Source organism: Panthera tigris, chromosome B1 (assembly GCF_018350195.1).
Source record: "Panthera tigris isolate Pti1 chromosome B1, P.tigris_Pti1_mat1.1, whole genome shotgun sequence".
In the NCBI taxonomy this organism is placed as follows: Eukaryota; Metazoa; Chordata; class Mammalia; order Carnivora; family Felidae; genus Panthera; species Panthera tigris.
Window position 1 is genome coordinate 35,961,376 of NC_056663.1, and position 141,987 is coordinate 36,103,362.

The 141,987-nt window shown below is 50.1% G+C and overlaps 1 protein-coding gene across 4 annotated transcripts; it reads left to right on the plus strand.

Annotated features, from left to right (window-relative positions):
* Positions 1–22,851: 22,851 nt before the first annotated feature.
* GFRA2 (GDNF family receptor alpha 2) lies at positions 22,852–120,053 on the plus strand. Of its 4 annotated transcripts, XM_042983309.1 has the most exons (10): positions 23,059–23,123; positions 35,466–35,551; positions 40,780–41,094; positions 46,685–46,768; positions 66,193–66,547; positions 104,103–104,212; positions 104,963–105,103; positions 107,463–107,635; positions 117,249–117,302; positions 118,347–120,053. In XM_042983309.1, exons 2-10 carry the CDS (start codon positions 35,512–35,514, stop codon positions 118,467–118,469), a joined length of 1,395 nt encoding a protein of 464 aa, XP_042839243.1. In that variant the 5' UTR covers positions 23,059–23,123; positions 35,466–35,511; the 3' UTR covers positions 118,470–120,053. The 4 variants fall into 4 exon arrangements, with proteins under 4 accessions (XP_042839241.1, XP_042839243.1, XP_042839242.1 ...); XM_042983307.1 differs by lacking the exon at positions 35,466–35,551 and having other exon boundaries at positions 22,852–23,123; XM_042983308.1 differs by lacking the exon at positions 23,059–23,123 and having other exon boundaries at positions 34,974–35,551.
* The last annotated feature ends 21,934 nt before the right edge of the window (positions 120,054–141,987 follow it).

Genomic DNA, 141,987 nt, shown 5'->3' on the forward strand with positions numbered 1-141,987 from the left:
GAGAGGGAAATGCACTTGCTGGAAATACAAACGGGTCCACTGGGGGCTTCACTCATGTGGAGGGTGATGGCTCCATGATGTAATATGAAAGGATGTTTCAGGATGAGGGTGCGGGAAAACAGCTGCCTGAATGTGCTCCTTCCCAGAAATCAGCCCGCAGGGCCGCTTCCTGATGGAGTACCCGGGCTGGCTAAAGCAGGGTTTTACTTCAGTTGGGAAATTCCGGGCCCTCAGAGTATAGCGAATCCAGGCCGCTAGTTCTGGAAGAATGAGTGGATTTTCCACCCACACCCCCTCCCTAAGACCCAAAGAAAGGGACTCGTATAAGTACTAACACACTGGTTTCCCCGGTAGCTCCTGGACTCCGTTCCACTGAAATCTTAAAGAGCAGAATTAACAAGACAGGCCTGAGTTTTGTTTCCAGAGCAGTGATTGAGAACTCTCCATGGAGGTCGACATTGGGAGAGTGAGACCTGGAGTATGTCTGGGAGTTAAGACGAAGGAGGCAGTATCTGAAGACAAGGCAGAGGATACAGAGCTCCAGGGCTTGAATTACCCTCGAAGGCTCCCCATCTCGGAGGTTGGAAATGGTTGGGTATCCCGACATACACACCAAGGAGGGTGAGGAGATGAGGCTGTGGGGCCATTTATTTGACCACAGGCCTCAGTGCCCAGAATGTTCCTCTCTTTCCTCCCTGCTGATGGCAGCTTTGTTTGGTTATGGCTTTTTCCTCTATGAAGAGTGAGATGCTCTCCAGCACACCCTCTATCTGAGCCATTTTCATTTACCACAGTCTCCTTCCCGCCTCCCTCCCTCCCTTCCTTCCTCCCTCCCTGCTGGTCAAAGTGAGACCCAGAACCCTGTTGGTGCCTGAGGCCTCCCTCCTGCTTCCAGTTTATTCTTTAAGAGGTATGTTTATTGAGGACTACCTCAGTTTCTCTCTCGATACCAGGGAGAAAGTTATATGGCTTTGTGCAGGACTGAAAGAGAACAAGGTCTCCCTAACTCCTTCTATTCTTTCCCTCTCTAGCTCTATCTCCTGGCTAAGCCCTTTCTTCCTCCTCAGCTGGGAAGGCAGGCACATTCAAGGCAGTGGGATGCCAGCCACGTTTGTGTGTGTGTGTGTGTGTGTGTGTGTGTGTGCACACGTAGCTCAGCACACTAAGCACACCCTGTTTCTGCTGGTGGACCCTGTTTGCAAGGTCACTATGCTTCCCCTTTATAGCACACCCTCATCAAGCTTTTAGAGCAAAACAAGCCATAGGGAGGGTTTCTGGTCTGCATCCAAGCAGTACTCTCTCTTGCTCTCCTCAGGCCTCCCCCACAACTGTCAGCCTCCACGAGGACCACATTATGCCCAATCTTTTACAGCCATTGTCTCCTATATCATTACTGCTGGAAGGGCCTGAAAGGAACTGGCTCACCCCTTGTGTTTCAGATGATGATGCTGAGGCTGAGGGAGGGACACACAGGTCTGAAGTCATGCCTGGCAGAGCTGGAGTCAGGGCCTGGACCAGTTATGTATATACCCAGGCAGGTTATATTTTGGTGCCCTTCAGATTGGCTTTTAACATTTCTTTAAATTTATTTTTTAATTTTAATTTATTTATTAAACATTTTTTGATGTTTATTCAGTTTTGAAAGACAGAGACAGAATGCGGGCAGGGGAGGGCCAGAGAAAGAGAGGGACACACAGAATCCGAAGCAGGCTCCAGGCTCTGAGCTGTCAGCACAGAGCCCGACGTGGGGCCCAGACCCACCAACTGTGAGATCATGACCTGAGCCCAAGTCTGAGGCTTAACCGAAGAGTCACCCAGGTGCCCCAGATTGGCTTTTTTTTTTTTAAGTGGGATTGGATTTGGTGCCAGAGAGAAGTGTTTGAGGTTTCCTACCCAAGCCCTGTCCACTTCAGTGGGAGCGGGGATAAGTTAATGAGGAAGCGGTATGGAGAGACTGGAGTTATTTGGCACCATTTTACTCCTTTATCCCAGTGATGTTTTTGTGCCCTTTACAGATTCATACCCACTTGACCTGACTCTTTATGCAGCCCGGTGTCATGAGAACCCCAGTCTCCTGCCTCACCTCTCCAGTCCACCCTCTCCTTAAATGCTGGCATCTCACTCAATGCACTGGGATACCATGTGCTGCAGGGACTCCTGTCTCCAGGGGATACCAAGACGACCCTGTGCTCTCTCCAAGTGCCCTACCTTGTCCCATTACCTGCTTTCCTGCTCCTCTGGCTGCCCCTCGCCAGCCCTCCCCTTTCCTCTGACACTTACCTCTTAGAGATCTCTGGCCTAGAAGCTGCTGCCACATTTTCTTCCCACTTGTATCTCTAAAGCTCATTCTTCAGACCCACTCATTCTCATGGTGATGAAAAACTACATCCACATCTAAGTCTCAGCTGTATTTCCTGTTCCCCCATGCTGGCTCTGGTACCACCACCCCCACTTGTGAGGAACATGTGAAATGTGACAGGGACCACCATACTTTTGCTCAGTGTGTCTGATTACTTGAAAATTTCCCATGAGAGACTCATTTCTTTGGCTTAAATGCTAATGCCCCTAGGAGTGCTCACACATGAGGCCATTACCAGTGTTGGTGTCTTGAAGAATAGGAAGGGCTTTGTTAATGAAAATGAGAGGGCATCTACATTTTAGCATAAGCTCAGAATATAAGAGTGAGGCATACTGTTCGGGAATCTGTAGCAAGTACAGATTGTCTAGGGCAGGGGTCTGCCAACTTTTTCTGTAAAGGGCCAGAAGTAACTAGTTTACAGAGAGTAAAATCTATCTGCAATAGTCTTTGTGGATCATATGGTTTCTGTCTCACCGACTCAATTCTGTCGTTGTAGTGCAAAAGCAGCCATAGGAGTGTTACGGGCTGCGTTGTGTCCCCCAGATCCATATGTTGAAGTCCTAACACCCAGTATCTCACAATGTGAATGTATTTGGAGGTGGGTCTTTAAAGAGGTGGTTAAGTTAAAATGAGGTCAGAAGGGTGGGCTTTGATCCAATATGACAGGTGTCTTTATAAGAAGAGGAAATTTGGACACAGACAGGTACAGAGGGCAGACCATGTGAAGACACAGTGAGAAGATGGCCATCTACTAGCCAAGGAGAGAGACCTCAGAAAAAACAACTCTGCCAGAACCTTGATCTTGGGCTTCCAGCCTCCAGAACGATGAGAAAATAAATGTCTGTTGAGTAAGCTCCCATCTATGGTACTTTGTTATGACAGCCTTAGTAAACCAATACAGCAGTATGTATACAAATGAGCGTGGCTGGGTGCCAATAAAACTTTATTTGTGAACACTGAAATGTGAACTTTGTATTATTTTTAAGCATCACAAAGTATCATTTTTGGGGGGTGCCTGGGTGGCTCAGTTGGTTAAGCGTTCAACTCTTCTTGATTTTGGGTCAGGTCATGATCCCAGGGTTATGAGACTGAGTCCCACGTCAGGATCCCTGCTGAGCATGGAGCCTGCTTAAGATTCTCTCTCTCCTTACCACCCCCTTCCCCTGCTAGCTTGTGTTCTCTGTATAAAAAAAATTCAAAATATCATTCTTTTGATTTCTTTCCCCATCATTAAAAAATGTGAAAACCACTCTTAGCTTATGGGCTGTACAAAAACAGGTGGTGAGCTGTGCTTGGCCTAGGGCTGCAGCCTGCCATTTCCTGACAAGAGCATCAGACATGACCAGGGTGAGGGTGAAGTTGTGGTTAGGAGGGTAAGCCAGCTCCATGTTGGGCAGTCCGTTCACCGTGAAAGAGGAAGCCTCAAACACTCTAGAGCTGGGGAGTGACATGACTGAAACTGGATTTTCAGGGCAGAGATCATTCTCCTTGCTGCAGATGGAGATAGGAGCTTAGTGAGTCTGCTTTCGTGCTGAAGCCAGGGAGCTGCCAGTGCAGCCGAGATTGTCAATTGCGTTCTCCAGATTTCTCTCTTCACTCTTGCCTGCTGGAATATTTTGCAATCACAAAGTGAGAATCTTGTCTCCAGGAATTGCTACCCATCTTTCTCCAGCTGTCTCCCCTTTAGAGTCTCTGGTCATAGGACTGCAACCACCTTTTCTCTAAGTGACTGGAAGCTAGGCTTTCTAAAGTCTGTGACACACATCCGTCTGCACCACTGTTGTCTTTCTGGGCTATTCTGAGCTCTAAGATGAAATGCTCACTTTCTCCTAAGCTCCTGTCTCACTGTCCATGGTTCCTGTCATTTTCAGTACTCAGTAATTTCTTCTTTGTGGATCAGACTGAAGACTGAGAGGGCTGTTGCCTTTGTTACCTCCTAAACCTTCTGGGGATGAAATTGTGAACAGGCGAGTCAAGAAGTGATGAAATGCTCTGTGTTTCACAGAGTGAGGTTTATGTGTATTTGAGTCATTGCTAATGTGATCTACATTAGGGAAGCCCCTTCTGTTCTCAAACCTGTGGAGGAAGAGTCCAATGACACTCTCTATCTCCCTAAACCTGGTAGGTGGTACCATTTGGCAGTGATCTGGTCCTGAAAGGTAGGTTGGGGGAAGCAGGGAGAGGTGACCCTCTATGTTCCACAGAGGGAAGAAAATCTGGCTTGGAGAAGAGGCAGCCCACCCAAGGCTCCAACAAAGCCAGCAAGCAGCACAGTCTCAGTGCACTGTAGTGTTTCACAGTCACCAACACCCCAGAATCCCTGCAGGGCCTGCAGGGTTCCAGGGTTCCAGAGGAAGTGCCGGCTCCACAGCCAGTGCTCAGTACGTCTTGTCAATAGTTTCTCTTACCCTGCCTCCTGTCCCCTCCTCACTGAGCTTCATCTCTAGGCAGAAAGGGCTCTCACTATTTTCTGTTTCTGGACCTTTGCATATGCTGTTCTGTCTCGGGACGCCTCTCCTCCTCCTGTCCTTCTAGATCCTATCAGTATCTGGGGCCCAGAACAAGCCCTGGCTCCTCCCTGAAGCCCTTCCTACCCACCCGAGCTTCCCCTTCCTCTAACTCTGAAGCTCCTGTTGTCTGGAGCCTTCACTGGCATGAACCACACAGCCTCATTACATCCAGTGCAAGGTATTCAGCATGTCATGAGTTTCCTGGTTTCCACCAAAAGATCACAAGGTCAGGAATTAAGTCATTGAGGTTTTTGTGTCCCCATCACATTTAGTACAGACCTAAAACAGAGGCTGTTCAGTGAGTTCTGCAGGCGGCTGGGGAAGAAGGAAGGGGGGAGGAGGGCAGGATGGGGGAGGAGGAAAGGATGGTTGGAAGGAGAGAAGGAAAAACACTCAATGCTGAAAACCTTCGTGTCTTTGGACAGGCAAAAGTGCCCTCTCTAGGAAAGGACATTAGTGGGGAACTGCAGGGTGCGATGTGGGTAAGTGGCCAGCAATGGGCTTGGTTCCAGGTGGCATGGAACCTGGGAAGGACCAGCTCTTTTCTGGCAGTTATAGAATCTGAGGGAGGGGCACCTGGGTGGTTCAGTCAGTTGAGCATCTGGCTCTTGATTTCAGCTCAGGTCATGATCTCACAGTTTATGAGATCAAGCCCTGCGTTGTTGCACTCTAGGCTGACAGTGTGGAGCCTGCTTGGAATTCTCTCTCTCCCTCTCTCTCTCTCTCTCAAAATAAATAAATAAATAAACATTTTTTTTTTTTTTTTTTAGAATTTGAGGGAGTGTGTGCTGGTAAGAGGAGGGCAAAAGAGGAGGGTCCTTTCAGCCAATCACTGCTTCTATCATATTTCTGCTGGTGGTAGTGAGTGGAGGTGAGCCGGGGTCCAGGGGGTGATTGTAGGGGGTGGGTGTTGATGCCTTTGGTGACAGGAGATAAATGGATCCATCCCAAAGAGCAGCTCCTTTTCTAGAAATGTAGCAGTTCAGCTCTTGACTTCACTGCCTTGGAGTTTTAATTAAATGTCAAATATAATTTAAGACTGCAGAGCTGATGGGTGTATGAACATGGAGTCTGGTGCCTTATCTTTGTGGGTATCCCCACCACATACCTAATTTGGGGGGTTAATTGATCACTATTTGAATGTGACATGAGAAAGCATTTGATTTCCCTTCTCCCCTCATCTTTGGTTTTGAAATAATAGTTGGAAGGGTAAAAATCAAAAACAAAGCAAAACTTGCATATATGTTACATATAGGGAAAGAACTAACTGATCGGTTTGTAGGTAATTGGAGACCTACAGAAATATGTATAGCTGATCTGTAGTATTTCTTTCCCCAGTCAGGCTTGGGTGGCATAGTTATTGCCCCATTTTCTCTGCTCAGTGCTTGGTGCCTGATGATCTCACTAAAGCCATCCCACAAACTTCCCCTACCCATTTTGTGGGAATAAAGAGGAAGGATCCCGTGACACCTCTACAGGTTGCCGGATGCAGTCAGCCACCGTCCCCAAGATCACTGCAAAAAGTGAGACCAATTTCTCCACTTTCCTTGTGTAGATGAGGATGCTGAGACCCGGAGAGGGAAGTGAAGTCATTGGCTGGGTTAGTGGCAGACCCAGAAACACAACTGAAACCTTTCTGAACAGTTTTAGCAGTTGTTTGAAGCAGTGTATGTCCCACAGAAATAATTAGGTAACTTCATTTCAATTCAGTTCAACAAGTATGACATGGTGACTATATAAGAGACTGTAGGGAACCCAAAATTGTACTGGACACTACTCATAGGAGACATCTATGTCTTTAAGGGGGTGGTAGTTCTTCCTTTATATGATCGATGCAGTTATTCTCCAACACAACTATGTTACTTTCTTGTTTGAAGCTATGTACACCTCTCCTTTGAACTCCTTTGCATGGTGAAGTGGGCCTTTTACTTTCCCTCCTAACCTTCCTCTGCAGCCTCTTTCCTGCCAATCTATGCTGCACACTCCATCCTCCAGCCAGACCAAATTCTCACCAGTCCCAGGCATGACTTACTGCACAAAGCTTCCTCTGCTGAATCTCCACTTGAGTTGGTTAGGATGGTGTTGAGCTGCAAGTATAGGATACTGGCATAAAGTTAAGTCTGTAAGACCTTATATTTCTTACATGCCAAGAAGACAGGCAGTTGCCATATGTTTGGCTATTATTCAGTTGTGCTGTCAGAATTCCAGGTGCTTTCTCCCTTTCCACTCTTCCATCCTTAGCTCATTGGCATTTTGTTGTCCTGCTCAACAGCTGATGGTCGCAAGATGGCTCTAGTGGCTTTAGGCATCACGTTTGCATTCAGGGCAAGAGGAAAGAAAGGGACAGGAGCAAATCCATTTGTTCTTTTGCTCAGGAAAGCAAATGCTGCCCCAGAACCTTCCCCAACAGATCTCCTTTCACTTCTTATTGGGCAGACTGGGTTACATGACCATTGCTGGATACCAGAGAGCCTGGAAAGCCAAGAATCTGGCAAGGGCAACAAGGGAATCATGACTGGCTTATGGGAATGGGTTGATGTCTCCACTCCCTCAACCCTCAAGTGGGGATGATTTTGAGGTGTGATTTACACTATTTCCCAGAGCTTCTCTGTGGGCTTGAGCTTCAGACTCAAGTAGTGGGGTAGTGGGCTTAGCAAAACATATCTTCTGGACCATTCCTCTTTACCTCACTGGTGTTCTCCTACACCTCCCAAGTTAGCCACATTGGTCCTTGACCCAGGGTCTGCTACCAGGGTGATCCAAACTAAGACATGGTCTTAGTCATCTAGGGGTTTCCAGAGGTCAGCATAGTGCTGACTTTAGAGTAGACCCCCAGAAGTTCCGTGGAGTGAGTAACTGGATAGCCAGGGAGGAAAGCTTAAGCATAGTTAAGTCGCAAGGCAAAATGTCTCATGCAGTGTTGTGGCAGACATTTAGTGTTCATCTATGTGCTTCTCTCTGTGTTTCCCGTCCTCCGTGCAGTTAGGTGGGAGCTAGTTGACAAGGCCTGGCCGATGGCTGGGAGGGGGGATGACACATGTCGCTGTGTACAGCAATCTAATTCTCTCTTTCCTGCTACGGTTACATGGAATTTGTGCATAGACAAAGTAGGCAGTGTGCCATGATGCGAGCAGCCTAGATTTCTGAATTCCTGCTTGACTCCTGACCCAGGTGGGCTTTGTATGAGTAGGAAGCAAACCATGTCAAGCCATGGAGATTTTTTGTTGTTGTTGTTATCACCGAGTAATCTAGCCTAACCTGCATGATTCATTCACCAACACTTACTTTTGAACTCCTCCTATTTGTTTCCTGGTGCTGGGGAGAGAGGTAAGTGGAGAGGCCGAGTCCCTGTTCCCATGAGCTTGTTGTCTCGGTACTTAAGAGGTGGACAGTTCTGACAGTGTTTTGCCAGTTCATACCTGGCAGACTCCTGGGGGTAGGGAGTGGTTGTATCTTGGCCCCCTACCCTCTCTTTACCACTTCACTCCAGACATCTTTGGTGGAGAAATTAGGCAGATTATAGGTTTGTGGTGCTACTGAGGCCAGAAGACACTAATATCCAATGCTTTCAAAAAAGTTTTGATTGCAACTCACAATGGAAAATATAGTTTACATTTCATTAGTATGCAATGCATGCATATGTATATGTACATGATATGCTGGGATCAATATCACTGGCAATATATTCTGATATTTTGTATTCTATTCAATTTTGTTAAAGAATACTCATTGTGGCCCACTGAATTGATTTCCATGACCCTCTATTGTGTCTGCAGTTTGAAAACAAAATGAGTCTATACAATAGAGACTTTAGGAAGCTAGAAGGTGGTGGCGGTAAACACTGTGGCCTTGGGATGATCTGGGATGGTCTCCTGTAGGAAAAGGCCCTTAGGCAGGTCCTGGAGGATGGGCAGGAGCTGGATCAGTAAGGGAAAGTCATTGTGGAGAGAAGACTGAGCAAGACCTTGGAGGATAAACCTAGATGTTTGGGGAATAGTGGTTAGCCCACCTGTAGGGGAGCAGGCATATGGGGGTAATGGGAACATGGAAAACAGGCAACAGTGATACTCAAAATCACTGATACCTGGAATATCTCTGATACCTGGAGGAACATGGGCTTTGACCAATCAGAACATACACCAGCTGTACTCTTTCCTGTCCTGAGCAATCGTACAAAGGTAAGCCTGACCATCTTTCTGGAAGCAGGACACACAAACAAAGAAAGGAGTTAGTTGTGAACAGGGGTGGAGGATGGTGGTGGAGCTGGGAATGGCAGGTTTGGGTACCAGAAACCCTTATGGGATAGAAAAACATATCTGTATTATTTTTTTTAATAGTTTTTTTTTTTGAGAGAGAGAGAGAGAGAGAGCGAGCGAGCAGGAGTGGGGGAGGGGCAGAGAGAGAAGGAGACACAGATTCTGAAGTAGGCTCCAGGATCTGAGCTGTCAGCACAGGCCCTGACGTCGGGCTCGAACTCAAGAACTGTGAGATCATGACCTAAGCTGAAGTCAGATGCTTAACTGACGGAGCCACCCAGGCACCCCAACATCTCTGTGTTATTATATTTTCAAATGTTTATTTATTCTTGAGAGTGAGAGCCAGTGGGGGAGGGGCAGAGAGAGAGGTAGAGACAGAAGATCCCAAGCAGGCTCCACTCTGACAGCAGAGAGCCTGATGTGGGGCTCAAACTCATCAAACATGAGATCACAATCTGAGCCAAAGTCAGATGCTTAACTGACTGAGCCACCCAGGTGCCCGCAATCTTATTATCTCTTTATATGATTCCAAACCCCTCAGGATTCTGCACATCTCATTCCCGGGTGAGGATCCTGTCTGGCTGAAGCCTGGGAGAGAACAGGACTCAGTGAAGGTCAGGGGCAGGTCACAAACAGGAACACCTGCGTATGCTGGGGCAGCCAAGGAGGCAGCCTGCTGAGATCCCTGTGCTCAGTGTTGCTGGTCTGAGGACTGAGGGATGCATCGGGGATCTGGCTTTAGGTCCAGCCAACAAACTTCCTTTGCCATGAGTTTCAGGATCTAATAAAGGAAGTATAACAATGTCTTCCCTGCTGACCTCAGAATTATACCATGAGCACATGATGATGAGCAGTTAGAAATCACCTTGGAATGAAAAAGTGGTTTATGAGCATAAGCACTGCCTTGGGGGGTAGGGGGAGCACTTTCCTCCCAACTTGCCTAAGGAGGAAAATTTTTGTTTCAATAACACAAATGTAATAGAACTGTCCAAAGTACATGATTTCAGCAATGAAATTTGTGGGACTTAACTCGTGGTTCTCTTAGTTTTATAACAGTGTGAAAATAATACATTTTTCATCAAGATTAGAAATAAAAACAATAATAAAAATCTAACATTTATTGTGTGTTGATTATGTGCCAGCCACTATACCAGGTACTTTGCATCTCACTTAATTCCCACAGCCAACCTCTACAATGCATACTATTATCATCTTCATTTTGCAAAGAAAAACGATGCAAAAGCTGGTATAACTCAATTGATGATGACATGGCAATTGTTCCCACCTCCCGGGGAGAGCCCAGAAAGATGCAGCACCCCTCCACCCGTAAGTGATCCGTCATGCTAGGCCTAAGTCCACAAATGCAAGGTGCGCTCCTCTGCCCCAGCCCCAAGCTGTGTGGGGCTGTCTTCCCCACAAACACAGTCACATTCTGCTCCCACCCCACACCCCTCTCCTCTGATTTCTCCTTGCCAAGCCTCTTAACTTCCCAAGAACTTGGGTAGGAATGTGGTGTATGGGGCAAGTGCTCTAGCAGCAGAATAATCCTGTCACTTTCTCTGAGGTCTGAGCGATCCTCTGGTTATTCCAGGACAGGGCCTGGAGAATGGGGAGGGGAGGGCAGCCATCTGGGAACTAGACTGGGAGTCTGTGTTCCTTCTCTCTCCCATACATATAGCTACCAAAACCCAAGGGAGGCTTACCGCTTCTACTAGGTCTTCCCTGAGATTGCATCAATTCCAGGGGCCTCCCCATTTTCATCTGCTTTTCCAGATCTCTCCCACCCCAAGTGCCCTTGGAGGGCAAGCTCCAGGCATACCTCCTCCATGAACCTTTCCTTTGTCTTTTGTACTCAGGTGCATCTTTCCTTCTTGGTAACCTGTTGACATTTGGCCACATGTGGTATTTAGTGTTCATATTGTGAAGAACGTGTTGAGTTGAATACCATCAGTGGGGACCCATGGCTGGGACATTCCGGGAAGTATTTTTTAGGACTTCTCCCATTGGGAGAATGTGTTTACAAACTCACTTAGGCTTGATTCTGTCTGCCCTTGATAGATATTTATGAGAAAGGATGGTTTAGTGACCTTGAATTCCTCATTTATTACTTTTTAACTGTATGCCATTGGGCAAATCAGTCCATTTCTCACCCCCAAAATTAGGATCATGTACCTCAAAAAGTGGTGGTGAAAATTAGAAATAATTTATGTAAAGCATATAGCACAGTGCCTGGTTTCAATAAATGGTCTTGGGGTAGTAGAATAAACCAGGAATTGGGAGAACTGAGTTTTCATCCTAGATCTATGACTATTCAACTGAACTTGAACAAGATATTTCTCTCTTTGGAGCCTTGGTTTCCTCATTTGTGGAACTGGCATATCTGGATGATGTTCGAGATCTCTTTCAGTTTTTTTCCTTTTGAAGTTTTTATTTAAATTCCAGGGAACATACAGTGTCATATTAGTTTCAGTTGTACAATGTAATGCTTCAGCACTTCCATATAGTACCTGGTGTTCATCACAAGTGCAGTCCTTACTCCCCATCACCTATTTCACTCATTCCTCCACCAAACTTCCCTCTGGTAACTGTCACTTTCTTCTCTAGAGTTAAGAGTCTATTTCTTGGTTTCTCTCTCCCTGTCCCTGTCCCTTTATTCATTTGTTTTGTTTCTTAAATTCCATGTATGAGTGAAATCATATAGTATTTGTCTTTCTATGGCTTATTTCAGTTAGCAAAATACTCTTTAGCTCCATCTATATCATTACAAATGGTGAGATTTCATACTTCTTATGGCTAAGTAATATTCCGTTATATATATCACACATCATCCTTTTTTCCCCTCAGATCTAGAGTTAGGGTTTAGGTTAAGGCCAGTGTTGGGTTAGGGCCAGGGTGAGGCTATGTGTCTGGTAACCTGTAGTTCAGAGACCTCTCCAGAGCGTTAGGGTTAGGGTTAGGGTTAAGGTACTGGTTAGGATTAGGAGTTGGTGGTTAAGGTATGTGCAGGATTGCAGTTCACAATTGCTGTTCTTTCCTTTTTTTCTCCTCCAAGTTTTCACTTAAATTTCAGTTAGTTAACATATAGTGTAATATTAGTTTCAAGAGTAGAATTTAGTGTCATCACTCCATACAACAGCTGGTGCTCATCACAGTAAATGCCCTCCTTAGTGCCCATCACCTATATGACCCAGCCCTCTGCTTTCCTCTAGTAACTACCAGTTTGTTGTCTAAAGAGTCTCTTTCTTGGTATGCCTCTCTTCCAGTTCTGATATTGTCTCTGACCCAGCATCTCCCCCCCCACCTCCCCCCGCCCACCAACACCTAGATGAATGAGCCCAGGAAGACACAACTGGCTCCCAAGAGCTGCATTTTGAAGGAGCCTACTTTTCCAGAGGATCTGGTTGATCTCTCATTTGTGACTGGGGAAGCTTGGGCTCTTCGCTGGGTGAGGCATGGCTTGGAGAAGAGAGAATGGTCAGGAAGGAAAGAGGGAGGGTGTCTGAGAGGAAGATGGTGTGACCTTGAAGTTGAAGTCCTGTCATCAGCCCAGAAATGACAGGTTAAGGAGGGGCTCTGGTGTGCTGCTCTTCTCAAAGTTAATTACTATAATTATGAGAAGACTTGAGTCTAAGCCTTAGATTTCCTCCACGTAAAACTGTGTCTTTGTGGCATCTGCAGACAAGGACGTTAGCGAACTGGCAGTCAACGCTCCATCAACTCTCCACGCAGGGAGGGCCGCCGCTGACAGATGGAGGTGTGTATGCGGCATGGGTCAGAGCCTGCTGAGCACCTTCCCGCGTGCCTGGCTCCCCTTTTCCTGTGATCACATGGCTACTCAGCTGGTCACAATTACAGAGATATGAAGACATCTATTACTTCCTGGGGAGGGGCCAGGTGGTGGAGAGAGGGGACAGAGCAATTCTGAATGAGGAAAAAGAAGAAAAGGAAAAAGAAGATGGCACATCCATGTTAGAGGGGATACGGGGTCCTCTCAGTGCAATCCTGGGGGGAATGCAGTGTGTGTGTGTGTGTGTGTGTGTGTGTGTGTGTGTGATGGGGAGTGAGGGGCAAGGAACATCTGGTGGGGCTTGGAGAAGCCTGGCTTCCACTTAAGGATCTTACTCATTCATCAGGCCCCGATAGCCTGGAACCTTTCCTGATTTTGGAAATGATTATTCAGTAATTTCAATGTTGATTCTTGGCAAAATTCCAAAACAGAGGACTGAAACTGATGATTTGTGAGTTCTTGGAAAAGGAAGGTGATTGCTAGAAGCCAGCATGAGTTCACTTAGAACACAGCAGATCAACCCACCTCCTTTCCCTCTTTTTGACAGCCATTAGACTGACAATCAGTGTGGCAGGGTGCTTCTGCTCAGCACAGGGTGGAGGGTGGTAGGTGAGGGTTACCCTTCGCCCAATGTTGTTCATGTGCACATGGGACTTAGGTACTGTGGGGTGGGTGGCCATGTAAGCTATCCCTCTCTTAAGTCTCTAATTTTATCCTGAACATACACAGGAGTGTGTGGGGGGGGGGGGGTCCCAACAGAGATGAGGGAAGGGGACACCATGCCCACACTGCCGCATTGGATGATTGCATCTAAGGCAAGAGCAGCAAGGCTCTCTGGGAGGACCTCACCAGTAGATAAGGGGAGTCAGGCTTGGGCCCAGGCCCCCAGGACCATCGGCACAAGGCAGGGGGATGTATGTGGGGTGGGGTGTGTGGGGAGGTGGCTCTGGATTCCATGGTGGCTCAGGGCTAACTTAGAACCCTGGGGGCCTGGGAACAGCTTTAGACCCAGGGCAAAACTTGGGTCCTAAGTAGATTTGGTGTCCTCTCTCTCATCTCAGAGAGCCATCATAGTCCCCGCAAGTCAGACAGATATCTATGGCAAGGCCAGGGAGCAGACCTAGCCTCTGAGTTTCTGCTTTCTTTGCAGGTAGCAGGTAGCCTCAAGGAGGGCTGAATTTTAGACAAGTGTATACAACCTTGGGAATTCTTGGGAATCTTTGGGAATCAGATCTTTAGTTAAGTGGGTGGGGACTCAAAGCCATAGTAACTTAGGCATGAAAGGAAATGTGACCCCATTTTATACTTAGAGGCTGCTGAGACCTAGCTACTTGGGTTGGTCTATCCTTGAACACACAGTGTAAAATCACTCATTGGAGCCTTGTGAAGAAATGACAAAGAGTGAACTTCATTTGATAGTACATTTTGGTGGACCCATAGCTGCTAGGTAACTGTCCTGAAAGGGGATTGTTTACATCTCAAATCTCAATCTAGAAGGGAGACTCCTAGTATTGTGCCACAGAACTCAGTCCTAAACTCTCTTCAGTTAAATGATGTCATTGATGATGTGGGTGAAGACACAGAGAGCAGGATTATTAAATTTTTAGATGACAGAAGGGATAATTGAGGTTCAGAGAAAGAGCTAAGTGTTTGAAAACATCCTGATAAGCTGAAATGATGCCTGAAACAAACAAGATGAAATTTAACAGGGACAAATATTAAGCCCTATATTTAGGTAATAAAAATGAATTATGTAGGTACAGTATGGGGAAGCAGGATTTCAAATTAAAATCCTTCAACTGGGACTCATTGAACAGCAAACTGCCTGATGGAGGCAGCAGAGAGCAGCTGCTTTATGGAGCTCGCTAGGGGAGTGGACCAAGCAGGTAGGGATGCAGCACCATGGGACAGGCAGGCCCGAAATGGGCAGGGGAGGACTGATTTGTAGCACCCAGTCTCCAGATATGCGGGTTGTCTGAATCCAAGTGAGGCTAGGCTCCCTGTGCCTTGAGTCACTTTTGTCCTAGGCTTGCCTGTCCTGGTCAGTCCCCTCCTCAGCTGGGGTCTGCCCAGTCTCTAAAGTGGGGTTTAAAAAAATTTTTTTTAATACTTATTTATTTTTGAGAGACAGAGTGAGACAAAGTAAAAGTGGGGGAGGGGCAGAGAGAGAGGGAGACACAGGATCGGAAGCAGGCTCCAGGCTCTGAGCTGTCAGCACAGAGCCCAACATGGGGCTCAAACCCACAGACCATGAGATCATGACCTGAGCCGAAGTCAGACACTCAACTGACTGAGCCACCCAGACGCCCCTAAAGTGGTTTTGCATGTCCACTAGCTCAGTGAGGGGCAAAGACTGGAAATGACACACTTATAGAGATGGAAAACAGATTAGTGACAGCCTAAGGTTAGGGGGGAAGACAGGGGCCAGGAGGTATTTGTGGGGGAGGAGGAGGAGGTGGTGAACTTTGTGGTGACGGAACAGTTCTGTATCTTGATTGCAGTGCTAGTGACATGAATCTGCACCTGGGAGAGAAAATGGCACAGAACTATATACACACAGTTGTACCATTGTATCATGCCAATTTCCTGGTTTTGATGATGTAGTATAGTTGTGTAAATTGTAACCATTCAGGAGACTACGGAAAGGTCTAGGAGGTGGATCTGTACTATTTTTTGCTACTTCCTGTGAATCTATCATTATTTTTAAAAAAGTTAAAGAAGCTAAAACAAAACAAAAACTAAGCCAGACTCTGCTCTGAGTGACCAGGCATTGGGGTAGAGGAGCAGATCTCCATTCAGTCCTGCAGAAATGCACTGTCAATACAGCCTGTGGGGAGGGCGGGGAGGCTTTGCCTGCAGGAGTCCCTCAGGGTCACTGGCATTTGAAGAGCCCTAGGCACAGCCTATAACTTTGGGAATATAACGTTTCTGCAAGATGGAGACAAGAACGGCTCCCCAAACCCACAGGTGCTCCTGGTGGATGGAGGACTGGGGACACTCCACATTCCTGGGCCCCTGACAATGAGTTTGGTTAGTGGTTGCTAGAGAGAGATGATCTGGGACTTAATCCTGGGAGGGGCACTCAATTGTTGGTATTATCCAGCCTGGGAAAACCTGCCACAAGTTCTCTAAGGGCTGGAAAAGTAGAAAGTAAAGGTTTCCTGGCTTGAGAATTTAGAAGGGGTGGGAGCCCTGGGGAGGCCCGCCCCCAGCAGTGCTGGCTGAGGTGAGGATGAAGCTACAGCTATGGGGCCACCTCGAGGAAGGCCAATTCTGCCTTCGGCTCTGGGGGAGGTGTGAGGCAGAGAGTACACTGTCCTAGAGGACACTGCCAGAAAGGCACTGCACCGGGGGCCCTAGCAACTTCCAAGGAGGTGGCTGCAAGTGTGTCCTCTGTCCTGGCTCTGCTAAGAGTTTGGGACTGTATTGCTCTCTGCGTGCTGCTCCACCTCTCTCTTGGGGTCAGAAGAGGCTCCCACAGTCCTGTCCCCAAAGCCAGTGGGATTTGAAAATGGATTTTCTGGAGAGGACAGAAGTGTCAAGTATTTCTACAAGGCTATCAAGAGGCAGCCTCCTTCCCTGATGTCCTCTGGAGAGGGGCCAGGTGGCTTTCCAGGTCCCTGTTCTCCCTTGGGAGTTGCTTGCTTGCTGGGGCTCCTCCCAGTCCCCAAGACTGGCACCCAGAGCATGAGCTGCACCTCAGGAGGTGTGCCTCACTAGGTGGGATATCTCACCTCAATCCCAGGGCTCCTTTCCAAGAACTGGGCCTTGGTCCTGTACCACTCTGTTTTTGCCAGAGTCCCTGAGAATCAGGCCTCTGTAGCCGATATTTCCATTGTCACTGTCCACTCTGTTGAGGCCCGTAGCCCACTCTGGTGATGGCATTTTTGGCACTGCTCCAGTTGTGCTGAGATTGGGTCTCTGAGTGACAGCTTCTTTGACGCCTCTATTTCCCCCAGTCCCGCTGGGATGTCCTGCTCCTGCTCCCTTGGGGCCCATTCCTTTTGTACCCTCAGCATGTCAAGGAGCTGGCACCAAGTGGTTGTAGATTTTGATCTGTATTCTGGCAGCAAATGCCCAGGAAGGACTCTGTCTGGGGAGGGGAAGGACTTGAAGAGACTAGGGACATTGGTATGGGTCAAAGGAGCAACTATAATTCTCCAGACCTATCATGGGAGCTGGAGAGAAGGGGAGGCTGTCTGTACCCACGCTAGAGACAGACACACCCAGTAAGGAGGCATGGAGAAGACTGCATGTTGAGGCTCATTTCCACTCTCTGAGTCCAGAGTTATGGATGGCAACAGGGGTCTGTTTGGGTATGGGGAGCTATGCTCATTGGCAAAGGGGATTGTGTCATCTGCTATGTGCCTTTTGTATTTGGCTTTCAAGGGACATTGTAGGGCTTACAAATTCTCCTTTTTGAGCTGAGCTGGTGAGAGCCCATGGATTGCTAATTTTGTGCCTATTTCATACTACATATTAGATAGAGGATGATCAAGGAGGATAAAAAATGTGGGATCCACTTATGCCCAGGACTTTAGGAGAAGAAGCATCTGTGGCTTAAGGCACCAGTCCCTATCACCTGGTGCAGGGTCTGCCCGACCCTGGCAGAATTATGTTGCTGGATGAAGAGGGACATGCAGTTTGCATTTGCTGTTCCCCCACTACCCTTCCTGAGCCCTGAATCACACCTGAAGTTCTTTCCCATCCCTCACACCCAGAAGGCTGCCCAAGGGAGCCCATCTCAAGGATGCTGTTCATAGACCAAACAGGGATTGCAAATTCAAAAGCCATTAAACATCCTGATAGCAACAGAGACTCTGATGGCAGGGATTGATGCATTAGGGCATGGGGCAGGGCAGTCTGTGGGGGACTAGGGAATCTGCACCTCAGCTGAAATCATTCCCATACAAATTGTTTAAAAATGGTGTCTGCCAAAGAAGATACATCTGCACATAGAATCTGGCAACTGCAGATCTTTCCCTTTTCCTGCTGCTCAGAAGGGGTCTCTCCTGGTCTAGTTCCTCGGGGTTCCTCCCACACCAATTGGGTGACTCCAAGGAAATGGCATGGAGTGTGAGTTAAGGTCCAGTTTATTAATCTGCTCCCTAAATGACTTTGGGCAAATACTCGACCTCTCTCTGTCTTGCTTTATTCATCTGCCCAATGGGTATAACAATATCCTTCTAGTCCACTTTGAAGCTTTGTTCTGAAGATGAAATGAAATAGTGTATTTTTAAAATTCATACCTTATTTCATTCCACAGTGGATTTGAGGCAGCTTCTAAAAATACCTGTGATATAAAGGATAAAAATAAATAATATGTGAAATCATTTTGCGATTGTACTGTAAACACGTTCTCCTTATCGTTCCTGGGAGCAGTGCGAAAGTGATAATGGATATATTATTTCCCAGACTCATTTTCAATTTAACCTTGGCCTTCAGGGCCTTAACTGAAAAGCAGGGCTGTGGAGTGGGGGGTAAGGGGTGGGAAATTTCAGAAACCAACCATCTGCTGGGCCCCAAGATTGGTTTTGCCTGGGGATGCTTGGGGGTTGGTCAGTTCTGACTGTTCAGCCTCCTGCTGCTCTACTTGGAGGCTTTCCTGGCAGCTCCATTATCATTAATGCCAAACTCCCTTGAGCATCCCCTCCAGGCCTGGCCTTGGCCTGAGTGTGCAGACACAGAGAAGAAAATGACTAAGTCCTGTCCTACAGGGGCTTGAAAGGAAGACCTGGGAGTGAAAGTCACACTGGGTTTAGCTTGATTGGGAAAGTTATTGATTCCTTCTTATTTCAATTCTTTGTCTGGACAAGGGACCCCATACCCCCCTCTTCCTCCTTCACAGCAATGCTGGAAGGATGGAATGGGAACGTGCTCTGATAGAAAAAAAAATTGCTATGCAAATGTAAAACGTCATCATCTCTGTTCAGTGCTGCTTTGAAGTGATTTAGGAAACAATGGAGCTGTTAGGATGTTGGAGTGGACATGACCAGGAGGGTTTGCCTTGAACACTCCACCGTAGAGTCTTTCAGGGACTTGTGCAGGACTGGGGGCCTAGACCACAGAGATGAGCCCTTCCCCACAGAAAATGGAATGCCTATCAGCTTTGGAGCATGTATAGAATATTTAGTATGTGCCCAGCACGGAGACAGGCATTATTGAGTGAGAGTTGTTATGGGCTGAATTGTGTCATCTCTGGCCCTCTTGCCAAATTCCTATGTGAAGTTCTAACACCCAGGGTCTCAGAATGTGAGTAAATTTGGAAATAAAGTCTTTAAAGAGGTAATTAAGTTAAAATGAGGCCATTAGGGTAGGCCCTAATCCGATTTTATAAGGGTATCTCACTAAAAAGAGGATATTTGGTCACACAAAAAGATACCAGAGACACTCACATGCAGACGGAAGACCATGTGAGGACACAGTAAGAAGACAGCCACCTGCAAACCAATGAGGAGATCATGGCCAGAACCAACCCTGCCAGCGCCTTGCCCTTAGACTTCCTGCATCCAGACCTGTGAGACCATAGATGTCTGTTGTTTAAGCCACAGAGTCCATGGCATTTTGTTCTGGCAGCCTGAGCAGACTAATATAGATTTGCAAAGAAAAGTACAAAGTAGTCACTTCTTTAATGACTACTCATTGAGTCGAGCACTATGTGGGCAGCAGATGCGAGGATGAACAAGAAAGATGTGGGCTGCACTCTCAGGAAGCTTAAAGTCCAATAGGATATTGTAGCTGCCTTCAAGATGGGGAGAGAAGACCAGCACTCAGAGAAAATAGAATTGCATCTAATTATATGTGTGTATGTGAAGTTTAGTGGTGCTGACTTCCAGTGGTGGAAGCGCAGAGAAAATAAAACTAAGAGGACATCATTAGGAAGGTTTTGTGGGGTGGGGGCTAAAAAAGGTTCAGGGGACAAAAATCTGGGCTGCTCCTGACACTTGCAGGGAACTTCCAGCTCTAGCAAGTGGTGCCCTGCCAATGCTGCTTACCTGGAAGGCCCCCCACCTTGGGGACTTCTCAGTGCTCAGGGCGCTGGCCAAGACAGGCTTGTCTCCTGGGCGCCACTGCTGCCACCCTCAGGCTGCAAGCTTCTGCTCTCGGGTGGCTGGGGCTTGGCTGGCCCTTGTGTGCTTGTTTGCTGCCATTTCTCCAGGCAGATGGGGACTGCTGGCTGTTTGTCAAGTTAGCAATTAACAAGTAATTCATTAGGCGCCTAATGAACAAATTATTAACCTGGCAAGCCATGTCCAGCTGCTGACTGGGAGTGGGGGAGAAATGACTATTAATAAGGTCTTGGAGTGGCAGTTGTGGTTTAGTGGTTAAGGCATGGGCTGGGCGACAGGAGATGTGGGTTCTGGACTTTTGGACCGATTGCTTTACCTCTCTAGGCCTTAGTTTGGCTGCTCACATGGTAGGAGTAATAAAGCCCTATTAGTGGGCAAATGAAATGTCAGAAACAGTCTGTATAAGTGCAGGGTATTCAGTTATATAAACTCTAAGGCCCTTCATTCTAACTTCCTCTGATTTCACCTCCCCAAGTCAGTGTAAGGATACCAGGACCATCCCTATAACCCCTGTAATTGTTAAGTGTCACTCCCAACTTACTATGTGCCTGGAGACATAGTATATGCAAGGACAATACAGGGCAGGGAGCATGTGTATAATGTGTCCCTGCTCTCGTGCACTTGCCATTTGTGGACCTATCAGACATTAACACACAGCAACTAACTAGAGTATGAAGCAATTTGTGATAGGGCCAAGAGCCACAGAATTTCAGAGGGAAAAAAAAGAAGTGTAATCCCAGGTGAGCAGGAGCCTTGCAGGAGGGCAGGGACTTGAAGAACGACTTCATTGTGTTTTTCTGATTATAAAAATAACATGCGCTCATTCCCCCAAATCTCCAAATAGAGAAAATTGGAAAGAAGAAGATAAAGATAATCCGTAATCTCATCAGCCAGAGATAACTGCTGTTGACATTTTTGTGTGTATCTGGGAAGGATTTTGACAGGCAGAGATGGGGAAAGGATATCCTAGATGGACGCAATGTTTTGAGTGAAAGCTCTGGGCTGGAGGAGGGTAAGACCTGTGGTGGGGGCTTTGGGAGATGAATGTGCAGGCCGGGCAGGCTGGAGCAGGGGTCCTGGAGCAGAATGGAATTGGTAGCCGGTGGCGGTGAGGGGAGTGGGGAGGGCTGAAGAGGGCAGGAGGGGCCAGACTGTCACGGCAGAGGGTGTGTGTGAGAGATAGCGCCTTGTGCATCGGACCAGAAGCCCCAGCCAGCAGGCCAGCCCTCTGCTCTTCAATCACACTCCTGATGCAATGGAACTTATCGATGTAGCTGTCCCACTTAGGAGAAATACTGCAAAAACCCCGGCAGGAAAAATAAACAAATATGAAGCTGTGGCAGAGCTGCCAGAGGGAGTGTGGGGCCAGAGGAAGAGGCAAAGAAGGCCTGTATTTAGTGTGACCGGCTGAGGCTGTTTCAGCTGTGTGGGCAAGTCTGCACAGGGGATAAGGGACCTGTTCTGCTTTGTCCCCCATCCAGCAGGGGTGACGTCCCTTCAGAGCCTTGTCTTATCCCTAGGAGACATCTAATCCACAGATACTTTTTGTCTCATAGCAGCAGAAAAGTTTATAGTTGGCAAAACTCTTTTCTATGAGATACTTAAAAGGGTTTTGTAGGAGGCAGAGTTTTTCTTTGGTTCACCACGACAAAGACATTGATGGCACCACACAGTCCATCTCTTTATCCACATCCCATGTGTCAGATGGGACCATGTAATTGGTTCTGGCCAATGGGCCATGGGTGAAAGTGACACGGATCACTCTGGCCAGCTGTCTCCACTCCAGCTCTTTCTGCTTCTGCCTTAGTGACTCAGGAGGGGTTTTGTTCCAGGAGGAGCAGCCACAAAATGATAGCGTGTCAGTCTGGATCCCTGAGTGACTGTGTGGAGCAGAACTCCCTGCAAACTTAAGCTGAGATTGTCGTATGAAGAAGAAAGAAACCTTTATAACACACCCCATGGAGACTTCACAGTTTTTTTTTTGCTGTAGCATAGCCTAGCTTAACAACCCATTTTGGTTGACTGAGGCTTGACATCTTACATTAACAGTAAAATGAATACCTTGCTCTGGACAGCTTTCCACAGTTTATTGTTGGGCAAATTCACATCTATCATTTCGATCCTAGGAGCAATTACATATTCAGGAATTGCCCCCTGGCAAGAGCTCAGGAAGCATTCATTCTTAATGTAATGACTTCCTTAAATCTCCACTGCTACACACATCCAATGTTTAATCAATCCCTCTCCCCACTATGCTCTAATTCTACCACTGGTTAGCTTCTAAGTGTGTTACACTTATTTGAATCTTTTTAATGTTTTATTTATTTTTAAGACAGAGAGAGACAGAGGGTGAGCAGGGGAGGGTCAGAGAGAGAGCGAGACACAGAACCTGAAGCAGGCTCCAGGCTCTGAGCTGCCGGCACAGAGCCCGATGCGGGGCTCAAACTCACAAACCGCGAGATCATGACCTGAGCCGAAGTCTGACGCTTAACCGACTGAGCCACCCAGACGCCCCGTGTTACACTTATTTGTTCTTCCATCTGCCTCCCCACAACCAGGTTGGAAGCTCCTCGACGCTGTCTTATTGAAGACAGACAGTGTTTGTTGATATTGCACATCAGGCAATTGCAGCAGGCACTTCAGTGATGGCAGAACGATCCGCCAGTTGTGTATGGGCAGAGTAGGCCTACCATCACTGTTTTCTTAAGGGGCAGCTAAGTTAGGGGGCTGGCCCAAGGTCACACAACTAGTAAGTAGCACAGCCAGGAATGGGCCCCATCTTTATGACTAACAATCACAGCCTGTCGACTGTGCAGGCGGTTTTGAGGACCAGAGGAGATACTGCCAGGGTGCTTTGTGAGGCATTCCCATGATGTTTGCATTTCCTGTTTCTAAAGGCCAGTAAGGAGTCCAGTGTGGTGGTGTTAGAAGCTGGAGAGGGGCCTGGTTGGACTAAGGAGGGAGGTTGAGAGGACTGGGGCAGGGGCTCCCTGGGGGAGGAGGCCTTGTCTGCCATACCCTCAGCAGCAGGATGGTGCCTGCAGTTTCGTGGATGCTCAATCCAGTGCCCCCTTGAACAAATGGGAAGGAGTGAGCAGGCGAAGGGCGGCAGGAAAGGAAGCTGCAACCTGAATTTTGAAGGTACAGATCTGTAAGGGGGTGTGTAGGATGGGGAACAGGCACGGGCTCCCTTCCTACCCTCCTGCTATCTGCGTGCATCCCCTGGGGTCCACGTGGTGTCTGTCTCCTGCCCCTGTGGAAATGCTGGGGTTGGGTTGGCAAGCAGGTGATATTACGTGTGGCGGGCTCATTGTTGCACCTGTACAGTCCATTTAAGCACTCCCAGAACACTCATTAACAATCACAACATCGGTCATGGGGCCTCCCCTATTCCTAGCTCCTCATGGGGCTGGGGGTGTAGAGGCAAGGCCTTTCTCATGCTCTGGTGGCCTGAATCTCATCCAAAGAGTAGATGGATGGAGCACACTGGAGTGGTGGTCCAGCAGGGGCTGCGAGCAGCACCTCGGGAAGAAATGCCTGCTCCCTCAGGGCTGATGGCAGGTGGAAGCTCTTGTGTAGCAGGGATTGGTTCTAATTAGTCATCAGATTCCAACAGGGGCTGGGTGTTTTTCTTGGCACAGTAGGTCTCTTCCAACAGACCTGTTCCTGTTCTCCTTTGGGGAGTGAAAAGGTCTTTGTCTTTTGAAAAGCTCTTTCACACCCTCATTGGACACTCCTGGTGTGGCTGGGTATCTCAGGGTCAGCCATAGTGTGATTTGAAGGGTGAAGGGAGTGGCTTCCCAGACACCTCCCAGAACTCCAGATCTTAGGACCAGAGGGCATTCAGAATTCATCAAGCAGCACTTGCAAATGGATTAGATGAACTTGCATGCCCACTGCAAGTGACTGGTTCCGGCTGCCTGGAGCACTGCATTGAGAAGTCTTAGCTGCGATCAATTAACAGTATCTACCTTGGTTAGGAGAGGGGAGGGGTGCATGAAGGCAGATTTGCCTTCTCAGATCTCATTTGAATGAATCCCTTTCCCCTGGTGCCTGATTTCCGCTATTAGAGAACAATTACGTCCCGTTAAGACCTTGTCTCTCTGTTCATATTTCTTTAAAATGCATGTGTGTCAAAGAGGAATACCTAGAAGGTATTGAAGAATTCAATGATTGATTGATTGATCAGAATTGATTGCAAAAAAAAAAAAAAAAGACCATTCTCAGTTTTGCTAGTTCTGGAAAATGCAATGCACTGACAACCTTAAAATACATGGATTACCACTTGGCTTAGGATCTGTTTATCAGACTGCCTCTGAAGTGGCAGTTGCCTGAAAGGCAGGTCAGTTTGGTGGAAAGCAAGGCTGGAAACTGGAGAACCCCCTCTCCCACAGGGTATGCCTTGCAGTGGGGACACCAGGGGTCAGAGGTATTGAAGTGTTGACCACATGGGGAAGGGTGCAGATCAGCTCTACTCTTTTCAGTTCAGAAACCCTTTCTTGGGAGAGACCGGTGTTCCTGGCACTCTTGCCTATTCTCTGTGGGCTATGTCTTCATCACCCACTTTGGCGGGGGAGTCAGGTTTGGGGAGAATTGAGGTTGTACCTGCCCCATTTCTTTAGAGTAAAAATTATTGGAGTTGCTGGGCTGAAGAGCAGGGGGTGGGGGGATTACATGCTAACAAGTAAGAGCCAGGCAGTTCATTGTGTCGATCGGGAATTCTAATGAACTGTTAATGTACTAAGTCATTATAGACCTAGACTTTAAAGTGAGGAGTATAAACCAATCTAGCTTGAATTAAAGGAACTTAAGTGGCAAAAAAAAAATCCTTCGGTCAGATTTATCAATTTTTCCTAAGGAAAACCGAATGGGAGGAAAGAGAAGCATTATAAATGGGTCAGTTAGATCCTAGTGAGTCCTGTAACAGTCCAGTAAAAGAAGTGTTTTGACCCAGGTCAGTGATCCTGTGCCTGAGCCTCTGTGCTGAGCTTAGGTCAGGAAAGAGGCATCATTCATTCATTCATTCATTGATTCCAGAAGCACACACTGGGCACTGATTATGTGCCAGCCTCTGGGAATATGGGGATAAAGAAGATGTAGGTCCTGTCTGCATAGAGGTTTGAGTGGGGTGAGGAGTATAGGCAAGAAATCAACAGGCATTTTTGATAGAGCATGAGTGCTCAGCTTTGGAGATCTTGGTTTTCATGTCTGAGGAAAGGGGATGTTCCTCTTTACCATGGAGCTCCAAGTCACTGGAGCAGCCAGAGCTATGCCAAACAGTTCACTGGGTGTGGGCTGCTCACTCCTGAAGCAGATGGGGAGGCCCCAAAACTCTCCATGGGGTAGGGGCTGCCCCCCAAAATAATGACTGCTTCTTGCACCAGCAGAGTGTCTCAGACATTTCAGAGTCAGTGTCACATGCAGCGTCTCACTGGATCTTCCTTCTCTTCTGAGAGGTCTCTTCCCTGAGGATGTTAAGGTCACAAGCATAGCTGGAGTAGAGCTGGGGCTGGAAACCAAGTACACTGGGCTGGCTCATTCCATGGGGTGAATGGGGTGGAAGATGAACTGGGGAGTTGGGATGGATCAGAGACAAGGAGAGGACAGAGATTCTAACACAGACTTCTCAACTTATGTATGACTTAATGATGGTACAACTTACAAATACTTGACTTTATAATGGTGTGAAAATGATACGCATTCAGTGGAACCCATACTTTGAATTTTGAATTTGGATCTTTACCTGGTCTAGCGACATATGGTACAATCTTCTCTCATGATGCTGGCCAGTGACAGTGAGTGCAGGTCCCAGTCTGCCATGCAATCATGAGGGTCAACAACTGATGCACTGACAACCATTCTGTATTCATCTACAGCACAGTGTTTAACCAGTTACATGAACTATTCAACACTTTATTACAAAATAGAATGGTTTTGCCCAAATGAAAATGTTCTGAGCACGTTTAAGGTAGGCGGGGACAAGCTAGGACATTCAGTAGGTTAAGGTGCATTAAATACATTTTCTACTTATGATATGTTCATCTTATGATGGGTTTATTGGATGTAACCCTATCGTAAGACAAGTAAGGGTTGTAGTACAAAGTCTGTCCTTCCTTCCTTCCTCTTGTTCTTTCAACTAGGAAACCCAACTATGTGCACTGTGCTATGTCCAAATGGTACTGGACTCTTTTTCTTTTTTTAAGTTTATTTATATATTTTGAGAGGGAGAGAGAGAGAGAGAGAGGCAAAGAGAGAGGTAGAGAGAGAATCTCAAGCAGGCTCCACGCTGTCAGTGCAGAGCTCAGCTTGGGGCTCCATCCCAGGAGGAAATGTGAGGAATCGATATCCAGAGTCTGACACTTAACCGACTGAGCCACCCAGGCACCCCCAAATAATACTGGACTCTTAAAGGTGGACCTCTAAGCCTAGTCTGGGCCTCCTTCCACAGTGCCACACTTCCCAGTTAGGGTGTTGCCCCAGGAGCCAGGTTGCAAGAATATGGAGAAATGGGACCACCCCAGGCCTGGGAAGATAGAAGAATCCTGAAGCTCCCCCTCCTGTCAGCAATGCAGACTCCCTAGTGTGGGGCCAGTGGATCTGGGGAGGCCCAGGCAGTGAAAGAACTCAGCCAAGGCAGAACAAAGGAGATAGAAGTTTATTGAATACACTGCAGGACAGCAGCAGGCAGGCAGGACGGTAAAGGAGAGACTCTGCCAGGAGGCAGTGGTGGGAGGCTGCAGTTAAGCAGGGAGTGAGGAGGTATGGGAACGTATGGAATGTTCCTTTTTTGGTACCTATGCCTGGTTGTTAAGTAGCCCATTGGTCAGCTAGGGCCTTTGGCTATTTTGAGATGGGTCACCTAAGGAGTCTGTTTGCACTCAGTCCTGGGGGTCACTGTGGGCCCCTTCTACCTTATTCAAGTTTCCACTGTTCAAGCCTACTGCTTAAAGGTGGCCTCCAAACCTGGTACAGTCAGTCCCTCCCCATCCAGGGAGCAGGGACCCACCCATTTTTGGAGTAGGGAGGCAGCAGGTGCCTGGACCCCTGGGAATGGTCTGCTTTGCAGATGTGATGACTTCCTCCACGTGATGACTTGGGCTGGGGAGCAAGAGGTGGGAACGGTACCAGATGGCTCTGGTCCCTTCTGCGGAAAGCAGACAGCGCCAAGAACCCTGATGTCAGAGAGGTTGATGGGCAGCTGGCTGTCCACGGGTGTGGGCAGCCTGAGGGACTCTTGGGGGACTCCTATACAGGTTCCATCCTTGCGGACACGGGAGCTCTGGGGAGACAGATTCCACTTTGGCGTAAGGAAGAACGTCTCAATGATCCAAGCAGTTTGGGACTGTGGAATGGAAGGAGAAATGAGCACCCTGTCAAGGGAAATGTTTCTGTGAAATTGTCTTAGTTTTTACAGTTAAAAAGCATTTTATTTTTGTTTTATTTTACGGAAGTGTTTGAGGAAAGGTTACCTCACAAATAGGAAATTTGGAATCAGTTATATCTGGGTTCAAATCCTAGGTTGGCAGCTCACTAGTGACCATGGATAAGTCACTTGGTGCCTTGACTTTTAATGTTTTTTTTTTTTTATCTGAGAAATGCTCACCTCAGAGACTGTTTGGGGGCCGAAGGGAAATGAATTTACAGAAAAAAGCTTTGTAAGCTGTTGAATGCCAGGCATCTGTTGGCTCTCTATTCTTGTTGTCCTGCAAATTTCCTTCAACCCTGACAGCCTGAGGGCTCAGGATGATTGAAATTCTACCATTAGCAATTCATTCTTTTGGGTTAAACATTACCCCTCCCCCTGGTTGCTGTTGGGGCTAGAGAGGATATCTGGAAAGTATAGTGCACAGGGACTGTGGAGTGAGGAGGAACGTTTTGGATGATGAGAAAGTTCCAAGGGTGAAGAGGGTCAGGGTGAGGAAGGGGGGCCATGAAGGTAAATGTGCCCATCTGTCCAAACTCTACATTAGGCCTAGGGGAGGCATGTCTGCTCAAAGAGGGATATTCTGGTCCCTGTTTTCTGTCCAGAGCCCCTTCTGAGCTGCCTTCCAGCCCCCTGGAGACTGCCCTGGGCCCTTCGAGTGACAGTCCATTTCAGACCTAGCTCCGGTGCTCCACCCACTTTGCCAGGCTTGGCTAAATAAAGACATAGTCCCTGTGGGGAGCTGCTGGGTCTGAGAGTTCTCCTGGGGGGCAGCAGGCAGCAGGAGCAGGCTCCCCACAGCTTAGCAGAAGCAATCACTGCCCCTCTCCCTAGATTCTGCCTCTGACCTTGGGTAACCTGGCAGATCGCCAGTGCCTGAGAGCTGGGGTGGGTGTGCACGCTCAGACAGGCAGCTGGGATCTGCCAAGCACAGTGCTGGCATGGGGACAATGCTGGGGTGTGGCCTGGATGGTGCCAACATAGGCAGAGCAGTGCACTCAGGGCCAGCGGGGAGGAGGCTTGACAGTGAGCTGGGATATTTTAAGCTGATGGTAGCTCACCAGAAGGACCACTTACCAGCTCAGCTCTGGTCTCCATTGGGAAGTTGTGAAGTGGGCAGAGGAGAAGTGGGGTTTTGCAGTTTTCTCAGGACATCTGTGACTTCTAGTGAAAGAGTTTAGAGAAACAGTCCTTCCCAGACCTGTTCTGGATGAATGAAAGACACTGCCAAAAACTATTGGGTCCCTTTTCCCTCTCCTCCATGATCTCCTATGTAGGAGAAAGCAGCAGAGAGGCCCGGCACCCTGGTAGGATGAATGCTTGGTTTCTGTGTTAGAAGGGGAAAGCTCACTAGACCAGAGTGTGGGAGGACCTGCTTTCAAGTCCTGGCTCTGCCACTTGCTGGCTGCTTTGTGACCTTGGCCACATCATGGGACATGTTCAAGCTTGAGTTGGTTCACTTGGAAGAGAAGTTAATTCTGCCATGCCTTCCTCTCAGGGATGCTTATAAGAGCTTCAGGATCTTGGAGGAGAAAGCCTTGAAACTCAGAAGTGCTATATCCACATAAGGTGGTTCTGATAGCTCCCTGCCCAGTAACCATCTGCATTCCTGCATTCCTGCTTCAGCAGCAGCTTCCTCTCCCTCTGATGGGCTACCCAGGGCCTGGGTACTCCTTGGCATGGGTGGGGCTGCAGAGATGTCTCTGAGGGCCTGGGGAGAGGCTAAGTAAAGCCAGATTCCCACCTCCTGCCAGTGCCTACCTCAAAAGAGAATGATGAAGCATGGAGAACATTGACCGAAATCAATTAGAGAAGTCAATGCCCCTGAGTGCAGTATGCATTTCTTCCCTCCTAATATGGTCCCACCCACCCTGCCTCAGCAGCCCTGTTCACTCTTTGGGATCAGAGAGTTTAGTTAAATCCCTGCTGGTCTTCATTCCCAGACTAGTTCTCTCCTGCCAGGCTGGGCATCAAGGATCTGGAGTGGTCCTATGGGGATGAAATGCTGGTGAGGGGGTCAGCCTGCCATTAGGAGGGAGACAGGGGGCTGGAACAGGGCTGAGAAAGGCCCCGGATGAGCTGGGCACCATGCAGCTATGCCATGTTGGACAGGATGCTTTCTAGGCTCTTGACTTGAACTCCAAGGATGAGGCCAAACAAAGCCCGCAGCAAAGAAAAAAAAAGAAATTTCAGTTTTTAGTGTTTTCACACTGTTGCTGGTCAGGGCAGGGAGAAAGGGAGTATTTAAGATGCTCTGAATTGGGACATGAAAACTTACAGGCTGGAGAGCCATCACTTTGCTTATTTATTTAGGGCACATGGGTTACCAGAGAGAAACCCTAGATCCCAATTGCCAGAGTTCGAATCATGATTCTGCCACTTAAAATATGACCCTGGCCAGGTTAAATCACTTTTCTTGCCTCAGTTTTCTTATTTATAAATGGTGCTGTTAAGAGTACTTGCCCCACAGAGTTATTACAAGAATTAAAGAAATATCAACATGTACCTTGCCATAAAGTTTTAATTATTTTTTTCATGACAGAGACTGAGAAGTCAGGGCTGGTCACCTTGTCTGTCTTGACCGCGGAGTAGAAGGCAAATTCCCTCCTCCTGGGACTCCATGACGAATCTGTCACCAACAGCTTAAAACTTTATCTTTACAGTGCCTCTGACACCTTTTCCTGTCCCCGCCCACCTCCTCCAGTCCTTGCCTACCACTTCCTGTCTACGCCCACCACCACCTCCTGTTCCCCCCACCCCTCACTTCCTCCAGCTCTTGCCTACCACTTCCTGTCCAGCCCACCACCACCTCCCTTCCACGCCCACCTCCAGTCCTTGCCCATCACTACTTCCAGTTCACGCCCTCACCTCCTGGTCCACACCTGCCATTACTTCCAGTCCCTGAGTCTTTCCCTCCTGCCACACCCACCACCACCTCCTGTCCTTGCCAACCGCCTGCCTGCTTGGGTTTTGGGCCCTCATTACCTTAGGCGAGACTGTTAACAATTGCCTCCTAACTTCTCTTATCTCCATCTTTCACAGAATTGTCAGATCAATCTTCTGAAAATACCATTTTCATCATGTCACACGCCCTCTAAGAGACCTTCAGTAGCTTGTAGGGGAGCAAGTCCAAAGCCTTCCCCGCTTGGTCCTCCACTATGCATCCCAATGGGACCTTCCAGATTTTCTCCCACCAGCTCCTCCCAACCTTTTCCCCTTGGTTCCTCCCCACTCTTGGCCAGCTCAAACCTTTACCCCTGTGATTTTACCTTGGCTGCCCCTTCCCAGAATGCTGTCCCCTGTGTTCAGTCAAATTCTACCCATCCTCCAGGTCCAGCTTGAGTCCTACTTTCCCAGCAAGTGCTGAAATCCAGTGGCACTAACTCTTCTTTTCTCTTACTTGGCCCCAGTCAGTGTTCCCTTGGGTTGCTTACTCTTCATGGGTACATGACCTAACTCTATGTGTAAATGCTTCCATGGCAGGAGCAGTCCAACACTGTGTTGGGGATAGAAAAGGGGTCCAATAAGTCGGTGCTGCTTGATTGATTGCAGGAGACTGGTGGGCTGCTGTTCCATGTTTGTTCCTGACATGTCTTAGCTGACATTTTTTTTATCCCTGGTTGGCTTTTATCTCTGGGGCAAGGGAACACCCAGCCTTCTTCCCTCCACTGAAGGAAAGTAAGGGATGAGATTCTGTGGGGGCAGTACAGGTCTGGTCAGCTGAGCTCTGTGGTTACTGCATGTGCACATGCCTGTGTGTGTAAGCGTGTGTGTGTACTGTGGTGGGGCTGCAAGCTCCTGCCCCAGTCTTTCTTCCCTCTCTGCTTCTATTGCTCTTGTCCTCCAGAGAATCCACTCCACAAGATGCGTAGGTCAAGAGAGATGAGGCAAAGGAAGAAACAAAAGGCCTAAGTGTTCTCCTTCCTTCCCCTCTGCACATTATAACTTCTGGATCTTTGATGGTGGAAGGGCAGGCAAGGTGGGTGGATGGGCACGAGAGTTACCTGCTGGTTAGCTCAGGGCAGCTGGGGTGGGCTCAGGAAAGCAGTCTGAAGGATACAGTACCTGGGGGTGTGAGGAAGTACATCAGTGAAGCCCAGGTGCTTTTGTTCACACATGCTCACTCGCCTTTCTCCCATGATTCCCTCTTGCAAGATCTCCTATCCATCATCCTCTACAAAGTAGTCTCTATTTCCCTTGAATAACTATAGCTTTTTATCTTCCCTTCTTATTCCGCACTAAGTTTTATGCCTTGTCATAGGTACCCAATTCTTTTTTCTGGATCCCAGAGGAAAGGGGTGACATTTTATGAACAACTGCCTATGAACCAGGCATCTGACTAGCTACTCTGTGTACAGTATCTCATCAAATTTCCTTAAGATTTTTTTCATCCTCATTTTATAAAGATTTTATAGATTAAATTGTCTATGGCTAGTATGTGTTCCTTTGTGTTTCCTCTGCAGATCCTGGTGGGGCGGGAGGCTTACATATAGCATGTGCTCAGGAAATAATGGTGTGGCACCTGGACTCCGCCATATCTAAGGGCAACGTAGGTTGAGGGCTGGGGTCAGCAGAGGGTGGGCTGTATTGGGAAAGGCTTGTATAGACAGGGAGGAAGAGAGGGCCCAACGCCAGAGGGCCCCACAGCCACAACAAGCTCAATGGTGGTCTGGCTGGTGTTGTCTAGTGTCCTTGTTAAGGCCGGTGATGCCTAGTCCCTGAAGGGCCTCAGCCACTCACCTCTTGCTACCAGATTCCCCTCCTGCCAAGAAGACAAGTCAATGGGAGCCATGCCTGGTGTCCATTGCTGCTTTCTCAGCAACCTTCACCAGAAAGGGGGTCAGGCAAAGCTCCCACATGTGTTTCAGAAAGTTGTCCTTCCATATATGTTTATTTATTTTTGAGAGAGAGAGAGAGAGAGAGCGAGCGAGCACGAATGGTGGAGGGGAGGAGAGAGAGGGAGACACAGAATAAGCAGGCTTCAGGCTCTGAGCTTTCAGCACAGCTGTCACAACCCAGGAGTTGTGAGATCATGACCTGAGCTGAAGTCCTAAGCATAACTGCCTGAGCCTCCCGGGCACCCCCAGAGAGTTGTCCTTATGTCTAGCCAGGGTTAAAAGACAGTTAAAGTTTTAGAGGAGAAAGAGCGATGTGTTGATTTGGGAGCTGGGAGTAGAGTTAGCCCTTGGAAGAGGGAAAAGCTGCATGGGATACCAGAGCGTGGGGATGGTGGAGGGAATTTGGGCTACCAGAAGTCCCTGAAGTGGGGCAGGGGAGGGAGAAATTTTATTTGCGGGAGCCTCCTAGCCTCTGGCCTCCAGTCTCCCCAGACTCCCCAGCAGCATAAGCCCTATGGGCTTGTTACCCTTTCATCTATACTTTTCCGAAGCTGCTTCCGTAAGTCCCCGAATTCTGGAAACGAGGCAGGGAGGTCTTGTCGGTTGTGAAGTCTTTTCCTAGAACAGAGAGGCCCAGAGGAAAGGCAGGGAGGTCTGCCCTGAGGAGGCTTTCCCCAGCTCTTACCCCAAGCATTCTTGGACCCCGTCTCCCACTCCTTGGGTTCGGCCGCACCTCCATAGGGCATCATTCAGTGGAGGGCAGGGGGAGGGGCTAGGGCTCCCGCCGACGCCCCAATATCAGCAAAAGGAGAGAGGTATTCGAAGAAGACCCGCGCGCTGTGCTTCCAAGGCTGGGGATCTGTGTTCCCGCCTAAATCCGCAAGATGGAAGTTGCTCCCTCTAGCTCTTCCACTAGCGAAGGCTGATGGTTTTTTGAGTGACCCTTCCTTTCGAGCCCAGGTCGATTTCTAGCGTTTACTCTTTTCTAGAGACTTGTTCATTTAAACATGCATGGTAAAAGACACCACCAAATACACCTTAGATCCGGTTTTGAGTAGCGCCGAAAGTTTACGAGGCACTGGGTGTACCCCACCCCAGCACCCGGGGTGCGCGCCGAATGTAGGAATGTGTGCACCAAAGCCGAGGGACGCAGGCAGCTCGAACGTTGCTGAGGATGTGTCAGGAGGAAGAGTGAAACTGGGGTGCCTGGCGTGCGTGGGCGTGTCCCCCGCGTGTCCACCGCCCCGCCGCCTCGCCCCCTCTTGCCGGAACGTGCCAGCAACCTCACCTCTCCTTCAGCCCTTTCCCAGCCAGACGCTTCCTTTTTGGTGCCTCTGGGCGTTTACTGTAAATTCCGTGACTAAAACACGCCGGTGAGCCCGGCCCATCGACAGATGGATCAATCGCCCCCTTCTCGGCTGGGGGAGGGGACCCCTCCCGGTGCCTCCGAAGCGAGGAGCTGCCGGTTGCCTCAGGAGAGCTCTCGGAGCCCAGCCCGTCGCCGAGCGCGGGCCGCCAAGCTTGGCACGGAGCCCTGGGCCGGGTCGGTCTCCGGAGCGCCCCCCGGGGTGGGGTTCCAGCCCCGGACCGATCCCTCTGGTGCGGTTCGGGCAGGTCCGCTGTTCTAGGAGGCGGTTAGGGCGCTCAGGCACCACGGCCTTCCTCCCGCACCAGGGGAGGAGAGACCATTGGGGAAGGGGAGTCTCGAAGGGCTGCAACGCCGGGGCATGCGGGGCGCCGGGGGTGTGTAGGGAAAGTTCTCGAGCCCCGCGTGGAGAGCACAGGTGTATGCGTGTTCGGGGCTGGACCTGGGCAGGCAGGCTGCGCGGGGACGCTGGGGGCTGGCGCTGGAGGGGGTCTTTCTTTTCTCTAGCACCTTCGGGGAGACACTCTGCTTGGACTCCAGGGTCCAAGGACGCTTCCGCTTGAGGAGGGTGGAGCCCCTCCTCAGACCCTGGCCACCAGGCCTGGGGGGTTTTCGAGCGCCCCTCCCCCACACCCCGGGATAGCTGGGATGTCCGGGACTCCCCACGCCCTCCGGCCTCAGCTGAGCCTCCCCAGGCCTCCAGGACCCGTGGGCCGAGGCGGCGGGGGCACGGGCAGTGGGGGTTGGAGGGCGCAACCCGCCCGCCGCAGGGGGAGGTCTGGTGGGGCGGCGGGGGAGGGGAAGGGTGCGGAGCCTTTGGTGGGCTTGAGCCGTAGCCCCGCTAGCGGGTCAGTTTCCGGCCAAGGCATCAGGTCAGTCCCGAGAAGGGCGGGCGCCAGAGCAGAGGGAGTCAGCGGCGGAGCTCTCCTCTCGTCCAGCGTTCCCCGGCGCCACCGCCACCGCCACCGCCGTGTCGCCACCGCCGCTGCAGAGTGTCGCTTCTCCGCCGCGCTCCCGCTCCCCGCGCCGCCAGCCGCCTGGGAGCCCGAGCGCCGAGCCCCGGGCGGAGAAGAGGGGCGCGGGCGCGAGAGCCGCGGCGAGGGAGCCGCGAAGGGGGAAGGGGGGGCGGGCGGAGGGAGGAGCAGGGAGAGAGGGAGAAGGGGGAGGGAGGGAGGAGAGCGAGGGAGAGCTGGAGAGAGCGAGAGCAAAGAGCGAGAGCCAGGGAGAGGAGAGGGAGGGAGACGAGAGAAAGACACACGCACGCAGATACACACGGTCACTGGAATTCCATTAGAAAAAAGTGAGACGAGCAAGGGTTAGCGGGAGAAGATTTTTTTTTTGTTTGAATCTTTTCTTCGTCTTGGTGCGAAAGAAGCGACTCCGGGCTCTCGTCCTCGAAGCTCCCACCGGATTGTTCCTTGGCGCTAACACCCGTCGGTGGATTTCTCTATTTGCATTTTATTCTGACCCCCACCCTTGCTGCTTCCTTCCAGCCCTTCACTCTCAAATCGCCTCTCCCCCACCTCCCCAGTCCGCTCCTGGGAAGCGCAGGGGAATTGGACCCGCGGAGACTCGCGCCTTCCCGGAGCAGCGGAGGGGAGGACAGAGCGACGACCGGGCTCTCGGCTTGTAAAGCAGATATATCCTCACATACGTGTATATTTCATTTTAGTGGGCAAGAAGGGCGTCGAGAGGCAGCCCACCGCCCTCCTTACCCCCCACCCCAGAGGCGAGAATCGCAGGACTCGGGATCTTCATCGGGTGGACTAGCTTGGGATCTCCGCATTGGATTTGGGGCTGATTATCACTGCTTGGCTATTATTATTGTTGTTGTTATTATTTTTTTTTTACCCAAGGGAGAAAGAAAAAAAAAAACACAAAAAACTGTGGGATTTATTTAACATGATCTTGGCAAACGTCTTCTGCCTCCTCTTCTTTTTAGGTGAGTACCTGCGGGCGGGGACGGAGGAGGGCCGTTTGTCCGCGGGAGCCTGGGGGGCCGCGCGGGGCCGCGCGTTCGGGCGCCGGCAAGAAGCCGGGAACGCGGCGGGCGAGCGGGGCGCGGGCTGGAGACCGGCGGGGAGAGCGCGCCGCGGAGCGAGCCGGGCCCCAGCGCTGCCGAACCGAGCGGGGCCGGGCGGCGAGGATGCGGGCGGAGGGACGCGAACCGCTGCTGGCTGGTTACGAAGGGGCTTGGGAAGGAGACGTGGAACACCCTAACCATCCCCGCACATACGCACTCACACACAGGCACACTCGCTTACTCGCACACAATGCTACTAGCATTCATTTCTCCCAAAATAATGGATTCAAATTGCGGCAACTTGAGAAAGAATTGCAACTCTTGATTTGGAAGAGAGGAAGGTGGGTGGGGAGAGGCACAGTGTCGCGGAGAGAAAAATCATGCCAGTTCCATCTTTCTTGTCGGCTCCCGGATCGACTCGGGCGGACAGCATGGGTTTCTCCAGGAGCTCCTGCTTGGACGTGTGTGGGGGCAGCGATGGCAGCCATCCCCTCACCTGCCAATCAACCTCTGGAAAGTGCATCCCGCTTCCCGCACCCGGAAATCCTTTCCAGTGGCCCCGCTCCCTGGAACACTTTTCAAGTTTCTCCCCACCCTTTGCCCTTCCTGTAGCCCAGACCCAAGCCAGATACCTGGGCCGGAGTGGAGGGTTTGGAGCAACCATTCACTGCCTATCCTTCACCACCTCTGGCCGCGGGGGCACCCTGTAGTTTGTAGGAAGAGGAGGGAGGTCAAAGTTTGCTTCCTTGGATGAAGAAAGAGAGGGATGTTGGAAGAAAGAGATCCGAACAAAGACCAGTGCCCATTCTGTAAGCCCCCTCCTCCAAGGGCAGGGAGGAGGGGCTGCCTGGTGCCCCCGAACCTTGGGCAGTCTCTTTCCCACCCAGAATTCCCAACCTCTCACCCCCTTTTGTGCTATGTGAAATCTCAGTTGCTTGGGAAATAGGTTCAGAGAGAGCATTCTGGGAGTGGAGGTGAGGGAGAAGGCGTTTCTGAGGCCCTGGGCAGACCTGGAGTCCCAGGCAAGGCTGCTGCTCTGGAGAAGGTGCTCCAGAGAGGGAGCTGGGGAATGCATGTGTTGAGGGAGCACACATCTGCTTCAGTGTGGATGCTCTTCCCACCATCCTGGCCTGCGATTAGCCAGTGGTGAGCCAGGCTGCCAGGCTGGGTCCAGAGTGTACCCTTTGCCTCCTGGTGGAGGGGAGAGGGGAAGGCCTGAGGAGGTAGGTGCCTATCCTGGAAAGATTTGGATGGTCTAATAAGTGCTCTCTTGACTTGAACAGGGGATTTGAGTCAATATTGGTTGGGCACTGGACCCTTTGTCCACCCCCATCCTTTGCCCCTTCCCAGAAACTTCCTAGGGGGCTTGGCCCTGCTCTAGGGTATGGCCTTGGAGGTCCTGCCTTCCTAAGTCTGAGGCAGCTCCTCTCTTGGGTAGAAGAGGGTGTGGGAAGGAGCTGGAGAGGTACTCCAGGCCCATTGTGATCCTGCAGCCCTTCCTGGCTACCCACTGCAAGTGGACTCTCATTCCAAAGGGGTTGTTATAAAACCTGACCTTTTCTCCCACTGCTGGTCTGAAAATCCAGCTTTTTGGGATCAAGAATGAGCAGGGCCAAGAAGAAAATAAAATTATATTTCAGGAAAAGCAACCAGATTGTGCGCTGCTGAGCTGTGTACACCCCAGAGGGGGCTTCTAATGTCCTGGGATAGAAAACAGCAATATGGGCCCCTTAGTGCTGTCTCGGCACAGAACACCATGTTGCAGGCAGGCTTTTTTCAGCTGAGAGGGCTGAGGAGTTGACTTTGTTCTCATGATATAGGTGTATGAGAGCATGCATGCATGCATGCGTGTGTGTGTTTGTGTGTGTGTGTGTGTGTGTGTGTGTGTGTGTGTTTGCGTGTGTCAGAGATGGACCCTGGGGGCTGAGTGGTGAGAGGAGGAGTAAGAGCAGGGGGTCAGCAGCCCTTTTGGTCAAAGCCCTTCCCTTGAGATGCCCCTTTCCAAAGCCAGGGCAGGGGAGGGGTTAACTGAGTGACCACAGGATATTGGAAGGCTGTGGGTTAGGCCCACCAAGGAGGAAGGGATACGTTGTTATTAAGGAAACTTCAGCCTCAGGGCCACTTTCCTGGCAAGGATCCTACTGTTGGGAGTTGGTTGGAAATTCCACTTGGAGGAGAGGTTTTGTGGAGCCTGAGACTGGGTAGGCAGTTTCAGTGTGTGAGAGGCACGGTGAAGCATGTTCCCAGGAGCACAGGTCTTCAGTGAGCACCCCCCAAGGTTCTGAGTGAGGTCTTGGGGTGGAGAGGCCTTTCTGGCCAGTCATCCTGACCTCCAGTGTTGACATGCCCAGGGGGGAGAATGAGCATTCTGACTGTTGCCAAGATGTTCAGTACAGCTCCACGTAGTCTCTCGGTCCCCCTTGTCTCTAGAAGCTGTTCCACATGTCTTTTCTTGATGGATCTGAGTTTTTTCCCTGACCTAGAACTTGGGAGCATCTCCAGGGTACCCTCTGACCTTTACTCTTTTGGAATTCCTGGCCCAAGGCTCTCAGTTGCTATTTCTTTCTCTTGCTGGGCTTGATTGGTTCTGGGGGTCGTGACGCCAACTAGAAGAGCCAGGGATAGGTGCAGTCAGAGAGTTTGGGGAGAGGATTCACTGGCTCTCTGCAGAGCATCTTCCTGCCCCAGTCACATGTGCCCGCTGGCAGGATGGGGGAAGCCCTTGCTTTTGGCACAGGAGCCCAGGATTCTGTGAGGATTGTTCCATGGGGCTCCGGGCCCCACCTGCCGGGCATGCAGGGTAAGTGCCTTTATTGCCCCAGTCCCCTAGGCCAATGTCCTGACCTTTAAACCTGCCCACAATGCTCCTTTCTCAGTCTGTCTCCGACAGTGCATCCTCAGGCTCAGTCAAGATAGGAAGGGAGAAAGCTGCTGGGATGTTGGGGTGAAGTCAGTGGAAGTCCCAGGGCTGGGTTATTCTTGAGCAGGCAGGCTGGCTGGCTGGGTGGGGGCAGCAGGTGCAAGTGAGGCTGGGTCAGCTCAGCTGGTTGTGGGTGGCCCACATGCACTGAGTCTTGCTCAGGGACCTAGGAATTTGCTGAAGCCAGGAAATAAAGCTGCTGCCTCTGCTTGGGTGGAGGACACCTCTCCAGCCAGTGCCTGGGCAGATGCCCCCACTCCATGCTGGCTTCTTCTCCGGTCTTGTCTCAGCCTGGCCACAGCCTTCAGCTCTTCCTGTCCTGGGGCAGAGGTATGGTCAATGGGAGAGGTATTATCTTTTGCTCTGGCCTACCCCTTCCTCCTTTACTTCCTTTTCTTGTGGGTGGGTGTCCTCCCTTCCAGCAGCAGATTCCTTTTCCCTCTGCAGCTGTAGGGAGTGACAGGCTCGTGGTGCAGTGAGCCTCTAGGTGTCGCTCTCTTCCTGCGGTAGCACCCCCCCCCCCCCCCCCCCCCCCCCCCCCACTGTGAGCAGGGCCTTCTGGGGGAAGGAATGAGAAGTGGCTGTTCTGGATAGGGAATGGGGTAGGGTGTGTGTGGGGGATTCTGAGGAGGGGACTTCTGGCCTAGGATCTTACAATGTTTTGGGCTGGATGGAATGGAGGAGGCCTCCCAGATCACTCCTGGGTCTCGGAAAAGGCAGTCTTGGCTCTGGTGCACAGAAGAGCTTTTTCTGGGGCAGAATCTGGAGTGAGGGGCTTGGAGAGGACAGGGAGACCAGGGAAATATCTGTGTCTAGAGGAAACCATTTTGGGAGCTTGATTTTGACAGGACCAAGTGAGCCCTTCCCTACCCTTCACTTCTGAATCTTTTTCCCTGAGCCCCTTCCTTCAGAGGCCTGTGGGTTTAGATGCTCTGAGGGTGATGGGTAAGAAAGGTGGCTGAATTCTGCTTGTTCACTTTTGGAGAGGTGAGGCTCCATGTGCAAGGCCAGGGTCTGAGGAGGGAAGCTCTTTCTCTTTTGTAATTGGCTTATTATTTGGCTTTTGGAAAGAAAAAAAAAAAAGGAGAGACAGAGGGGGACAGGGTTTCAGGGGAGGGTGGAAAGAGAGGGAAGAAAGAGAAGAAAATAGTAGATGCTATAGAGAGAGAGTGAACAAGAGCACAGAGCTATTCAAAGAGCAAGGGTGATGGAGAAATAGACCTTAGGAGGAAGTCAGAGAGAGAAGTGTGTGAGAGAGAGACATGGAAAAGGCCCGTCCGGACACACACACACACACACACACACACACACACACAGGAAATCGAGTTGCTTGTCAGGCTTGCCTGCAGCACTTTCTGTCAGTGGGGCTGGGGTAAAGCTTGTCTACAGAAATCCTGTTTTCAGCTCTCTAGCCAGTGTGCAGTTGGACTGGAAGATGTGGAGGGTTGGGCCGGGGAGGGGTAGCTGCTCCCTTCCAGGCATGCCTTGCCTCAGGCCACAGGCTCAGGCTTGTCTCTTGGGGTCTTCTCTTAGGGTCTGGGAACTTAGAATGGACAGGTTAGGAGTCTGAGGGATCTTTTCGGCCTGTGTGTGACCTTGAGTTATCATCTCCCTTCTTTAGGTCTCAGTCCCCCCACCCCCCCAACCCCATGGTAAAATGTGGGGGCCGGACACTGTGTCTCTAAAGTCCTAAAAGACTAGGAAAGTTAAATAATATTCTGCTGCTTTCCTGGCTTAGCCCAGCATGTTGGCTGGACCTCTGGCTGGAACTGAGGTTGATGGAGGTTTGGGCAGCAGGAAAGTGACGGTCCCCCTCGGCATGCTCAAGCGGGTCCTGCAGCCCCCAGCTCTCTGCTGAGGCTGTGACCTTCTTCTCTGGCCTCCTCGTCTTTTACAGGGTCTGTGGTCTCTCCGAAGGATCTTCTGGCTTTCCTGTGCTCTGCTCCTGGGCCCAGGGCTGTGGGGTGACAGGGTGGAATCGGAAGGGAATCTGGTAGAACCAGGGCAGAATGACAGCTCGAATTCTCCTTCTGGTTTGAGGAGGGGTGTTGGTGTCTTGGAGTCCTTTCACAGCTCTTCCTCTGACCGGCTCTGTGGTGGCCTTGGTGTGCTTTGGAGTAAAATGGGTGTGGAGTTTCCCAGAAGGGCGCAAACCCCCAGGCCTGCATCTTGGGTCAGAGATGACGGCGGCCCTCATTCATGCTTGTCTTCCCTCCCCACCACCCAGACGAGACCCTCCGCTCTTTGGCCAGCCCTTCCTCCCTGCAGGGCCCCGAGCTCCACGGCTGGCGCCCCCCAGTGGACTGCGTCCGGGCCAATGAGCTGTGCGCCGCGGAATCCAACTGCAGCTCCCGCTACCGCACGCTGCGGCAGTGCCTGGCGGGCCGGGACCGCAACACCATGCTGGCCAACAAGGAGTGCCAGGCGGCCCTGGAGGTCCTGCAGGAGAGCCCTCTCTACGACTGCCGCTGCAAGCGGGGCATGAAGAGGGAGCTGCAGTGCTTGCAGATCTACTGGAGTATCCACCTGGGGCTGACCGAGGGTAAGCCCAGCCGGGCCTGGCGGGGGGTGGGAGGGGGTGGGGGTGGGGTGGAGGGATGCGGTGGGATGGGGGTGGTGGGGAGGGCTGCGCAGGGCGGAGGGCGGGGAGGTGGGGCAGGTTCAGGGTAGGACTTGGTAGTGGAGGGAACTGGCGAACTCTCTGTCGCCCCCCTGCCACGGGGGCCTAGAACACAGGAAGTAGGGGTTGTCGGAGTCAGCCTGGAGACATGGAGGAGGAGGGAGAGTGACAGCTGGGAAGGAGACAGGGCCAGGTGGTGGGAGAAGAACGAGGCTGGAGAAAGGAGAGAGTAGGGTCGGGAGAGGATGGATGGACTGATGGACGAGTGAAGTGGTAACAGAGAAGGGGAGGCTGGGGTACCCAGGCAGATGGAGAAGGGAGGGTGGGTCCTGTGCATGCAGAGCTGTGCTTCCAAGCAAACCAGTCCCTGGGACTCCCCGAAGCCCTGGGCGCTCAGCGAAGGGCAGTCCCATTTCTGTTCTTCCTGCTGCCAGGACACCTGCTCTTCAGGTGGCTTCCTGACTGCAGGGCTGGCCTAGGCACCTTCTATAGGGCTTGGGGCAGTGTGTGGGCAGCAGGCCGCTTCAGGTCCCAAGGTGGCACCTTACCAGCTCCCTCCCCTAACAACCCACTCCACACACCCCCATCCTCCCCTCCAGACTACAGTGTGGGGGATTTGTGTACAGTGCAGGGGGATTGGCCACCTTGGTTAGACGTTCATTTCTTGATTCAACAGCTGTTTATTGAGAGGTTCTCATCTGCCAGGCCTGTGGGAACAGTGGAGAACAAGCTGGGGTAGCCTCTGGCTTCTTGGAGCTCAGAGTTTGTGGGGGGATGTGGATAAGTGAGGGGCTTTCTGTCACTTGGTGGTGTGAGTGCTGTCAGAAAGCACTGGTGCTGTGGTAGCCCAAGGCAGCCTCTTATGAAATCTACAGAGTCTTCCTGGAAGAGGCAGCCTCTGATCTGAGACTAAGGAGTGAGCTGCAGTTACGCGGTGGGGGGGAGGGAGGAATGTGGGGAGAGTGTGGGAGGTGGAGGGGAGCTTGGGCAAAGACTCCTAGAAGGGAGTTGCCGGTCTGCAAGTGACTCAGTGTAGTAAGGTGGGGGGTTGGAAGTGGGGATGGGGTGAGGAGAGGGGAGGGATGTGGGACCTGGCAGGCAGCAGCTTGGCCAGCTGGCCAAGGACAGTGGCAGGAAAGAGGGAGGAGGGTTCAAGAGCTATTTAGGAGGTGGAATCAACAGGTCTTGGTGAAGAGAGAGGACTCGAGGAGGGCAGTTTTCTCTTTTGGGCAACTGGGTTGGTTCATAAGAAGCAGCCAAGGGGGGAGAGCAGGGAGATGATTCCTTTATTTTGGGGCACATGGCTTTCACTGGCCATGCCCTGCACACAGCTGGAGCCCAGGTGGGGAAGTGGCGCTGGACATGGAGATTGAGGAGCCACCATTAGCCTGTAGGTGTGACTGGGGCCATGGGAGTGGGTGTGCACACACTGAGAGGAGGGCAGGGACAGAGCCCTCAGGACTCCCAGCATTTAAAGATGTGCCAGCAGGGGAGGGAGAGGGACCTGCAGAGGTTGGGGGGAGGTGTTGGGAGAGAGGTGGGAGGTACATCAGGAAACCTGGGGAGGAGAGAGGGTCCACAGTCTCTAGGACATGTCCCTCATGCCTTTGGGGTGAGCATTGTAGGTGGTTGCTGGGAGCAGAAGCCTGGTTGGGGAGTGAATGGGAGCTGGGGGCTGGGAGTGGTGACTGTGGATGTCTTCTAGAACTTTGGTGTGAAGAGGAGAGGAGAACAAAGGATGACTTCTTTTGTAAGAGGTGAGAGGGTGGAGCAGCTTGAATTCTAAGGTAGACTGGGAGTGATAGGGATGTTGAGGTGAAGAGAGAGGGCTGCACTGTGGAACAGTGCCCTTGATTAGCCTCGGATGGAGGAGCAGGGTGCTGGAGGGAAGGAGGAAACTGGGATCTGGTGTGAGGCTGGAGAATGAGGGATTCCTGACCAGTGGCCAAGATGGTTCCAATCCGCCTTGAATTTGGAAGTAAACTGGGCATGTAATTATGAACAGTGTTACCACCATTAATAGCAAAGTAATTCCTCATGTGTAGGTCTCCTGTTCCTAGTAGCTTCGAGTCCTAGAACTAGAAGTGAGCAGAGAGGGAAACACTGCCACAAAGCGCGTGATGTTTATTCTCTGCAAGGCAAGGAGCGGTCTTCACCCGGAGGATGCCTCTGTAGTGCGTGAAAACTGAGGTTCCTAATTCAACAGCTGGCTTGTTTAGTTTCTTGTTTTCTTTCCCATGGTCTTCAGTCTCAACCCAAGGGAGGCTGGGTGGCACTTGTGGGTGGGCTTGTTGAGGGCTTGCAGGATGGGCTTGTTGAGGGCTTGCAGGACGGATGCACTGGGGAGGGGACAGAACTGCCAGCTGGAAGAGCCAGGTGGGCCACCTGAGGGCCACCGGAATGGCTCCCTCTGGCATCACCGTGTCAGAACACCAAGAACCTTCCTGATTGCAGCCAGGCAGTGAGGCATTTGGATGATAGCAGTGTGCGTTCTGTGCATTTATGCTGCATCCTGCCATGTGGTCTTCAAGGCCCTTTCAACCCAGGAATGTCAGCCTGGAGAGGCGTGAGCTGGCTTGTTGGTTCCCTTACCAGGCAAACGTCTGTGTAGCCCCGACTGTGTGCTTCAGAAGGTGAGAACACAGATTCAGCCATGGTCCCTGTGCTGGCAAGCATACAGGCTAGGAGACCCCTCCCCTGGGCCAACTCTAGAGAAGTAGACTCCCTGCTTTTCTCCTTCCTCAAAACCTACCCTGCCCCCATTCCTGGCTCTTAGGAGTCAGAGGTATTTTCTGCCCAGGGTTGGCCAGGGAAAGCTGAGAGGCCTTTTAACAGCAGGTAATGTTCCTGTGAGTGACAGGATCCACCTGAGGGTTAATTATTCATGGTGTGGGATGAGTGGTCTCCCTGGGGGAGGCTGTAAGCACTTCCTCCCTATTCTTTAATAACAGTTAATAACCTGGCTTGGGCCTGGGGCAGGGTGGGGGATTGTGGAGTGGAGAGATCTGTGCGGGTTTGGACTTTGATTGTGGCTTCTCCTTGGCCCTGGCTGGTGGGTGCGATTCCTCTCTTCTCCCTCCACCTGAGGCTGAGCTGTGCCTAGTCTGAGGTCCTTAGCAGTGGACAGAGCTGGCGGTGGCAGGACTGTGGCCTCTGCTCAGGTCCTAGATGGTCCCAACTGCAAAGACCTAGAGATCATTCCATCCCACTCCCACTTTGGTGGGGAAGCTGAGGTGCAGGGAGGGGGGCTGGTGGGACCAGGGCCCCCCGGACTCCTTATCCAGGCCCCTTTCCAGCTGCCCTGGAGAGATCCTGTGGTCTCAGGCTCATCTTCCCCTTCTGTCACACCACCACAACCACCAGTATCTTACATGGTGGCACTGTCACTGTTGGTTGGCTGCATGGGGGATTTGAGACCACTTCTTGACTTCTCCAAAAGTGGCACTAAAGTTTGAGGTCATTCTGCTCCTTCAGATGTGAAGAGCAAAGGCCTCTCCCAGGTCATGGCCCAGGAATGTGACATCCTAGATCTAGTTTAATCTGGTTGCCAGGATGCCCGTGTGGCCAGGTCTCTGATTTCCCACTGGTGAATTCTGCCACAGGAACAGGCAGCATAGGTTGACTTGAATAGGATGGACCTTTTCCAGCCAGTCCTAGAAGAAGCTGTTTTCCCCAAGAGATTCCACCCCCGCCCATCCCGCCCCCAGTCAGTCATACTAGCTGATCCATACCCGCGGGCCTAGCTTTGCCAGATAAGGGAGGGAAGGACCTGGTCTGGGGGAGCAGTCTGGCTGGCATAAGACTGATTCTAAAAAGTTAAACAGCAGCACTACTTGTGTAAGAACAGTTTGGTTCAATAACACTTTTACTTTTGGAGACAGTATTCATAATGTTTCAGTACTTGGACTCTGGAGTCAGCTGCCTGGGTTTGTAACCTGGCACTTACCAGCTGTGTGACCTTGGGCCAGTTTCTTAACGTCTCTGTACCCCAGTTCTTTATCAATAAAACAAAGGGTAGTGCCTATCTCATAGACAAGAGAATTAAATGAGTTAGTACACCTAAAGCACTTTCAATGGTGCTGGTACATAGAAGGCTTAGTGTAACATCATTTTTATTACAAAAAGCTCTTGTATTATTTGGCCCTAACAAATAGCAATGGCTGGTAACCCCACCACCGGGAGTTTCTCCAGTGTCTGTGGGTAGAGTGGAGTTTGCTGAGATGGTACAGCCCTGTGACAGTCCAGGGGGAAGGTGGGATTGGGACTGGCCTGAAAGAATAACCTTTGGATAGTAAGAGACCACTTGGGCACCCATTGTGTGTAACGCATTTGCTGGGTGTTGCAGAGCATGAGGGTATAGGGTAAAGTGAAGGGTGGAGGACATTTCTCCAGGGAGAGAATGAACATCTGGGGAATCTGTACCATTTTTGGGGGGTCTGCCAGATATAGCAGACAGATGCCTTTCTCTGTGAACCAGCAGAGGGCTGGACAAGCCTGGAGTGCTAGACTCTGGGTGACCTCGTGGGCCTGGCTGAATGCGTCCCTAACAGGCAGATTCCAAGCCCCTCTTCTGGATGGCTGGCACCTTCCTGCAGGTGGCCCCCATGGATACCACCCCACATGTACTCTTCTTTAGGTGCTGGGCCCTGGGTGGATAGGAAATCAATGTGTGAAGCTGTGGGTCATCACCTGTGTCCCCCGCCCCTTCAACACAAACACGCAGTCTGAGTGATTACCCATTGATTTCTCCTCACAGTAAAGTCTCAAGAGGATATTTCCTCTCCTGCTGAGGTTTTGGCAAAGGGCGGGAGTCCCCATGAGGAGGCAGTGGGTCTCCAGGGCATCCCTATGCCATTTATCTCCTGTCACTCGCTTGCTTTTCCATTCACTGAATCTCTGATGCACCCAGAAGCCTCGAGGAGAAGTCTGAGAAGCCATCAGGTGGCAGGGAATCAGTCAGACAAGCTGGGGATCAGGATTCCACTGAGAAGACCTTCAGCCCTATCATGGTGACATGATGGGAAGCAAAGAGGAAGTTCTCTGCCCTTACGTGGCCTGGGCAGAGCCAACCTAGTGTGACGAGAGACAATGCTGGTGTGAGGGTCAGGGGACCAGAGTCTAGTCTAGCTCTGCTGTGAGTAGCTGTGTGATCTCAGTCAGGTTGCTTCACCTCCCTGGCCCACCTCAGGGTCCTCGCTTGTGAAATGAGGAAGTTGCACTGAATGACTTTGGAGGGACTTTGGCTTCAAATCCTGTGATTTATACCTGACCTTCCATGGGCACCTCCCCAGTGCCTTCTTTCAAGAAGCATTTGGAAGGCCTTAGAAAGGGCTGGACATGCAGGGAGGTCAGTAGAGGAGAGTATTGGCAGTACTGACCTGCTGTGGGGACTTCTCTAATTGGTGAGAAAGAACTTACCTGTGTGAAATGCTCACCGTTTCATTCATAACTTGCTCTCATCTAGTCCTGTAGGAAGGGTGGGCCTGTGCCTGACACTGGTTCTCTCTTCCAGGTGAGGAGTTCTATGAAGCCTCACCCTATGAGCCGGTGACCTCCCGCCTCTCGGATATCTTCAGGCTTGCTTCAATCTTCTCAGGTAAGTGGGCTCTTGCTGGGGCCTCCCAGTCCTCCTAGGTGCCCTGGCCTTCAGTTGGCTCTGCCTTCCACTGGTGAGCCCCTTACTGCTTCTGAGCTTCGGGTCCTCATCTGTAAAAGAGGAAACCATAACAGCCACCCCCAAGGTTGTGTGTGGAGTGGTGGAACGAGCCCACCATGCAGTAGGTCTTGACTCTGAAACCTGGTGTCACTCTCCTAGTTTGTTATTGGTCTTGCCCTCCTGGGTCCTTCTTTCTAATTCCCAACTCTTCCACTTTGGAATTCTACTTTGGTCAAGCTGCTCAACTTTTCTGTGCCTCAGTTTCCTCAGTTGTGCAGTGGAACAATACCTACCTTGGATTGTCATGATATACAAATGAGTCGATGGTTGTAAAGTGCTCAGCGAGCTGCTGGGCAGCACAGCACGGGTCCCGGATAGGAACTATTAGCTGTGGTTGGTGGCGGTAGTATCACTATTATTGGTTCTGCTCTGGGATTCTCCTTCCTCGAGGGGTCTTCTTCTTGAACTCCACCATGAAGCCTCTGGTTCTCTGGTGCTTGGCCTCCCCCAGGAAGTGAGAAGGACTGTGTTAAGCTCTAGCTTTGCTTGCTATGGTCCTTGGGTAGGAGTCCGATGAGTTTGTTGGTTCTTTCTTCCTGGCCTGTTCCTTCTGGCCTCTGGGAGACCTGTGGGCCCAGGGCAGCTGCCCCTGCTCAGGCACTGGTAGGTGGGGGCCTTCCAGTCTTGGGAACTGCTCTGTGGGGGCTGGGGGTGAGCTCCTCCTGGAGCCACCCCTGGTGCTTAAAGGTGGCCAGGCAGGCTGTTACAGGACAAGGCTGCAGGCCTCAGGTTTCTAGGAAGTTTTGTGGCAGAATGTGAAGGCTCCTGAAGTTTCTTTTGCTCTAAACCATTCTCAATGGCAGCACCACTGACATTTTGACCTGGATAATTCTCTCCTGTGGGAAGAGCTGTCCTGTGCACTGTAGGATATTTAGCAGTGTCCCTGCCTCTACCCTTTGGATGCCAGTAGCAGCCCGCTGAGTTGTGACAACCAAAAATGTCTCCAGATATTGCCAAATGCCTCTTGGGGGCACAACTTTAGTGTTGTAGAGAAGCAGCACTCTAAACTGTGAAATGAAAGACTTTCCTGTAAGACCCTAAACCCTTTCAAATGAAGAATTCTCTAGGAGAGTGTTTCTCAAACTTTCTTTTTCCATTATGGCCCCGCTAAGGAGAAAAGCAATTCTCTGTAGAGAAACACTGTCTTAGTCTGCTTTGGCTGCCATAACAAAATACCATAGACTGGGGAGCTTATACAACGGAAATTTATTATCTCATAGTTCTGGAGGCTGGAAGTTTAAGATCAAGGGCTGGCAGGGTTTGGTTTCTGGTGAGAGCTCCTTTCCTGGCTTGCAGATGGCCACCTTCTCACTGTGTCCTCACAGGGTGGGGTGCCGGTAGGGTAAGAAAGAGGGAGCGGGGGAGAGAGAGAGAGAGAGAGAGAGGGAGAGGGAGAGAGAGAGAGAAAGCTCTTCTTTTTCTTATGAGGACACCAGTTCTATTATGGCTCTACCACCTCACCTTTATGACCTCATTTAACCTTAATTACCTCCTAAAAGCTCTGTTTGCAGGTATAGTCACATTGGAGGTTAGGACTTCAGCATATGAATTTGGTGGGCACAATTTGGTCCATAGCAAGTGCCAAGGAATACCTGCTTTTTTTTTTTTGCCTGCCCAAGAACCGATTTTTGCTCGGTTGGGGGTGATACTCTCTGCTCCCATTGAGAATACATGCTCTAAGGGATTGAGATGGGAAGATACCTATATACCTGGTGGGAGAAATCCTGGAACCCTATCAGAAAGGAGGCACTGGCCAAAGGGTGACCATCTAGATATACCCTTGGGCCCTGGCAGTGGTTGGGGGTGGTGGTGAATGAAATGGAGACTTCAGAGCTGATCCTGGTTAGTTTTGGATAGAAATCCACCTTTGGCCACTCCTTTTGAGACAGTTTTGGGGCTCAGGTGCAGGTTGAGAATATCATCAGCAGGTGATGATGGAGTAGGGATGCCTTGCAGCCCTGATGTAACCATTCCCCACCCTGCCAGCTGAGCACTACTACATGGGTGGGAGTCATTGGGTTTATCTCCAACAAAGAAATAGTTTTGACTTGTGCCCTGAAGGATGAAGGTCAGAGGTCTGCTTCCCAGACTCACACTAAACATCTTTCTAGCAGAAAATCTTTATGCGATGGGCGTGATACTCTGCAGGACAAGGACATTGACAAGACAAATGAGGAAATGATTGGGTTTCAGCTCACTGAATCAGCTTTCTTTATCTACTTCCCAGGTGAAACTGGGTCCCACATGACCCTGGATCCCTGGGCTCTGGGGCCCACTCCCCATAGAGTGGAGGGGTGCCTTCGAGGTCTTGGCAGCTCCCCCCTCATTGCTCCTGTTGACCCCTCTCCACCCAGAGTAGCTGCAGAGATGGTGCATGGGTGGCCCTGTCGGAGAAACTTGGGCACATAACTGGGTGGAGGGCCCTGGCCAGGCCATCGAGAAACTAAGTGGGCCAGGGTGGGGCACACAGCAGAAGGAAGGCTGGATGGGGGGCTGGGAGGCCCGGGTACCACTACATTCTCTCACCCAAATTAACTGAGGGGCTTTGGGCAGGTCACTTCCCTGCTGCAGACCTTATGTTTCATTTTGGAAGAAGGAAGACCTAACCTTAGAGCAGGGCTCCCTAATTTTTTCCCACCAAGGCACACAGACAGTGGCATTATTGCCTGGCATACTAGGGTGAGCAGAGCATCTTGGAGCTTAGGGGAACATGGGCCCCTGTCTGGCTGCCCCGTAGGGTCAGTATCTGGGCACAGATGTCACCTGCCTGTGGCTTGCTAGCTGGGAAGGCCTGGCCTGTGGGACCCAAGATCTGCACTGGCGCTTTAGGATGATAAGGCTGCCACCCTGTAGGACTGTATGGAGCCCTTCTCCACTTCTATACACCCATATTTGACTGTGCATTGCCTCTTCCATCATCTGTGTGGAAAGGCTGTGAGTGGGGAGCATGGGGTCTTTGTGGCCCTTCTCTACACCATGATACCCCCAGTCAGGGCCCTAGGAACTCAGAAAAGGGTGCTCCTGTATCTTTGGGGCTCAGTTGCCACTATATCCTTAACATCTACTGCCTAAGAATTTGGGCCCCTGTCATTGGGTCCTCCTGGAACATGTGTTCTTTAACTCTGGACTCCTCTGTCTGTTTGGTTTTTAGAAAGTCCTGCTGGGATTCTCTTGGCAAAAAAGCTGCCAGGATTCCTCTAGCACTCTCTGATGCCAGAGGCCCTGGGGTAAAGGCAAACCTCCCCTCTGATCTGCCTAGTTCAAAGACTAGGCTTAGGGTTAGGGTCAGTGACTGGGAGTAGGATTACTGGTGTCCCGATAGCCCTGAGTCTAAGGCCAGGAGGAGAGCAGTCTGGCTGTGCCCCGAACCATGGCCACAGTGATGTTTGAGGCATCCAGGTGGGAAGGGAGTGCTCATGGAGAACTGAGGTTTTTCCTGTTTCTAGCAATTCAGCTGCCCTTGCAAGCATAAAATGGAGTGTTTAGGGAGTTAGTCCAGTGCACAAAAAGTGTGGGCCTTGAAATGATAGTCCAGGGTTTGAATCTTGACCTGAACACTTATAATTTTTTTATTTTGAGAGGGGAAGGGGGGGGGAGAGGGACAGATAGGGAGAGAGAGACAATCTTAAGCAGGCCCCATCCTGAGCATGGAGCCAGACGCAGGGCTTGGTCCCATGACCCTGGGATTCTGACCTGAGCCAACATCAAGAGTCAGATGCTCAACTGACTGAGTCACCCAGGTGCCCCACCAACCTAGCCACTTAGGGGAGTGTGATCTTGGGCCTCATTGGGCCTTTTTGAGCTGTAGTGCCTATGTTTGTAAAATGGGAACGTGATACCTACCAACAGTGTTGATACAGAGGATTCACCGAGAATGGATGTAGGGTAACAGAATTAGTCATCCTCTCTTTGCTGAGGATGTTTAGTAGGGGACAGGGGGTTTGGGGAGCTGAAATTGAGAGTCCCTCCATTCCTGGGTATGACCCTGTGAATACTGAATACCAGCTGGTAGCATCTGGGGTTGCAGGAGAGGATGGAACAGGTGAAGAGAAGAAGAGCTTCTTAAGGGAAGGAGAGATCGTTCAGGCAGAGAGAGGTTGTGGAAGGGTTTCATGGAGAGTGAGGGAAGTGGTACCTCTCTGTTCACATGGAGGGAGGCCATCACTGTGAGGGGCAAGGGTCTGGGAGGCCCAGGCAGTGGTTTCCCTCGCAGTCACGGGCCTTGCCTCAGGGACAGGCTGTGCATTCCTGGTGAAGGACGGGGCCTCCAGGGCCTCCATCCCATGCAGGCCTTAGCAGATGCATGTGTGTGGAGCATATTTATGCAAACCTGTCTTTTCTGTAGCTATAAAGGAACTCAGAGATCACCTAGGCCCACCTCTTCCCCTGACAGAAAAGGAAGCTGAGACCATGAGAACTGGGACAGACTGGATTGGGATTCAAGTCCTTGCTCCCACTCCTGTGCAGTGTCTGCCTCAGGCAGGTGCCTCTAAGCCCTGGTTTCTTCTTACACAGCAAGGGGCTGATGGAAACACCTACCTTCTAATTTTTGTTGGGACTAAATGAGATACTGCAGGTAAATCCTTACCCAGAGCTGGGGCATATTGCACTACAATATTTAAAACTTATTATGGAGTGATTTCTCTAAGGGTAATATGGCAGGCTATGGCAGGGCTGGCCTGGAAGCTTGCATTTGGGAAATGGTTGCAAGCCTTTGGGTGACACGAGGCTGCCTCCCACCCACGATAGTGCTTGGTGGGGGCTGGAGTGGGAGGTGACTGGGCAATTTTCAGGGCAAGTAGGACCTGGGGGCTTCTGCTGAGCCACCCTGGCCTTGTTGAGCTACACTGTGGAGGGATGGGGATACGTGGAGGCTGGCAAGACATCTGGGTCTGGGACCTTTTGTGGGTTGGAGGAAGAAGCTGTGGGCGGCGTCTGCCTCAGTTGGCCAGTAAGCCTCTGGGGTGGGCAGTCTTGCTTGGATGGGGGCAGGAAAGGCCTAAGGATGTTCTTGTTTTAGGCTCCAGTGGCCCTTTTTTGGGGGCTCAGGAGTGGAGGGAACCCTGTTCCTGCCCAGAACCTGGCGGGTGGCCCCTGACAGATGAATGCCACCACACTCTGACGTGTTGTGATTGTGGGTGTTGGTCTCTGTGTCTACGCATCCATGCCTGTCTGGGGGTGCCTAGCACTGTGCTGTGCTCCTACTACATATCCATAGAGGATAGACTAGTGGGTGGGTCTAGACTAGTGGGTGGGCCTGCTAGACCTAATTTGAATCTTGGCCTTGCCCTACCAGCTGGGAGACCACAGGGCGGGTCACTTGACCTTTCTGGACCTCATTTACTGACCTGTAAGATGGAGTGGCTGGGCCTGCCTGGCGAGGATTGGTGGGGACACATGCACGGTTCCTCATGTGGTACTGGGGCACCTTAGATGGTGGCCAAGGGCAGCACTGTTGAGGGCTGGAGGGAACTAATGGCTTAGTGTGGGGTGTTAGACCGGACAAGGAAAGGTGATGAAGAGGGCCAAGCAAGTCTGAGGGGGCCTGTGTGTGCTGCATCTTAGGAGTATCTGAGGTTTACAGAAGGGCGGGTTGCTCATAAGTGCTTCATGGGAGAGATGGGGCGGGGACCGACATGTTTTGTTCAGTAAACATTGAGCTCTCTGTGTTCCTGATACTGCGTCAGACACTGCTTTAGAGTGACTCAGACTCATGTCCTCACTGTCTACGGGGGTAGGCAGACACCCACTTAGACACCCATGAGGAGGCTTATTGTTGGTGGCAGTGTAGACCAAGTGCTGCCGTGAGAGTTCAAGTATCCTGGGGAAGTCAGGAAAGTCTTGGAAGAGGAGACATGGGGGCCTGGGAATGCCATTCTTGGTAGTGTCATGGCCTAGAGGGAGGCCTGGCTCACCTGGGATGATGAAGGAACCACACATCTTCTGGGCCTGGTGGGCTCTGAGAACAGTGAATACAGACCCTTGTGGCAGATGGGAGATTGGCCTCTCTGGGGTCTCTTCCCTTGGGACTCCTGCCCCAGACTTCTCCTGGATGGAGCTGTGCATGACTGCTTGGCTAGGGAGCCTGGGTCCCTGGGGAGGGGCTGAGCTGCCCTTGGATGAGGGAGAGGCTTAGTACTGGGCTCCAGAGCCAGTCCCCTGTGAAGGTTGCCTCAGTGCTCTGCTGGGTGCCTAGGGAGGCCTGTTCCCTTCCCCTGCTCCTCTGAGGGGGGGCCTGAGCCTTCGTGCCACCAGTCCCTCCTCCCTTCGTGTTGCTTAGCAGGGATGGGTGAGCCAGGGCGTTACTGGCTCAGCCTCAGCCTGTGGGCTGGTGCCTCTCAGAAACCCCCTTCTGAGGCAGCCCCTGTGAGGTGGTAGTAGGGGAGGTTTGGGGATATCAGGGGAGGAACTGAAGGAACAGGCAGCCTCTCTCCCTGCCCCTCTGCACAGTGGCTTAGGTGATAAACTGCTTATCCTCAGGTTGTCTCCCTGAGCCGAATGCAGAAGTGTGTTATTTAAATTTCAAAATCACATTCTTCTTCTAACAGCTGTCAGAGTCTCTGAGTGTCAACGAAAATTGGGCTTTAGCTGCAGCTCTGTCACCTCTTACACCTTCCCTTTCAGGAAGAATTCATCTGGTGGCCAGGGAGAGCTGGTGTGGGGCGGGGCAGACAGGGACTGTGGGGACAGGGAGAGGGGAGGTGACTAGGTGGATGGGGTCAGGTGAGCAGTGACTCTGGCCATGCTGAGCAGCAGGTGGGAGCACCTGGGAGGAGGCCAGCCTCCCCATCAAGGGGTGCCAAGGCGTTTCCCCCTTGTGTTTCATTTCTTCCCCTCTCCTATCAGTGCTGGTGACTCGGGGTCCTGTCATTGGGTGGGAGGATTTGCTTGTACTAAGGTGTGAGCGGGGTGTTGGTGACTTCATGTTTCATTGTCTTTGTGTCCAAAGAAGAAATTGGTATGAGAAGAAGGCAAGAAGGAAAGAATGAGTAGAACAGGAGAGAACAAAGTTTAACCCCAAGGAAACGCTTTGTAATGGTAAAATTTGACATGTCATGGTTGGGACGAGGCTTTTGGGGTGAAGACATTTTCTGGTACTTCTAAAACAATATCTCCCAGGGGCACCTACTTGTTTCCCCTTGGGTATATAAGCCAGGCTCTGCCAGCAGTGGGGATGTGGGGTGGTTCTGGGCTGGGTCTCTGCTCTTGAGAGGCTCTCAGATGGCTCTGCAAGGTTCTGTCTCCCTCTCCACCCCCTGAGCACGCTCCTGGCTTAGCCATGAACTATACTCACCTGATTTATCCTGGTGGAAGGCAGGTTTTGGGTAACTGCCCTGGGAATGCCTCTTCCAACCATATCTGTTGATGCGCTCCTTTAACCCCTAGGCTGTTGAAAGAAAGGAACAGGTTTGACTGGGGTCAGAGTGTGTGGAGGGAGGTGTGTGTGTGCGTGCGTGTGCGCATGTGCACTGTGAGCATGTTATGTGTTTGTGGAATGTGTGTATGAATTGGTATGTGTATGCATATGTGGGGTGGTATGTGTGTGTGAGGTGTGTGGGGGTGTGTGTGTTTGTGTGGTTGTATGGAGTGGTATGTATGTATGAGGTGGGGTGTGTGTGTGTGTGTGTGTGTGTGTGTGTGTGTGTATGTTGTGCCTGAGTGGGAATGAAAAAGTGGAGGGGGTGATGTGGCCCTTCTGTCAGGGGAACAATCACTGCCCTCAGCCCTCTTTTCTACCTCCTAGGGAAGCCCTGAGAACACTGGTGCAGGGGTGAATACAGAGGGACATTAGAGGATGGGAAGGCTATCTTCACGTGATTAACAAAAATAATTAGTGGACTAAACCTCTGTATGTGTATTTTGGGGCTTCCTACAGTGTGGAGGTTATGTCATCTTCTGGATGCTTCTGTCCCCTCCTGCAGAAGCAGTGTGTATGTGAATTCATTCTTAGACTCCAGGAAAATCCCTTGGGTGCTGTGCCCTGTTCTAGGTGCTGGGGAAATGTCAGTGAACAAACAAGGCAAGGGAGACTGTTGCTCTTCTGGAGCTTATTTCGATTAGCCTGAGACAGAGAAAAACAGAAAACAAGCCAACAAACAAATTAACAGTAACAACAGAAAGTGCTGAATGGCATGCAAGGATTAAATAGGAGGACAGGACAGAGGTGGCTGGTGGGTCATCCAGATTGGGAATGCCAAAGTCTGACTCCCTGGAAGGATCCAGCCATGGGAAGTCTGTGGAATGGCAGAGAGCACATCTAGGGAAAGGTCCCCAGGGCAGGACACTGTGAGGGAGGGTGGGGCCTGGGACCCAGCGAGTGAGGTGGAGGTGGTGGTTTGGGAGGTTGGGCACCTAGGTAGGCAGGGGCCAGATCACTGGGATGCTGCAGGTAAGTTAAGGACTGTGGATTTCATTTTAAGAGTGATGAGAAACCTTTCTAGGATTTTAGGCACTTGAGTAGCACAGTATGAGTTATGCTTTTTTTAAAAAAAATTTTTTTTAACGTTTATTTATTTTTGAGACAGAGAAAGACAGAGCATGAACGGGGGAGGGGCAGAGAGAGAGGGAGACACAGAATCGGAAGCAGGCTCCAGGCTCTGAGCCATCAGCCCAGAGCCTGACTTGGGGCTCGAACTCACGGACCGCGAGATCGTGACCTGAGCTGAAGTCGGATGCTTAACCGACTGAGCCACCCAGGCACCCCGAGTTATGCTTTTGAAAGCTTACTCTTGCGCTGTGGCAGAGTGGATCATGGGGCAGGGAGGGGCATGGGCAGCGGTGGGAGCCAGAGAGCAGTTAGAGGCTGTTGCACTGGCCAGAGTCCTAAGACAGTAGGGTGTATGATCTGGAATCTGTGGTGGCACAGAGCTAAGGACAACTGTGGTAATTTAGGCTTGAACAACAATGGGACTGCCATATGTCAGGATGGGGAAGGGGGAGGAGAGTTCTCTGTCTGCCACAGTAGGCTGGAGATACTAGTCAGACCTTTAGACCTCTGTCTGGAAATGCCAAGTAGGCAGTTGGATGTAAGCCTGGAGTTCTGAGGAGAGGTTAGGGTTGATATATAGATTGAGAGTCGTTAGCATATAGATGGTGTTTAAAGCTCTGGACCCATGAGGTCACCTAGTGAGAGTGTGTGGACCGAGGGGGAGGTAGGTGGGGTCTCTCCAATGCAGAGGACGAAGAGCTAGCAGAGGAGGCTGAGATGAAGGCCAGTGCGAAGGGTACCAGGGGGAGCCAAGAAAAGCACGGGTCTCAGGAGAGAGGAAGGGGTAAGACATGCTAAATGTAGCCAAGAGCTCAAGTTAGGAATGTTTCGAGACATGACCATGGCATTCGGCAGCATGGGGGTCACTAATGACCTTGACCGGAGTGTCCTTAGTGGGGCTGTGGGTTGGAAGCTTGATTTGGAGAGGATGGAAAAGAGGATGTGAGGTAGCAAGGTAAAAACAGCAACTGTAGGTGGCTTTTGGAATTTCTTGTGAAGAAGGACTTCTTATGGTGAGAAGAGTTTATTTCATAATCATTAAAAAAATTTAGCTTATGGTTGGTGCTTCCAATCCTGCATCCATTCACCAAAAATAAAAAATGCTGATGAAGGTACAGGTGAATCACATCAATATGAAATGCCTCAATTTTGGCTTTTAATTGTTATAAATACAGAATTAAAGCTGATATGCTGTTGTGGGAACTGGTGTGAGCATGGTAAAAATCCTAATTAAACAAACAAACCCACCCAAACTACATTTAAAAAGACGTATAACCCTCAAAAGTGGCTGAAAAAGTCCCTTAAAGTGTGAAATAATGAAATTTTAATTTTTAATTGCTTAAAACACAAAATTAAGCCTAATATGCCTTTTGAAGAATTGGAGAAAGCATACCAACAGTGGTTAAGATTTGACAACATATAAAATGATATTCAAAAAGCAATCGATTTTGGAATCGATTTTCAGTGAATTTGCCATTCATCAAATTGACTTTTGGTGTGTTGGTCTGCTTCCAAAAATACAGCTGACCCTGGAGGATGCTGGGGTAGCTGTGTGTTGTGTGGGGATGGAGGTGAGGGGAGAGTCCCAGAGAAGGTTGAGGATATAAGGTGGGGAGCCTGGACTAGCACTGCCACTTGGTGGGGGGCGGGGGGAGGCACCCTGAGCGGTGGGGGGAATGAAGGTTGCGGTCCCGCTGGGTCCCTGGGCCTTGAGTGAGGACAGAGGACTGGCAGGCGAGGCATGCTGGGAGTGCAAGGTCATCTCTTGGGGAAGCTGACGGTATGCAGATGCATTCATGCAGATGGTATGGGGCTCCTGGCCACCGCTCCCAGCTGAGAGGAAGATCCTGGAGGTGGTGCTCTCTTAGGCTTCTGGATGAGCAGAGGGTGCTCTGAAGTCTGCCTCTTGCTCACCAGTGAGTGACTGGGGACCCTTCTATCTTTTGGGTGTCGTGTGTGAGCCTGGGGCAAGAGGTGCATGGGTTGGACTTCTTTTAGCAGGGTTATGTGCAAACAGAGATGTGGGGGAAGATCTTTCTAGCCGGGGAACACATTCTTAAACAAGCATTTATGGTGCATGTGCCATGGACTGGAAACTGTGTGAGGCATTTTTACCTACATTATCCAGTCTAATCTTTAGCATAGTCCTGTGTGTAGGCAGCCTGGGTGTTTTATCCTCATTTTGCAGGTGAGGAAAATGAGGCTCAAAGAGGTCACATAACCTGTCTGCACATGCTTGCTCTGATAGTTGTGCAGAGCCTCAACTGCCAGAGGCTGCCTGCCCCTGCCAGGTCCTCTGCCTCCCAGTTGGGCCAGAGTTCCTGCTCATAATCACCAGCCTGGCCCCCAGCAGGGACACTGTGAAGCCTGTGGAGCGAGCCTCAGGCCAAGGGTAATTTTCCATTTGTTACTTGATTATAATCTCTTCATTTCCACTAGAATGTAAGCTCCAGGAGGGCAGGAGCATTGCCGGTTTGGTTCATTTCTCTTAGCAGTGCTTTACATGTAGTGAGTGCTCCGTGTTGGGAAAATCAGGGAATCTTGAGTGGTGGCTGGGTGTGGATGGCCTCATGAGGCTGAGGGGTGTGGAGGTGATGGTGCAGATGGCTATAGCCCAACAGGGAAGATGGGCTCCCCTTAGCTCCCACCTTTCCTGCCTTCCATCCATCCCTATTTAGTTTGTTTTGTTGACATCTCATTGTTGATGGCCTCTCTGCTCACCCTTATGTCCCTAATTATTTGGACTCAGTTGACTGTCCTTTTCTTTGAAGTTCTTGTCTTGGCTTCCATGACACCAGTGTCTCCTGACTTTCCACCACCTCCCAATGTCCACTACATGATGATGTCCAAGGCTTTGTCCTGACCCCTTTCCTCTTCTTTATTGTCACCCTCAAACTAGGCAACCTCATTTAGTCTTATGACACTAAATAGCTTCCATGTCAGTCATGGTATTTTATGCCTCTTGCTCAGATGTACCTTCTGCAATCCAGACTCATTGATTCTTCTGCCTTTTCAGTATCTCCACTTGGACATCTAGTAGGCATCTCAAACTTCAGTGAAAACAGAATTATGTGTTCAGTTCTGCCCTCCTTCTGCCCTTTAGGTCTTTCCTGTTTCACAAAGTGATTCCACCATCTACCTGGTGCTCTGGCCCAAAACTTCAGAGTTTTCCAGGATTTCTTTTTCTTCCTATTCAGCATCTGACCCATCCTGTTGGTTTTCTCTCTAAGTTATTTGCCGAATGGGCTCAGTTTTTGACATCTTTGTAGTTACCACTCTACCTAGACCACCACCTGTGGCTTCTTCTTTCACTTTTGCTTCATTAAGGAAGATCCAGCCACTTTATGTTTCCTTTTGCCTATGAACACACCAAGGTCATGCTTGTCTCAGGACCTTTGCACCTGCTTTTCCTTTTGCTTGGGATTCTCTTACTTTGGATTTTTTGCACATTTTACTCCTGCCCATCATTCTATCTCAACTTGGATGTTACCTCCTAGGACAGCCCCTTCCAGACCCCAGTCATTCTCTTCTGAATTTCCTTATGTATTTTCTTCATGGCATTTATCAGCACTTTATTTTTGTTTTTAATTTTTTTAATGTTTATTTATTTGTGTGAGAGAGAGACACACACACAGTGCAAGTGGGGGAGGGACAGAGAGAGGGAGACACAGAATCTGAAGCAAGCTCCAGGCTCTGAGCTGTCAGCACAGAGCCCGATGCGGGGCTTGAACCCACAAACTGTGAGATCATGACCTGAGCCAAAGTCGGATGCCCAACCAACTGAGCCACCCAGGTGCCCCATCAGCACTTTAAATTACCTTACTATTTATATGTTTATTACTGGTCTTTCACTAGACTGAAAGCCTCTGGAGGGAAGGGACTCTGTCTTTCCAGTTCGCAGCTGGATTTCTAGAGCATGTGGTCAGTATCTGAAAATATTTGTTGACTGACAGCTGTGTGACGGACTGGCAGTTGATAGGAAATTGGGGGCTGTGCATGAAGGCAGCCAGTGTGGCTGTGACCCCTGTATATATGAACGTGTTTCTGTGTGTATACGTGCTGTGTTTGCATGGGGCCAGGGTAGACTCCTTTTAGCCTGTTTCCAAACGAGGTGGGATGGGAGGTTTCTCACTCCCTGCAGCCGTCAGAGTCTTATACTTGTGTGGGTGCCCAGGGGCTCAGTGTGGACTTGGGGCTGGACATTGCAGCTGGAAAAGGGGTTAGGGGCAAGCAACCAGTCTGGCAGATTCCTGGAAGGCCAGAAAGGGAGCAGAAACACCTGAGGACCCATTAGCCTGCAAGTATCATAGAATGGTGAGCATCTTATTTCTGTTCCCATGGGGAGAGGCCTGTTGGTTGTTAGAAAGTCTACCTTGATGAGCTTCTTGTTTGGGTAGCAGGGGGTGAAGCCCCAGAAGGCATGCTCTACAAATTGCCTTCTGCTGAGGGTGGGCTTGGTAAATGGTGTGCTGGGTGGGATGTGTGCATATTTGAGGAATGGGCATTGGCAACTCAGCCTGTGCTCCAAGTCAGTGGTTCTGCAACTTTGGAAGGCAGCCTCAGAGTCACAGGGCAGCTTGTGAAATCCAGATTCTTAGGGACCAGCCATAGAGCTCTTGACAGAAAGGCATGGGGCCTGTGCATTTGCGTGTAACAGGCACTTCAAGTGACTCAACCAATGCAATGAAATTTAAGAACCTTGACTGTAAATCAGTTACTTCCCTCCCACTGACCAGACCAACCAGAACTGACCAGGCACACTGCTGAGGGAATGGGAGATGGGCATAAGAATAAATACTTTAATTTTATTTTGTTTAATTAATTAATTAATTAACTATTTTTATTTTAGAGAAAGAGAGAGTGTGTGAGTGGGGGTGGGGCAGGGAGAGAAGGAGAGGGAGAGAATCCCAAGCAGGCTCCATGCTGTCAGCACAAAGCCCGATGCGGGGCTCAATCTCATGACTTGAGCCCAAATCAAGAGTCAGATGCTCAACCAACTGAGCCACCCAGTGTTGTTATTTTAATAGCAGTGCATTTTAACACATAGTAGAAAAATGCAGAACTAACATAGATGTTATCATTTAGGACAAATCCGGGTAGGTATTGAAAAATTTAAAAAAGTGAGTCAATTGAGAAATTTAAAGATTTCATTTGAGAATTAAGAGATTTGAAAGAGAAATTTGACTGCTGTGTGGTGAGCCCATCTCCATATGGTGTCACACGGATATTTTAAAGATACCAGTTTGACGATCCAGGGACACATGGTCTTTGGCTCAGGGGAGCCCCCCAGGAGGGAAGAGGGGAGGTGGGTGAGGCTTCGCTGGGGTGAGGGAGCCCTTCTGCAGTTGTTTCCTGGCCCTGCTGTCACGGAGGGACAGGAAGGGAAGGGTGAGAAGGGTGTGAAAAAGCCAAGCCGTGTCCCCAGGGGCTGGAGCTGGGAGGCTGAGTTCACTGCGGTTTTGGAAAAGTACCAGGCATGGTTCAATCCCCACTCACACACCCTGAGGCAGCTGTTTCTCATCTACTCCTTGGCCCAGCTGGGCTCCTCTCGGCAGGCGTGGGAGACCCGCGTGGGTAGGAGCAGAGTGAGTGTGGAGAGCTGGCTGGCCCAGGCCTACGATGAACTTCTAGTTCCTGGGTCCTTCTCAGCTCCTGTGTGGTCTCTGCAGGGGACGGAGGGGTGGGGTAGCAGGGGCCTCCCTCCCTGCCCTTTGCACATTTTAGTTCAGGGGCTCAGGCCCACACTGGGTGAGGCTGTTGTTTGCAATCCAGCATTTCTCCTTCCTCCCCCAGTAGGGGTTCCTGAAGAGAAAACAAAGCCTTCTGAACCCATGGGAGGGGCGCTCAGTGGTGAAGGAGAGACAGTGGATGTGGGAAGGGGCTGTCTGGTGGGCTTGCCTTTCCCCGGCACATATCTCCTCACTGGTAGGGAAAGCCGTGCTTGGGCCAGCTTCTGGGGCCATTCTCCACAGGGCCGGTACCTGCTCAGGGAGGATCAGAAGGGGCATCTTCCCTGTAACTAGGCAATTGCTGTTACTGTTGCCACATTTATTGTTTTTTTTTTTTTTTTTCTAGGAAATTTACCAAGTTTTGGCCCAGGGGTTTACATTTCCCACCCCCCTAGCACAAGCTTTCACTATTCAGACTACAAATGGAAGGCACTGAGGCTGTAATTACAGCGGCATTAGCTCAGGAACACGCTGAGAGGAGCAGGAACAGGGCACCTGGGGAACCTAAAAGCAGCCGCGGGCCTAAATTAGCTGCTGCTCCGCGTGCGTTGTCGCCCTGCTCCTCTTTGGGGGCCCCCTCCATCCTCACTCTCTGCTCTCCTCCACCTCCGCCCCAGGCTGCTTTGCTTGCTCTTCCCCTCTGCCCGCCAGCATCCTGACAGGTGCAAGAAACACAGAAGAACAACCTGTCTGGTGTAGAGGTGGTGTCCCCAGAATAGCCTTTGTGTGGATGTGTGTCCTTGGATCTCGATGCGGGCAGGCTGGTTTGGCTGCAGCTTAGGGGACAGCTTGGGAGGCCGCACCCCACCGGGGACAAGCTCTCGCTGTGCTCTCCTGGGCCTCACTTTTGGTCTCTGTGTCCAGGTATCCTGAATTGCTGTCAGGTCCTCCCAGCTGTTGCCCCAGCTCTTTGTTCCCTTGGCCTGGGACCCCGTTCCTACTCTTTTTGCTTCCTCTGACTCATCCTGTAGGTTTAGCCGAGATGTCACTGCTTCTGTGACCCCTGGTCTGGGCAGGATGCTTTCCTCTCTGCTGCTACAGCACCCTGACTTCCCTGATGCACAGCTTAGCACTGCCATGGGCCACTCCCCTGTCTCCAGCTGGGTCTCTGGGGAAGTGCTTGCACCTAGTAGGCCTTTAGTAAAGAGTTGAAAACCAACCTTGATTCCTTTTTGGCCTTAATCCCCCTTTTGCTTTCATAACAAGAAGAGAGGGAACTTTCTCTGCCATTCTAGGGCTGTTGTTGGCAGGGTGTTGAGGTGAGGCCCAGTCTTCATCCATTGTCTCCTGACTTTCACATCTGAGTCCTTCTGGACTGGGCCCTTACATTGATACTTGATTAGACATGGCCTTGTATTGACCACTATTGCTGGCTCCACATCAGTTTGGCTTCTTTAATAGTATTAGCCAACAACTTCTAAGTACTTGTTACGTATTAGATATTGTTCTAAGTACATTTATTCTTTCACTCGTCAAATTTGCATTCAACACCTACCATGTACCAGGCATTGGGAAGTATGGATATCGCAGTAAGTACAACCAACAAAGCCCCTGCTTTCAAATGGAGTTTATATGTAACACAAACAAATGATTAAGGAAGTGTATACTCTGGCAGATGGTGATGAGTTGTGGGAAAAAGAGATCAGAGAAAGGGTAAAGGGAGTGACTTCTTGTTACGTATATGGTCGGAAAGGATTCACAGATAAGGTAACATTTGAGCAGAGACCTGAAAGAAGTGAGGAAAGGTCATGGAGGAGAGCTTTCCAGGAAGCGGAAGCAGAAAGTGTGAAGGCCCTGAGGTCAGGGCACATTCCAGGAAAAGCAAGGAGGCCAGTGTGGCTGGAATGGAGGAAGTGACCAGGAGGAGGAGGTGAGGTCACATAGAGCAGTGCTGGCTAACAGAAATATGAGTCATCTACATAATTCTAAGTGTTCTAATAGCCACATTAAAAAAGTAAAAAGAAGCAAGTAAAATTAATTTTAACCATACATTTGCTTAATATATTTTCAGAATATTATTGATTCAATATATAATCAAACTAAAAAATTATTAATGAAATGCTTTATTATTTTTTTTCTTAGTGAATCTTCAAAATCTGGAGTGTATTTTCAAAATCTGGTGTGGACATCTCATTTTGGGTTTAGCCACATTTCAGGTTCAATGGCCACATGTGGCTAGTGGCTACCATATTGGACAGCACAGATATAGGGCCTTGAAGACCAGGCCCAAGCCTCTGAATGAGGGGAAGCCATAGGAAGCTTTGAGGCCTAGGAGCATTATCTCTCTGCCTTATGTTTAGAAGGTTCATTCCAGCTGCGATGAGAGGATTGTTTTGAGGCAGGGGGTGGGGTGGGTGCGAGGATAGAGCAGGGAACCTAGGAAGGAGGCTCTTGCCAGGATGTGGTGGTGATGGCTTGGACCACACTGGGAGCAGTGGTGGCGGTGAGAAGTGGTTGGATCCCGGATGTATTCTGGAGGTGGAACTGGTTGGTTTTTCTGACGTGGTGTGTGAATGAGAGAGGAGTCAAGGGAGTACCTAGAATTTTAGCCTGAGCTAGTGGGAGGGTGAGTTGTTTTCATACAGATGAGGGGAACTGGGGTGGGGGAACAGCATTGGGGGGAATGTGCGGGTTTGGTTTGGGGCCTGTTAAGGTTGAGATGCAGTGTCAGCCTTTCAGGTAGAGTGGGCAAGTAAACAGGCAGCTGGACGTGTGAATCTTGTACTCACGGGGAGGCTTGGCTGGGGACAAGCCATGAGTGCCCTGGGAAGTGGGTGCACATAGAGAAGAGGGGCTGAGCCCTGGAGGAAAAGGTGGATAGTTGTGAAGGTGAACGCAGGGTGGCAGCAGGAAGGCCAGTGGAGAGGGCAAGACTGTGAGGAAAGAGGGCCAGATGGGGTAACCTGCTGTGTCTAGTGTCCAGATGGGCTGAGGAGGAGGAAGCCCCAGGATCCCTGACCACTGGCAAGAGGGGGAAGCAGACGCTAGGCTGCAGTGGGTCCAGGTGAGACCAGAAGGGGAGAAAGAGATCGCTGGTATGGATGACTCCTTTGAGAGCTTTTGCTCTAAAGGAGAGCAGAAAAATAGGATTACCTTAATGGTGGCTATATGGTCACAAGGAGGCTTTTTTCCCTTAAAGATGGGTGATATAGTAGCTGATGGGGATGATCTAGTAGACAGAGCAAAATTATCATGCAGGAGAGAGGAAAAAATGAGCTATCTCATTCACACTCACAACCGTGCTATGTGGTAGGTACTATTTTGCAGATGGGGAAACTGAGGCAAAGGAAGATTCAGTCATTTGTCCAAAGCTGTACAGCTAGTAAGTAGCAGGGCCAGGAGTTGAATACAGATGGCTCAGTTCTATAACACCCAGTCTTAACTGCTATGCTACTGCTTCTTGGTTTCCTAGCTAGATTTGTGAGCTCTTTGAGAATGGGGCCTCCTCTTACACATTTCTATCTGACACAGCACCTAGCCAAGAGAGGGCTGTGCAGAGGTGGGGTTTGCTAGATCTTTAATGACCAAGAGACCTGAACACCAGGAATGGTGCTGGGAATGCTCGGACACCTGGGCTGGCCACGGGAGGCGGGGTGTGGGGCATGGTGTTAGCTTGCCTCAGTTTGCGTCCTCCCCACCACCTCCCAGGACCTTGCATGAAGTGGATGGTGCTCAGTAAATACAGGCTAGATGAAGAATGAGTGAAAAGGCTAAGGCTCATCCATCCTAAAACCTAAGCTGATGATTCTTCTGGTGTACACAGTGTTGGCATGACCTGGTTCCTGCTCTGGTTTACCACCAGTGTGCTGGGTGGCCTTGCCCACTCAGTGCGTCAGTTTCCTTAGCTGTAAAATCAAGAGGTAGGGCTAGGTGGTCTCCCATCTGGCTCTCCCCAGAATGTCTCAGGTGGGCATGTATGGGCTGGATTCCTGCCTCCCTCCAGTCTGTCATCAGGATGGACAAGAGGCACTGTGGGTGGGGTCAGCTGGCAGTGGAGGGTCAGGTGGTCCTTAGAAGAGCTGAGACTTGTGGGATGGGGTAGCCAGCACAAAGGGAGCTTTACAGATTGTGGGAATCCTGCTTCGTGTCCAAGACATCTCACTCCAATGGCAGAGCTCAAAGCCGTGGTGCTAACGGCCGAGTCCTAACATCTAGCACATGTGCCCTTTAGCTGGTTATGCGCTCAGCCCCATTAAAGTCTGAGGCTGGACTTCAGCCTCTTACCTCTACTGCCGGGGCTCCCACCTGGAGCTTCCTTTTTAGGGGTTCTCCATGCTAACTAGCTGCTGTAGCACCCCTGCCATGTGACATTTTGAAATGTGTAGGGACAGTTTTCAGTGGTCCTGTGGTGGGGGTGAGGGTGGTGGTAGTGGTGGCTGCTGAAGATCCCATGATGAGAATTGTCCCTCCCTAAATGCCAGCAGTACCCAGAGCAGAAGCCTGTTCAAGTGTGCCATTGCAGGGTGCTCAGGGGCCTGGGAGCCCATCTTGCCTCAACTGCCACTCAGTTGTGTGATCGTGAACCAGTCATTTTATTTCCCATTATCTACTTTTGTGAACAGGGCATGAACACCTACCTAATTGCTTGCCTTTAAAAAAAAAATGTTTATTTTTTTATTTTGAGAGAGAGAGAGAGAGAGCAGGCACACCCGAGTCGGGGAGGGACAGAGAGAGAGGAAGAGAGAGAATCCCAAGCAGGCTCCACAGTGTCAGCAAAGAGCTGGGTGGCTTTATCTCACAAACATGACCTGTGCTGGAATCAAGAGTCAGACACTTAACCCACTGAGCAACCCACTCCCCTCTAGTTGCTTGCCTTTTGGGTCGTGGTAAGTTTTAAATGAGCCTGGAATAACATTCCTCATCATCTTGACTCACCACAGGTAAGGCTGGCTGTGCACCAGGTGCTGTCCTAAGCTGTGTATTATTCCCCCATTTTAATCCTTAGTGCCTGTTGGGTGACCCGTTTCACGGAGGAGGAAACTGAGGTAGAGGGCATCTTGAACCCTGGGAGGTGTGCCCAGTGGGCCTGTGGCGGTGGTCTTCCCGTGCCCCAGCAGGCCCGTGACCTCCCTTTCCTTCACCCCCAGGGACAGGGGCAGACCCGGTGGCCAGTGCCAAGAGCAACCACTGCCTGGATGCCGCCAAGGCCTGCAACCTGAACGACAACTGCAAGAAGCTGCGCTCCTCCTACATCTCCATCTGCAACCGCGAGATCTCTCCCGCGGAGCGCTGCAACCGCCGCAAGTGCCACAAGGCCCTGCGCCAGTTCTTCGACCGCGTGCCGGGCGAGTACACCTACCGCATGCTCTTCTGCTCCTGCCGAGACCGGGCGTGCGCCGAGCGCCGCCGGCAGACCATCCTGCCCAGCTGCTCCTACGAGGACAAGGAGAAGCCCAACTGCCTGGATCTCCGCGGCGTGTGCCGCACCGACCACCTGTGCCGGTATGCCCGCCCGCAGCCCCCACTCCGCGCTCCCGGGCCCTGGCGTGCGCGCGCAGACACCTGCCGTCCACTTGCTCGTTCTGACCCGCGTTTACGGTTTGTCTGCCTTCTGTGTTCACTCGTGCTTAGCACTGTGGGAATCCATGGTGAACAACCCAGCGAGCATAGAATTTCATAGAGCCTAGAGCCTGCTGGGCTGAGAAGGGACCTTCAGTGAATTCGGCCCCACTCCTGAAGGAAACCGCCACCTCATGTCCCATTGAGGTCATGTGGCGGGCAGGATGGGGCCCTCCTAAATCGCAGAGGCAGCTCCTTACACACGGAGAGCTGAGCCAGTCTGGTGCTGGGGCAGGGTGTGGGTTCGAGTGTGACTGCCCAGGTTTGACTTTTCTACTTACTAGCTGTGTGACTCGGAGCAAGTTGTAAAAATTTCCCGAGTCGCTGCCATTCCTTCACCTGTAAACAGGAGTAAAAATGTCCACATTCGGTTATTGTGAGGATTAGGTGACATGATGTGTGTCGGAAGCTTAGCACAGAGCCTGGTGTATACTCCATTTTAATAAGCATAGCCTGATTATTAGCAAGGTTTTTTTCGGTTGTCATTACCGTGAGTTGAAATTTGCTTCTGTATAGTTCTTATGTCTTCCCTGTTTGTTGTTAAGCATTTGTTGAGTCCCTGTTGCACCCAGCGCTCAGTTCTAAGACCTGGGTGTGCAGAGGTGAACATTGTGCTCTCTGAGGAACAGCCTGTCCAGAAGGGGACGCAGACAAAGCAGGGATCCCAGTGCAGTGGCTCTCAGATGAGGCAGCATGGGGTAGGGACATCTGCTTTAGTCTGGGGCTCTAGAGGAGGGGGCCTTGAGCTAAACCTTGAAAAATGAGAAGGTGAAAGCCAGGGAACGTGTCAGTTGGAAAAGCATATGCAAAAGGCTGGAGGGTAGGAGAGAACCTGGCCTCATGGGGAACTGCAGATGGTGGGTGCACATGGAGTGTGGGTTGTGAGGTGGGGAGGCCACAGGTGGGGCTGCTGCAGAAATAGAGGCCATGGTGGCGCAGAGATATTCAGAGATTGCTTACTGTGTCCTGGATGCTGGTTTATTATATGGTTTGTCTAATTTAATTCTCACAACAAAACTACCGGGTAGATAACTATTATCATCTTTATCTGTCAAAAGAGGAGATAGAGACATAGAAGGTAGCTTGCCTAAGGTCACACAGCTCATACATTTCAGAGCTGGGATCCATCCATCCACACTGCTTTTTCCAGTGTAGCATCCTGGACTGGACTCAGATAGTGGCTGTAGGAATGAACAGAAGTGTATCATTTCAGATATGATTGGTAAGTAGACTTGACAGCACTGGGTGATTGGTTGAAAGTTCCCTGGAGGCAGAAGTCATTTCTGTTTTGTTTACTCCATACCTCGTCCTACACGTAAAGCCTGGCACATGGTGAGCACTCCACAGACGTTTCTTGAATGGATAAATGAATGGTGACCACTATGTTTCCTAGTTAAGTAATTATGGGATGAAGGAGCCATTCAGTGTGTGTGGGGGTTTTGGGTGTGTAGCATTTGAGGTGCCTGGAGGACCATTGCCATGCCCCAGGCAATGTCTGGGGCATGCTCAGTAAAGAGGCTGGAGTGGAGAAGTGGGTTTGGGAGTTGCTGGGCACCTCGTTGGTGATTAAAGCCCCAGCAGTGAGTGAAATGGTGCAGGGTGGATTGGTGGAGCCCAAGAGGGAGTCTAGGCTGGAGAGGCCTACAGATTTGGGCATCCTCAGTGTTTAGGTGATGAGAGAAGCCTTTGGTGTGGATAGTGAGGCAGAACTCTTCTGGAAATACCATTTATTCAGGGAGGGGCAAAGGAAGTGGGGCTTGTGGCAGGGAGGCTTGGAGGGTGGAAGGATAGCCAGGAGGAAGTGGGCCAGAATCCAGGAGAGAGAGGTTCCTGAGGGAGGGGGTGACTGAGACATGGTGTCTCATGGTGTGTACATGTGTGTACAAGAGAGTATGTGAGTGTGCCTGTGAGGAAGTGTGAGAGTGTGTACGTGGGGGGGCATATGGATGTGTGTGAGTTTGAGAGTGCATGAGTGTGAGAGGGAGTGTGTGAATCTGTGTGAGTGAGTGAGTGGCGGGTGGAAACCAGCTATAGTTGGTTCAGGCATGGCAGGAGGCAGAAGTGGAGGCAAACCCTCTTGTTGAGGACATGCACGCACAGGAGAGAGAGAGACACACACACACCCCATGATAGAGGCTGCAGGGGGAAGAGAGGCCTCTTTCTACCATGGGAGTGCCGGTGGGGGGGGGTCGTGTTCGATGAAGGGGAAGTGCTGTTTTGGTTTGGAAAACAAGCACTGCCTGAGTTCAGAGACAGGCCTGATCCCAAGAGCTCGCTGCAGGGCTTGGGAAAGCTGTGAAGATGGTAGGCTTTTCTCTTTTGTTTACTTAAAAAAAATAGGCCTTGTCACTTACAGACACTGATTGAGGTGATTTAAAACAAACCACACGTACAACAAGAGGATGGTTAGAGGCAGAAATCCAGGGCCCTGCAAAGGAAGTCGGGAGCCAGTGCCTCAGGTGTGCGATCTAGCAGTCACTGAGCTGGAGCTCTGTGCCTCGTGGTGGCTGGGATAAAGTGGGACCATGATGACCCACACGAGTTCCAGAGCACACTGGAAGGGAGCATGGTGGTTTTTGAATGCACATAACATCCTCTCCTTCTTCTAAGTGCTGACATGACCCACCAGGCTGTTACACATAGTGTTTGTGGAATGACAGATGGATTAGGAGCTGGGCCTGGGAGGGAACTGGAGGGCCAACCTGAGTCCAAGTCCAGTGACGACAGGCTGGAACATGCAGGAGCCTGTGCGCACCTGTGGGCCAGGTGCACCAAGGCCAGCGGACGAGCCGGCCTCAGCCGTCTCCATGAGGAGCGGTAGCAGACAAGCCACAAGAGCACCAGCATCCCCTTCATGAGTCCTGTGTTAAGGGAGGACAGTGTGTGTGGTTCCTCAATGTGGGGGTGGGGGAGGTCCATGGTCCTGAGTGAGAGGGGGGGAGTTGAGAGCAGGATAATTTCAGGCTTCTAGAACATCTGTGTCTGTTTAAAGAGCCGGAGGGATTTTTTTGTTTCTTATTCCAGGGGTGGGGGAAGCCAGAAACAGGAGATGGGGATTAAGCCTCATATTGTAGAACCAGAAGGGGTGTTTCAATGAGATTAAGGGTTGAGAAAGTCTGGAATGAGGCGTCCCTGGAGCTAAGGGCTGACAGCCTCTGAGAGGCACTAAGCCAACTGGAGGAGGCTCCATGCAACAGGACATAAATTTAGACAGCGATCGCAGGACCCGCCAACAGTGCAGTCTCTAGATGTTTGAATTCGGTCAAGTGTTGAAGTTCTAGGTGCCCCAGGATGAGGTGACAGGGTGAGCTCTCGGTCTAGAACCAGGGCATTCCTCTAACCCTCCCTGCCCAGCTCCCATCCCTGAACAGATTTAAAGTGTGGTCCTGAAAGTGGTAGGACAAGGCTGAAGGAGGATCTGCATCCAGGATGGGGCTGGCAGGGCCTGGGGGTTATAAAAGCCTGGCCAGGTGTTCTCTGGGGAGCTTTGCCTATGACTCAGAGCTGAGGCTTGAGGTACAGTGGGGCAAAACAGATTGATAGGTGGTGGGTGGAAGTGGTCACCGTGGTCACCCTAGAGCTGGCAGACCTGCCCCTGGTCTCCTGAGTGGTCCCGGGTGGGCCATTTCACTCCTCATGCCCTTGGTTTCTTCATTGATCACGTAGGGACGCTCACCAGTCTGCAAGGACCCTTCCCAGGTCTGTGAGTCTGGGTTTGGGGGCCGCTTTCTCCTCCTGCACCTCCACTTGAGGTATATTTCTGGGGAGATGAGCTCTTGGCACAAGAGAATACAACAGAGACCCCTTGTTGGGGTAGAAGGCATGGGAGGGCAGATTTGAAGGACCTAGGGACAGGCCTGGAAGGGGAGGAGTTGATGATTTTCCATGTTCTTGCAAGCCTGACTTACGGATCCATGGACCCTTTCCCCATGTCACGGAGGAGCCCAGGAGGTGATGGGTGGCTAGAGGGGGGCATGAAGAGAAGAGGTAGCCCAGACTTTGTTCTCCATATGCCTAGGGAGAAGCACCCTCCCTTTCTTGCCTAGCATTGGGTCCTTCCAGGTTTCTGCCCTCCAAGATAGGCACCACAGGTGGAAATCTTTACTGTGAAATGGGTGAACTCAGTGCCGTGACGTTTGGATCAGGAAACGGAGACCCCAAGCCTTCCTTTCCTGGTCACTTTAACGGACAAAACTGGCTTTGATGGGGATCATGGGAAAGCTTCTTTGGGCTGACTCTTGGAGAATGAGGCTCTTGCTGGCAGGCATCTCTTGGGACATGCCTGGTGCTCCAGTGCTATAGCACCCAGTCCTCACTTTGCCAAGCCTGCCTGGCCCCCTTCGCTTTCCTGCTGGGGGAGTTGGGGCCTGGCTATGCTTCTCTCCGAGTGAATCTTGGCCTAGGATTCCTGGGGGACAGCTCTGCCAGAGCCCACCTCAACTGGCACTGCATTAAAGCAAGTCTGTTGATCTGCTTTGTGGCATACCCAGGGGCAGGCCTTGTATATCCCCAGTGTGATATTTAACAGACTCCACTGTGCCGTCTTATGAAATGTCACTAAACACAAGGTGTTGGGGTTTGAAGAAGCCTTTGGTTAAACAAGGACATCTCTGTGCTGGGGCCAGAGTTTATGGGAAGCACTTCTGAATCCTCCCCTGACTCTTTGGACCAGGATCAGCGTGGAAGCTTCCTGCTCCCTGGTTCCAACTGGCCCTGAATTTGAATGCTCTGTCTCTGGCTTTTGTCTGGTTTGTATCCCATGAGCCTTTAGAGCTGTAAACTTAAGTCCAGGAGAGGCTTTTCCTTTAAAAGTCTTCTGATACAGAGTCTGGAAAGCCCAGAGAATCTCTTGGAATGAATCCATGGAATTTGGCTGAATTCTCTCACCCTAGCCCCCCAATGGGCCATGACCTACTTTTTTTTTTTTAACACAATCTTCTGATGTCTACTTTCCGCTTATACTTACTGCAAGGACAGTCTGGATTGTGCGCGCACGTGTGTGTGTGTGTGTGTGTGTGTGTGTGTGTGTGTGTGTGTGTATGTGCCTGGGAAGCTGTGGGGAGGATGGTTATGTTGTCCTGTAAACTGTGTCCCTTTCAGGCCTCGTTTAGAAGAGGCCCTCTGAAATGCCCTGTTCCTCTTGGTCTGCCAAGAGGATATAAATAACTCGGTGCTGGCCCTGTGCCATGTCCTGGGCTGTAATTTAACCTCTGGGTGCTGAGGATGTGTATAAATAGATTCCAGCCTGGGGCTGCCCTGGCTGCCTGGGCCCCCTGTGCAGTGGACATTGTCCTTGTCCAGGAGGACTGCCGGGAAGGCAGAGGGGCTGGGGACCCCGTCCCTCCCCCCCCCCCCCCATCAAGGTTGTCCACAGGGAGCGGGGAGGAGTCTCTTCAGCAAGCTCAGCCTCTTGCCTCACTGGGGCATGTCTGGGGATGTAGGCAGTGTATGTGGACAGGTTTGCATTTGATTCTTGGCTCCTTGGGGTGGTCCCTCAGCTTCCTTTGGACTCTGTAGAATCTGTTGACTGATGCTTTCAGCGAGTTATCTCCATAAACAGCAGCAGGTGATTATTTGCATGGGGTGAATGGGCTCTGGGGCTTCCAAGCCTTCACTTCTTTTAAAGGAGAGGGTCTGGAATATCTTGAAATCATATACAAAGTTTTGTGTGTATGTTCCAGAGAGAAATGCGTTGCTTTCATTAGATTCTTAAAGGGTTCCTTGATCTCTCAAAACTTAAGAACCTCTGCCTTGTCTAGATGGCCAGCTTGGATTGGCTGCCTGGAGGACTGTGAATGATTGATTAGCAATACCTGCTACAGGCACAGGAGGGGCACAATGGCTGCCCTGCTGGAATCCAGCCAGTGTTCCTGGGCCCAGTGGGTCACCTGGAGCAGGAGGAATGCAGGTCTTAGGGCCATTGCTTTATTCATCTGACAACTATTTATTGATCATCCACTGTGGACCAGGTCTCATACTCAGATCAGAGAGTTCATGAAGTAGGTGGAGGTCCTTGTCCTCAGTTTGCTTATAGTCCAGCGTCAGCACTCTGTTTGTTGCCTCTGCAGCGAGAATAGAGCCACACAATAAACTAGATGATAGCATTTCCACTCAGGTTCTCTTGACATCACAGTTCTGCTCTGCTACCTACCAGGTCTCCCCTGGGTCACTTTGGTAATAGTGAGAGCAGCCGTACACATGAACCTGGCTTAGGGGTCTGCCCGGTCTTGAGCAGAGCTCAGAACCCCACATCCCAGTCTACCTCCAGAGCAAAGCTGTGCCCAGGAGTGCCATGGGGTACAGACATCATCCTCTTCCTGAAGCAAACCTAACCAGCAAGGTTGCCAGTGGAGGGAAACGCTTTGTGTGGCAGCATCCTGGGATCTTCAACCTTGCCAGAGACACTGGGGAATCCCATGCTGGCTCCTGCTGCTAGCCTTAGCAAGGGTCCTGCCCAAATGACTCCTCTTGGAATTTCCTGTGATACATTGAGACCAAGCTGGAATTTTGAACATTATTTTACTAAGGCTCTGGGAAAATAAACACGGTGAGAAGCTGCTGCCTAGACATCTAGTTTACATCTTCCGGCTTTGCCTGCTGCAGGGGTATTAGCATGGCTGGGCAGAGAGTGCCTTTAACCTTTCCCATCCAGGGTAACTCTCCGGGCATCTGGGCTGCATAGAGCTCACGCCCCACAGAGATGTGGTGGTGCACCCCTTGTCTAGCTAAGGTCCCCTCTTGCAGAGTTCTGCACAAGAACCCCTCCAGTACTGGATGATTGGCAGGAGGAATGACCCATCTGGGAGAGATGCCACTATGCAGAGAGGATCAGAATGTAAACCAGTAAGGTCTGTTCCTACCATAGGCATTACCTACGCTTGTGCGTGTGTTTGCTTAGATGGGACCAGGGCACACTTTCAGCTGCCATCATCTTGGTTGTGCCCTAGGATCCTTGATTATTTCCACTTCCACTCATTGATATGAGCTGTCTACTGGCTTGCTACTTAATATCTTAGGGTTGCTCTAACAAAATTCCATAGAAGGGGGTGGGGTGCTGAAACAGCAAACATCTTCTCACAGTTCTGGAGGCTGGAAGTCTGAGATCAGAGTAGCAGCATGGTTGAGCTCTTGGTGAGGGTCATGTCCTCAAGTGGCCTTCCTTGGAATGTGCACGCAGAGAGAGATCTGGTGTCCCTTCCTTTTTATATAAAGGCACAAATTCCATCATGGGGGTTCTACCCTCATGATCTAATTACCTCTTGGAAACTCTACCTCCAAATACCATCACACTGAGGATCAGGGTTTGAACATATCAGTTTGGAGGGACATGAACATTCAGTCTATAGCATGAAGACTTACTCTTCATTCAAAGCCTGTTTGGTCCCCATCTCCTAGCTATGTCTTCTACTGATGCTTTCTAGAACTTTGCTGTATACTTAATGTGGCACTGATCACATGACTTTCCTTTAGTACTGTGTTTCCCTAGTTAGGTCTCTGGTTTTGTTGTATTTTTATGTTACTACTCTGTTGACTTATTTAACAAATATTTATTGTATGTCAGGCACTGTGCTAGGCATGAGAACATGATAGAGATGGTCCCTGCACCCCTGGAGCTTATATATTCTGATGGAGGAGATAGGAGTAAACAGATAAATATATAATTAACATTTGCAAAATGAGCAGGATGTAGAAATAGAGGATAATGGGGAAGGAGGGGAGAGCTACTTGGACAGGGGGCCAGGACAAATTTATCTGAGGAGGTGACATGTAACGGAGACATGACAAACGAGAAGCCATAGGTAAGACAAATGGGGGAGAACATTTCACGCAGAAGAAATAGCATGTGCAGAGGTTTGGAGGAGTGGGGGGTTTGCATTGCTGGGGAAATGAAAGAAAGCTGGCATGGCTGGAGCAGAAGGGACTCCGGGGGAGAAGAGCAGGAGCAAGTGGAGGGGGCAGGCAGTGCCAGGTCACACAGGGCCTTGCAGGCCACGGCAAGGAGTTTGGGTTGTGTTGTAGATTGAAATGTAGTTGACATACAACATTACATCAGTTTCAGGTACGTGACATAATGATTTGACAGTTCCATACATTATGCAGTGTTCATTATGGTAAGTGTAGTCATCCTGTGTCACCACACAAAGTTACTACAATATTATTGACCATATTCCCCGTGCTGTACATTACACCCCCATGACATATTTGTTTTATAACAAGGAATTTGGATTTTTTTCTGAGTGCAATTAAAGGAAGCTTTGAATCCAGCTAGTGACATTATTTAAATTGGGATATGAAAAGATGACTCTGGCTACTGTGTGGAGACCCAAGGGAGGGGGCAAGAATGGTCTCAAGCAGCCTGGGAAGTGGTTATCCTAGTATCACCAGACCAGAAGTGATGGCAGCTCAGGCCAGGGGGTGTTTGTGTGTAGAGAGATAAGTGGGCTGATGTGTGATGTTTGGAGATAGAAATGATATACCTTGATGTAGGAGTGAGGAGATGAAGGAATTCCAGGGTAACCTGCTGGCTTATGGCTTGAGCAGCTTGGTGTGTGACCGTGCCATTTTCCGAGATGGTGAAGGCTTGGATGGGAGATAAATCAGGAATTCCATTTTAGGCATGTTAATTTTGAGATGCCTTGGAGACATTCCTATCTGGAGCTTGACTGAGGTTATAAATTCTGAGGGTCATTAGCATATTTCTGGTATTCAAGGCTAGGGCAATGGACAGGGTCCCCCAGGGAGAGGCTGGCCTGGGCGGAGGTACTGAGAATGTGCCTGGCACCTGTAAGTGTCTGGTAAGGGGTTGGTGGTGTTATTATGATGTCCCAGGAGTCAGAAGGAGGTTTTTGAGAAAGAGGGAGTGGACGGCTGTGCCAGATGCTGTTGAGAAGTCCAGAAAGATGAGGACACACAGCTGACCATTGGATTTGGGAAAGTGGAAGGCACTGGTGACTTCTTCCACAGCAGTTTGGGTGAAGAGGTGATTACAGAAGCTTGATCAGAGCTATAGAAATGTTTGTCCGTTGGTTGGTCAGAGCTTCCTGGGAAAGATCCTCAAGGAAAGGGAGTGCGTGCAGCGTAGAGAGTTGCTCAACCGCCTGTTCAGTGAAGAAAGGGCCAAGGGGAACCCAATGCTGGTATGGCTTTGACAAGTGTAGGGTGGGGGTCACTGCCACCGTGAGCACTCTCAGGCCCTCTGCCATAACACCCTGTAGGTCCTAGGGCCACACCCTTGGCCAGGGTCAGTCTGTGATCCTGAGGCTGCCCAGCCTTGAAGATACAGTGTATGGTGTGGGCCCCATGTGCCTGATGGTCTTTGATGCGGACACATACACTGCAATGTGATTAGGACCCCAAACATCCCACCTTCCATGTCCTCCCTGGGCTCTGAGGGGCAATGATATGGTTGCCACTGACTCAGCTTTTCTAGTTATGGCCAGAAGGGCCCTTAAATGTGGGAAGAGACTTTTTCTAAACCCCATGGTCTTCTGAATGACCTAGATGACCCACCCTCCTGGAGAAGATGGCCTGAGGCTGCCTGAGGAACCTTGCTTTTTCAGCCTTCTTCAGCCAGGAGGCATGCACTACAACACCAAGGAGTATTTGAGAGGTGCCCCTGGGGCTACCTGCATGGGCATTCCTCTCCGGCATTCAAGGGGCAGGATGTGGCTTTTTCCATGGTCAGCCAGGACATGTTCTTTGTCCTCCCGGGGTGGTATCCACAGGGATGAGGCAGTTCCCCTTCTTCCTAAGTAGCACTAGCCTGGTATCCTGGAGCTGGCTGTCTGCCTCAGGGCCCTTTTGGAGGTTCTTAGTGGAAGACTCACAGCTCTCATACAGGTGATTCTATTATCCCAGGGTCTCGAAGGCGAGTAAGCATATCACACTGCCGTTGGTGCCCTTATGCAGAGTAGAACCAGGACATTGGGCTATTAATGAAGGAGTCATAAGATACTCACTCTTCATTGTGGAGCAGTAGGGAAATTTTGGGATAGCTGCTCATAGCCTGCCTTGCCCATGGTGTACTGCTTTAGTCTGGCAGGGGTCCTCCTGGGTGTGTGACTTCTCTTCCACCTGGCCCATGGCGGGTGCTCTCTGAGCACTGTGACATGCTCAAGAGAAGACTCCTCAGATGTATTATTCACAGGGCAGCATGAAGTAGCTGGAGTCACAGTCCTAGCTTCAGATCCTCACCTAGGCAGTTGTGTGAGCTTGGGCAGGTTCAGAGCCTCACCTAGGCAGCTGTGTGAGCTTGGGCAGCTTTAACATCACGGAGCCTCTGGGTTCCTCATCAAAATAAGGACAGCAACGTGATTATGCCACATTGAAGCTTGGTAACCCATTCAACAGGGCTGCTCTGGGTGCTCAGCACCCAGGATGCTCAGGTAAATCACAGGCCTGCCTTGGTACTGGCTGAGAGGTGGAGGGCTGGCCCCACTGAAGTTGGCGGGGGCCCTTGCGGAAGGCAGCTTTGGGGGATATCTGGGCTGAGTTAGAGGGGGGAATAGGTCTGTACAAGGAAGCAGGCCTCTGGTCCTTCCAGAGGGAATGCACGTGTTATAAAGTGGGGACCCTATGGAAGCACAGGGAAAGCAGTGTGATTTTCTCCAGAAGAAAACGGGACATCATGAAGTCTTTTAAGCAAGAGAGTGACATGATCCTGCCAGTGTTTTGGAAAGATTTCTTTTGCTGCTGTGTACACAATGGTCTGAGAAGAGTGAGGCTGGAGACTGGGAGTCCCACTGGGACCACATTCTGATGGGTTCTGGGGTCAGGCCAAGGCACAGGGTGAGTATGGAGGGGCTGGGTCACAGACACACTTCAGAGACCTTTAGAGGTCAGTTCCAGGGGACTTTAGGATAGGGACCCAAGGGAGTGAGGAGTCCATGGTCTCTGGCCTGGTGGTCTGCTGACTGATGAAGCCATTACCTGAGAGAAGAGAGGATGAGGAAGAGGAGAAGGTCTAGGCATAGAGGGAAGAGGTCTGTTTCAAGCCTATCATCGGAAACAAGTGGAAATCCCAGTGAAGTGTTTGTGTATGTGGGAATTCAGGAGAAAGACCGGGGCTTGGGATGGAGATTATGGGATTAAGTGAGGTAATGTAGAAAGAGCAGTGAGCGTGGGGCCTGGCATACAGGCACAAGGTAAACATTACTTCCTTCAAAGAGCGTATAAGCTCATTTGGGGAGATAAGGCTCACACGTCTGAAAACATTAAATACGAAGAGGAGGCCCCAGTTAATTAAGTGTTGTAAGGATTAGGCTGCTTGCTGTAGGCATTCAGAGAAAGGGAGCCGTGTGGCTGGAAGAGCCACGGAGGGTGGTGTGGAGTCCCGGGTCCTGTGGCTGGGGTGGGAAGGAGGACAGGGTGCCCTAGGGGCAGAGGCTTCCAGGGGAGGGGGACAGGAGGGAGAAGCAGGACTGGGCGTGTTTGTTCCAGGCAGGAAGAAATGTGCTGCTCAGAGCAGAAGGTGCCACAGGTGAAAGAGAGTGTGTGCATGTATGTGCGTGTGTATGCATGAGGTTGGAACTTTGAGATGCCCTGGGGAGACACAGAGCACATAGGGTCTCCCCCTGTCCCTCCCAGGCCTCCCACTGTATGTTGCAATTTCAACAGACCCAGGATTTTTCCAAATTTGTTGCTTACGAAGAGGAAGAAATAGAGTCTGGTGAAAAGGGTCCTGGACTAGGAGTTATACTAAATCCCAATACTGCTGCCGTCCTGGTACTACCTTTGTTAGTATCTGACTCTGATCTTACTGGAAACTGGGATGGGTAGTGAGTTCCCCGTCCTCAGAGGTATGGACTAAGCAGAGGCTGGAGGCCCCTTGGCAAGCCTCGGATGAGTGTCTGGTTGGATGGGCTTTGTAGGTTCTTTCTGAACAGATGTGGCATGGATCTCCTGTCTCTTGGGGTCATGTGAAGAGAATGGATGAATGGATTACATGATCTAGGAGGTTCCCTCCCCTCCCCTTTCTCTTTCCTTTTTTCTCTAATTTTTATTTACTTTTAATTTATTTTTTAAAGTTTCATTTATTTTGAGAGAGAGACAGAGCATGCATGTACACACACAAAGAGCGGGGGAGGGGCAGAGAGAGAGAGAGAAAGAGAGGGAGAGAGAGAGAATCTTAAGTAGGCTGCATGCTGTTAGCACAGAACCCGATGTGGGGTTCAAACCCATGAACTGTGAGATGATGACCTGAGCCGAAATCAAAAGTCGGGACGCCCAACTGACTGAGCCACCAGGCACCTCTTTCCCTAATTTTTAAAGCGAAATTCACTTTACCATTTTTGCTGATTATAAAAGTGATATGCACTCACTATAACACATCATTCAAGCAAGCGTACTAAAGAAAGTAGAAATCATCTTCTTCTCTAACACCCTGAAATAAGCCATGGTAAACATTTTGGAGAATATATACTTCCAGACTTTGTAAATCTGCATACACGTATTTTGACAAAAATGATGTCATGCAGTATGTGCTGTTTTGTGAGCTATTTTTTTTCTCTAAATATATTGTTAACATTCAGTCTTTGTTAGCATCTCCATACATACAAGCTTACCGGGTTTTAATGGAGGTCTAGTTTTCCCTACGGGTTTGTGTCCCCAGGGATGACATACCCCACTTGTTCTTCACACACACGTGCATTCACTCTTATGGGAAAAACTTGTATCTGGATCCGAGCCTGCCAGAAGGTAGGGGCCACTGCCTCCTAGGCCCTCAGAGGGGAGTCGGTACCAGGCAGCAAGACCCTCAGAGAGCTCTTGGGTCCCGACCTGGGACTTCCTCAGGGTCCGGGGGAGACAGGGGACTGGAATGAAGCAGTGTCTCCATGGTGGGTGTGAGTGCTTGTGGCTAGCTTCTCTTGGGTTTTGGTTGCTCTCAGTCGGAGCAGGTCATTAAGGAGAGTGCGGTCTGTTTCCTCTAACTTGTCACAGTGTGCAGGGTGAGGGCTGTAATGGAGCCAATGAGTTTTAGAATGAAACATGCCAAGGCCTCTTTAGCCACTATCCAAAGGCAAGGAAAGATGATGCCCAAAGTGGAAAATGTTAGGAATCGGTATGGGTGTTGACACCATTAAAAAACAAGCTGGCTGGTGAGGTTGAGGACAGGGGTTCGTGGGGCACTTTGGAGAGACCTGGCAGGCTGAGCCTGGAAGGAAGGTCTGGGGCGGTGGCATATTTTCTCCACTTGGTTTTCCTAAGTGCTTTGCTTCTCTTGGGGAGTTGTAAGTAAACTAAGCAAGGATCATTGCCTGCTGCTTGCTAATCCTCCCCTAGTTCCAGCAGGGATGGGAAATCCCTGAGAAATCAACTAGTAGTTACGAAGTGGTAACCAGTGAGCTCAGAAGACCTGGGGGCCACAGCAGCAAAGGCAGTTAAGCTGCCAGCTCTCCCTGTCGAGCTGTGCTTGGAGCAGAGGTGGGCTCTCATCCCCCAGAAGGTACGCAGGGTGGGAAGAAAGCTGGGCAGGTGAACAGGTCTGGGAGACCCCTGCCTCCTCCTTCCCCCTGCTGGGAACATGTCCACAGAAGCCCGGGGAGGAGGAGACACTTTGGCCACCTCTTCTGCCTGTTTCTCCCTTTGTATTCTAGTTTCTTCAATTAAGGCCTGTGTCTCTGAGGAGGTTGGGCTGAGAGAGGGGTCCTCAGAGAGAGAACCGACCCTTAACTGGCTCAAGGGTGGGAAAGGCAGAGCCCTGGAGGTCTCCACCCACTGGTCTGAGCAGCCCTCCTCTCTTCTAACTGCTTGAAGGAGGGGTGGCTTGGAGGGACCCTGGTGTGATTGTGTATAATAAGGGGAGCTGGCAGGGGTAGGACCTTGGTTCCTATGTCTTTAGTGTTTCATAGCCTTTTTCACTATGAGAGAAAGGTGTGTTGTCTGGAAAGGTGGCAGCTATGGGCAGAGCAAGGTACTGTGCCTCCAAATGTATCTGGGTGGAGCCCCTAAGGATCTATGAGTTCACCTGGAAACAGAGCTGCAGGAGATCGTGCAGCTCATCCCAACAAAATTTCATTTATTTATTTTTTGAGTCTACTTATTTTGAGAGAGAAAGCACGAGTGGGGGAGGGGCAGAGAGAGAGAATCCCAAGCAGGCTCCGTGGGGCTTGAACTCAAGAACTGTGAGATCATGACCTGAGCCTAAATCAAGGTTTGGCTGTTCAACTTCCTGAGCCACCCAGGCACCCCTAACAACAAAATTTCATTTTTAGGTGCAGAAGCTGAGGTCCAGGGACATGAAATTAGCTGCCCAAAGTCACATAGCTAGGGAGTGGCAGAACCCAGGCAAAAGGTCAGGTCTTACCTCCCTGGGCAGTGCAAGGCATCTTGGCCAGGCAGTGGGTGGACTCGACAGGGAGTCAAAAACCGGGGTCCCAGACTTGGGATATGGAACATTTCTGAGTCTCAGTTTCCTTATTTAAAAGAGCATACAGAATCAAGTCTGTTGTGTCTACCTTACAAGGCTTTTGTAGAAAATGAGAGATCAGAGAAGATACTTGTAATGCTGCCAAGAACCCACCCCTGATATCCCCTCCCTACATTCATTCATTCATTTAAATGTTTTATTTATTTTTGAGAGAGAGAGTGAGTGAGCATGAGCAGGGGAGAGGCAGAGAGAGAGGGGGACAGAGGATCCGAAGCAGGTCTGTGCTGACAGCAGAGAGCCTGATGTAGGGCTTGAACTCATGAACCATGAGATCATGACCTGAGCCTAAGTCAGGCGCTCAGCCAACTGAGCCACGCAGGTGCCCATCCCTGCATATTTAGAAGTGTGATGTGTTCACACTCACCCCCCCAGAATCCTGACCTGTAACCTGGGGAGGAAGGTGGGCAGCAATGGGGTACTGGGGAAGGAGCCGAATGTCAGGGGAAACTTTGTACTTGAGTACTTGCAAAGCCCTGGAATGGTTTTTGGCTTCTGGCCATGGGCAGAAGGTCGAAGACCACTTGGATCACAGGCTAGACCAGACCTCTGCTTCCTTCCCTCTCTTCCCAGTTCTTTCCCAGGGAGTATGTCAGACAGTCCAGAGCCCATGTAGTCCTGCCAGAAGCCCAGCCAGTCCACTGTGGACTACAGGCTGGGCAGGAAGGGTTGGGGGAGCATGGGGGTGTCCTACCAGTCAGTGACCCCCCTTTCTTCATAAGGGCTCACACCTGCATTGCTCCTGTCCCCTGCTCCTCTCTCCCCTTTGGACCAACCTCCCAGAGGTCAATGGCAGAGAGGAGCGGGGGAGAAACAGAAATGATGATGACTTTGATTTTTTTTTCCTGTCGGAGCCTGGGGAGGGTGGTTGTTTTGCTTCCTGGACCTCAGCGGAGAATTCTCTGCCAGACAATCATCTTGGCGCTTTCATTGCTTTCTGATGCTCCTCTAACTGCACAGGGTCGGCTATTAAATGGTCATCAAACCTCAGCCTCTATCCCATCAATAGTCATAAAGTTGGGGAGATAAAAGCCATCAGTTTTCCATTATAGCTGAAAGCAATACTGTAGATAGCTATTTTCTGAATGCTGCAGATAGATGTATTTTAACTAGAGCAGGGTTTCTAGTGGCCCCCAGCTCAGCTGTGGGCCCTGCTGGGCCTGGGATAACCTGCCAGGTGGTTACAATGGGGTGGGGTGGGTAGCCGGGGCATTCTCTCTCCTGTCTCTTTTCTCCTTGGAGAATTGAAAGGGCACATCTTCAGGTGTGGGGTGCTGGGCAGAGGCCATGGTGGTGAGACTGTGGGCTTCAACCCTTCATTCTAACCGCATACTATGGATAAATGCAAAGGTTGTAATCTGCTCATTCTGATGAGAAATGACCCTCCTGAGCTTGGGCTGTGGGCAGACCAGGGGCCGGGCCCAGGGCAGGAACCTGGTGATTTGTGGGGCTTCTGGCGAGAGTGAGGGGGTTGGGGCAGGCTGGGTCTCCGTGAAACAGGAGCGGCCACAGCCTGAGGAAGCCAGGAGACAGCTTGGGATGTGGGACCTTGGGAGGATGGCTGCTTCTGATATACAGTCCCGATGGCTTCTCACAGACCAGCAGGCCATTTGGCAATGGATTTTGCAATCAAACACCTTGGCAGTGAGCAGCCATCAGATAAGTCCTCAGAATGAACTTTTCAAAGCCCTCAAACCCGGGGGCCATCCTGCCTCAGGTTCCTGAAGAATGTGGAGTTTGAGGCCCCTGACTCTGACCCATCTGCACCTCTTTGTAGGCACTCCTTCCAGGTGTCTGTGCTTGAGCCTCCCTTATCTCTGGGATGTTGCAGGGACAAGTCTCCCTTTGGGGGACTTTTTCTCATGAAACAGAAAGTGCCCCTTCATCCTAGAAGACACCTTGGAGGTCATCACCTCTTTGAAGCTTCTGTGTCTTCCAGGAAGGTGTGTTTTGTTGCCTGTGCTCCAACACTACTTTGTCCCAACCAGTCAGAGCTATTCTTAGGATGCATTGCACTTGTAAAGTGTGTGGATTTTACTCCACAACACTCTGGGGTCAGATCACATTTCCTGATCTTTTTAAACTAGCTCCAGCTGCCCACTACCTACCCGGGCCAGCAGGAAATGCAATCCCAGGTAATTGAGCTTCCCCTGTCTGTGGCATGAGGGAGCCCAGCCCGGGTTTAGGTGAGGAAGCCTGAAGGGGTGGGGGATGCTGGTCTTCAGCCTGTGGTGGTGTTCCTCCTGCCAGTTGCACAGTGGGCCTGGGTCTTCTAGCATCTTCTGGGCACCCCTACCCCCACAGCTATAAGCTCGACTGACTCCAGACTTGCCCAGAGAGGCCCCGCAGGCACTTCCCTCAACACCATGGGCCTCCCTGTTCAGCTGCTCCCAATGGTCCTTCGTCTGGGCCTTAGGACGGTGTGGCCCAGGTTCCCTCCAGCCTGGGGAAGCAGCCTTCCCTCCTGCCCTGATCAGCAAGCTCTGGGCATCTCCAGCTCTCAACCTGCTTTCATGAGGCATCTGAAAATAAGGCCTTTCAGCGGCAGGGACACCCGGGCCTCCCAGCTCGCTTTCTAGAAGGGGCATGGGTATGCAGGGAGGAAAGGAAAACACTTTTTATCATTTTAGTTCATACGCAGCTGCCCCTTTAGGCACATGAGACACAGCTGCCTTCTCTAAGTTTCCTGCATGTGGTGCACTATGTGCATCTCTCGAGCTCACATGGTGACTTGTTCATTTACCCCTGCGTCTAGCCCAGAGCCTGGCACAGTGCAAGGTGCAAGAAATACTTGAGTTCTTGAATGCTCTTTGTCTCCTTGAACAGAGATTGTGGAAGGTAGCTTAACCTTTTCTTGATGACACAGTGCTCTCCTTGACTACCCGTTCCGTTGTACAGATGGCGTGCGGCTATGCCTTCAGGTGCTCCTGACTTATATAGAACTGTTTGCCCCTGTGCTAATTAGCCCCAGATACTGTGAATTTTGAGTTGCTGTGTTTTGCTTTTCTGGTAGTTCTGTCTCCTTCTTCGTGTTTGCTGTCATTTCCTGCTGAAGGCTCTGTCTGCCCCTGGGAGTTTCCTTCTGTCCCCTTTCTTTTTCTCAGGTTTTCTGTGGAACAGGAAACCAGAGCACCTATGTATTAGAATTATGTATGCACTAGGAGCCATTAGACTCTAAGTGAAATGATAAAGGATTTTCTTAGGACTAAAATATCTGTTTCAGTGTGCAAACTTTATACTCCACGCAGGCAGCTTGTTCCTTGTTCCTGGCAGGCTGCCAGATGAGTGACCTACAGAAGTGCTGTTATGGTGGAACTCTTTCAGATTAAAAATATATATTGTAAGATGACTTTGGAAAAGGGACAACAGAGCATATTGAGACCTTTTGGAATTAGAGTTGGCTATTGAGATGGGTAAAGATAGGCAAACTCTCTGTTTTCACCAGAGAAGAATGTGACCAAATCCTCATTGTCCTGTTTTCCCTGATGACCTTGGATAAGAGCACAGTTTTGTGCTGTTGTTTTGTTGCTGACTGCAGGCCCAGGGATTGGGATGAGGGCGGCTTTCATCTCCGGTGGGGTTGTGGCAGCCACACAGGACACTGTGGGCCTGGCACTGTTGCGTCCCCACCCTGTGATGGTGAGCACCACGCCGGTGATAGTGATAGTAATGCCTATCCTAAGCAGGGGTGCCATGAGGACCAGATAGAAATAAGGCATGCTGAGGGCTTCTTTTCGAATGTGAGGTAAGTGCGAGTTAACTTGGTGTCAGCAGCTTAGTGGAAGGGACCAGGCCTTGGCTGGAACTCCTGAGTCCTGCCCCTAAATCAGCCCATTTTGCTGGGAAACCTCAGGGATGCTGCGTAACCCGTTGGGGTTTGTTCCTTTATCTGAAAACAAAAGGGCTGAATGAAATGACACTTATCCCAGCTTATATGTTTCACAAATTGATTTGCTTTATTTCTAGAATATGGGGCAGGGCTGGAGGGTGTATGTGATCTGAAGAGGACCACAGGCTCAGGGCATTCATAAAATTTCTGCCATACAGTGAGGTAAAAGACCGAGGGCTTTGCATTGACATCTGTTGTATGATTCCATAAATTTGCAGGAGAAGGTGCGGGGGTGAGTGTTTAGGGGTGCTGTGCATGTGTGGATGTGTGAGGTGTGGGGCACAGAGAAATCCCAAGGGCACGTGAGTCTGTGCTTGAGCTGCTGAGCTATCAGGAGAGGGCCTTGTGCTGTGCATTGCTCTGCAAGCCTCGAACTTTCCCCACTCTGGCACACACACAGGAGCCGTAAAAGAGGTCTTGGGTTAGCCCCTTGCCCCTCTGGGCAACAACTTCATTTCTGGGGTGAGGGGAGTGGGCTCACTGGTCTCTACAGCCCCTCCCGTGTTACAACACTGAGAACCTGAGAAAATGCCTTTACAGTCCCTTCTCCTCCCACCCAGGGAGATCCTGCCTGTGGGCCCAACCCCCCTTGAGTCCTCTGAATGGTGTGGCACATGACTGCTCATCTCTCCAGGGCATCACAGGTGCTGCATCTGTGATTCTAGGTTTTCCAGGTATGGAAGCGGTCAGTGGGGCTGTGGGCTGTTCTTTGTAGCATTTGGGCTTCCCAGACTCAGAAACATGGGGGCCAGGCAGGGCAGGGTGGGGGAGGTGGTCTAATAATTCTCAGAAGAGCAAAAAGGAGAGAGTCATCCCCTGGTGACTCTCCCTGGGTCATGGTGCCCTTCAGGGCTGGCAGTGGAAGGAGGGAGACTCAGTGTGTGTGTTCTTTGAAGGATGAGTGTATAGTCACATGAGGGGCACAAGAGAATGAATGTGTGTATACACAGTCAAGAAGGATTCCTTCCATGAGCGGGTCTGTGTGTTGTCTATGGATTTTGTCAGCATGCTCCGCCAAAATGTTTCTGAACTGCAGGGGCCTCTTCTGTACAGAACTGCCTTCTTCTTTAATAGTAATGCAACCCATGCTCTCCACAGTTGTAAAGTGGGGAAAGCTGTAACTCGGGAAGGAAAGGCAGGTGGGCCTCCAGGCCCCCCCCCTTGTCTCCTGGGGCCCTTTCCCTGGGACCTTCCATGGATGGTTCCCACTCCTCTGTCTGTGTGAAGGGGCTGGGCAGCACTCAGGCTCTGGTGGGAGTGCCTCTCCACGTTCTGATACCCCCCAGTCAGAACTGGGATCAGCTGAGATGTTCATGGACACTGAATAAAGCCTCAGGGAGGCAAAGGAAGATCTACATGGGGAGTTATGTGCTTTTTGGGCCTAGCATGCTCTGTGGGGCTAGCTAGTGCCCATCCTGCTCTGGTCTTGGTTTGTCCCATGTGGGGGGCACCACTTGGGATCTACTACCCAGGCACAGGCCTGTGTTGTCCAACTCTGCTGTCCAGACCCCAGAGAGCAAGTAAGGCTGCCAGAGGGGACCTGTCCCTTCTGCTTGTAGTTGATACTGGATTGCCACCCCTTTAGGGAGGCCAGCCTTTCCCAAAAGAACGTGGTCTTCCAAGGCAGGTAACATTGATGGAGCTCTTGTATGTTAGGCACCATGTTACTGTGTTAGGAATTTTCACGCCCGGCCTCACGTATTCTTTATGACCCTTTGAGGCAGGCACTTTTACTATGTCTCTATGCTCAGGTAAGGGCACCAAGACCAGAGATTTTAAGTAACTTGCCCAAGACCACACAGCTAAGAAGGTGAGCAGAAGCCTAAAGTAGGCTGGCTCCAAAGGCTGTGTTTTCACTGTTATTCTTCATCATGTCTCCAGATGTGGCCCATGGGGCCCTATCTCAATTACCTGCAGTGTTTACTAAAACACTGATACCTAGGTCCCTCCTAAAACCTATTGAAAGAGAATCCCTGGGTTTGGGGCCCAGAAATCCAATTTCCCTGTGTCCCTGGGTGATTGTTTTCATAGTGAAGGTGGAAAACTGATGCATGTGGGCACACCCTGCCCAGGACCAGTGATGTATGGGGCCTGTAGATAAGGTCCTGGAACATGCAGCGTGATGAATCTACTTCCTAGATCCACGTGCGAGGGGTAGCTTGTTTGCTGATCTCTCCACCTTCTCTGCATTCTCTAGAGCTCTTCCAAGGGTAGATGGAGTACGCCTGGGTGGGAGAGTGGCCCAGCTGTATCTGCCGTTTACTTGTGTGGAGCATCCAAAAACTTTTGTTTTATTTTTTATTTAAAAAATTTTTTGTTTAACGTTTATTTATTTTTGAGATAGAGAGAGACAGAGCATGAATGGGGGAGGGTCAGAGATAGAGGGAGACACAGAATCTGAAACAGGCTCCAGGCTCTGAGCTGTCAGCACAGAGCCCGACGCAGGGCTTGAACTCACGGACCGCGAGATCATGACCTGAGCCGAAGTCGGAAGCTTAACCGATTGAGCCACCCAGGTGCCCCCAAAAACTTATGTTTTAATATCCAGCTGGCATTTTTACTATTAAAATGACCTCTGCTTATTTATCCTTTGGAAAACAATTGAAGTGTTTGCTTTGAGCCTAGATAGTCATTGCAGAGAAACACTGTGGTATGTATGGAACAGGCAGATGGGCCTGAGCCTCAAAGACCGAGTTAGGTCCTTTGTGGAGACTAGTGCTCATGGTCAGAGGGTGGTGGCGCTCCCGCATGGGTCTGGCTGAACCCTGTTACAGTGAGTTGGTGGCCAAAAGGCATCCTGCATGGCCAACTGCCATGCTGGGGCACGCCTGGCCCTGAGTCTGAGGACCTGAGGGCCTGAGTCTGAGGATCTACGAGTCTGAGGACCTGAGGAAGTAAGTCCTGTAGCTGTCTTTCTCTGGCAGGACACAGGGAATGGTGAGAATTCCTCCCCCAGGGTGTCGCTGCAGCGTGCAGGTCCTAAGGACCTGGTCCTGGTAGGGCTCTGACCCTCTCCTCCACAACAGCTCCTGAGGGCCTACCCAGAGAAGGCCCTCGGCAGGGCCGGGGAGCTGGCCTACCTTGGGTGGGCAGCAGAGTCTCAGATCCTGGACAGTCAAAGCTGCCCTTGGAGGAGTGAGTGGTCACCCAGGCTAGGCACACAGAGGGTCTCAGCCTGCCTCTGGACCAGCCTGGGGGCGTGGCGGGAAGTGGGACCAAGTGCCTGCTGTCAGGGGAAGGTGATTGATGAATATAAGTGGGTTGAATAGCATCTCTCCAAAAATTCATGTCCACCTAGAACCTAGGATGTGGGCTTATTTGATGTAATTAGTTGAGGCCACACTGGATTAGGGTGTCCTTATAACAAGGGGAGAGCAAGCATAAGGGCATGCTGGGAAGAAGCCATGTGAAGACAGGCAGAGGCTGGAGAGATGCAGCTATGAGCCAAGGGACACAAGGACTGCTGGGAGCCGCCGGCAGCCAGAAGAGCTGAGGAAGGCCCTCTTCTGGCACCTTCAGAGTGAAGCACAGTGCTGACCTTTGACCTCAGACATCTAGCTTCCAGAACTGAGAGAATAAGCCATTGGTGATGTGTTTGGGCAGCCCTAGGACACTAATACGCTGAGGCAGGGTCTCCCATACTTCTCCAGGGAAAGGCTGTGTTGCTGCTGTCACTGTGACCCCCAAGCTGGTGGGCCCTGGCCAAGGTCATGACAGTTCATGTCCCATGAGAGGCATGTGGCTCAAATGGGCAGGTGCTATTCAAAGAAATCTGGGAAATTCTGAGGGGGGCTTTCTGAGGAAAGGAAGTAGGAGTGAGATGGTGGGTGCCAGGACACTTGGCTGGGGAGCATGGGCCAGGGACTGCGTTCACACAAGGGGAAAAGGGGACAGGGTATGTTCAAGGCCAAGCAGCACTGGCTCTGCCCTTGTGACTGTCCCATTCCTTGAGGCCTCTCTCTTGGTTTCTACTGCCGCTATCATACCCACCCCACAAGGGCAATGTCTGTTTCACGCGGGAGCAGGAACCCAAACCCTGAGAGGACCAGCAGCCTTGGGCTTGCCTGGGTTCAAGTCCCAGCCCCAGCTCTTCCCAGCTGTGTCTCCAGTCATTTCATGTCTCCAAGGCTGGGTTTCCTTCTCTGTAAAGTGGAGGATTTTGTGGTACCTGTCTTAGGTTTGTGAGGGAGAAACAAGGTAATGCTTTTAGAGGTGCTTAGCAGACATGTAGTAAACATGTCAAATTGTTAGCTATTATTATTTAGTATTAGTTTGGTAGGTATCGGTGAATGCAAAGGCGAGACTGAAAAGAAGTAATTATAGAAAACATAAACAGCATAAAAATATAGGTTTCCAAGGTACAGATTTCAGATCCTGAGTGCCTGGGCTGGCTCAGCACCCTGGTGGCTCTGCCTCTCCATGGGCTGGGTACGGAGCTTCTGTGAAGCAGTCTTCTGCTCTGGCCCCCTGACCTGGAGGCCTCTCAGCCTCTTTGGTCTCCTGTCGGTGGTGGCAGCAGACTGTATCCAGGTAGTGGGAGCAGGGCTGCTGCAGGTCTTGGTCCTTGTCAGGAACTGGATTGGGAGGACACAGCTCTGAGGTCTCAATTTTGGGAGAAACCCAGAAATCTCCTTTGGAATAACTAACTGGTATTAACCCTTGACTCTTCAACTTCTCCAGGCTGGCTGGCTCTGCTCCCTTTCAGAGCAGGAGGGGTCAGAAGGGATGGATTTTGAGAAGGTCTGCTCTATGAAGGTGAACATGAGCAACTCCTGGCCTAGGAGGCTGGTGTCTAGAGCTTGTGTGTGGGCCATGACTCCATTGCACCTGGCCATTGCAGCCTTGTCGAGACGTTGAATATATCCCACAGTGACTTCTACCAGGAGTGATGCTCTGTGCGATGCCATTACATATGCTACCTGTATTTGGGCCTAGAGGTGGGTTAGGGGGCTAAGGAGACTATGACCTCTTGAATGTTTCCTGGGGTATGATTATTTTTTATTTCGTTTATGTTCAGTTCTGTGCACGTGAACCTACTATTGTCTTGGGGTCCTTCATTAAAATACCAGCTTTCACCCTTTGTAGATACTTTGACTACAGATCATCAGCCACCTGATCTCAAGTTACTGTTCCCAGTTTGCCTCCTGGTTTGGGAAGGCTCTGTTTAAGGCCTTCAATAGCATGGGTATCTACTGACTAGTTGTAGACCTACTACTACAGAAGAACATATCAACTGGGTATTCAAAGAATAGCTCTCTTGTCAGCTATACAACTGGTCTACCTTCCTCATTACTGTAGATTCACATGTATCAAAACTCATTGTACCCCATGCCAATGCAACAGTAGATTCTACTCCCTCTTTCCTTTGAACACCAACATCACCAGCAATATCCAGATGAAATACAAGTTGCCTATACAGACATCCAGTGGGCCAAGAGACAGCAAGAAGGAACACCATGAAACACCATGCCCTTGCAGAAGACAATCTATGGCTGGGCACCATCAGGATTTCCTGCTGGTACATGCTACCTTCCTGTGCAGGAAGCTAGAGGACTGCTTCTTGGGGTCTGGGGTTGCCTGATTGGCTTTTGTCCCTGTGGTGTAGTTCTCTTAGGGTGTAGTTCTCTTGTAACTCTCTTTAAACAGAACCTGACTGCCCCTGGCCCCACTTGTTTCCTGGTGGGTCTGGGCTGTAGTTTGTGATTTTCCACCCACTGTGCCCAGCTGTCCTAACACAGTCATACTGGGGATTAAGTTTCAACATATGAATTTTGTCATGACGCCAGCACTCAGTCTGTATCAGACCCCTTAGGGGTTTCCTTCTGCTCAGGCTGGAGCACAGGTGCTCTGCAAAGCCCTCTGTTCACTGCATCCAGACTCTGGGGCACTGTTCTAGATTCTGCCCCCAAAACTCATTCATAGTCCTTGCTGGATCCAATTCCTACTCTCCATCCCACATTGGCCCTGATAGCCTTCCCTCCCTTCCTGGGTCTGCCCTTACTTGTGTCTTATTTTCAACTCAGGATTTTCTTTCCTCTGTACTTTGTACTCCTGTATCCCATCCCCTATCCTGTGAACCTCAGCCTTGGCAGAGCCCTGTAGGTTAAGTGTGAAAGACTCAGAAGTGGTGAGGAACTTGCCTGGGACCCAGAGTCTGCTTATTCTAATATAAATTCACTTAAATGCTTGACGAGCTAACAAAGAGTCTTCTTACTCCTCGCCTGGCATTACATCTTCACATAGGAGTCACCACTTTTTTCCTGCCACATGGGAATGTCTGTCTGCACACTTCATCTTCTTCTCTGATGAAGCCAGAGGCTTCAGTTCAAATTCTCAGAAGCTCTAGGGTCTTGATGTTTCATTGACTTATAGTAGAGGCTTTCCAAGGGGCTAGTGACTAGTCCTTTGGGGCCCAGTAGCCATCTGCATCCCTGAGTGGTTTGCTGTGGCCCCTCTGATTTCCTTCCTGTCCATTCTCCATGGGAGGCGCTGAGAGAAGCAAGATTGCAGCGCCATGTGATCAGTGTTGGTGTACGTACCGCCCACGCAGGATGGGCGTGGCTCCCTGCTCTCTGATGTCAATGGGACACTTGAAGTTGTCATTTCCTTTGGAACTGGAGGGTAGAATGGGGGAGACTCATGCAAGTCAGGGCGTAGTGGAAGGGCCTGGAGTTGGGGGACTGAAGACTTTCTACCTGAGGGGTGTGTGGCAGGGCCTTCATGTGGGCATGTGTGTGGGTGAGTGTCCTGCTTACGTGAAACAAACGGCCTGTGTTCTCGCCTCCCTGGATGCTACATTCTGTGTGCTTGACCTTAAGCTGACAGGTTGGAACCCCCTAGTTTATAGATTTTATTTTTTTAAAGCCCTTTTTGTAAAACACTAACCTCAGCGAAGGAGAAAGAAGGAAGAAAAAGAAAAAAAAGCTGAGTTCAGCAGCTGCAGTTTGCTGTATTTTTCATCTTACATCAGCAAGTTGGGACCACAAATAATCTGGTCTTCTATGCTTCAGTGATGCTGCTGCTTAAGACTTTGCTTTCCTCCTAAGGCAGTATATTCCTGGGAGCCAACATTGCTCTCCTTCCCCAACCTGCTGGCTCAGGTGGTCCGGAGGTGGGTGGCCAGGGCAGGGGATCCAGATGAGAGGTGGAGCACAGAGGGAGCATTGACCAGCCGGAGGCAGAGGGTGGGGGGGGGATGTCATTAATTCGGCATGATTTCTGGAATCAGCTAAACATTTCCTTTTAACCAGTTTCCCCAGCCTCACATTCTTTGTTAGTTCAGGAAAAATGTCATTTATAATGAATGTTGCCTTGATAAATTGCTCCCGAGAAGCATAGCGTTCTCATTAGTCTATATAATGAGAAAGACTCTTAGTGGTGACATAGCTGCCCAGATACTTGCCTGATATGAAAAATATTTGTCTATGCAGTCTGCTCTAGAAGGCCTGGAATGGAGGGCAAGGGGGAAGGGGCTGAGGGCTCAAGGCTTCCTGCAGGCTCTGTGACTCTGAGGATGTGATCTCCCAGCACTCTCTGAGGATGGACCCCAACCACTCCTTCCTGCTTCCTGGCAGGCACAGGCTGTGGTATGCAGGCTTCTTACCCATGCTGCCACACCAGCCCTCTCCTGTCCCCACTCTGGCTGCCTGTGTTGGGAGCTGGTCTGTTGAGTCAGCTGGAGAAGAGAATTTTGGTGCCTTGTTATTCTTTGTTATTATTTTTATTCCAAAGAAGGAAAGAGTAAACGTGTTTATAGTGAATTCTGTTTTTGTGAAGTGCTTTTGCCTATGTGGTTTCATTCCAAGTACTCTTCTGTGTAGGTATCAGAGCCACTTAGGTACTGAGAGATGCAGTGGTATTTCTAGGGTTTATGGCTTGGAAGCAGCAGCATTTTGACCCAAATACTCAGCCCCATCACTAATTCCTTTTGCCCTTCTGCTTGTTTGAAAATGGACAATTTACCCAGCCTTTCTCCACAGGGACCCATTGGGTTTTTATCTCCAGGTCCCCAAGGCACTTCTTCATGTTAGGAGTGGTGCTTAAGGATGTGTGTTAATTCTTGCAGGCCACTGGGGCCTCCTTTAGCAGATGGCTATTACCAGAGATAGCGAACATACTTTTCCAAATTCCTAACAACCACCAGGCAGGATTAGAGGAGGAGGAAGACAGACCCACCATAGGGCATTTTGAGGAGCTGAGTTAGCTATCTTGGGGCTGAAGTTAATGCAATGTTGATGCATTTTGCTGTGCTGCCAGCTAGAAATCTGCTAGTAATTTTATTTTTCAAAGGGAGGTATTAAGAGAGTTCTTGGCTCTTCTCCTGCTTTGATGAAAGTCTTCCAGGCCTCTATAGGCTAGTCCCCATCCATCCAACCATCCATCCACCCACCCATTTATACATCCACCTATCTAACCATCCATCCATCCTTTCATCCATCCTTTCCTTCTTCCTTCCATCCAGTGGCTGTTGAGTCCCTATTTGGTGTCAAGTATGACTGGGAATTGGAGAGTCAAACGTGAATAAGATAGTTTCTGTTCTGAAAGGTCTCCTAATTTAATGGGAGAAACAGATATGAAAAATATAAATTATAATATGGTTGGTGGTGCAAGCTCAGTAATTGGAGTTTGTGAAACATGTTCAGAGTTGGGGCAGGACATTCACAGAAAGTGCTCCAGAAGAGCTGGTGCCTGAACTGGGTCTGGAAGGGTGAACTGGAAGAAGTTTAAGGAGGGCATGGTTGGGGGATGGCATTCCTGGCAGAAGAAGTGCCGTGGGATAAGGGTCCATGAAACATCATGGTTGGGGAATGTGTGCTCTTTGATATTGCTGCATGGGTTGGGGCTGGAGAGAGGAACATGAGGAGAGATGAAATGGTAGACATCAGTGGAATCCGGATTATGGGTGGGGATCAGGGTGGTACATGATGGGCTGAAGGAGCCCAGGGTATCAGTGGGGCTTTGTCACCAGGTCAGAATGGGCCCTTCATAAAAGCCAAGGCTGGCAAGCGGGGCTCAGCCCTAGGTGTTATATGGGAATCTTGGTTACCTTCTCAGAAACTACTAGACTTTTTTTTTTTTTTTTTTTTATGGATGAGGATGCTCACAGAGAAGTGAATACTTGCCCAACATTATACCCCTTGTAAGTTGTAGAGCTGGGGTTGGAAGTTGATTTGGTGCCTGGGATGTTGCTCTTAGCCATGATGCTATTCTGTCTCTTCAGTTGGTCTGCAGTTTCGGCTAAGCATCCACCTTTGGATTTTTCTCTGTATGTTATGTTTCAGGAAATGTTATTTAATGTAAGAAACTATCTGAATCTCTGTAACAATATACCATGGGTGTGGATGGACTGCGAAGGCTGAGAAGCACATTGTGTGGAGGTTGAAGGGAGGGGAAATGCTGAGGAAAATGAGATCTGGGTCTTTGTGTAAGAGGTTCTCAACATCAGGAAGGGGAAGAACGAAGGACAGAATGGCTAGAACTGAGAGGAAATAAGCTAATGGGACTTCAAGTGCCACTGCCTCTGGACTAATTCCTAGGGTTAGGAAGACCATGTGAGCAGCTGGCCACTAAGGTCTGGGACCTTGCCTGCTCCCTGGCACTGCAGGATTGCTTCCTACCCCCAATGGGTGGGAGGTGGACCTGGAAGACGGGGGTGGTGGGGAGAGAGAGAGGGAAGAAACCCAACCTCATACCACCAGCAAGAACCATATCAGCATTCAGAGAAAGTTGAAAGAAATCTTTCAGCTGGCTGGCTACCTAGCTCAAGGCTAACCACACTCTTAACACAATAATAAGTCAATCCTCACTGAATAATTAAATAGAGAGCCTTCATAAGTATTGACTTAATGTGACAGCAAGTCTATAGTGACTCGGGGTTTGCTTATGTAAACACAATCTCTTGTTCAGCTTACTTAGCAGTTCAATGAAATAGAACAGTCCTTCAATTAAAATCAAATGATGCATGTGTTTAATTCTTTTCTCTTCTTACTGTGTAATAATAGGTTTGGAACATAGGTGAAGATCAGATTGGGGAAAAGTGGAGACATGAAGAGACTTAACCAATGGTCTCTAGAAGAAGGATACGGTCTTGGCTCTTATCTCTGGGCCCTGGGTGGGAGATCCATCCAGACCCTACTGATCGATCCTCTCCCAAAGCAGGCTTAGGTTGGCCACCGTGGTTGGTATATCTGTCTCTTGATGGTGGCCTAGGTCTAATTGATTGCTTTTGGTCAGTTGGGGGTGCAGTGGCTCCAACCACAGCACTCTCCAGGCCATTTCTCCATGGCTCACCTGGAGGGGAGAAGGGGGATGCTGTGGGATCTCCAGGCTGGATGACAAGGAGGGGCCAAGGAGCAAGGTAGCACCCCATTTATTCCCTTGGGGATGCCAGAGAGAAATAAACCTCCCTCGTCCTGTGGCTTCAGAATGCTGGGAGAAGGGATGGGGGTGGTGTGCTGGGAAAAGGGATGGAAGGTGAGGGCATAGGCCTTGTGGTAGAAGGGAAAACCCAATGGCTTCATAAGATTTGAAGCTAAGTCTTCTGGCCTTGCTGCTGAGATAGTAACTGAGTTAATTAACCTAAGTCTTCGTTTCCTTATCTGTAAAACAGAGGTAATAATGCCAACTTCAGAGAATTGTTGTCAGAGTAAAATGTGAGGATGTTAGTAGAAGTACTTTGTGTGACACTGTACAAATGCAGAGGGTGCTTGTTAATAGATCAGAGATGGTATGTCCCTTGGCCTGAAGGGAAAGGGCTCATGCCTTCTAACACTCTGTTCTGTGCTCAGGAGTGGTTAGCAGGGTCTTCTGATCTCATCAAGAGCGGCAGCAAGCGCTGCCAGGGCATCCACTACATGCCAGGCACTGTCCAAGCACTTACGTACATTTGCTCATTGGACATCTCATTCAGACCTTGCCATGACCGTATGAGGTAAATACTATTGTTACCTCCATTTTCCAGCTGAAGAAATGGAGGCCTGGAGAGATTTAATGACCTATTCAAGGTCACACAGCTAGTAAGTAGCTAAGCCAAAGCTCAAACCCAGTCAGTATGGCATAATGTTGGAAATTGGACCTTCTGGCTGAGTGTGCTTCTGGCTGGGTGGAGGGGAGAGGGGTTCTCGTGAATTCAGGACCTCCTGTGGGAGGAGAGCAAACATTTCTACGCGTGTCAGCCTGCCCTGGGGTCGTGGTCATGTCCAGAAGGGTTTGGTGTGCATTTCCCAGTTTGGCACCAGGTTCTGTCTCCAACCTGCAAGTGCCTAGGTATCGGAGCTACCCGGAGGGAGGAGCCAGTTCTCTGAGATGGTAGCTTTTCTCTCTCAGCCTCTTTGTCTTGGGACAGAGGGTCAGTAAAATTTGCTGATGTTCCTGGAACTAATAACCCTTTCTCTAAATGAAGCTTAGAAAAATCATTGTTTATAATAACAGGATTCCCGAGGCCTTGTTCAATTAAACTTGAAGAAATAATTACAATCTTAAAGCAACTTTATTAAAAGAGAGCATAACAAACAGTGTATTCTATTAGCATCTTTTGAAATTTACTTCTGCATCTTGTTAGTTTATACGCTTACCATTTTCCCCTGTTTGCAACCAGGGTATGCAAACTGTATTGTCTCCTGATTTTTAATCCCTTCACGTGATTTCATGTTTGACTTTTCATATATTGGCACAATCTATGTCCTTGTCGTTTTTAATAGCAGCGTTGCTTTCTGTGGCTCATCCATCTGAGCCATTCCCCTCTAGTTAAGCTGGGGAAAGAATCTAAGGCTAGGTCCATCTTCCTTCATGAATTTTATTAACATCTGTTTTCCAAGTTGCTCTCACTGAGGTACTCCTGTAATCCTGGCTCTTTCACGTGGGCTAGTCAGACCCTTTGTGGATTTGGTTTTTGATCTGTGTCCTTTTCAGTGTATGCCTTTTTTTGGTTCCTTTGAACGTGGGCAGAGAAGATCATATAAAATCAGAGAGTGAAGCTAGACATTAGTCAAGAATTTTTCTGTTTTAAGTGACAGAGACCCCCTTAAGAAAATTAAAAAGGAATTTACTGGCTTCCAATAAAATTTAGAAAGGGCAGGAGTAGATTCTAGGACTCAAATACAAATAGGCCTTTCTCTCTCCTTGTCTCTTGTTTCTGCTTCTCTCTGCGGGTTAGCTGCATGTTTATTCTTCTTGTGACCGTGAGGCTAGAGTATGGCCCCGATTCATCTGGGCTCATGTCTGTGGTGTCTCATAATCAGAGAGAAAAGAATAGTCATCCTTGCTTGCTCCATTAGGAAAACCCCAGGGAAACACCCTGTTTAGCCTAGCTTGTGTTACTTCCTTATCCCTAAACTAGTCTGTGTGGCTGGGGACAGAGTTATATGGTTGGCCCAGCCTGGGTCATGTGTCCACCTTTGGCCCAGGTAGTAGAGTGCCATGGTTGACAGCCTTTATTAGAGCTACCTGGCTGGAGGTGGGAGTCCCTCCCCTCAGCCCACTCCCAGGGGAGCTGCTATTCTGAGCAGGTAGAATAAATGTTTACTGCACACCTGAAGAATAAACAGAAAGGAAGGAAGCTGGATTGGTACTTGATTTCGTGAAACAAGTGGTGGCAGTCTCCTGGAGGAGCAGGAAAGGATGGAGGACCAGGCTGTCCACAGTGAGCCCTGGAGGTGTCAGAAAGCAGCCACATGGGTGAAATCCATTTTCCCCTTTCTCAGTGTCACATAACATTGAACGCACTTAACCAAGCCCTGCACTGCTGGAGAGAACCTCAGAAAGCCATTCCAGAGGCACTTGGGTCTATTAAAGCCATTTTCTCTGCATTCCCATAAGTTGTCTATGAGGCCTATCATGAGTAATTTGCACTTCTTGGGAAACCCTATTCCCTTCCATGAAATATTCAAGTACCCTGTTCGTTTGTATGAGGACAGTGCTGGTGGCTGCCTTTGGAATCATCATTAGCAGTGGAGGATCATGACAGCACAGCCAGAGAAAAGACCCTATCCTTGTTAGCAGGTGCCTGGTCGTGGTATTCTGGCTGTAGGGTACGTGTGGCCTACCTCTCAGAGCTGCTGTGTTCTTGCTGTGGAATGTGTCTACTTTGTGGAATTGTTCAGAAAATTCAATGAGGTAACTGCATCTGGTACATAATAGGACCTCAATAAATATTAGCTCCCTTTTCTCCTTCTTCACTTTTAAGACTATCAATAGAAAACCATTGGTTTCCATGGCAACAGTGTAAAAGGTATAATCTGATAAATGGGAACTTTGGGAAGCTGACAAAAAACACACCAAAAAGCCATGTACTGTCTGGCATTGGAGTGCTTTGGGGTTCTGTGGAGTAATTCACCTTTTATTATATTTTAGTATTCCCAAACTATATGTGTTTGGGAAGGTATTTAGAATTTGGATCAAGGATGGTCTCACTGATTACAGGTGCCTGTACTTTCTCTTGGCTAAGACCAAAGCATAGAACTGAGAAGTGTGTATCCAAGTGTAAGTGTATGTCTGTGTAGGGATTGTTGTGTGTGTGTGTGTACACAAATATGAGCATTCTTTGCCATGTAACGAGGAGCCTTCTCAGGCCCTGGTATGAAGCATTATTTTCTTCCATGGCTAGGTCATAAAGTGGGGATGTTTAAAGCTGAGACCAGGGGGTGGGGTCTGAAGGCCCCCCTGAAGCCCAGCTCTGCAGTCTGTGTAGATTGCCATATTCCCAAACTTTAGCCTGCCTCAGAATCACCTGGAGGGCTTGTTAAAGCACAGATTGTTGGGCCCTGCCCTTAGAATTTCAGATCTTGTATGTCTGGGGTGGGCCTGGAGAATTTGCTTTTCTAACAAGTTCCCAGTTGATGCCAGTGCTGTTGCTCTGTGGACCACACTTAGAGAACCACTAACCTATAGAGAGTCTGCTTGTATGGCTGATCTTTGCACATCGAGCCTTGCCTCTTTTTCCCTCTGTAGAAGCGCATCTGCCTAATCAAATAGGATTGCCAGATCCAACAAATGAAAATTCAGGATACCCAGTTAAATTCGAATTCCAGATGAATGATGAAAAACTGCTTAGTATTAGTATTAGTTATGTTTAGTTTAATATTAGTATGTCCCAGATACTGCATGGGATATACTTACACTAAAAAATTCATTGTTTATCTGATATTCAAGTTAAATGGACATCCTATATTTAATCTGGCAACCGTTTAATCAAATTGGGGGTCAAGTGTCTCTCTGTGCCTCTCCTGCTGCTTCTGTGTGATTGAATAGGCTACAGCTGCTAATGAAACCAGCCCAGAGATGGTTTGTGTTTTTCGGACAGAGCCACCTGCCGCCCTGAGCTCATTTGGCAGTCTTCACTTGATCTCACTGGGATGGACTTGGCTTTGTTCATATTTGCTCTTTTGCTGGCTCTCTGTGCCTTTCTTTGTCTGTCTGTCTCTCTTTTTCTCATGCTTTCTTTTATGCCCTCTTTCCTATGGGGGTTCTTAAAGGTGGAAATTTGCAAAGTGATGGGGATGGGCCAAGGAGAAGTCTTCTTAGCGGTGTGAGAATGGAGTCCAGAGGCGACCTCACGGGGTCTGCAGGGAGGAGCAGCATCAGGCCCGGAGAGGGCATAGAGAGCCCCAGCTGGCTGGCCACCGTGCACTATGAAAAGGATAACATTTGCCTTGGAGAATGCGCCTTCCAGGGCTGGGTAGGGAGCGCTTATGTGGCTGCTTCACATAGTGGCTGGAGTCTAGCGTGTCACCAGCTTGAAGGAAATTGATGTCACTTGGTCTTTGATGCTGACAGAGGGAGCTGGCTGCCGTGGACATCAGCCTGTCTTGAGGGACAGAGAGAATCTGAGCAATCAAAGGCCTTCTGGAGACTTGGACACAGCATCCCCCTAACTGGCCCCATTTGGCCTTCTCTCTTGCCAAGATCACTTTGACGCTAAGAATGGAGAGATGGAGGAACAGAAGGCTGAGCTATGGCCCTTCCCTTCACTTGCCCCTCTGATGGCTGCTGTGCCCGGGCCTACCTCCTCTCCTCCCTGTGCTCTGAATGGAGCTGGAGGGCCTGCTTAAAGGAAGTAGGCCATGGCATTAGACGGGTCTGGCAAAGGAGACTTGTGTATGCTTTGGGGGCTGGTGTTCCTCTTCCTGTGTCCTCAGAGTGGCATGGAGAGTAATGGTGGGGTAGGGAAGCCATCATTCACCTGGGACCAGCAGGGTGACCCTGGAGCCTTGTGGTAAGGGAGAGGGCATGGGGGTCTTTTCTTCCTGGTATGCCTGCATTGCCTTGTGTGGGAACCAGACCTACCTTGGCAGGTTGAACAGGTAGTTTTCCTTCTATCCCAGACCGAGGAAAACCTGTTCCCTGTTTGCACTTGCCAGTGTTTGGCAGGCACAGTACTGGGGACAAGATGTCTGGATAGAGAAGAAAGATAAGGTGATGCCTCCTCTGAGTTCCCCAGCTGTCTTACATAGCCCCGTGGGGGGGGAGATTGGCAGGCACGACTCACCCTATTTGATAACTGGGGCCACTGAGCTCAGAGACATGACAGACCTGCCCAAAGTCACAGCCAGTGAGTAATAGAGCCTGGCCGCGAGACAGAACCTCCCAGTTCCCAGCTTCCTTTTCTCTCATCTCATCTCCAGTGGCCTATCTTTGTGGACAGTCACATTCTCCTTGCTCATGCTTTGCACCTTCTCCAGCCCGTGGGGCCCAGTGACATTTTGAGGGGCTTTGTGGATGGTGGGGCTAGGCAAGATCCTCAAGGTTCCCAGTGTCAATGAGTGGAGAACTAACCTTGCAGAGGGGAAGTGGGCAGCGTGCTCCCACCGGAGGGCGAGCCAACCGTGACCTCTCATTAAGCTCTGGGCCATGGCTGGTGGGTACTCTGCCCTGACCCCATTAGCTGGGATTTCCTTTCTGACATTGCCCTTCCCAGCCTTGTCTGTCCGTCACGTGACAGGGGCTCAATACATGTTTGGAGGAAGAATGAAGAAATCAGTGAAGTCTGACACTCTAGGAAAATAGGTAACAGTTGGAGAGACCAAATAGGACAGTATCAGTGTCTTTATACAATTGAGTATGAAATTGCCTGGTCCAGACCATGTGTGTAGCTAGAATACAGAGGTGGGAGAAATCCACACAGCTGGGGTGGTCAGCAAGGGCTTTGTGGGGGAGGACTGCAGGTGGGCCTTGCGGGGGTACTAGGAGGGAGTCAGGCCCTAGTGTGATCACATAGCTTTGGAACGTACTCATGTACTTTGGTTAAGAGATGATTTCAATGCCTCTTGGTGGGGAGGAGATGACAATTGGTGGCTTTGCTTGTTGTCTAGCACCTTCCTTGCCCCACACCCTGCAGGAGCTTGGTTCTGGCTTCATGCTGCGCACCTGCAGCCCAGCCCTCCTTAGTGTTGGGGCCTGACCACATCCCCTTGGCTCCTTTTGGAGGGAGGCATCTGGCCAAAGCAGACAGTGAAGTACCTGAAGGGCTGTACGAGTCTCCTGTGGCTGCCATAACAAAGTCCCACAAGCTGGGAGCTTAAAAGGGAAATGTATTCTCTCACAGTTCTGGAGGCCAGAAGTCCCATATCAAGGTGTCAGCTGGGTTGTGTTCCCCAAAGGCTTGAAGGAGGAATTTGCTCAGTGCCTTTCTCTCAGCTGCTGGTATTGCCTGCAGACCTTACCCTTCCTGGCCTTGTAGGGGCGTTGCTCAGTCTCTGCCTCCATCTTCACATGTATTCTCACTGTGTCTGCGTCTCTTCTCCCTTCTTAAGGACACTAGTCATTGGCTGGAGGGCTCACCCTAATCCACTGTGACCTCATCTTGGTCACGTCTGCAAAAAGCTCATTCTGACGTAAGGTCCCATTACGGTACTGGGAGTCAGGATGCAATTCAGCCCATAGCAGGTGCCTAGAGCTTTTGTTTTGCTTGCCTCCAGGTCTCCTCTACCTATTAAAGTCTGTGTCTCTGGAGGCTAGGAGGTAGGCAGAGGCCACCACACTCACACTGTCAGAATGTCTTCACGCACATGTGGGGTGCACGGTGGGACAGACGCTGCTCTTACCATTTAAGACTGAGTCTTACTCTGCAGGGACTGAAGTCTTGGTTAGAAATGCTGTTTCTCCCTGTTTTGGTGTTGGGTGGTGAGGAGATAGAGGGTAGGAAGGAGGGGGAAGACACCTGCAGGCTTCCTGTTTTCAGGGACGCAGAATGTTGGCTCTGGAAAGACCTTCAGGGGCTTTTGCCCCAGAAAGGGCATCCACCCTGTTGTTCATTCTGGGGCGGGGCCCTGGCTCCACTGCTCAGGAACTCTATGATCTTGGGCAATTTATTTAGCTCCTCTGAGTCTCAGCGTCCTCCTCTGTAAAGTGGGATAGTAACAACAATCCTGGTCAGATCTCACAGAGTTCAGGTCTCAGTGTTTGTGAGGATTTAATGATAAATGGATGGATGTGTAAGTTTCTTTTCTTAAATCATTTTTATTGTGATAAGTTATACATTACATAAAATTTACCATTTTAACCATTTTTGACTGTATGGTTTTCAGTGACATTAAATACATCCACAATGTTGTGCAGCCATCACCACCTCCATCTCTGGAACTTTTTCATCTTCCCAGACTGTGAAAATATCTTTTACTGAGAGCACTTTGTATTTCATTTGATAAACCAGGAAACCGAGTCCCTGAGAAGGAAGGACTTGCCTGAGTCATCCAGTGAATTAGGGGCACAGCTGAAGTGTGAACCCCAGTCCCCTGTCAGTTCGGTGCTCATCACCTTCTGTCTCCCACACTTCTGTGGGCTGCAGAGTCTGGGACACATGAGGCATCGTTGGGGTTGAATTCCTCCGCAGAGCTTCCTCTCTCTCCCCCAAACCCTGTCCCCAGGACAAACCAGAATGTGTACCATGGTGGGACACACACAACTGCCTGCTCTGAGAGTGTTCCTGTCAGGCTGTCCTGGTCTCTGTCAACCTCTGGTCTCTCTCTGCCTGCTTCTTTCTCAGATGGGACAGAGTTCCAGTGGAGGATCAGGGGAGCTGAACTTGGGGCAACCTTTGGGATGACTTTGTGAGGTGCCTTATGGCGTGGAGAGAGTGGGGGCAGGGAGTCAAGGGCTGCATTTTGGTCTTTCCTATAGCTACCACAGTCTCCTCACTGAGCACCTATTTGTTGAGGCCCTACTGTGTGCCCATCATTGGGAAAATACCAGTGAATGAGACCATATTCCTCTCTACTTGGGGCTTCTGTGAGACACAAATGGTATGATACACGAAGACCCCATGGCAAAGGGCACTCACCTGTAGGAAGTGATGGCAGGTGGGGAGGTGAGATGGCCAGGCTGATGGTAGCCAGGGTGCCAGGGTGGGTTAGATTTGGGTGTTCTGGGCTCCATGTGACCTTCCACATCAGGTGCTGGAGACAGACCCTGGCCAGAGAGCATCTGTTTGCCTTCAGGTGACTCACGGTCAAGGAGGGATGTGCCCACATAGTTATGAAGCAGTATTATGGGGGCCAACAGAGAGAAAGGGGTGACAGCAGGTTATATCACCAGGGGAAGAAAGGGCTGATTCTGCCCAAGGGGCAGTTGGAAGGACAGCAGGGGAAGCTTTGCTCTGACTTGGTTCAGAAGAGGACTGTCAGGAAAGCCTATGGGTGTCTCACCATAGACGGACTCTTTTTTTACCTGTCTGGGGGTTGGCTCCTTTGACCCTCAACTGGATCCTGGGAGTAGCTGGAGCAGGGATTATTGTATGCATTTTGCAGGCAGGAAGAGTGATGTGTTGAAGGCCTTGGGCAAGGTCACCCAGGACTGTGGTCAAGCAGAAAGCAGAGCCCAGCTTTCCTTCCTTGGTCCCAGGCATTCTTGGCAAACCCACCCCAGGTTCTTTCTGTCTGTGTTCCTCTGACTGGAAGATCCATTCAGAGCCCACCGTTCCTAAACTGTGTACCTGGCTCTCCAGGAAGTCCTGCCCTCAAGGAGCTCCCAGCCTGAAGTCCCTCAAGGCTTGGTTCCCCCCATGTTCCTCTCCATCTTCCTGGCTTCCTCCTGCCCTGGGAACCTGCAGGCAGGAGCCGCTCTGCTGGAGAAAAGGCGGGAAGGCAGCCAGACTAAACCGTTCTCTCTGTTGGGTCTTCTCCTGACACCAGGTCCCGGCTGGCAGACTTCCACGCCAATTGTCGTGCCTCCTACCAGACGCTCACCAGCTGCCCTGCCGACAATTACCAGGCGTGTCTGGGCTCCTACGCTGGCATGATTGGTAAGCCGCCCCCGTGCACCTGGGCTCTTGGTGGCTCCTGGCTGCCCCATCCCCATGGGCAGGGGGCCTGGCTCAGGGCCAGAGAGTGGACAGCCTGAGCTCGCTTTTCTCTGTGGTGGGAAACCAGAGGAGAAGGCAACCTTTTATCATGGGGGGAGGAGGGCCCCAAGGGCCTTATAAGGCTTTTGAAATGAGAAAGCAGCATTTATTACATGGTTTGGAGTTTCCAGGTACCGCGCTGAGCAGTTTACACCAACTGTTTTATTTTAATTCTCATAGCAGTACTTACTAGGGGGGAGTTGCTATCTCCATTCTACAAATGGTAAAACTGAGGCTTAGAGAGGTCAAGTCACTTGCACAAGTTCCCCTAGCTAGTAAATGTTGGCACTGGGATCCAAACCCAGGATGTGAACCTTAGTCTCCCTGGCTCTCGAACACAGGTTCTGCTTGCTGGTGAAGAAGGCAAAGGCCCAGGGAAGCAGGGGGCAGGGTGGTGACTCCGGGATAGCTCCTCTGCTATCTTGCTCTGTCCTCAGTGTCCATACCCCTCTGCCCCCTGTGGCCATGGCTGCATGGTCGCTGGGATAGTAACGGTCCGTTTGTTTGAGTTGGGATGTATGTGTATTTGAGGGGGCAGGTGGGAGGAAAGGAGAGTTCCCCAGCCTCTTCTCTGTTGTGTCTGGGGCCTGGGACCCAAAGAGAAGGCCTCACTATTCCTCTTTCCTTTGCCTTCCCTTTCTCCCTGCCCAGGGTTTGATATGACACCCAACTACGTGGACTCCAACCCCACTGGCATCGTGGTGTCCCCCTGGTGCAGTTGTCGTGGGAGTGGGAACATGGAGGAGGAGTGTGAGAAGTTCCTGAGGGACTTCACCGAGAACCCGTGCCTCCGTAAGTCCGAGCAGGCCCTCCCCATGCCTCTCAGTCCCAGAGGGGCCCTGGAGGCCTGCCTTTGCCATGCCCTTCTCTCTCCATTGGGATGGCCAGTGATAATCTACAGGGCTTCCCCAGTGACCCACGGAGAACTTGGGTTTTGTGCTCTTGGGGACTCATCCTACTGAATAGTCAGTAGGCCAGCCTGAGTTTACCACCGGAGGATTTGAGCCTATGTCAGGCCAAGGTTGAAGATTTCTGGTCTGTTATCCTGAGAGCTTTAGCCAGGTTCCTTCAGGGACAGCTGTATGATGAGTATCTCAGCATCTGTCACTTGTCCCCTTAAGGATTTGTTTCCCGTTAGAATTGGTGACTTGCAAGTCCCAAACTGCTAACTAAAGGCTAGAGAGAGAGGTTAGCCACAGTCTGCCTGCCTCGCTCTTTTCAGTCTGACACTCTTGCCACCCACCCACTTGAAAATCTCCCGCCTTCCTTCTGTCTTTTCTTCCTTCCATCCGTCAGTCCATCCTCCCTTTTTGTATGGCACTGAGGATTCAGAGAGATGAGCCATGGTGCCTGCCATTGAGCAGTGTGGAGTCTGGTGGAGGCACACTGTCAGGGGGTCACTGTGACCACAATACGGAGTGAGTTATACTAGGGTGGAGGTCAGTACAGGGCACTTTAGGAGCCCAGACTAGTGATACCAGTCAGCCTGGAGGAGGAGGCCCTGAAAGCTCCTCAGAGGCTGGCCCCTTGAGGGAGAGTGGGCATTTGTCAGCTGACAAGGCAGGGAGGGCGCACCAGTCCACCCTTGGCAGGGCGGCTTGCAGGAACTGTGGACTATGGAGTCTTGCTGTAGAGCATGAGGACGCTGAGGGTTATCTGGACAGGGAGAGGGAATCCTCCTCATGAAGGGCCTTGCAGTCCTAAAAGTGTTAGGATCTTATGGTCCTACAGGTGGTGGAGGTGGGGGTGCAGGTCACTGAAGGGGAGTCAGCAGGTGGCATTGTGGGCAGACCAGCATGCAGATGGCCTGTTCTCTGGTTCTGGTGTGGAGGGTTGGGGCTGTGGTTCTGACAGGTGGTCCAACACCAGTGTACTCAGAAGTGGGGGAGCAGCTATTCCCAAAGAGGCCGGTGTGACTGAGCCGGAGCAGTGGTGGGCAGGAGAGAGGAGAGATGGAGTGCACAGATCTTTAGGCGATGGGCTCAACTGCCGGCAAGTGGGCAGTCATGGAAGCATGGTGGGGGGCTTGGGTGGGGAGAGATGACCTCTGCAAGACTGTAAACATGGGCAGAAAGCAGTGATGCAACAGGAGGGAGCGATGCCTTGTTGGGGCGTAGATGTGATGAACTTGAGGTGCATCTGGGACTTGGAGGTGGAGATTTCTGGAGGCACTTGGTTCCAGGGTCATGTCTTGGGAATAGTTTGGTCCAAGAAGTCCCATTATTTAGTCTTCAGTGCACTGGTGTTGATGGTGTGGGAGTAGGTGAGGCCGCCGTGGAAGATGGCTGAGTCTGGGGCTCTTGGAATGCCATTGGCAGGACCTGGAAGCATCTGAGGTGGCAGAGGAGCCAGGAGAACCTGTGTGGGGGTTGGAGGGTGGGGCAGGGGTGGGGCAGGGGTGGGGATGGGGGATTGGTATGGGGGACGCTTTGAAGTGGAGGGTGGTCTGCAGCACAGGATGCTACAGAGAAGCCAGTGATCACCGCCCTGGGCCCGGCCTGCTGCCTCCTTCCGGGCTCCCCACCCCACTTCTCCTCTTCCCTTCCTCTTCTGCATTTCTTTTTCTTTTTCTTTTTTTTTATGTTTCAAGTTTTTATTTAAATTCCAGTTAATTAACATATAATGTAATGTTGGTTTCAGGAGTAGAATTCAGTGAATCATCACTTACATACAACACCCAGTGGTCATCCCAACAAGTGCCCTTCTTAGTACCCATCGCCCATTTCCCATACACTTCCCTCCATCAACCCATAGTTTGTTCTGTATCGTTAAGAGTCTCTTTTATGGTTTGCCTGTCTCTTTTTTTTCTTCTGTGTTCATCTGTTTTGTTTCTTAAATTTCACATGAGTGAAATCATATGGTATTTGTCTTTCTCTGACCAACTTAAGTCACTTAGCTTTCGATGGACATTTGGGCTCCACATTTCTTTCTTTTGTTTGTCTTTTGCAACCTCCCTCTTGCTATTTTCTTCTCTCCATGTGAGATGTCAGTAGTGTCTGAAAGGGGACTCCAGAGAAATTAAGTTTGGACAAGCCACACCCTGTCCCCGGCTCTGGGCTGTTACAGGGGAGGCAGCATTAGGATGTGAGGGGAAGAAATTATGGAGGCAGCCCCTGATTTCTCTGTGCCTACCTGCTCTCACCCCCCACAGGGAATGCCATCCAGGCCTTTGGCAACGGCACGGATGTGAACCTCTCCCCTAAAAGCCCCTCATTCCAGGCCACGCAGGCCCCTCGGGTGGAGAAAACACCTTCTTTGCCAGATGACCTCAGTGATAGCACCAGCCTGGGGACCAGCGTCATCACCACCTGCACATCTGTCCAGGTGAGGGGACACGGCTCTGCAACTGGGGAGGGCAGGCTGAAGGCATAGAGAAACACCAGGACATGAGAGGCGGGTGTGGGAAGTTAGCTCACTGGGGATCAGGGATGGGACTGGCAAGTTCTTGCCCTTGGGTCAGGACCCAAGAGGCAGGGAACAGCTGTTGGGAGCTAGTTTTTTTTGTGCCTACATTCCCTAGGCATTCACCTGACAAGTAGGAAGCACTGGATTGTGCTAGAAAACACAGGGTGCCAGGGAAATGGAATGGTTAACACATACTAACCATCTGCTAATTACTAGGTGTTATGCTAGCAGATTCTCTGCCTACTTCACTGAATTTTCACAAAGTGAGGTGTTGGTCTTCATGTATTATACACAGGAAACTGACCCAAGAAGAAGGTTAGGTAACATACCCAAGGTCATACAGCCGGTTAGTGGTAGAATAAGATTTCAAACCTACATCAGACCCCAAAACCCATGATGTTCATTTGTTTGTCCATCTGTCCATCCACCTAGTCATCGAGCATGTATTATGTATGCGTTATGTGCCAGGACTTACGTGAGATGTGAGGGAGACTTTGGTGAATAAAACTGACACTGTCCTGGGTTTTGTGGTCCTTACGGTCTTGTTCAGGGTCAAACAATTCAACAAGCATCAGGCATGGACTGGGTTCATTGCCACAATAGGGGACACATGTGGCACTATGGGGGCACATCCTAGGGCTCCCCACTCAGCTTTTTCTCTCTGTTGGGCTACCCTCCTGCCATCATGCCATTTGCTACAGTAGATTCTTTGCTTAGGCAGTTGGATCTAGTCAGAACACACACACACACACATATACACACACACACACACACACACACATACATACATACATACACTCACCCACAACACACCCACTCACCCACATACATACACCCCCACACACCACACCCCCCCCACATCTATACACTCTTACACTCACATACATACATACACTGATACATATACACACACAGTACAGCCACTCACACACACATGTACATACATATATACACACACCCACACTCACAACACGCCCACAACTCTCACTTTCACATACTCTCACATAATACACTCACTCGTACACTCACACCCACATCCATACTCACATACACACTTTCTCACACTCATACACACACACCCCTAGAACAAAGAGTGTAAAAGAGGACTGACCCCATGCAGAGTATCGGAGCAGAGGAAGGAGGGAACAGCAAAGTTGAGGGTGTTGGGGTACAGTGAGGGAGTTGGGCCTAGAATTGCCAAGAAGGTTGGGGGCAGCAGGGGGCACAGCCTGAGTGGGTGAGGGGGCAGGGTTATCAAGGCCTGGCTATGTGCGAGGCAGTGAAGACGCCAGGCTAAGTTGGGTGTCATGCTCGAGGGATCAACAGTGCACATCTGCTACAAAGTTTTACTTGTGTACAACAAGGCAGTTCTGAGACCTGGCATACAGCGATGTGACTGTAGCTGACACTATCGTATTATCAAATATGTTGATTGGCATGTGGTAAATATTTCACAGTGTGTGTGCCCATATATTGGGTCATCAGGTTGTACACTGTGAATACATGCAATGTTTGATGGTCAATTACAACCTCAGTAAAGCTGGAAAAAACCCCAGTGGGCATTCCTGGTGCCAGGATGAGGACTTGAGCAGGGACCCGTTGTACCACAGGAGCTGGGGTGGGTGCCTGTCCTGGTTGGGAAGCCTACCCCCCCTGCCCTCCCTGGTGGGCTTCTCTGTGCTGAACAGCTGACCTCCAGGTATCCTCCTGTTAGGCTCAGCATGGGCCCTTCCATGCCTTGCGCCCCTCCATCAGGCCGCTCCTCCAGATCCCAGCCGAGGAGTCCGTGTCACCCTTGGGCAGCTCCTAATTACACTAGCCACGCTTGAGTGGCTGCGGGCAGGGGCTAGGGGGCCCGCTGCACAGACAGTTGCCAGCTCAATTTCATGCTAGAGTGGCAGGCAGCTCGGCGGTCAGGGCTGGGCCACCTGTCAGGTGACCATGCTCTGGCATGGTCCACATGTCCCTTGGGGCACCACCAGCCTCCCTGAGCTCCTCGGGGCAGGCTTACAAAGGGATGTGCTGATTCAGCAGGTGGCTGTGAATCTTTCCTGAGGCTCTTACTGTAGCTTGACTCACCGTGGGTGTGGAAGAGTTCAAGGGTGTGGTCTCTTGCCCTCACTGCAGCCCACTCAGCCACTCAGTGCCTGGTGGCTCTGACTCCTTTTTAAAAATTTTTCCTCTATTCCCTCGGCATTTTGCTAAACTGTTGCCTGGTTTCTTTTAGCCCCAGTCTGGTTTTCTTCAGATTCACCATCTTGGGGCTTGTCTTACACTTGGTTTAATTCCAGTGGAGTTAATACACCATGTGTATGTGAGATGATGTACGTGAAAGTGCTTGCAGACAGAGGAGCACTCTGAATGCAGGGGCCCGAGCTGGGGAGGCTGACTAGCAGGGGGCTCCCCAGGCCTGGCCTCAGGGACTGCCCACTCACAGTCTACTGACTGTGTCACTCTGGGTGGGACAGCTGAGATTGGCCATTCCAGGAGAAAAAGAAGAGATGTAGACCCTCAGAGGGGGCCCACCAACCATCTTCCTGGTTCCTTCTCACTGAAACTAAAGGGGAATGGCCTGATTCTGTTTTAATCACAACCTGTTTGGTGAGAACCTACTACTCTATGCCTGATGCTGGGAGTGCAAGGGGAATAAACCCTCATCCCTGTCCTCAGCTTGGCTAAAGGCTGGCATGGGTGGTTTGTCCCCACACCCTCTCCCTCAGCTTTGCTGGGCTGGAAGGGGCTCCATGGTGGCCTTTGTGGGGCCTTGGGAGTGACAGCAACCTACAACTACAGAAGGGAGTCTTTACTCCACTCAGGGGAGTGAGGGCAGAGACAGGAAGCTGAGGCCAGGGTGGGAGGGAGGGTAGAGGAGGCTGTGCATCCTACACACCCCCTGGAGAGAAAGGCAAGGTCTTTACTTATTACCTCTGTCCTCCTCCCCATTCATAGGCCCAAGCCCTTGGGAAAGCCTTAGGGACCCCCTTCACTGACCCAGAGATGGCAGCGAGTTGGGGATCCCACATAAGTGATTGGACGTTAGGATAAGAGGGCCTTCTGAGATCTCCTTCTCAAGCCCCAAAGTATGAAAGCTTGGTAAGGACAGTAATTTGTTCAGAGCCCCCAGCCCCCAGATCCCGAACAGTTTCCTCTGGCTGTACTGCACTGGGTCCTCTCCTAGATCTGCTACCCCAGAGGGCTTTCCCATGGTGGGGTTTGGGGTCTTCAACTGGAACCCTTGTCCTCATCATAGAGCTGCTACACAAACACCTGGGTATCTCAGCCACCCAGGAGCCAGGAGCCAGCAGGCCCCTGAGTTGGCCTGCGTCTGGGCATCTTTGATGCTGTTTTGAGTCCTGCTCTCATGTTTCCATTTCTGGCTGTGGTCACCGCTTCAGGCAGCCTTGCTTTCCTGGAACTGTTTGAAACTTGGAGAAAGCATGGCAATACCTGCAAAATCGTCTCTCCCCTTCCCTTCTGGCCTTGCCTGAATCTGTAGGTAAACACACCCCTGTGTGAATTCCCTCCCTGATCTGTAGGCAGCAGGTCAGGCTTGAACTTCCATCGCACAGCCAGGCTGTCCCATGGCATAGGCTGCAGTGAGCAGGTTGCTGGCCTGTGCACTGGTCAGTCCTCGGAGTGAAGAGCCTGTCCTTCCTCTCTCTGCTTGGCGAATCCTGTTTGGCTTCCCCTTTTGGCGTGTTCCCCTGACTCTGCTCCTGCTTTACCTCACTTTAGCCCCCATCACGATGTGCCCTGCTCCATCCCTGACAGACAGAGGCTGCCTCTCACCCTCCTTGTTGCCCTGTGGACCCCAGTGCTCAGTGCATGGCATTGAGTAGGTGTTCTAGACAGGTTGAGGGAAGAACCCAGAGTTCCTGGTTCATCGGGTCTGTTGGAACTTCCTGCTCTCCATTCGAGAATGGGTTCTGAGTGCCTTATTGCTTGCAGCCAGCTCTGTGCAGCTTACCTCCTTCTCACAGATGTTGTCTGCATGCCATGAGGGTAGGCAGGTGGAGAAGTCTTTCTATGGAGGATGCAGGAAGATTGGTTAGAAGGTTCTTTTGTCACATGAGCAGCGGTGCAGTGATGGGGATAGTGGGAGCCGGACAGTGGACTCTTGCTTTCTCTGGTCATGGTTTGTTTCAGTGTCCTTGGCATTTCCTGTGGTTTGCTCTGAGCCACTTTGCAGGGACCCATCAGATCAACTGGGGTCTCACCTTTCCCAGGGCTGCAGAGCCCTGGCAACACAGCCTTCTTTGCTCTTTTGGTCTCTACCAGCCAGTTTTTGCTTTCCCCCTTGATTCTACCCATCACACCTGGTGGAATTAGAAATGAATTTGGAGGGGTTGATGCAGCCCCCCCTCAACACACCTGTGGTAGGCTCAGCAGCCTGCAGACACTTTCATCTCCTCCTCATCCCAGTGCGCAGGCCTGTGGGCATCAGAGTGGGGGACTGAGAGGCCCGTCAGTGTGTTATAGGTCTATTAGGCATATAGTTCTGATATACAAATATGGCAGGTTTCAAAGCTTTGAATGACTTGAATGCATTTCTTCTTTTCTTCCCTTCTTCTGGCTTCCCTTATAGTCATTCATTTATTTACCCATCAGTGCATTCATTCATTACTCAGTGTAGATTCTTCCTGCATGTTCTCTGTTCCAGGTTCTGAGGCTGACAGCTCACCAGGGCCAGTACCTTGGTCCCATACTGGTAGGATGGACAGGATGCACACTCAGATAATTGGTGGGGAGGAAGCGATTGGCACCCTAGGAAGGTAGATAAAGTGACACGGGGCCCAGAGGAGGGAAGGCTGCTCTGGACTGGGAGTAGGGGCAGAGGACTCATGGGCAGAGTAAACCCTGCTGCTGGGCCTGGAAGAACAGGGATTACTGAGTATGTGGAGACATGGAATTGGAGTAGAGTGGGTAAGGGTGTCCAGGCAGAGGGGCTCGTGGGAGTGAGGGCATGGAGTCAGCATAGCACAGAACAGGTCCAGTAGGGGAATCTGCTGGCCATATCTGGCCTGCTGCCTGTTTGGATAAATCAGGGTTTATTGGAATACAGCCACACCCCCTTGTTTACATATTTTCTGTGTGCTACAGGCAGAGTTGCCTAAAATACTAACTTTCCTGGCCCTTTGCAGAAAATGTTTGCCTGCCCTGGTCTAGAGGAAGAGCAGGCCCTGGGTTGGGTGAGAACAGGGATGGGAATGCAGTCTGGTGAGCAGGCTGAAGCACGGGCTTTGGAGGGGCCACCAAAGGCTTTGGACTGGGGAACATGCCGATAGGAAGATGAGCGCTGTGATTTGGGAAGATTGTGACAGCAGGTAGAGATTGATTGGCAAGGGAGACGTGCTTGCAGGTGTGTTTGATCTTTGCCATAATCGTTAGTCATAGGAGGCAAGATGGAAGTGTTGGGCCAGGGGTGGCATGTAGCAGAGGGGAAGAGGAATGAGTTACTGGGTGGGCCTGCCAGGAGGAAGGCTGCCGAGGACACTGAGATTTGGGGATGGGGCCAGGACCAGAAGCAGGGGACACGGTTTTCCCATGGACGCAACACTGGGCTTCGTCCCTAGCAGCTGGGCTAAGTCAGCAAGGACCTGGGACTGCCAGACCTGGCTTAGGGAGTGGGAGACAGAGGTGGGCAAGGAAGAGAGGAAGACAATAATTCTTTCAGCTTCCTTTTGCCAGAGGGCAAAAACCCCTCTGGGAGAAATTTCTAGAAGGATGAAGCTTACCTTTGCTGCCTTTCTTCCTCTGTGTCTGTGCCCCTTCCCTCATTCAAGTCCCCCAGTGCCGTCTGCTTCTTTCATACTTCTGGAGGCCCCCTGTAGTACAGCCAAGGACACAAAGCCCCTGTACCCACCTTTCTGTCACATGGATTTGCTGTTAAAAGCTCTGCCTCCTGCCATCCTTGCAGTCCAGACCTGTGCCCTTTGGGACACTGTAACCCAACAGTGCCTGAGCTTGCCGTGAAGGGAGGAGAGTCTCAGAGTAGTGATGGAAGCAGGACAGGGGTGAGCAACTCACCTCTATTCCCATAAACTTGTTCCATCGGAGTCCAAGAAAATTGGGTGAGATAGGCATTGTGGGTGGCCTTAGGGGGGCATGGCCTCAGAGGGCAGCCTGCAGCCTGCGGGATTTGGGGAGGGAGGCAGCCTCTTCTCCTGCTCCCATTTACTTAACCGGTGCTGAGATGACTGTGTGAATGTTTATTTGTCTCATTAGGGTGTGAGCAGAGCTGTGACTCATTCATCTTTAGAACCTCTTGTGGGAGCAGTGGGGGAAAGTTAATGGTGAGGGAGGGAGGCAGTGAATCTGAGCCACCGGTGGTTTTGCCATTAAGTAGTGCAACCTTCTCTCTGCACCTCGCCCATGTGCTGCTTTCAGAAAAGGTCAGCCGATGGGCAAACCCCCGCACTGCTCTGTGTGGCTGGGGCTGTGTGGGGGTCTCAGGTTTGCCACTGGGGAGATTACTGCAGCCTTCACTGTCTGCTCTGTGTCTGCTGGAAGTCAGGTGCTGGGGCAGAGACTGCTCCATGTGCCGTGGGGTAGGGCTGAGGTAGCCCCAGGCTAAGGCTGACCCTGGGTTTCACCTCACAGCCCCTTCCTGGGCCCTTCCTGCATTTCTCATAGGCTCTGCCTTTGAATGCAAACCTAAGCTTGGCTCAGCCTCGTGCCTTGTGGAATTGAGGAGCCCTTACAGGTGTGTGGAGCTTTGCTGTGCCATGTGCACTGTCTCATGTAATCATCACAGTGGGTCAGTGATGTGTGTTTGTCTATCCCTATTTTATAGATGAGAGAATGGATGTTCCAGTAGATGAAGTGACTTTCCTGGGTCACTGGATAAAGAAGGCTTGAGCCCGGGGCTCTGGTCTCTCAGGCTCTTCTTCCTTGGATCCAGGGAATTGTCCTGTGGGGATGGACGCCAAAAATTAAGACCCTTTGATCTAAAAGGGAAAGGCTGAATGGGTCCGTGAGGATAAAAATCTGTAAGCTAGATTTCACAGCACTTGAAGGAAGTACTTTTGGACAGCGAGAAGAAGCTCAGGATGTCACCTGGGCATTCAGCACACATTCAGTGTGTGGCTGGTGGCCCTGGAGCCTGCTGGACTGACATGTCATCAGTGCAGAGGGACATAGGTGAATGCTGTGGATGCTGGATATACAGTGGGTCACATGGGGTACAGGGAGAGGTCCTATCCCTGATCTTCATGGAGGCCAGTCCTTTTCTCCCACCACAGTCGCTGTGGCACCTGTCAGAGACCAGCAAGCAAGGATTGGATTGCCTTGGGGCTGGCCCAGGGGTGTGTGTCACTTTCTCTTGTTGATATGGGTCAGATGAGAGGATGAAGGCTCCTCCTCTGCTTCTTCCTCTCCTCCTGTTACCCTCCTTCTCCTGTGGCCCCTCCCTTCCTCTCTGTCCCCTGCCCCCTTCTCCCCTCTGTCCTCCCTGCTCCCCCCAAAACCCCCAAACTCTCTGCATGTGCTCTCCTAGGGTGCTGCCTCTCCTTTTTCTCTCTGTTCCCTTCCTCTCTTGATCCTTTCCTCTGCTCCTCCCCCTCTCTTTTTTCCTTGAATATTTGCCAACAGCCCCCTCTCCTCTCTTCTTCTAAGAGGAGCCTGTCAAGTCTGCTCACTCTGAGGAGCAAAATCCAGCCATAAGCCAGCTGCTCCAGGTGAGATCTGTGTTCAGATCTCCCCTCCACCCCACTGCTTTAATTCTAAGTCCTGGTGCTCCTCTGCTTTGCTGGCTTCTCTCTGTGTGACTTGGCCTGGGGCTCAGCCTTCCAGAGCCAGTGGTGGCCAGGCCCGTGTCGAGGACCCATCACAGAAGGTTGTACTGCAAGGCCCTAGAGGTCACTTAGTTTAGTTCTTTTCTGAAACCTGATTTATTTTTAAGTAGTAGGCTGTTTTTTAAAATACTTCTTGTGTATAGCTCCAACATCTAGAACAAATAAAATCAGAGTTGCTTTGGTTGAAGTGGGGGTGAGAACACTCATCCTGGCTGTTTGATGCAACACAGACACGTTCCATATTTAGTGGCACTGGGGGAGGGGAATACACAGGAAGAGGATATGGGCCTGGAGACAGAGACCTGCCACACCTGGAACCCATGATACCTGGAAAGAATGCCAGGAAAAGCGGGTGTTGGGTCCTGTGGCATAGGATATCAGAAGTGCTGTGAATTGCTCAGGGGGGTGACCGAGGGAGGATTGTGTAGATGAGGGCAGTTGAATGGAAGATAGTGGTGACAGTGCAGCCCCTGGGATGGGGTGGGCAGGCTCTGTCCAGCAGTGACCTCCCACAGGCCTGGCTGGATCTGCACTTCATCTGTGGCAGTAGAATCCAGTCCTTGGGTTCCAAAGGGCCCTTCTTCAGGGACCAAGGTGGGTAGCATGGTAGGCTTGGATCTTGGCACCTGAAGTCATGGGCACTGTGGTCTTGAACAAGATCTTCCTGGGTCACGTCCCTGGTTCCATTCCCATTGTGCTCATCATCAATGTGGTCATATCTCCATGATTGGGAGTGACTTGGATTTTGGCTGGCCTCTGTGTGACAGCTGGGGCCTTGTTTTGCTGACCAGATGCCCAGGGTGGTAGATTGCCTATGATGTTTAAGGGATTATTGATACTTCTGGCCAAGAGCAGTGATTTAGGAATAATTTCTTGGGCTTCCTGGTGCTTATGGTGGCCAGAGCTTCCCCACAAGTGCATTGGGAACCAAGCCATTTGAAGCCAGGGTAGAAACACCATGTCCCCCAGCTGGTTCCCATGGATCATTATTATGATGATAACAAAGGACACTTCCTCTTGCTCACCCTCTGGTCCTGCATCCAAGTGGTTATGCCAGGAGTAGAGAATCCTAGAATCATCAGTAGGCCAGCCTTCCTTTCTCATTCATCACCTCGGACCACCAAGCTCACAGGTGCCCACATCTGTTTAGGGTGGAATGGCCAATGCCTGGCACTATTGCCAGATGTCTTCCTACCATGCACCAGTGGCAGACATCACTAATCAATTACAGTTCTCTTCCCCACAAGCCCAGATAAGGCTTATGAGCTTTTTGGAGCTGGCACTTGCATGCTGGTTCTGATATATGGCATTCATTCATTGAGTCATGGTTTCATGCATCTAGTAAAGCATTTACTGAGCTGGTGTTAATGAGCCAGAGTTAGTGCAAGGAAAAGGAGCCATGGTCCCTGCCCTGTCAAGAGGAGTTTTGAGTATAGTAGACAAACATGCAAATGTCTTGTAATTATTCCATCATGCTCTAAGTTGAAAGCAGAGTTAGGAATCCCTTCTCCAGGAGCCTAAGGGGGACAGGACCTAAGTGCTGATGGTGTGAGAAAGGGACCAGGTCTTTTTGCTACACGGGATTGAGCCAGCACTCTTCATGTGAACCTTGTGCTTAATGATGGCAACGGTGGATGGTGGGGCCATGGACTCTTTGGTCTTATTCAAGTCATGGGACAAAGCTTGGCCAGAGACCCAGCTCTGGTAGCCCATCCTTACTAGCACCTTCTCTTCCACAGGAACAGGGGCTAAAACCCAATAACTCCAAAGAGTTAAGCATGTGCTTCACAGAGGTGAGTGAAGGGCAGAGTGGGGGATGGCTGCAGGGGACTGGGCTAGAAGGGGGTGTTTCCTAGGTGAGTCTCAGACTCTGAGCCCCCAGATCCCATCGCATGAGCTTCTGGCCCACTTAGACTTGGGTGGGTGCTCACTGCACTGGGGGTGCAGGTTCGGAGGCTGCAGCCAGGGGCCTTGGCTGTCTCCTTGGGTGAGACACAAACAGCTGCTCTGAGCAGAAGCCCTCTTAAGCCCTCCTGACTCTTTATGACAAGTGTCTTGAGTACCTACTCTGTGCTGGTTCTGTGATATTGAGGAGATTGGGAGATGGGAAAAGACACAGTCCCTTCCTAAAAGGAGCCCCAAAACAGGAGTGTATCTATGACTCCATATATAGTGTGTGTGTAGGTATTTATATGTATGTATGTGCGTGTGTGTGTGTGCATACACACACACTCTCATATATATATATATATATATATATATATATATATGTAGAGAGAGAGAGAGAGAGAATGTCTATATATATTAGACAGAGAGAGAGAGAGAGAGAGAGAGAGAGAGAGAGAGAGGAAAAGAAGTATAAGCTCCTAGAGGAGAGTGCTCAGACAGAGATGTGTAGGGAAGAAGCTTCATGGAGCAGGGGGATTCAAAGACATTTAGGAACAGGTAGAACAGAGCTTCTCCCTCCTCTCCTCTCAGGAAGCAGGTGCCTGTGGACCCCGAGAGCTCCTTCTTGAGACCTTAGGTACCATGCTCCTCCTCTCTGGTCTGTGTCCACAGACCCTCTTCCTCACTTGGCAGTGTCAACCCTTTTCCCTGGGGACTGCTGCCTGGTCTCCTGGAGCCTGGGGCTCAGCTCAGCTCAGCTCTATGGAAGCCTAGCTCCACCTGCGGGCGAGCACAGAGCAGGGTCCCCTGGGTGGATGGGGCGGGCAGGGGCTCAAGGACTCCACTTCTCGAGTCCTTTCCTTTGCCTGATCCCAGCCCTACTGACTCCTTTGTTTTTCTATCTTTTGTTGTGCTCTTTGCTTCTGTCTCCCCTTGTGTCATGGCTGCAGCTCACGACCAATATCATCCCAGGGAGTAACAAGGTGATCAAACCTAACTCAGGCCCCCGCAGAGCCAGACCGTCGGCTGCCTTGACCGCTGTCTCCTTCCTGATGCTGAAGCTGGCCTTGTAGGCTCTGGGACCCATGTCGGGGGATTTCCGGAAACTACGCAGATGAGAACACCTGCCTGGCAACATGGAAACACACACACACACACACACACACACACACATATCTTGCAAAAAAAAATTTTCCCCACCTTGTCTCTGAACCTGTCTCCTCCCAGATTTCTTCTCTGGAGAAGTTTTTCTAAACCAAACAGACAAGTAGGCGGGCAGCCTGAGAGCTGGCCCAGAGGTCCCTCGGCAAGGGAAACCCAGTGCTGAGGAGGGTGCAAGGGTCTAGAAATGCCCTTCGTTTTCTCCCGGTGTTTTCTTCTCTGGACCTCGCTGACATAAAAGACCAAGACGACACCCCTGTGGCCTGAGGGACTGGAACTGTGCTGATGTGAACTGGGGCCAGGGATCCCCACTGGCGGTTTGGCAGAGGGCATCGGGCAGCAAAGCAGCCAGGCTGGCTGCTGGGGGTCCAGCTGGGCACCTCAGCACCTCCACTCGGTTTCGAGCATGGAGTTTGTTTTGTGCTCTCTGTCTGCATCTGAACTGAGAACCCCCAGTGATGCCTGTGGAGGGTGTGGTACCAGGCCCTCTGACTGTGGCATGGAGGGAGTACTGGGGCCAGCTCCAGGGAGCTTGGGAGCTCAGCCCTCTGGGGACATCCCCTTGGGCAGAGGGAGCAAAGCTTGGGCACCAGCTCAAGGCTGCTGCTTCCTGCTTGGTGGCAGGAATTTTGAAATCAAAGAGAAATGATCCGTCATTGGCTCTTTTGGTTTCTTGGTGGGTCTCCCACCAGGGAGAGGGGCAGAGAAGAACATGGCGGGACACCTGCTGGCACTGTGCTTCACTGGCCACAGCTCTCTCCTCCTCTCGCCCCCCTGTTCCTCTTTTCCACATTCTCTCCTCATTTCCCAGACAAGCGCCAACTGTATGTACATAACACGACTCCTTTCTCAACATATATGTATATATAGATCCATATACATATATTGTGTGGTTTCCCCTTTTTTCCTTTTTTTAAGAAACAAAACTATCGAAATAATACTCCAACAGATGAGCGAAAATGTATTATTGTAAAGTTTATTTTTTTTAACAATGTTGTCTATAATGGGAAAAAAAGGAGATTGACTCCCTGTGTCTCTGCCTCTGTCAGGCTGACTGAGCTGTGGAAGGGGGTTCCTGATCCGTATTCATACTTAGCTAAGGCTCCAATAAACATACTAGGAAGCAATTTGCCTTCTGCCTCCCTCCGGTGTGCCTTCTCCTGCTGTTTTTTCCTTGGCACAGTGCTGCCTCTTGGCTGCTTACCTGGGGTCCTGGTGGGCCTTGGAGAATGTGTGTGTGTGTGTGGGGGGCATGCACGCATGTGCACATGTGTCTCCATCTGTTATGTGTCTTTGATGTGGGTGATGGAGCTCCTTTAGGAGGTGGTTTTACACTTGGTGGGTCTCTGCGTCCCGGCTATGCTCAGCCTTCTGGGCCCTTCTTCACCCATCCTCCTCTACCTTCCCTTACCTATCAGTGCCAGTGCCTGTTGGTCCCCACCTTGAAGAGAAAGAAAGTACCTGTGGGGACCTGGAGGGGCAGGAGACCAGTTGATCTTGACACCTCGGGTATATTTTTGTTTTAAGGTTGTCTGTGTGGTCCTATTAAGTGGCCCATTGGTCTTATGTGGCATGAGGTGATATCTTCTCACTGGGACTCCTGGTTTATTTAAGGTATGTGATTATGAAGGCAGGGATCTGGTCTTCTGGGTCCTACTAGAGAAGGAAGATGACCATGATCCATCCCTTCTTCTCTTTTTCTCCATTTACCACCCGGGCTCCACCTGGACCCTGGGCCTGCCGTATTCCCTGGGGAGATTCTCCCTGGAGAAGGCTAGGAGGATGGCTGCTGGCCGAGTGTGTGTACGTGCACCCACGTGCAGGCTTGTGAGTGTTCATATGCATGTATGAGTGTGTGCACATGGCAAGATGAAGGAGGAAGACTGTCATGTGAGGGGGTGCTCCCACTGTCAGGGCTGCACGTGATCCCATCCTGTCGCCATTGGGAGATGAGTTGCTGTTTTCTGCTCTCCCCAAATGGCTCTTGTTTCCAGTTGCTGAAATGTCGGCAACATTGGCCTATGGTGGTGAGTAGTGTGGTGTACAGGTTCCAGCCTGTGCCTGGAGCGCCAGTGGGCCAGTGAACTGTCTTCCCTAGCCACCACTGGTGTTACTGTGTGTGGAGGTGGCTGTGGAGTTTACTTGGGAATCCATGTTCTTTGTGAACAGCAAAGACTGGCTAACTTAAAAGGCTTTGGGGGGAAAAGGCTCAGAATCAGTGGAAGGTGGGGGGACCAGGGGAGGGTACAGTGGGAACCAAAGGACATCTGAAGGGGCAGAAGGCATGATCTACAGGGTCAGCATGCTGCTGTCTCTGTGATGAATGACCACCAACTTGTCCAACCGGTTTACTGGGGCCTTGTGCCTACCTCCTGCCATACTTTTGTGAGAGAGGAGAATATCTCACATCTGGTATTCCTAATGTGATATAAACCCTTGGCTTGCATAATGAGGGAGAGAAGATTTCCCGAAAGGAACTGGAGGTGCCAGAATAGATGCAGGGCAGCTTTACTCTGCCTTAAAACCTCTCCCTGTCTAGGTATCACATAGCTGAAATTTTACCATGAAATATTCATTCCTTTGGTTGAGATGATTCCTGTTCCCTGTGATTCTCTCAAAATGTGTAAATAAAAGTGGGAAGAATAAAATGTCACTATCTTAATGCTAATTAGTTTAATAGTTTGAATGAATCTTAGTAACATTAAGACATTTGGACCTAAACACTGAGATTGGGCATGGGGGACAGATAAGTGAAGAGGGGCAGGAATGGAATCAGGAGAAGATTGGTAAGGACTCCAGAGATAGAGCTAAAATTGTTTTAGTGTTCTTTTGGGGAGAGTCAGATGCATGAAGTATAGGTTCACTGTGCCTTTACCCCAGTTAGCAGTCTATACAATGTGCTTTCTTTGCCATTAGTCCCTTGGGGATTCCTGACCTGAGGTATGCATCTGTCTGCAACTAGGCTCTAGTACCTTGACGAGACTGAGATCACATAGGAATGCTTTTCCTCTCCCTGGGGAGGCTTCCAGCCTGCGATGATTTTGCTCAGCCAAGAACTCAGGCATCAGCTTCCACCTGGCTCATGCCCTGCCACCCTCCTGTAACGTAGATAGGACCACTCAGAATGCACTGAAGGCCCAGTGGAGACCTATGATGGTGGCAGATCCAAGAAGGCCAATTCAGGAGCACAGAGGGCTCAGTATCAAGTGAGCCACGCCCTGGTCCTGAGCTGACCTTGGTGGAAAGCTGCACAGCTGGACCTCTGCCTTGTTCTGAGACCAGATGCAGGGTCATTACCTCAGTTTCCTGCATCTCACACCCTGCCTTCATAACCTACTTGACAGCATAGGTTTCCCAAGACTGAGCCCAACCTTGCTCTCTAGAGTCCTTGTAAGACACAAGGCCTGACTTGATCCTTAGGCCCTAGCTGAGCCCTGCTGTGTCCACCAGACCTTCTAGATGCTGAGCAGCTTTGGGGCTGACAGGGTGCCCAACTGTCATCTGCTTTCTGGATCCTGCCCATGGCTCACCTGCTTACTGAGATGTCCACCCAGGAACTCTGGTTTAGCCTCCCCTGTGCTGGTTAACTGCTGGTCCCTGGGCTCCCAGCGTCTGATGGTCCACCTGCAAGGACTTAACTTCATGCCAAAGGGCCTCATGGGGGTGGTGTGCATGTGCTTGTCTCTAGTTCCCAGATATGTCTCAGGGACTGCCTGATGCCCATATAAGACAAAGACTTGCCTTTCCTTACATGAGAGCAAATCTTCAGTGTTGCCTGCTGCTGGAGAAATTTTTTGCCAGTCTTTTCTAATCTGTGGAATGAGCTTAAGCTGCGTGTTCCCTCTCTTGTAGGCTGGGATACCAGGGGATAAAACTGGCCATACACTCTGTGTTAATACAATTAAATGTATTCATAGCCTGTTGCCTATTCCTTTAAAGTCTCAGTGGGGAGTAGATAATTTATCTTTTAGAAGGAGATTTAGCATGCCTGGGTGGCTCAGTTGGTTAAGCATCCAACTCTTGGTTTTGGCTCAGGTCGTGATCTCATGGCTTCATGGGTTCGAGCCCCACATTGGACTCTGTGCTGGCAGCGCAGAACCTGCTTGTGATTCTCTCTCTCCCTCTCTAGCTGCCCTTCCCCCACTTGTGCTGTCTCTGTCTCTCAAAATAAAAAAAAATTTAAAGAAAGATTTAATTTTTTAAGGAAAAGGCAGTCATTTGGAGCCAAAACTGGTAAAAAGTTGGTATTTAAAAAATGTTTATTTTTGAGAGAGAAGGGGTGCAAGCATGCACACGAGTTAGGGAGGGGCAGAGAGAGAGGGGGACAGAGGGTTCGAAGCAGGCTCTGTGCTAACAGCAGACTCCAGTGCAGGGCTTGAACTCATGAACTGCGAGATCACGACCTGACCTGAAGTGGTAAGGTTGGATGCTTAGTTGACTGAGCCACCCAGACACCCAAAAAGTTGGTACCATTCTTAGTGGTGGGTTTAAATGGTGGAAACACTAGTTTCTGTCTTCTTGTTCAACCTTGGTTACCTCATCTACAAAGTTCTGTTAGAGGATAGTTAAGGTCTTTCTCAACTCTGAATAAACTCTAGAGGGGGAGAGAGATACAGAGACAGAGGTTTACACCAGAAGTGCTTTTCCTGCTCAGTGCCTCCAGTGTTCTGAGTAAGGGGGAGTCATCCCCATCTGCCACATGACCATTTCAAATTCTAAGTTCAGATGTGTTTTCTAAAAGCCCAGACATACCATTTCATTGTTACATTCCTATCTCAAGACAAGTGAACAAATGGAAAGGGCTTTGAAATCCTCACAAAGATGTGGTTTATAAAATCAGGGCTGTGCAGAGAAGCATTAGTTAATCAGAACATTATTTGCCACATTCCACTTCTGGAGTGAAGTGTTTTTTTGTGCTCTACCTTCCAGAGCAGAAAAAGGGAAGTGAACAATATAGAAGGATTTTAATAGCATTACTCAAAACTGAAACCAAATGTGGATATTTTAAAATATGTATATATAAGATTTAACCAACGCTTACATAGCCCTCACATGCTCCAGACACTGTTCCAAAATTGCGTATCAACTCATTTCATTCCCATGGGGATGCAATTAGTTTAGCTCTGCCTCCCCATACTACATACTGAGCAGACTGAAGCATAGACAAGTTGCGATCCTGCCCAAGATCATACAGAGGGTAGGTGGCGTGGCGGCACTCTGACACAAGCCCAGGTGGGCTGCCTTGTGGGTCTGGGCTCAAACTGCCCAGCTGCTGCCTGAGCCACACTGCCACACTTGTCCCTGGCTCTGTGCTGGCCCTCAGCTGGCCTGACCAAGGCAGCCACTTCCCTGGGGGCTCCAGTTAATCTGGGCTTCGTTGCTGTGCTTTCCCTTCCCTCTCGGCCTATAGGGCAAATGGTGAGGGAGTTCTGTAAACCGGTTCATTAAATCCAATACATTGTAGACTCCAGAAGGGAGAGAGGCATGAGGAAGATGCAGCTCTAGACGTGGCCCACCCCAGGTCTTTCTGATGGGGAGAGTCCCACCTCGGTGTTTGCTAGGACGAGTGTGGACCTTGTGGGGAAACAGTTTGGTGGGAAGATGGCCTTTTGAGGAAGAAGACTGACCATCTGGGGACCTGCCCTTGACTTTGAACTGCTCTTGCTTTGGACACCATGGTGATGATGGAAGAGGACACATTTGGGGCTAGGCAGACCTGAGTTTGAATTACAGATCTGCCATTGACCAGCCAGGTGATCATGTCTAGTATGAGCTTCAGGTTTCTCATTTGTAAAATGGGGATGGCTGTCCCTGCCTCATAGGAACTCTTGTCAGGATTAAATGGGATTATACCCTGCCAAGGGACTGGCGCACAGTGGGCAGGCCATCAGCCATGCCACTCCCGCTTCCAGTCGGCCAGCCAGCCTGGACCTCCGCAGATTCTCTGCACCTGCCTGGCTCACCAGGTCTCATCCTCATGGCAGCCAGATGCCTTGTGGTAAACACAAGAACATGATGGTCATTAGGCCCCTGGACTGTGCTCTTTGAAGGATTGCCATGTGGAGTTAAGAGGGCAGGAGAGGTGGGGAGAGAAAAAAGGGAAACTTCCTTGTTATTTGTAAAGCACAGTTGACTTGATCTATGAGTCACTGGGGACAGTGGCTACAGAACAGCCAAATGTCATGCTCTCTCTGGAGTCCTTTTGATTGGCCACCTCCTCTCCATGCATGAAGGCAGGAGACGTGCTGCTGCAGTGACATCTCAGCTCAAGGGCACCAGGGCAAATGCGTATCAGATCAGCAGCCCCAAATGGAGACCAGGAAGCACTCATCAGCCATGAGGCCTGGGAACAATGTCAGCACCCACGGGTGACAGGCTGGCATGGGGTCCTGGAGGGTCCAAGGCAAGCTTGGGAACTCCCTGTGAGGAGGGAGCCCCAGGCCCCAAACCCCTGTTTTGTGATGAATTCTGAGTTACTTCCATGCTTTCTGAGCAGAACTTTCTCTCCTCTGTGATTTCCCTATAGAAAAAAAGGCTGGCAATGAGGTGTGAGTCTGATGACACGTTCAAGCTCATATGCTGTCCTCAAGAATTGTAGGGTATACTTGAAGGGGTGTCGGGGGACCTGGGCTCAAAGTCTGGCTGGCCATCTATCAGCTAAGTCACTGAATTTCTCTGAGCCTCAGAAAGATTGCTCTCCGAGATCAGCAAACTTTTTTCTATAAAGGGCCAGATAGTAAGTAGGCTTTGTGGGTCGTGGCATCTTGGCTGCCAACTATCAGCTTGGTCTTTGTAGCTTGAAAACAGTCATAGGCATTTTGTAAATCATGGGGCTTGTCTGTATTCCAATAAATATGTATTTACAAAAGCAGATATGGGCTGAACTTGGACTAGGGGTTATAGTTTGCCACCATTTGCTTTAAATAATCTCTGAGACCAAGCTCTCAATCCTGGGCATTCTGACTACTGAGGTTTGGTGGCAGGAATGCTAAGGGGTGGAAGGGCCGAAGTTATCCTGGGGTTGTAAGAAGAGAGAGGACAGTCCACCACTGTGACAGGGGAGGTGAAATTGGTGGGAGAGGACACCAGAAGGAACGGTCCTGTGCTGGGCAGGAAGGAGGAGAGAACCACGTAGCCTATGGTCTGTGCTCACAGAAGTGTGGTTTGGAGTCTGGGGGGCTGCAGTTGTGTTCTGCACGGGGGCTTTGGGCCAGGAGGGCAAATAGGTTGGAAATTCAGCTGTGCTCAAGTCATCCATCCATGGGCCCACCCTGGGCTTGAGGAGGGGTCATCGCTTGCTGGTTTGCACGAGGGCTCCTGTATGTGCTGGAGCAGGGCCTGTGGCCAAGAGCAAGGGCAGTTGCCATTCTAGGGGCTGGGAGGGGAGAAGGTGGGGTGTGGCAGTGGAGCCCCTGAAAGCCCCTGTCGTCAAGTCACTTAACCTGGTTGACCCCCCGCCCTTTCCTCATCTACAAAGGGAAGGGTCAGAGGCACTGTTCTCCAAGCTTCCTTTCCACAAATAGGATTCTCTGATTTTATGACTGCCAGCTATTTCTGAACTCACTAGTCCGGCACAGAATGACTTGGAAGGAGACGGAATTCATCTCTCTTTCAATAAACGCCGCCACCCGCTTGGTTGCTCCAATTTTTCACCAAGTGTCTTGTGCAGAGCTTCGGACTGCTGCCGTGGAGCTCATTCTGGGTATGGCTGATGGTGGTGCTCTCTCAGGCTCTGCCTCATTTCTTTCCCTTGCAAGGTGGCATTTCCCAGAAAGTCAACACCTGCTGGAGCCACATGGAGGTATACCCACCATGTCCTGTCTGAGTCCCCATCTTGACCAGGATGCTGCTCAGGGGTCAGAGGTCATGGAGCTGTTTACACTTGGACCACCCAGGCGGGAGGTGACTAATCCTCATCAAATATGTCTGCAGGAGGAGTTTGCCCAGCCACCTTGGCCAGCATGATTTGGGGTGCTGAAGCTCGGGCAGCCAGAAGAGAGGCATCTGAGAAAACCTCTGCCGTGATTTTTCCAGGGCCTGCACAGTGGACTCCCCTTCTTTCTTCCCTGCCCACCCACATGCAGGCACTTGACAATTTACAATAAAGCTGCAGCTCTCACTCTACTTCATTTAAACAGCAGAGTCTAGCTTAGTCGGCCAAACAAATCCTTGTGGGATGACACCTTTGGCCCAGCGCATCCTTCACTTTTATCCTCCATGGAAGATGAAAGGCCTTTTTTTCAGGGGTCTCTACAACCCGAAATCACTCTTAATTCTCATTGTGTGAGAAAGCTGGGTGAGTGTGAGGCCCCAGGACATGAAGGACTCTAAAATGCCTGCCTCCTGGAAGTTTGTAGCTGGGAGCTGCTGAAATAACCTTCTCTTCCAAATGAGGAAGCAACTTTATTGATGACTGGAAATGGTCCAGAGGAGCTATTGTCTGGGTGATGGGGAAGACCCCTCGGCAGCCCTCAACCCTGCCCAAGTCCATGCATCTCAATGTCTGGATATCTGGGGCCTGTACAGCCATGGAGAGGACAGGTCTAGAAAGACCCCTGGGCAATCAGAGGAATGTTTGTGGGAGCAGCCACAAGTGTAGGTCCCTGTCATGGATGGGATGGGGCTGAGCTCACGCTGTGGCCCTCGTTCCTCTTTGGGCATTAGCTGGCAGGGCTTTCTCCATTCACCCTGGCACCTGCTCCTGAGTCTGACAGACAAAGGACCCCATGCATCTGGGTGACAATTCAGCCTGCTTGGTCCTCCAGGTGGGCATCTGCATGTGGACTCAGGGAGTCACAGCTCTGGTGTGAAATCTGATTGTGTCAGGACAGTGGGAGGGCTGGGGATGGGTACTATCTCCTTCTGAAAAACTGTGATGGATGGAGTGATTGATTTCCATGGAAGGTGGTGGTCCTGAAAATCCCTCCGACTTCCACCCTGGGGGCTGCTGTCCCAGAAGCCCTTCCCTTTTCACTCCACCTGCTGCTGTCCCTGGCCAGAGCTGTGGCCTTGGACACTTCCTTTTGCTGGAACCACTCCAGAGCCTACAATTTAGGCAGGCAAATGTGGGTTTTGACTATGGGTGTGGCTCAACAGATTAGGTGACTCCCATGTGCTGTGGGGCATCCAGAATTCAGACTATCCAGTCATTCTTTTTCTGGAATGCCATCTTTCCTTCTCCTTTCCATCATCTTATCCCGGGCTGTTTTTCTCTGGTGTTACCTTCTGGTATGGGTGTCTGTTCAGCATCTGTAGACCTGGAGACGTAAGGGCTTTCCTCCTTCTAGTTCTCTGCTTCATGTCAGGTTTGTTCTTCCTTTTAGCAGCTGAGCCCAAATGAGCAGCATTTTGGGGATGTGTCCCCTCAAAGTCCCTGAACTAGCTGTTCTCTGCTTCCATCTTGATCCTCCCATCCATGCTCCCCCCAACATCCAGTCCTGCCCCTGGTGGTGTCCTCACCATGGGTTGTGGAGTTGAGGGCAGAAACCTATAGGGTTCCTGTCAGCTTGGCAGGCAGCCTCCCTTCACCTGTATGGTTTGCCCCAGGAGCTCCATCTTCCCCACTAGCAGCCTCTTCAAATTTTCCTGTGCGTTTTCTTGTATCCCTCCATCCACTGGGGACAAACTCTTCTCATCTGAATGAATTGGGAGGTCAAGGGAGACTCACCTAAATGAATAAAAAAAATCTGAACTTTAGAATCTTGCTGAATGAGTAGTATGATGTCTTTGCAGTAGGCCAAAGCCTTTGTAATGGCCTTTAAGGCCCACGGGATCTGGCTGGCTGCCTTTCCCATCTCCTTCCCAATTGCTCTCCCCTGCCCACTCTGCCCCAGCCACATTGACCTCCTTGCTGTTCTTTGAACATGTGAGACTGGCTCCTACTTCAGGGTCTCTGTAGTGGCTGTTCCATCTGTCTAGGGTACTCTTCTAGTCATTCTAGCTACCTTCCCTGCTCCCTGCTTCAGGTCCCCACTCAAATGTCAGCCAACTAATGATAACTTTCCTGTCCAGGATACCTCTCTCGGCACCCTCTTCAGGACTTTCCACTCCCTAATGTTTTACTTCCCCAAAGCACGTGTCACCTTCTGACCGACTATACATACACATATATGTTCATGTGTATTTGGTGTCTCTGTGTGTGTGTGTGTTGGGAGTTTATGACCTGCCTCACTCCACAATGATGTAATCTCCAAGAGTACAGGAGCTCCATCTGTTGTTTTTTCATTGTCATATCCTTAGCACCTAGAAGAGTGCCTGGCAGAGAGGGACCTCTGCAAATGTTTGTTGATTGGCTGAAAGTTGATAAGGAGTTTGAGCAGATCCTGGAGAATGAGCAGGTGGCACATTGAGAGAAAACAGGGTTGGGGAGGAACAGAGAGAATCTTGAATTAGCATATCAAAGCAGAAGCCCAGGGAGTGCTGGCTGGACACATTTTCCTTATTGTTGAAACAAGTCCAGAGTCTGTACTCTCTCCCAGGCCACACAGAGCGTACTTAACAGCAAGGCTGATACTAGAACTCAGGATTCCGTTTGTTAGTCTGATCCTCCTTCCACCTTGGACAATGGCTTCTTCTCTTAGGTGGTTGTATACATACTCTGTGATCTCATTTAAAATAATTAGCTTAGCAAACTCTTCTGGTGGATAGGACAAAAGGAATGTTCAGTGGAGGTGGTAAGGCACAGGTTTCCACCTGGTCAGATTTGATGAGGGTGTCTAAAGAAACCCCTTGGCTGAGGATGGTGGCTTGAACATCTGTTTAAACAACTTCGGTGGAGTTCCTTTGCAGGAAGCTTATTTTATAATCAAGCTCACAGTCATCAGGATTTCTCCATCCCATCCCTCCAAGGCACTGTATGTCCTCATTTACCCAGCCTCACTCTCCTAGTTAAAAAATTGGGAGGTTGGTAAGGACAAATCTACCCAGTGTACGAGAGTGAGCTTGGAAGGGTTCCTCCACCTCCTGGATGGAGAGGTGGAGGAAGGGGGCAGGGGGCTTATTCACTCTGTGGAGCTGCTGATAATAAAAGGGGAAAATTAAGTCTTGCTTGTTCAGGTATGTGATTGAGAAAGGCCGTCAGCAGAGGGACGAGGAGCTTGTTAGAAATCACCAGGCCATTACAACCGAGATCAACAGCTGCCTCTTGAAATGGGGAGGAAATAGATACAATCTCAGGAAGGCGATAAAATTGAAAGGTTCCAGTGCGCCCTGGTGAACAAACATAACCTCATACAAAGTCTATTTGGGTGAGCAGCCTCCTTATCATAATTATCCCCCCAGCTACTGGTGTTGGAGAGTGAGGGGCATTGATCTGGGGGACTGGAGTCAGGGGTCACAGGCAAAGTTCCTTTGCCTCCCGTCAGGGGTCACAAAGCTGCTGACTTTTAAAGACAAAGGAGAAGCCAGGGACCATGAACAGCAAACCCTGGGTCTTAAGTTTTTGAAATGTACTGACAATCTTCTACTTAAGAAAATGCTTCATGTGCATGACACAGGGCTCTCCGTGGAGGGCGAGTAGAGGAGGGCTGCGTGCGGCACTGCCTGCTGGAGCTCCACATCTGAGCAGCTGGCTGCGCAACTCAGGGGCCATGTTTCCTCTTCTGTGCTCCTGTTCTGCGGTGAGGGGTGATGGGTATGTGCATTCCAGTGAGCACATATATATGCACACACGTACACATTTCTTCTTGGCGGAACAATGAAGGTGGGTGGAATTGTTCACTCTGACAATTCTCTGAACCAAATCTGAGTTCCTTTGTGGGAAGCTGACAAATCAAAGGGCAGTGGGCTGAGAAATGGCAGGACTATGGGGACTGGTCTCTTTGGCCTCGCCCTGTGGCCACCCAGCTGGTTGTGTTCTCAGGTGACTAGGGGACCATGGTTGGGCCTGACAGTGGGCTGGGGGGAAGCTCCCACTGCAGGAGGGTCCTGCTGTCTGTCCATCTGCCTTCCTGTCTCAAATCTGACTGAGAGCCTGCCAGTCCAGGGCATTTCCTTTAATGGCCCCTGTGATGGCACTCTTCCTGTGATAATTTACAACTGGTGAAGAATTTTGCTAAGTCCTTTATTTGGCTTTTTTAAAAAAAAATTTAAATGCTTTATTTATTTTTGAGAGAGAAAGACAGAGCACGAGCAGGGGCAGGGCAGAGAGAGAGAGAGATACAGAATCTGAAGCAGGCTCCAGGCTCCAAGCTGTCAACACAGAGCCCGACTCGGGGCTCGAACCCATGAACTTGGAGGTCATGACCTGAGCTGAAGTTGGACATTTAACCAACTGAGCCATCCAGGTGCCCCTTCCTTCACTTGGCTTTTAAAAATGTCATTAACTGCATGTGAACTCAGAGAGAAATCCAAAGAAGAGTGGACGGGGAGAAAAGCAGCCACAGAGAAGGCTGTGGAGGGATTTTCCCTTTCACTTTAGTTGGCTTCCCTATGCATGGGGGAGATTGCCTCATAACAAAAGGTTGGTAGGATTTCGACACTGCATCCCTTTGGATGGGATCTAGGATGTATTTGCCCTTTGGGGAATTCTGCTTACAGCCCTCAGGGCTGTAGTGAAGTGGCCAGTGCCCTTGAGATGGAGGACAGGCAAAGGGCAGGGGGGTTCTAACAAGCTCCTCATCACTGAGAAGTAGTCATTTGTGGGGGCTTTTGACTGGCTGCTCCACCAGGATGGGCAAGACCGTTGGCTTGCCCTAGAGGAAAAGTTGTGAGGGAGGCGGTACCTGCTGGGGAGTCAGGAAAGCAAGGCTGTGGTCCTTGTTCTGGTCTAGGTGACTTCCTTCTGTTTGCCTCATTTTTCTCTTCTGTCAGTGAGTGGTTTGGAGCAGATGGTCAGGCAATCTAGAGCGAGTGAATGGGTGAGACTGTAGGTGGCCAGCTGGAGAAGATGGGCTGTCTCTGTGTGGGCCAGTTCAATTTCCAGCTCCTTCAGCACTAAGCTCCTGCTAAATGACTGTGGGAAGCCCCTTAACCTCTGTAGTCTCAATCTGTCACCTCAAAAGGGGGTTAAACAAACGTATTTTGAAGATTTGGGAGTACTGAATGAGCTAATGTGAATGTAGTGCAGGGCCTGGCACACAGTAGGCTCTTTAACAAAATAGGTCCCACCAGGGTGCTTGGATGGCTCAGTCGGGTGGCCGTCCAACTTTGGCTTAGGTCACGATCTCATGGTTTGTGAGTTTGAGTCTCGTGTAAGGCTCTGTGCTGACAGCTTGGAGCCTGGACCCTGCTTCAGATTCTGTGTCTCCCTCTCTCTCTGACCCTCCCCACTCACACTCTGTCTCTCTCTGTCTCAAAAATAAATAAACATTAAAACAATTTTAAACAAAATAGGTTCCCTTCTCATTTTCTTTATTCCCTCATTGCCCACACTGCCATTTTTCTGGCTCACTTGCTGCACCAAGTTTGAGAATTGGAAAGCCATATAAGGCGACTGTGTTAGTTTGATTCCCTGTACAAATATGCACACTGGGGGACATTTTAGCATTCCACTCTCAGCTCCCTTTGGGGGATTGCTGTAAGTCCCAGCCACCTGATGAAGGTTTGCTTTGTCTGCAAACCCATTCTGGAAGACACTGCCCATTATAGGCAATAGCCCTGAAATACATGATCTTAGATTTTAGTACAGGAAAAATGAAGTCTTCCTTGATGCTAGACCACTGTAGAACAGTTCATATTTCCCCTTTTGGCCTTGGTTGCCAGAAAACTCAATTAAATTTTGTGCTTTGGAGCTATAATACCCGAAATACTTGTACAACCTAACCTCTCTCACACATCCTTCAAGGAAACCTTCTCTGACTCCCCATGTCTGAGAAAGAGGCCTACTTCAGTGCTTCTGGTATTCATGCTTTCCTCAAACAGAACCCTGTCCAGTTGACATTCCCACTCCCTTTCTCTCAACACACACACATGTACACACACGTATACATGTATATGCACACACATGCATGCACAACGCACACATGCATGCACACCTGCGTGCACACACAACACATACATACACATTTACGCACACATGCACGCATTCACCCCACCCCCAGATTTAGGTTCCTTGAGGACCAGCTCAGTTCACTGAGGACAGAACACCTGCTATCTGGAATGTATGGGTACTCAATAAAAGCTCATTGAATAAAGGTAAATGAACGAACAAGTGGTTATATAAACACTTTAGTTCAGGTATCAGATATAATCATCTTTTCTTTCCTATTCAGTGGGGTTTGACCTTTTACATTTCGATCTTTTACAATTACCACACACTTAAAAATTTTTTTTCAGCTTGTCGATACTACCCAAAGCAATCTACATATTCAATGCAATCCTTATCAAAGTAACACCAGCATTCTTCACAGAGCTAGAACAAATAATCCTAAAATTTGTACAGAACCAGAAAAGACCCTGAATAGCCAAAGCAATCTTGAAAAAGAAAACCAAAGCAGGAGACATCACAATCCCAGACTTCAAGCTATACTACAAAGCTGTAATCATCAAGACAGTATGGTACTGGCACAAGAAAAGACACTCAGATTAATGGAACAGAATAAAGAACCCAGAAATGGATCCACAGACGTATGGCCAACTAATCTTTGACAAAGCAGGAAAGAATATCCAGTGGAATAAAGACAGTCTCTTCAGCAAGTGGTGCTGGGAAAACTGGACAGCGACATGCAGAAGAATGAACCTGGACCACTTTCTTAACACCATACTCAAAAATAAACTCAAAATGGATAAAAGACCTCAATGTAAGACAGGAAGCCATCAAAATCCTCGAGAAAGCAGGCAAAAACCTCTTTGATCTTGCCCGCAGCAACTTCTTACTCAACACATCTCTGGAGGCAAGGGAAACAAAAGCAAAAATGAACTACTGGGACTTCATTAAAATAAAAATCTTCTGCACAGTGAAGGAAACAATCAGCAAAACTAAAAGGCAACTGACAGAATGGGAGAAGATATTTGCAAATGACGTATCAGATAAAGCGTTAGTATCCAAAAATCTACAAAGAATTTATCAAACTCAACACCCAAAAAAACAATCCAGTGAAGAAATGGTCAAAAGACATGAATAGACACTTCTCCAAGGAAGACATCCAGATGGCCAACCAACACATGAAAAAATGCTCAACATCACTCACCATCAGGGAAATACAAATCAAAAGATACCACCTTACCCCAGTCAGAATGGCTAACATTAACAACTCAGGCAACAACAGATGTTGGCGAGGATGTGGAGAAAGAGGATCTCTTTTGCATTGTTGGTGGGAATGCAAGTTGGTGCAGCCACTCTGGAAAACAGTATGGAGGTTCCTCAAAAAACTAAAAATAGAACTACCCTATGACCCACAAATTGCACTATTAGGCATTTATCCACGGGATACAGGTGTGCTGTTTCGAAGGGATACAGGCACCCCCATGTTTATAGCAGCACTATCAACAATAGCCAAAGTATGGAAAGAGCCCGAATGTCCATTGATGGATGAATGGATAAAGAAGGTGTGGTATACACACACACACACACACACACACACACACACACACAATGGAGTATTACTCAGCAATCAAAAAGAATTGAAATCTTGCCATTTGCAACTATGTGGATGGAACTGGAGGGTATTATGCCAAGTGAAATTAGTAGGAGAAAGACAAAAATCATATGACTTCACTCGTATGAGGACTTTAAGAGACAAAACAGATGAACATAAGGGAAGGGAAACAAAAATAATATAAAAACAGGGAGGGGGACAAAACAGAAGAGACTCATAAATATGGAGAAAAACAGGGTTGCTGGAGGGGTTGTGGGAGGGGGAATGGGCTAAATGGGTAAGGGGCATTAAGGAATCTACTCCTGAAATCATTTTTTCACTATATGCTAACTAATTTGGATATAAATTTTAAAAAATAAAATAAAAAAGTTTTTTAGATTTATTTATTTGAAAGAGAGAGAAAGCACATGTGCAAGGGGCAGAGAGTGGGAGAGAGAGAATTTCAAGCAGGCTCTGCACTGTCAGTGGAGTGCCCGATGCAGGGCTCAAACTCATGAACCGTGAGATCATGACCCGAACCAAAGTCAGATGCCTAACCGACTGAGCCACTCAGGTGCCCCTGCACACTTTTTATTATGAACACAACTTTAGAATTACGTGGGGTTGAGGATGTAAATAAATGAAGAGATAAATAACTAAGTTTCTCTTCCACAACACCTCCTTTGCCAGCTCCAGCGAGTGTCTTGTGCTCGAGAACATAGACTTTGGAGCAGAGAAAGACATGCATTTTCCTGGCTGTCACTTAACAGCTGTGTGTACTTGGGCAGATTTCTCTGCTTCTCTGTTTATAAAAATTTAGGTAAAGAAATTTCTCTCATAGGGCAGTGGGAGATGAAATAGAACATGTAAGTGAAGTGTGCAACAGAGTATTTAGCCATAATGAGTGCTCAGCAAATATTTATCATGAGTGAAAGAAAGTCTCCAGCTCAGTGATGTGATGCACCTCATGTGTCCTACTGTTCTGAGCTGACTTTAAGCTCCTTGAGGCCAGGTGCCTTACCTGATGCTCCTTTTGTGTAAGCTGGGCCACCCGACTGAACACATTGGCTCTGTACATCCATGAATAGACTTCTGAACACCGTTGGAGACACTGTCCAGACAAATACCAGGATGGCTCATGGACTTATAGCACATGGATCTGAAAGGGGCCTTTGTGGTCAGGGGTCTGTCTCTCATTTTATGTGGGAGAAACTGGGGTATAGGCAGGTGCTATGGTGTCCCCAGGCTACACTGCTGGGTGGACAGCCTGGCCCCAGACCCGGGCTCCTCATGTCAGGCAAGAACACCTTCCAATCTGTTGTGCCCCTGCCCAGGATAGACTGAACGTGGCCCAGGATATTGGCCCTCCCCGCACCTGGCCTCAGGCGCTGTTCTGAAGCTACGGTAATTACCTGTGGTGCAGGTGTGGAGCTTTATGTTTCTAAAGTACTATTTCACAGCTGTGATCTCATTTCGTCCTCGCAGGGATTATGTGAAACAGGCTGGCAGGCGTTTTCATCTGGATTCTCTGTGAGAAGCTTAAGGACCAGAGAGGTCAAGCGATGGGGTGGAGATCCCACAGCCAGCTAGCGGCCAAGCTAGAATAGAAACTGCAACTAGGGCCCTGGTTCAGTGCTCTTTGTCCTGAGCCTTGGGGGAGTGCCTCGGGGGGCTGTGTCTAACAGTTGGCACAGTCTCTGAAGTTTGCTCTGAAGAAGGTCAGAGCCTGAATCCCAACCAGTCCAGCCTGCAGAAGCTACGAGAGCCTGTTTTTTTGGTGAGGCTGCCTTTGCCCATGACTTACACGGGATGATGGCATCAGGGGAAGACAGAGGGCTTAGCTTTGAAGGTCTTGATTTGTCTCTGGGGCTGGGTTCAAAGTCAAAAGCTCTGACAGACAGCATTGCCAGAGACAGTATTAATGTGGTAGGGGTCGTGGAGAGGGCTGCTTGTGGAGTAAAGGCTCTGAAGTTTGCCTCTGAAGCTGTATCATGTATACACACATGCCTCCATTCAGAGTGGCCTCCCAGACACACGCACGAGTTGGCATTTAGCAACTTTCCAAATTTGAATTGCAGTATAAAATTAAATCCACATTTAAGGGCTTTTAAAGCATAGCCTATTTATTCAGTGGCTCTTTATGAAGCCCTCACCGATTTGTAATCTATGTGGTAACTCACTCCACATTGCTGACAGCTGGGTGTTAACCCTTACCTAGAAGAATCATCTCTCTCCCCAGACATAGCTGGTCTCAGTAACCTGGGCCTGCAAGACAGTGGAGGCCCCGGGGATGCTGCTCACTCAAGGAGGCAGGTGATCACCTGATAGGGGAGGTGATCTCTGTGCACACTTCCCCCTGCCCTGATCTTCTCCTAGTCCTCTGGAAATCTCTGCGAGCTTGGAGCCTGAGATGCAGACAAATTTATTCATCCAACACCATTTATCTAGGGTCTACTATGCACTGACTCCGGGGGGGCCCAAGGAGGAAATGCCTTAAAAAGTCCCTCATGGGCCAGCTGGCAGGGTGGGCTTCCCCTTTACATGCATGGGTGACTGGTGCCATGCACTCTTGCCCCCCGGCCCCCTCCCCACACCTTCCCAGGAAGTGAAGAGGGACTTGGCAGCCCCCCCAGGAAGACCCTGAGGCCTTGGCTTAGCTCTCTCCGGTGGGCAGGCTGTTCTCTGATGGTTTTCAATTAAGTCTGTCCTAGGGAGGAAAATCCTTCCCTGATACTTGGGCTAATGCAAGCAACTTTCTCCTTTCTCTGTGGTCTCCTTCTGGAGAATGGCTCGGGCCTTAGGGGGTGTTTCTTCCACTTCTGTTGGGGAGCATTTGTGCTAATAATTTGTCATCTCAGTTACATAACTGGGCTTTTGTCAGCGGTTTTCCGATGGGACCTTATGTGAAGTTGGGGTTTGCTGTTCAGTAAGCATTTCCGAGGAATGCTCCAGAAAGCCCAATGTGCTGTAATTGTGCCTCTGTTCTGCTGGGCTCCATGTGCCACTGGAGCGCTGACTCAGGCTTCCCAACCTTTGTGTTGTGCTGGGAGGTCTCTGTCATGGAGGCACCTGCTCCTGAGCACACTCAATCCGGGAAGCTCTCTGAGTCCATCTGCATTGGCAGGGCCCAGCACACCTAGTGGCCTCAGTGGGAGCAGGGACATTTAATGGAAGGGACAGAGCATGGTAGAAAGAGCTCTCCTACAGGAAACGTGAGCCCAAGCCCAGCCCTGCACCCTCTTGTTAAATGTAAAGCTCAAACTTCAAACCTCATTAACTAAAATCTCATTAATGGCAACAATAGTAACTAACATTAATTGAGTGCCTTTTAGGCATTTTACATGTGTTATCTTATTTAATCCTATTAATATTCCTATGAGGAGTTATTATTCTCTCCATTTTACAAGCATGAAAACTGAGGCTAACAGAGGCTTAATTCCTTGAAAAGGTCATTTGGTTGTGGTGAATGGTGGTGATGGATGATTGGGATTTGAACCTGGGGCCTCCTGCTTATTGCTTTGTTAGCTTGTACAAATGGACATCCAAACACATAGTGGGTGTTTTCTATAAATCCAACTCTGAAATACAAATGAAGTCCTTGCCCAGGCGATGCTCAGAGTCTAATGTAGGAGGCCTCATTCGAAGCACAGCCTGTGGGCACAGCCTAGGAGAAAGTGCTCAGCAGAGGACGTGTAGAGCACCCAGCCCCGGAGGGCTCCACGAGGGTAGGCTAAGCATCAGCGACTGTTGGCATGCAGGAAAGGGTCAGCCTTCATGGCAGCAGTGTGGTGCTCGAGGTGAGTCTGGAAGAGTGGGCAAGAGAAGCCAGACAGCCAGGGGGAAAAGGGCACCCCAGCAGAAGGAGCAGCATGTGCAGATGCACAGAGAGATGAGAGCTACCGCTGGCAGTGAGCACCTCGGGTTGTTTGGTGTGGCTGGAATGTGACAAGCCGAGGGCCAACAGGAGGCTCATATGTCTGAGGAAGTGTCATATGGATGGAAGGAAGGGCCTAAATGGAAAGACAAGGAAAAATTCATGGATCTCAATGTCTTGCCGATGCTCATCTCTGCCATCCAACAATGCCTTTCTCTTTCATCTTTAAAACTTAAAACCCATTTTGCATATGGTCCCCTTTGGTGTCAGTGTTGTAGGATTTCACCCCCTGCATTAAACAGTTGCAAGCTGCTGAGCCCAGTTATGTGCTCTGGGGCATCTGGGAATGTCTCTGTCTTTGTAAAACCTCCTCCCCAGTCTTAGCACATAGAAAGCACCTACTAAACTTGTAACTTGTCTTCCACCTGCCCACCAACCACTACAGTGACACTGAGCGGTCCCAATCCTAAATTGGATGTTCAAAAGATTATGAAATTAGTGTGTCCTACTAAACTACTTCAGTGACTCTTATGTCCTCTCAGAAATCTCAAGAAGAGTTCGGATGGACGTTAGCCACAAACAGTATCATGGCAGGAATGGCAGGGGGAACATGGCCAATACAGGCTTCACACCCGCCATACTTATCACCCCATCCCACACAGGACTCGAGACCCTGAAGCCAGAACTCATTCTCCCATCCATCCCCACCCCTGTTGGGAAGATTGGATATCATGAAAAGGCCAGTACTCCCTGGGCTAATGTATACATTTAATATAATTCCAATAACATACCAGTGGGTTTTGTTTCCCCCCTGGAACTAGACAAGGTATTTTAAAGTTTATATGGAAATTTAAACAAGCAAAAAAAAAAAAAAAAAAAACCCTGAGAAATAATTAAAAAGAAAAAAAAAAAAACAATGAGTGGAGACTAGCCCTACCAGACAATACAAACACTATACAGCCTCAGTAATTACAATGGTGTGGCAGTGGCATACAAAAATAGTCCAGAGGGACAGAATGCTCCCAAGATAGGCCCAGAACATTTATAAGAAATTAGTAAATGATACAAGTGGCCTCTCAAATCAATATGGTAAAGATGAATTTTAAATAAAGGACATTGGGACCACAAAATAGCCATTTTTAGAAAAAAATACATTTGGCTCTGTGCTTCATGCCATGCATTGGGATACTCTCCAAGTGTTAAACACAAACATAAAAGTGCCATACAGGGGGGGCCTGGGTGGCTCTGTCGGTTAAGCGTCCAACTTCGGCTCAGGTCATGATCTCATGGTTCGTGAGTTCGAGCCCCGCATCTGACTCTGTGCTGACAGCTCAGAGCTTGGTGCCTGCTTCAGATTCTGTGTCTCTCTCTCTCTCTGCCCCTCCCCTGCTCTCATTCTCTGAGTCTCTCAAAAATAAATAAAATGTTAAAAAAAAATTTAAAAAGGTGCCATACAGAAACATGAAGATCACCTTTGATGAGGACAGACCTTCTCACTATGATTCAAAATCTAGAAGCCAAGGAAAATATGGGTAAATTTGATCATATAAAAATAAAAAAGTTTATGCATGCCCCGAACACCATAAGTAGAGTCAAAAGGCAAATGACAAACTGAGAAAAAAGTATTTGCAACAAATATATCCCAAAGAGCTAATCCTCCTAACATGAAAAGAAATAGAAATCAGGAAAAAGACCCCATTATTCAATAGAAAAATGGACAAGGGAGGGGCGCCTGGGTGGCTCAGTTGGTCGAGTGTCCTACTCACGACTTTAGCTCAGATCATGATCTCACGGTTCGTGGGTTCGAGCCCTGTGGCAGGCTCTGCCACAGTGTGGAGCCTGCTTGTGCACTCACTCTTTCAAAATAAGTAAACTTAAAAAAAAGAAAAATGGACGAAGGATATGAACACTGAGTTCATAAAACAGAAATGCAAACGGTCCTTTCCCCTTCGAACACATGCGCAGTGAGAAGGATGCAAATGAAAACTACACTGAATTCTCACCTCTCAAGCTGGCAGAACTCCAAATCTTGATGAAATACAGTGCTGGCAAAGTTGTGGGGAAACATGTGTCCTCCGCCATTGCTGGTGGGCTCTAAAGTGGAGTACTTCTTTGGGTGACCCTGGGTCTCACCCATCTGTCTGCCAGCATCACAAATGCATCCCACCTTTCTGCCCAGTGATCCCACTTCTGGGGGTCTGTCCTTCAGACACAGCTGCACATGTGTGAAATCACACATGCACAAAGTCACACATGATGGCATTGCTGCCGATGGCCGAACACCGGGAACAACCCTGTGTCTGGCAAAGGGGAAGGGATGAATACATTATGGTACATCTCACCTAGTGGAGAACTACAGGGGTAAGAAAGGAAGAGGAAAATCTCCACTTAGGGATGTGTGGGGATCACCAGGATATTTTTGTTAAGTGAAAAAAGCTAGGTAGAGAACATATAAACAGTATCATATCTTTTGTAAAAAAATGGGAAGAAATAGGAATATATATATTCCTTTGTGCTTGTATTTGCCTGAAGAAACATTGGGAAGATAACAAGGAATGGATCAAAGGGTTATCTGTGGTGGGGAACAGGGGAGGTACTGAGCAGGGCTTCCCTGGATTTATTTATTTATTTTTAGCTTGGGCTTAATACATTTTTTATCTGACTTGTCCTGGAAGTCTGTATGTTCTAATCTAGCTTGATCATAAGAATCACTTGCGTTACTTGTTAAAATCAATCCAGATCCCAGGCTGCTGTCTGTGATGGGCCCTGGGAAGTTACGTTTCCCCACAAGTTCCCAGTTACGGAGGGAAGGGCAGCTTGGGAGAGACAAGACTGACCCTGTGTCATGACCCAGGTCCTGAAAACCCAGGTTCGAATCAGATGGGTGTGAAAAACCTTGCTCCTTCCCCTGGGGATCCTGTCTGTGCCCTCCGGGGCTGATCCTCCCATCACACAGAGAATCACTGCAGTTAGGTGCTTGTCTCCAGCAATCAAAAGCAAGTTGGATTTCATTTTCCATAGTTTGCATTATGAAAATGACATAAATTTTTTTGTTTTTAAATGTGAAATATTGTACTCTTGAAGATACTTTTTCAAACTACCCCTGCCCTGCCCAGTTCCCCAGGGAATTCTGAGAGCTCTGATGGATATCCCAATCCACCCACCCAGCAATGTCCCTCTCACACCCCCAAACCTTGCTCAGGGAAACTGATGGAAGATGCTTAAAGTGATCTCTCTGGTCCTTCCTTTCCCTTCAGGAAGCACTGCCTCCACTTCTGTCAAGGGGATAATGCAGAGGAAGCCCCTAGTCCTGAGAGGTGGGCATTGGGCAGTGGCCCTGGGGGATCTCCTGGCACCAGGCCATCTCTTCTTTCTCTCCTTCTGGAACTCCCTTCCTTGTCCTATGGGCTACGTGTCCCATGGGCCGCGTGTTGCTACAGGCTGTGTTCCTATGGGCTGTGTGTCCCACAGCCACCTCACCTCCTTGCTGACTCTGGAGCTAGGCACATAAGTGTGTGTGTGGTTTTTTTTTTTAAGGGTTCTGTTGCTAATCTTCATTGAGAGCAGCAAGGAGTAACCCAAATAAAGACCATGTGGGAGTTACAGAGGCTGGGGAAACAACAAAACCGTGATCTTGCTCCTCAGGCATCAACTCTGAGGCCCTCTCTGGGATGCACTCTGGAAATTAGGGAAATGTTTGTGGAGATTCCGTGCCAAGTGTCAGCCTTTTAAGCCCCTCAGCTGCCAAGAACATGCCAGGAGGACCCGGAGGGGCTCTGGCTGAGCGGCATCCAGCTAGGGTTCTCTGTGGGCCTCTAGTCAAAGAGGCAAGACACAGAAAGGAATGTGGGCATTGAGTGGTGGAGGCCAGCCTTCCCCAAGGACAGTGGTGGTTGTCTGCACCCTGGCCCTTTGTTCTACCCTCTCTTGGCTGTTGCAGCTTGATTGTTTTTGTGTTTTTATGTTTTTATGTGTTTGTGTATGTTTATTTGTTTGTTTTTGTATCAGGGGAAAAAGTCTGTTTCCTTCCTGTTTCTTCCC

Excerpts from the sequence above, each read along its gene's own strand:
- GFRA2 (XM_042983306.1), top strand. The coding sequence starts at position 38,813 with ATGCTGGCTTCTTCTCCGGTCTTGTCTCAGCCTGGCCACAGCCTTCAG. Across the intron at positions 46,769-66,192 it reads GCTTGCTTCAATCTTCTCAG|GGACAGGGGCAGACCCGGTG; the intron begins GTAAGTGGGCTC and ends CTTCACCCCCAG. Across the intron at positions 104,213-104,962 it reads CTCCTACGCTGGCATGATTG|GGTTTGATATGACACCCAAC; the intron begins GTAAGCCGCCCC and ends CTCCCTGCCCAG.